General features: G+C 39.4%; 6 protein-coding genes and 1 long non-coding RNA gene across 13 annotated transcripts in view; 1 reads left to right on the top strand and 6 right to left on the bottom strand.

Moving 5' to 3' along the window:
- The window catches only part of rab27b (RAB27B, member RAS oncogene family), a 44511-nt gene extending 24922 nt beyond the window's left edge, over nt 1–19589 (bottom strand). For 2 of the 4 annotated variants that reach the window (XM_084387182.1, XM_084387181.1), the window contains exon 1: nt 19319–19567. Coding sequence is in view for 1 of the 4 variants with exons in the window: in XM_084387181.1 (XP_084243307.1) it covers nt 19319–19320 (2 nt within the window). In the remaining 3 variants the exon portion in view is untranslated. Of the gene's footprint in view, nt 1–19318 lie in introns of all 4 variants that reach the window. The other 2 variants (XM_084387184.1, XM_084387183.1) reach the window with 2 other exon arrangements.
- Nucleotides 19590–23184: 3595 nt separating this feature from the next.
- wdr91 (WD repeat domain 91) lies at nt 23185–37468 on the top strand. The gene is made up of 16 exons (XM_084387038.1): nt 23185–23317; nt 23586–23716; nt 23927–24106; nt 25069–25276; nt 25517–25599; nt 27159–27265; nt 27804–27972; nt 29602–29757; nt 31276–31454; nt 32227–32377; nt 32527–32621; nt 33969–34128; nt 34216–34324; nt 34940–35052; nt 35680–35877; nt 36942–37468. The coding sequence occupies exons 2-16, from the start codon at nt 23594–23596 to the stop codon at nt 37104–37106; spliced, it is 2196 nt and encodes a 731-aa protein (XP_084243164.1). The 5' UTR covers nt 23185–23317; nt 23586–23593; the 3' UTR covers nt 37107–37468.
- Nucleotides 37469–44972: 7504 nt separating this feature from the next.
- Nucleotides 44973–61957, bottom strand: LOC311277880 (tripartite motif-containing protein 12A-like). 4 transcript variants are annotated; one of them, XM_084388354.1, is made up of 7 exons: nt 60875–61957; nt 50542–50793; nt 46754–46849; nt 46428–46658; nt 46296–46318; nt 46110–46225; nt 44973–45945 (listed from the first exon to the last, which is right to left on the bottom strand). In XM_084388354.1, exons 1-7 carry the CDS (start codon nt 61277–61279, stop codon nt 45743–45745), a joined length of 1326 nt encoding a protein of 441 aa, XP_084244480.1. In that variant the 5' UTR covers nt 61280–61957; the 3' UTR covers nt 44973–45742. The 4 variants fall into 4 exon arrangements, with proteins under 4 accessions (XP_084244480.1, XP_084244481.1, XP_084244482.1 ...); XM_084388355.1 differs by having other exon boundaries at nt 50542–50715; XM_084388356.1 differs by lacking the exon at nt 50542–50793.
- An 8981-nt stretch (nt 61958–70938) lies between these two features.
- LOC311277877 (uncharacterized protein) lies at nt 70939–84401 on the bottom strand. The gene is made up of 6 exons (XM_084388349.1): nt 83863–84401; nt 74428–74523; nt 74109–74339; nt 73979–74001; nt 73628–73743; nt 70939–73542 (listed from the first exon to the last, which is right to left on the bottom strand). The coding sequence occupies exons 1-6, from the start codon at nt 84262–84264 to the stop codon at nt 71942–71944; spliced, it is 2469 nt and encodes an 822-aa protein (XP_084244475.1). The 5' UTR covers nt 84265–84401; the 3' UTR covers nt 70939–71941.
- A 403-nt stretch (nt 84402–84804) lies between these two features.
- Nucleotides 84805–123163, bottom strand: LOC311277686 (E3 ubiquitin-protein ligase TRIM35-like; the record flags this gene model as incomplete). Its single annotated transcript, XM_084388056.1, has 7 exons — nt 122668–123163; nt 114281–114376; nt 113956–114186; nt 113822–113844; nt 113634–113749; nt 88466–88560; nt 84805–84828 (listed from the first exon to the last, which is right to left on the bottom strand). The coding sequence occupies exons 1-7, from the start codon at nt 123058–123060 to the stop codon at nt 84805–84807; spliced, it is 978 nt and encodes a 325-aa protein (XP_084244182.1). The 5' UTR covers nt 123061–123163.
- Nucleotides 88639–93967, bottom strand: LOC311277418 (E3 ubiquitin-protein ligase TRIM35-like; the record flags this gene model as incomplete). The annotated part of the gene is made up of 5 exons (XM_084387735.1): nt 88639–88762; nt 92556–92578; nt 92688–92918; nt 93007–93102; nt 93926–93967. The coding sequence occupies 5 exons, from the start codon at nt 93965–93967 to the stop codon at nt 88639–88641; spliced, it is 516 nt and encodes a 171-aa protein (XP_084243861.1).
- On the bottom strand, nt 94401–98362 carry LOC311277884. The gene is made up of 5 exons (XR_014625341.1): nt 98220–98362; nt 96913–97023; nt 96397–96662; nt 95446–95506; nt 94401–95276 (listed from the first exon to the last, which is right to left on the bottom strand). It is a non-coding gene; the product is annotated as an uncharacterized lncRNA (long non-coding RNA).
- Nucleotides 123164–144179: the final 21016 nt, after the last annotated feature.

Below are 144179 nucleotides of genomic sequence, written 5' to 3'. Positions count from 1 at the left end.
AGAGGGCACTTCATAACTGTGAGAGTTTGTGTGGATTCGGCAGAACCACAGTCATGCAAGAAGTACAGCAGAACCATGCAAACCTGCTAGCGATAAAAGAACATGGACCGAATCCAAGGTGTTCACTACAACCCGCCAAAATAAAAGTTCAGTTTAACTTGAAAAAATTATGACAGAAATGTATAATAATTCTAAAACAGAATGTACGTCTCAAAGTACTAATAGCAATAATAATAGTTAATTAAAACATTGTTTTTAAGGAATATCAAACAGTATTATTACAATTGTTCATCCATGTTTTAATTTTAAAGTCCTCCCGTGGTGAAAATCAAGTGTTTAATGTTGTTTATATGCGTGGTGTTTTTAATATGCTTTAGGACAAACCATGCAAAGGGTGTAAAGCTGCATTCAAGCTATTTTATTTTAAAAGGAAAAATCTTTTAAATATGTCATTTTGGTGATCAAAGTTGAGTTTTAAGGGATAAAATGATTGACTACAGGGGGACTTTAACAATTTAAATATTTTTAAAACAGTAAAATTAATTTTTTTGGGTTTACTGTTAAAGTTTGCATTTATTTGATCACCTTTTTGAGAATAAATTTGTATGGAATCATAAAAAAAGATTTTCTAAAAACAAATAAAACATTTTATAGGAATGTTATATAAATAGGAATGTTATTTCATAACATTCCAAATGTTAAGGAATGTTATAACAACATTTTATTGTTCAAATTTTATTAAATCGTTAAAATTTTATAAATTCAATTGATTAGACATAACTCTTGATTATTAAAATGTAATGCAACCATTGAAAAGGAATCCGAATAAAGTTAAACGTAAAACGAAGAATTTGAAGAAAAAATAAAAACGGAATTTAGGAAAAAATAAAACCATCAAAAATGGATATTAATCGATACTGTTAAGCTCATAAAAAACAAAAAGGCACCGTAACATTTGTCCATGTGACTCGTGCATTATATTCCAAGTCTTCTGAAGTCATATGATGCAGTTTATAGGATGAATTAAGTCGCTTTTATGGTGCTTTTCGTTTCATTAGCAGAAACTGGAAACCTCTGCTCCACACACGAACGTCACACGGGTTCAGAAGGGCACGAGTGAGAGAATGATGGTATTTCTCGAGGTGATCTATTGATAAAAACGAATGAGAAACTCTGGTCAGCCGGCGCTCTCGGTCTCTGGTTCACATGACCTCCGCGGCGTCTGGAGGGCGAGCACAGGATAGTCACGCAGACCGCATTACAGAGCGGGTTAAGGTATCCGAGGAATGCTATTTCTGTTGTGAAGCACAGCCTGTTTACAGCATTAACTGAATATGTGTGAATCCTCTTAAAATATAAAGACTGCTGCTGCTGTTTACTGATCATGTGTTCAGGCTGGAGCTCACAAACACTGGCAAAACAATCAGATTCTGCAAGATGCGTTACACACTATCAGCATATTAGAGAGATTTCTGAAGGATCATGTGACACTGAAGACTGGAGTAATGATGCTTTGATCACAGGAATAAATTACACTTTACTGTACATTCACATAGAAAACAGATGATTTAAACTGTAATAATATTTCACAATATTGTTGTGTTTTTAATTTATGTTTGATCAAATAAATGCAGCCTTGGTGAGCAGAAGAGACATCTTTCAAAAACATAAAAAACGTATTCCTTATTATTTATTAACTTTTTGACCAGTATTATATATATACATATACAGTGCAATGCATAAGTGAATACACCCATGCTAAAGTTGACTAAATAGAGGAATAAAAAATCATATTTTGGAAATTTAACTTAATGCCTTAATTTAAAAAATTAGGAAAAATCCAACCTTTAAGGACACCAATTTTCTTTGTGAATGAATAATGTATCGTAAATAAATAAATGTTCTTCCTTAAAATACATGGTGCATAAGTGAGTACACCCCTATGTTAAATTCCCATAGAGGCAGGCAGATTTTTATTTTTAAGTATTTTTTTTTTTTTTTAATTTTAGGATACTATGCATCCTGATAAAGTTCCCTTGGCCTTTGGAATTAAAATAGCCCCACATCATCACATAGCCTTCACCATACCTAGAGATTGGCATGGTTTTATTTCAGTTAGCCTAATAGCTAGTTTGATTTGCATTGAGAGATGATCTTATGGAAAGTACCCCATGCCAATCTCTAGGTATGATGAATGCTATGTGATGATGTGGGGCTATTTTAATTCCAAAGGCCAAGGGAACTTTATCAGGATGCATAGTATCCTAAAATTAAAAAAAAAAATACTTAAAAATAAAAATCTGCCTGCCTCTATGGGAATTTAACATAGGGGTGTCCAGACTTATGCACCCTGTATTTTAAGGAAGAACATTTATTTATTTACGATACATTATTCATTCACAAAGAAAATTGGTGTCCTTAAAGGTTGGATTTTTCCTAATTTTTTAAATTAAGGCATTAAGTTCAATTTCCAAAATATGATTTTTTATTCCTCTTTTTAGTCAACTTTAGCATGGGTGTATTCACTTATGCATTGCACTGTATATATGTATAGCACCACATACATATACACACACATACATATATACACACACACAAATCTATACAGTACCAGTCAAAAGTTTGGAAACACTACTATTTTTAATGCTTTTGAAAGAAGTCTCTTATGCTCATCAAGCCTGCAGTTAAAAACAAACAAAAACAAAAAAACACAGTAATATTATGAAATATTATTACAATTTAAAATAATGGTTCTCTTTTTTAATATACTTTAAAATGTAATTTATTTTTGTGATGCAAAGCTGAATTTTCATCAGCAAGTACTCCAGTCTTTGGTGTCTTATGATCCTTCAGAAATCATTCTAATATGCTGATTTATGATCAATGTTGGAAACAGTTGTGCTGCTTAATATTTTTTTTATAACCTGAGATACTTTTTTCAGGATTATTTGATGAATAAAAAGTTAAAAAGAACTGTATTTATTTAGAATAGAAATCTTTTGTAACAATATACACTACCGTTCAAAAGTTTGGGAACAATAACTTTTTTTTTTTAAAGAAATTAGTACTTTAATTCAACTAGAATGCGTTAAATTGATAAAAGGTGATGGTAACGATTTATATTGTTAGAAATGTTTTTATTTTGAATAAATGCTGTTTTTATGAATAAATGCTGTTAACGTTTTACTCATCAATGAATCCTGAAAAAAGTATTCCAAAAAAATATATTAAACAGCACAACTGTTTCCATCATTGATAATAACTGAGTATCAAATCATCATATTAGAATGATTTCTGAAGGATCATAAGACACCAAAGACTGGAGTACTTGCTGGTGAAAATTCAGCTTTGCATCACAAAAATAAATTACATTTTAAAGTATATTAAAAAAGAGAACCATTATTTTAAATTGTAATAATATTTCATAATATTACTGTTTTTTTAGTTTTTTTTTTTTTTTTTTAACTGCAGGCTTGATGAGCATAAGAGACTTCTTTCAAAAGCATTAAAAATAGTAATGTTTCCAAACTTTTGACTGGTACTGTATATACACACACACATACATACATACATACATACATATATATATATATATATATACACACACACATACATATATATATATATATATATATATGTGTGTGTGTGTGTGTGTGTGTGTGTGTATATATAGATATGTGTGTGTGTATATATAGATGTGTGTGTGTGTGTGTGTGTGTGTGTGTGTATATAGATGTGTGTGTGTGTATATATGTATGTGTGTGTGTATATATTGGTGCTTGTCTGTAAAAAATACCCTGCAATAATGTAAAATATTGTTGTTTATTGTTATATTGGTGAATAAAAAAATGAACATGATTAGATTAAATAATGTCTGTTGTTTTGTTTTAATGAAAATCAATGTGAGAAACGACCTTTACTTTCTGCATATAATTGGCTACAACATCTATCTGGTCCAAAAGGCAGTTCCTCTGATTGGAAAAACCGTGAGATCTATATCAAATATAGCCAGAGGCTGAAACATATCCAGACATATATTCTGCATCTACAGTATCAGCTAATCAGAACTAACAGAGAAACCTCTCAGATCCGGGCCTGAATTCAGGGCACATTCGCCTGAAAAATGCATGTGCATTAAATATTCTCTCATAAATCAAACGGACTTTCTGAGATATAATATTTCTAAAATTAAAAAATGCATGAGCTTCTACTTTGGGAAACAGCAGTTGGTCATGTTGAACAGCGGCGCGGATCTGTGCGAAGATGAAGATGAAGATGATGATGATGATGATGATGTCACAGGGTCATTACTGGACTGATGAGTGATTATTATTTATTTAATACTGCTCATATTTATAAAATACTGCTCAGTGTTATTTTAGCATCACTGAGATACTAGTTCTTATTAATATTTTGAATGTTTCTCATTTGATATTTTCTGTTTTCATTTTAATTTTAGTAATTTTGTAATTTTCATTTTAATTTTAGTAATTTTGTTGTGTTTTTGTCATTTTTATTATTTTTTTTTTATATATTTTTATATGTCTATAGTTTTTTCACATTGAATTAAATGAAAATGACAAATGGTGCTTTGGAAACTAAGAGTTATTATCATTAACTAAAACTATTACAAAGACATATCTGTTAATTGAAATAATGTTGAAATAAAATATAAATATTAGTTGAAAAATTTTAACTAAACGTACATGTTGCCTTGGCAATAAACTGAAATAAGTTTAAGCTGAAGCACTAAAATTAGTAACTAGAAATAAATAAAACTAAAACTGAAATAAAAACAAATTACATCTAAATAGCAATATTTAAAAAAAACACGAAAAAACTAATAAAATTACAAAAGTACATAATGACCTTAAAAAAATTAACTAAAATGAACAGGAAAAATGTAAATATAAAATAAGTGTTATATTTAATATTTTTAATATTTATATTATTTATATATTTAAAAGTACAAAATATTAATAAAACTAAAATAAGAACTAAAACAATCTTCTCAAAAATTATATAAATTATATAATTCAAGTTAAAGTGTTTTATTGTTTAAGCTTTAGTTTAGTTTATATATAGTATATATATTTTTATTTTATTTTATTATTATTATTATTATTTTATTATAATTATTTATATATATATATATATATATATATATATATATATATACACACTCTGAAAAATGCTGGGTTGTTTTAACCCAATGTTTTTTTATTATTATTTTTTTATTATTATTATTATTATTTTTATTTATATATATATATATATATATATATATATATATATATACACTCTGAAAAATGCTGGGTTGTTTTAACCCAATGTTGGGTCAAATATGGACTAACCCAACGTTGGGTTAAAAATGCAATTTAAACATGGACAAACCCAGCAGTTGGGTTACATTTTTAATGTAACTAATGCAATTTGTCAATTTTTTAATTGCATTTTTGTCCATTTTAGATTTTGTCCAAAATGCAATTTGTCCATTTTTAAAATGCATTTTTAACCCAACGTTGGGTTAGTCCATATTTGACCCAACATTGGGTTAAAACAACCCAGCATTTTTTAGAGTGTATATATATATATATATATATATATATATATATATATAACCACGGATAATATTGAACATGCTAACTCTAAATATTAATCCAGCTTCAACGTCAGTTTTTCATGGTCAAGAAGCAGCACTCGAGTCTTCATCTGAAGAATGTACAAATCTAGTATTCAAGGCTGAAGAGGAAGAGGAGGGAAGCCTTCATCATCAACCCCTGAAGGTCCTTGAGCTGATAGTTGTTAAATCATTGATTGTCTGAATGCCTCCATCCCATTATGCTAAATACAATGACATCACAACAATCGCTATGGCAACACGTATCCAGCCATACGTTCAGTGAGCGGATGAAGACGTGTCTCTCGCTGACAGAAGCTGCACGTTTCTTCTGTTGCACAGCCCAGATGCAGCTTCACCAATCGATCACATCTCACTCACACTTCAGCATGTTTTTAACCTAAACACAAATGTAAATGAGATCTGAGAGTATTTTTACGGTCTAAAATGCTGATATTTAGCATATTCAAACTGACACGTATTAATGCATTCATGTTTTTAACACAGACTAATGAAAAATGCTGACCTGTGATGTTATCTGCACTACCGTTATGATATTTCATTGCACTTTTAAGGTTCATTTTTTTGTCCTTTTGGCGCCTGACAGACTTGGTCAATGTGAGCTTGTAGTTGCATGTAAACTAGGAGTCGTTTGATGTCAGTAATTCAACCACATTTGCGATAATACCAACGAACGCCCTGAGAGAGGAAATGCTGATTAACAGTAAAACGGCTTATCATCAAGACACAAACTTCCTGACAGATACGCATCCATGAGCTCTAGAAACACAAGCTGCATCTCCATTCACAGACTATCAATTACAGTTGGCACAAATATAATGTCACAGTCCACTCTTAGAAATAAGGGTTCTATGGGTTCTAAGGGTTATATGTAGGTTCTATGTAGAACTCTAGGGTTCTAAAAAAAAAAACACAAAGGAGAAATGTCTTAAATGATTGCAGAAGACTTACTTAATTCATGTTTAACAGGCTATTTAAAAAAAAAAATTTTATACTGATAAGCTGTATAATTTCGTTTAAATTAAAAATGAGGCCTAGGTTAAATGTGCTTTTTTTATTTTATTTTATTTAATTTTTTTTATTTTTCTATTGTGGTTGGAATCTGTGTAGTGTTTTGTTAAAGTTGAAAATGTTCAATAAATATATTAAAAAAAAATAAAAAATTTGGTCAAACATTGATCACATGATGGAAGGTTCTATATACAATCAAACCAAAATGTATTCAGACACCTTGCTATCCTCACTTACATGAATGAACTATAGTGTCCTCCGCCCACTAGTAAAGAAATATCAAAATGACTGATTTCTGGCTTGACTGTGTGAAGTGACCGACGGAACCATTTAAGATTCTGTTCAGAACCTTTTCTTCCGAGGGCCTGTTTACACCCGGACCCGGTGTTGAAGGATTTAAAGGAGGTGGACTGAGATTCTACACAGAAGTGGACAAGTGTAAATGCATCTGGTTGTTGACGCCACATATGAGAGTGTGTAAGACCGGATATCTGACAGGGCTACAGTGACACGTCTCGCCACAGTCGCCACAGATGTGACCCGCCACAGATTACTTCAGCAAGCCAAATGCTGCAAAAACACTTTTTTTTTTTTATTGAAAGGAGTAAAGAATAAAGTTCATTTATTTCAGTAATTCAACTTAAAATGTGAAACTAATATATTATATAGACTCATTACATGCAAAGTGAGATATTGCAAGCCTTTATTTGTTATAATTGTGATGATTGTGGCTTACAGCTTATGAAAAACTTTGGGGTTTGGGGAATTTGGGGTCTTCATAAGCTGTAATCCAAATTTTTCGAGTTTCACCTGTACAGTAAAACCATGAAAGTTAGATTTTCCTTCCTTTCATTTTTCCTATAACAACCCCCCTCACCCCCGAAAACAGCTTAAATACAACAGAATAACATAGCGTCTGGTTACAAAGGCAAAATATAACAATTATGTCATTACACCTTTTTCAAGGCATGTACCCATGCATACCAAACCATAAGTACCGATGATAAAAGTATCATTATTACAGTATTATTATTACTTCCGGTTTTTAAATCGCGACTTAAAACACATTTTTATTCCTTGGCTTTTAATCCGGCATGAGAATTGTTGTAATTGTCTGGTGTTGTATCCTGTTTATTTACTGTTTCTTGTCAATGTACAGCACTTTGGTCAACATGCTTGTTTTAAAAATGTGCTCTAGAAATAAAGTTTGTATTGTATTGTATAGTATATAAATGCATCAAATGCTGCAAATTTAACTGAAAGCTCGGCGTCGCATCCTGAAGCTCAACACACAATCATCTTCATTAAAAGTAGTGAGAGTAAATGATCTTACCAGTGCTGATGACACTCTCTCTCCTATTGCGCACTTTGATCTTGAAATAAGCTGATGATAAAGAAAATGCAGTGCATATCTGTTGCTTTCGTGGAAATAAACACCATTAAATTTGCATATAGCGATCAAAGATCGGATTTATATTCGTTTTGCGGAAACACATTTCTGTGGCCGAGTGTATGGGACAGTTTTTAGCCGATATGTCACTTGCTCTCATTTGAACTTCTGTCAATAAAATAGATTAGTGTTTTGATCATGATTTAAATTATACTAGCTATTACTGCATCATCAAATAATTCCTATTGAACATGGATTGGATCCATTTAATAAATACATAAATACAACAGAACAAACATGCATATGAAGGTCTGAAAAATGTTTTTCAGGTCTATGTCTAACAGTCGTTTTCAGGAAATAAAGTAATCAAATGTACAATATATTCTTCATTGTATAATTTAAATATACATTAATCCTTATTAAACTTAGAAAAGATATTTGGTCAAGAGTAGTGAGTGAATTTATTTCATTTTTTTGGTCTTTTGTTGTTTGATTAACATTAAAACACTAGGAATATTAGGCTACTGTCACTTTAAGAGCTGCACGGATCCAATAAACTGATACACAAGCGTTTTATTTCTCAGCTGTTTACGTTGACTGAAGACATAACCGACTACGTTTACAAGGATACTTGCCAGGACGGGCATTTTGAGATAAATGTATGTGAATTAGAAGACGCGAAAGACAAACCCATTCAGTTTCAGTCTCACTATACGAGGACATGAACTTCAGCTCCAGAGCCACTCTAAGAGTCACTTCACCAGCATTTCAACATTTCACTTGAGAAAACGATCCACAAATACACACAGAAATGAAAAATCAACAAATTAAAAGTTACATTTAACTTAAGGAAATTATGATAAACATTACGATGTATAATATATAATAAAATGCAAAAAAAAAAAAAAACGTGTGCAGTACTTTGACACAAAAAAATGCATTAACTGCATTTTAAAATACTGATTAAATTGTTAAAACTTTTATGAATTAAAGTGATTAGACATCTAATCAATTGAATATATTAACCCATTAAAACAGAATCCAAAAAAAGACAGGAAAATGGCCATTGGCATTATAAACAGTGTGAATTTCTGTATAGATGCATTATGAAAATAGTTAAGCAAATAAAACTGACTCAGGCGATGTCAAAGTGTGCATCTGTGCATGCAAATATCCCCCACAATCCTGTGCTAAGAGGAGTTTGAAACAGTGCTCCTTTGATTTCCTTATTACACAATAAGCCTAAAAGTAAATATGTTATGAGGTGATGAATTCACGTAAATGCAAATGCTCACATGCAAATGAAAGCAGCATGCAATGGCAGGTTAGGTAAATACCAGCAAACTGTCTTACCAGGTGCTCAAAAAGCATGGAAAGCTTTCAAAAGGAACAACAAATTGGATTTTCCCATCATGAAAGAAGCAGGCGTTCAGTGCGGCGTACAAGTGTGCAATATTGGCAAAATGCGCATTCAGCAGAAGACTGCGAATCTGGGTTTGTTTCAGACCTACACACACACTAAATAGAAGAGCAGGGCCATTAGATGCCACAAGTCCACACAGACTGCGGCTCCTTCACAAGCTCTCTGGCATTTCTTAACGTCTTCAGCCGCATTAAATATTTAGGCTGCCCAATTAGCCCTCGCGAATCCACACGCCCTTAAGGAGATGAAAAATCCCAGACGCCACTGAAACGACAAACCTCTGTGCGATCGGCCATCACAAATGATTTTAAAATGATTATGCTAACATAACTTAAATGATGAAAGTGACAGGTTTAACTTTAACATGCAACATCATGAATTATTAATCAGAAGATTAATACATAAGAGATGGCCGAGGTCCTTGGGGCACGTCGTTATGAGCATTAGGATGTGAAAGACAACATCTCCCCGAGGCCTTCCCTGCTTTACAGTCGCTGTAGTGCATCTATTAGCTATTTTATGGCTTTGGGGGAAACTTGGTTTGGATGAGCTGGAACACATTTCCTCCATGTGACCCTCTTCTCCAGTCACTGAAGGAAAGTTGAACACACAAAAACATTGTGCATTTTTACATCACAACAAACTCCCTCTGATCCAATTACAACATACAGACAGCTCAGAAGAAAAAAAAAACTGCACATTTTAGTCTTTGGTCAACATATTTAAAGGGATAGTTCACCCAAAAATGAAAATTAGCCCATGATTTACTCACCCTGAAGTCATCCTAGGTGTATATGACATTATTCTTTCAGACGAATACAATCAAGAGTTAGGCCCTACATTAAAAAATGTCCTGGCTCTTCCAAGCTTTATAATGGGAGTCACCCTTATCATTTTTGGGTGAACTAGCCTTACTTTTTTCTCCAAAGAGCACATGTAATTAATTATGAAATGATTTCTAAGCTTACTTAACAAACAGATACTGGGCCGATGCTAAAAATCGATAACTCTAAAAACGTTATGCATAATGTGCAACAAGCCCGAAATACAACAGGACTCCTATTTTTCTATATATTCTATGCTTTACTATAGCTGATAAAATATGCAGTTACAACATATTACAATATAGACACCATAAAGTTAACATCGTCTTAATTCAATCAATCTATTGGCATAAATGCATGGTATTCTTTGATTGTGAACTGCTTATAAAGCAAGAGCATGTAGTGCAACAGTGCTGTGTTTTTAAAACTGTGAAACATGCAGCACCTGCATTTATTTAATGAAATAATACGACTTTTGAAGATTAATGATCACATTAGGCTGCGTCGCAATTCCTGTTTTTCCATCCCCAAATTTACGACTTCCAAAGTAAGATGGTTGTTACACCATTTATGAGATGTAACTTTTTATTATTACCTTTAAATTTATACAACAGACATTTTTAGACTGTATAAGGATGCACATTTCTTTTTAGTTGCAAATGCGAGTGAAACGCTCGCTCTGTCGATCCCTGGCTCTGCGTGATGGTTTCCAGCCTGATCACTTAAACTGCCAAATTTACACTACAAAGGTGGCACAGAAGCACCTCTGAAGTGGCATTTAGGTGTGTTTACATAAATGCATTTGCACATTTGTACAACTGTTCATTTTCATTCGAGGGACTGACGAGCCACTATAATTTAGTCTGGCTTTTACACTGAATTTTGAGCAGCCTTATCTCCGCTGAAGGACGATGCACACACTAAACTTTAATACTTGGTGTTAGAGGTTTCATCACATCACTAACAGCCAAATCAACAGTTAAAGTAAAAAAACATTACATCAGAAATCTAGTAAATGAATCTAATTATGAGTGGAGTTTTTCTCCACACTCACGTTATCTCCAAAACGACGGCCCTTAGTTCGAGGGGTTTAAAATGGAGCCGCCGGGGGTGTTTAGGGCTCCTGGCGCGCAGGTAATGCGCCCAGCGGGGGGGTCTTCCTCAGCAGCTGGTGAGCCCTGTGACCTCTGACCCCTGCGGTGGGGCGCAGCAGGCAGACCTGAGATAATTACCCAACGAGCAAAGAGACACGCTGGGCTTCAGAGGAGGGAGAAGATGCACAAGTTCTTACTGAGGATCTTTCTTCTCCCTTTCTTTAACTACTCGTCTCACACTGATAACTCTTCTAAAAGTTGTATGATAAAAGTTCTTTAAATTATCAGTTAGGATGGATTCATTTTCTAGGTGGATGTCAGCCTCCCGCCAATCATCTATGGTTTCATCCTCACGTTCTCCCCCAAAACCATTCTCCTCATTGGATACAAACAGTGCAACTGATACTCTTTGCTTCCACTCTGACATCTTTGGATAACTTTTGCTCTCTTTTATCCAGATCAGCCCAAGCCACCGCCTTCGCCCCCTGGCTGTCTGATGTTCTCCGCAAGTATCGTTCTGCAGAGAGAAAGTTTTGCAAATCCAAAGATCTCACTGACCTTAGTTTGTATCAGTCACTCCTTTCTTCCTTCTCTGCAAATGTCTCCACTTCTAAAACAACATCCAACCACAACAAAATTAACAATTATTCTGACGCTTGCAGAATCTCTCCCTCTCTTCTCAAACTCATCCTTTCCAATCCCCCTACCACCTGTCGGCTTTATTCTATCCCCACTCATCTCTTCAGGCCATTTCTTATTCAGTTGTACCCGCACTCACTCATTATCAAGACCTCTCTTCATACCGGTACCTTTGCATTTAAGCAGGCTAGGGTAAACCCGCTGCCAAAGAAACCCACACTAAAGCCCCATCCACAATACTGCGTTTTCGTTTAGAAACAGAGACCTTTTGCTACGTTTGCACCTCCCGTCCAGACTAAAACGCCAAAAACGAAGACCTAAAACGGAGAAGTTTAGAAACGCTGCCGACCTCGTTTTGCTATTTGAATCTCCGGAGGGCGTTTTAGTGAAGACGGGTCAAAACGGAGGACTTTAGAAACGATGACGCAGAGGCTCACGCTCGGCTCTATGATTGGGTGTCATCAGTCATGGAGTATACACAGGTAATATTCAGTACCAGTAAACTCCACCCGCTGGAACAGTTTCTTACAGTAAGAAACTGCCGCGGTAAACACGTACATGCTAGAAATAGAACCGACGCCTATTTTTCATGCGACACGCAAGCGTGTTGGAAGCGTAGGAAAAAGATGTTTATATGTCATTTTGACACAAATACATATTAATAAATGACATTTTGATGTTTGAAAGCATTTTTTTACAGTCTATGTTTGAAAGTCTCTAGGCATGCCCAGTGTTGGTGAATGGTCACGTGATCCGCGTTTTCAGTCGTTTTAATGTGGACGGAGATCAATTCTAATACGCAGCTAAAACGCTGGTGTGGACGGAGATCGTATTCGTTTTAATTCTCCGTTTCTAAACTAAAACGCAGTAGTGTGAATGGGGCCTAAATCCAGCACTTTTAGAAAACTATAGATCCCTTCTCCCATACATTGAATAGAAGAATAGAATAGAATGAGGCATTTATATAGCGCTTTCATATGTACTACTGTACACCCAAAGCACTTTACAATCATATCAGGGAATCTCTCCTCAACCACCACCAGTGTGTAGCATCCACTTGGATGATGCGACGGCAGCCACAGTACAACGGCGCCAGTGCGCTCACCACACACCAGCTATAGGTGAAGAGGAGAGAGAGTGATAGAGCCAATTCAATGGAAGGGGATTATTAGGAGGCCATGATTGGTAAGGGCCAATGGGTGGAATGTGGCCAGGACACCGGGGTTACACCCCTACTCTTTACGAGAAGTGCCATGGGATTTTTAATGACCACAGAGAGTCAGGACCTCGGTTTAACGTCTCATCCGAAGGACATTGCAAAGACACTGAAGCGAGTTGTGTTCAACCAACTCTCTACCGTTCTCACACTCCTGAACAACAACCAGACTGCCTTCAAAAGTGACCACTCAACTGAGACTGCCCTGCTCTCGTTTACTGAAGCTCAGAGCAACTTGCAAAGCATCAGTACTCATCTTTCTGGATCTGTCTGCCGCTTTTGACACAGTTAACAACCGGATCCTTCTGTCAATCCTCAAGACAAAGGGCCTCTACGGGGTGGGGTGCCTATTTTGTTACTGGGGTGCCTCAGGGCTCAGTGCTTGGACCACTTCTCTTTTCCTTCTACATGTCTTCACTAGGATCTGTCCTTTAGAGAGATGGCTTTTCCTATCACTGCTATGCTGATGACACACAACTCTACCTGTCATTCCAGCCAGACGATCCGACAGACATTTCTACCTGGATGACGGACCACCATGTTCAACTCAACCGTGCGAAGACAAAACTGCTTGTAGTCTCGGTCAACCCAACTCTTCATCACAACTTCTCCATTCAGCTAGATTCATCAACCATAACTCTTCACAGACCACATTGCTAAAACGGCACCGGTCCTACAGATCTGCCTTATACAACATTAGGAAGATCAGGCCCTTCCTATCGGAGCTACACAACTCCTTGTCCGAGCTCTTGCTCTATCCAGACTGGACTATTGTAATGCGCTCTTAGCAAGCCTTCCAGCATTACCTGTCAAACCTCTGTATCTGATCCAGAATGCAACAGCGAGAGCGGCCTTTAATGAGCCGAAGAGAGCGCACATCACACCTCTCTTCATAAACTTGTACTGGTTGCTAATTGCTGCTCGCTTCAAATTCAAGGCACTGATGTTTGCCTACAGAACAACCACTGGCTCTGCACCCTTATACCTAAACTCACTACTTCAGACTTATGTGCCCTTCAGTAGCTTGTGTTCTGCAAGTGAACGGCACCTTGTGGTGCCATCATCCCAAACAGGCACAAAATCACTTTCACAGACCTTTAGCTGGACTGTTCCCTGCTGGTGGAATGACCTGCCTAACTCAACCCGAACAGCTGAATCTTTAGCCATCTTCAAGAAACAGCTAAAGACACGCCAACACTTGACCCAATTATACTAGCATGCAATTATATTTTTTCAACAAAACAAAAACCTTGCTAAGTGTTCTGTGCTAAACTAACTGGGACAAGTCACAGCACTTGCATATTGTTGCCCTGTTGTTAATTTGATTGCTTCTATTGTTTTTCTTATTTGTAAGTCGTTTTGGATAAAAGCATCAGCTGAATGATTATTTTAGTACACCAGTTAAATTAAATGAAAATGAGAAATGCTGCCTTGGCAACTAACTGAAATGAAAGTTTAAGTTGACTTTATTTCAGTTAGGCTAATGTTTATTAAGTGACAAAAATGTTTTTTATTGTTTTAGTTTAACCCTGGTGTTAACCAGAAGTGGTCATGATAACAGTAGTTAAAATATTGGATGTAATTTTAAACAGACAATGTTAGTAAGTGATTTTATCAAACTAGTCCCATGTTACCACTGCATTATTGTAATTCAAGCTGGTTATAACCAACTGAGGAATGAGTTAAACAAAGCTAAACATCTACAATTTTTTTTTTTTAAATAAATAAATGAAGTCCATCCAAATGAATTAACACATCATTCATTCAGCGGCTTACAACTGATTCCTCAATGTTACAGCAGAATGTTTTATTGACTCATTTGTCTGATAAAAGGCAGTGCCTCTCAGGATTTACTGCGGTGAGAATTACTGTGTGTGTGTTCCTAATTAAACAGTCGCTCCGACAGCTGATTCTTATTCAACGCCATATGATTTCTGTCAGGGTACAACACGGCATATCAAAAAGAAGAAGAAGAGAGAAATAGCTTTGAAACACTGACTAGATTTCAAACAAACTCTGAAGATTCTGAGTCGCTGAAATAAAAATAAACATGAAACAAGTTTAATATGGGCAACAGCTGATGTCCTTAAACTCTGCATGAAAAGGCATTCAGTAATGGGACAGGTGATTATATATAAGAAAAAATTTTGGGCCACTAAATTGACTTGACTTTCTAAGACACCATTTAGCAACCACACTGAACTGAACACCCTAGCAATTGCATAACAGCAAGATAAAAACAACCAGTAACCACAGTAAATGTATGGAAAAACCCCACCAATCACCAACAACACTCTAGCAATTGCATAACAGTAACCTAAAAAATAACAGTAACCAAAATAATCATTCAGCAATACCCTGGAAATTGGCCAAAAAACCCTAGTAAGTTAGTAACTCTATTAACAGCACAACAAAACCAACATATAACCACAGTAAACCGTATAGCAACACCCTGGCAGTGGCAACCAACCACAACACCTTTTGCACAACAGCAGGCTAAAAAAAACAACCACAGTAAGTGTATAGCAACGTCCTGGGAATCAATAACAGCACGCTAAAAACAACCAGTAACTGTATAGCAACACTGACAACCACACACAACATCCTAGCAACTCCATAACAACACCCTAAAAACAAACAGTACCCATAGTAACCATATCAATGTCCTGGCACACACCTGGCAACTGCATAACAGAGCCCTAGAAACAAACAGTAAGCATAGTAACCATATAGCATCGCCCTGGCAACCAACCACAACATTCTTAACATAACAGCTGGCTAAAAACAACTAGTATCCACAGTAAGCGTATAGCAACACCCTGGGAACCAATAACAGCATGCTAAAAACAACCAAGAACTGTATAGCAACACCCTGGCAACCACACACAACATCCTAGCTACTCCATAACAACACCCTAAAAACAAACAGTACCCATTAGTAACCATACATCAATGCCCTGGCACACACCTGGCAAACAGTAACCATATAGCAACACCCTAGCAACCGCCCCCAGCATGAGAATGGTGAGTTTTGCACAGTCAATCATCACTCAGATTTTCGTCAGTAGTTCGCTAATGAGATTTTAAAAAACACTTATGGATCAGTGATAGATGACGCTCCTAATTAGACTCCTCAACCTCCTGCATGTTCATGTCGCTTCTTCTTTATGAATGATCGCTGGCTTTATCATCTTATCAATAACCGAGTTTAAGCATGGAGGCAGCGGTGCGGACGAATATCTGTTTTACAGAGGTTTTATACTGCAGAGCTTTATTTCCACAGCTCTGAAGTGACTGAAATCAATAAGCGTTTGACACTCATGTTGTGTCTATTATACACCCTTCAGAAGATCAATAGCAACAGTGCAACACGCTCAATAAGAGGTTTTGTTAGTAATATACAAGCATCAAACTCCCTTCTGTTCAGGTGCCGTGCATCACACATGGGAACTTCACTGTAAAAATCACATTTTTCTGGTTTGGAACATTTTCACACGCCGCTTGACTCACTGCACTGTGTGTGGGGAATGACACGGAGCAAACTAGCCTGAACAACATCCAAAGGTGCTGAAATATACTGTAAATGCTCAATTAAACATTAATGGATCACATAAATCCAGATTTAAATAGAGCTGCACGATTCTGGACAGATTGAGAATCACGATTTTTGTGTTTCTAACAGAGATCACGATTCTGAACAGACAACTAAACAAAATAACTTACTAGTAGATTTACTAGAGGCAAAATGTTAATTGCTGCAGTCTATTTAAAAATGTTTAATTAATCTGAATGAATTTTTTTTTTTTTTAATTGGTTTGAGCGAATGATTCAATGACTGGAATCAATCTCTTAAAGGAATACTCCACTTTTTTTGGAAATAGGCTCATTTTACAACTCCCCCAGAGTTAAACAGTTGAGTTTTACCGTTTTCGAATCCATTCAGCCGATCTCCGGGTCTGGGGGTCCCACTTTTAGCATAGCTTAGCATAATTAATTGAACCGGACAAGACCATTAGCATCTCTCTCAAAAAAATGAACAAAGAGTTTCGATATTTTTCCTATTTAAAACTTGACTCTTCTGTAGTTACATCGTGTACTAAGACCGACGGAAAATGAAAAGTTGCGATTTTCTAGGCTGATATGGCTAGGAACTATACTCTCATTCCTGCGTAATAATCAAGAAACTTTGCTGCAGTACCATGGGTGAAGCAGGCGTAATGATATGACGCAGCACCTGATAATAGTCCCCAGCTCAGTAGCCTATTATCAGGCGGCATGTGCTGCGTCATATCATTACGCCTGCTTCACCCATGGTACTGCAGCAAAGTTTCTTGATTATTACGCAGGAATGAGAGTCTAATCGATTCGAAAACGGTAAAACTCAACTGTTTAACTCTGGAGGAGTTGTAAAATGAGCCTATTTCCAAAAAAAGTGGAGTATCCCTTTAAATGAATGATTCAATGCCAAATACATTTTTAAGTCACTTGTCGCCACCTACTGGTGTAACGATGTACTCAATACAATTGTTATTTATTTTGATCGCTACCACAGACATCAGTGTTTATATCTGAACTATAATCTTTTATTCCAGTACTTCTGTGATCATATGAATGATTGTAAAGACAGAAATAATGAAACTGTGTGGTTGAAAAGACTGTTTGCGAATCTGTTTCGTATACATGATAACGGCTCTCTCTGGATCAGAACGCAGATCTGAATGTTCGCTGTGATTTTGTGAAAGATTATTAAAAGACAGGAGAATCCTTGTCATGTAGGAATGAGATCATGTGGGTGTTTGAATCAAGATTGTGATCTTTTAATGATTAATCGGGCAGCTCTGGAATTAAAGGGATAGGCTAGTTCACCCAACAATAAAAATTCTGTCATCTATTACTCATGTTGGTCCAAACCCGTAAGACTTTTGATCATCGTCCAAAACTCTGAAGCATTGAAACGCTCATAAAGAGATGCGTCGTACGTCTGAGTGTAGCAAATTATCGAAAAAGAAAAATGTAGGGCAGGACTTGGTTCTATGCATCAGTTGCTGATTGGATGTTGAGATGTGGGCGTGGCATTCAAAAGTGGATGCAAATGAATACAAGTTTGCAGGGGCGGAGTTAAAGACGACTAAATAATTGGAGAAGTCCTGAATAAATCAGTCAGAGTTTTCACTGGAAGATCCAGCTATGACATTTTAACTAAACATTACGAGGTCGAAAAATTAAAAATTAAACACATGCATAGATAAACTGTTCACAATAAGATGAGTAATATGCATTTAGAAAACAGATTTTCATGTCATGCCAACTTTAAATGTACAGACTTGGACCAGTTAGAAACCACCTGACAACTTTATAGCAACATGCAAAAAAACATCCACATAGCAACACCCTGGCAACCAGCCACCAGCAAACATTCTCTAATATACTAATTAGCCATTTATATCACTTTTTTAATCGATAGTGTGTTTACAGTCAGAGATTACTGGTGATATATCAATCCATGTGGGGTTCAAGCATGCTCAGATCTACACTAGACTATGAGTGAAACCCTGGAAACAACATAAAACCAAGAAAAAAAAAGAAGTGATGCTGCCTTCTAGATTGTATTACCAAGGTGATACCATGGACTTTACATGGTACTTAAATAAATGCAATGGTTCTATCAAGGTACTACCGTATGTGTCCTAAAAACACTAACTGAAATCAAGGAGTTACAGATATGATTACGAGCTACTATCATGGTAAATAGCCTAAAAAGGTGGTAATACTCTGGTACATGTCTAAAAAAACAAGGTAATACCATGGCAACTTCTGTCAATGAAATCAAGCAGTATCAGCCATGATTATTCAGACTTGTATGATGGAAACATCACTCATGTACACAATTGTTGTGATCAAGTTGTGGTACTGCGCAGTGTGTTTCTGGTGACTCAGGCTTCCGCCACACACACACACACACACACACACACATACACATACACATACACATACACACGACACCGAGCTCTCGGATTCACAGCAGTAGCAGACATGATATTCATAACCATGAGACGAGTTTACACTGGTGATTTACTCACATCTCAGTGACTGATGCTGCTGAATGTAATCACAGGTGTCTCATGCTCTTCATCCTCATCCTCATCAAACCCCACCGCCGCTTATTTCGCTCTAACCGCGCCTCATTCGAAAGGGAACCTGCTCAATTAAACGCACAAACACTAAAGCATACCTACTCAAGTGTAATGAGTGTGCATGAGGCTCTTGCGTGCTCTCGGATGAATCTGTGGAAGCCGAACCGTTTCCAGCCCCGAGGCGCGCTCAGATCCGGGTCCTAGCGCCGGAGTCTGTGAACGTCAACAACAGGTTGCAGCGCGTTCATTGGACATCCGCTCATGAATATTAATCAGCTACTGACATTTCTTACTGGAACGTCGTCTAGTAGTGTAATTAACATTCACATCTGTAGACTGTAAACAATAAGTTGCTAAATATATTACTGTAAACAATCAAATGTATTACAGTAAAAAAAAAAAAACACATGACAATATTGATTCTTATAATATAATGTTTTGGTGACTTAGAAGTGACTTTGGTGTCATTCTTAATTCATTTACGAGACTGTTTTATGGGTTCATTAAAAGAGATGGGTTCATTAAAAGGCTTTGCAAGACCTTCCTGCACTTAGATGCTCTTTGTGCAACAACAACAATGAACTCTTTGTACGCATCCAATTTACAAATCAAATTTGACAACCGTGCCGACCCAAATGAGACCAAAATAAAATGCATCACATCGGAAAAATAAGTCTGCCTATCCAATGATTGCATAACTGCACAACTTCACACAGAAACACTCTATGATTCCAGAAGATTCCAACAGACTGCAAAAATCCCTTTTGAGCACTATTAACATTTGACATCCCTCCTCCCTTTGTCATAGAACTAGACACAATCTGTGTTCAGATCAATTAAAGAGAAGTGTAAGGTCAAACGGAGACACCCGTTCCGGAACCTGTGCCACCTGTTGTCATGGATACGCCAGTTTCCTGTGTGCACATAGCGCAGGGCAGCGTGACCGTTCATGTATTCACTGTGATATGAAGACAACTCGCTTATCTAGATATAGTGAAGAGCTGCAAATCTAAAACGTGTTCACATGGCCTCAGCACTCCTGTCTCCATGGGAACCACTAATGTGGAGAGGCAACAGCTTTTAATTGTTTATCAAATGCCAATTAGACTCAATATGGAAGTAGAAGGGAAAGGTTGGAGGGTTTGTGTTGAACTTGGCTTGAATATTTGTGACCAATAGAGTACAAAATAGTAAAACCTATGAGATATAATGGGTTCCTAAAATCATTCCAAAAATTATTCCAACGATATTGTTTCTCGGTGCCGTTATCGTTATAGTTCTGGTGTGGACTTAGAATGTTATTGTTAAATATTACAAGTTTTGGTTTTCGATTGGGAGGGAAATTCTGATTAATAGTCTGTCCACTAAATTGGACATCACGCATCACTAGCTATATTACAGCTGCAATTCATACTATTACTGTGAATGTAGTTCTTGAAAATATTTAATCTGCAGTAACTTTTTTGATTGTAAATAAATGTATGTGTTATTAGAATGTACTTTGCAGTTCAGAAAAGTAATCTGATTACGTAATGCATGTTACTTGTAATGTGTTGCTTTACTCGTAACATTAAAAAAAATCTGATTATGTAATGCACGTTACTTTTAATGCGTTGCTTTACTTGGTACATTAAAAAAGTAATCTGATTACGTAATGCATGTTACTTGTAATGCATTACAGGTAACATCAAAAAAGTAATCTGATTATGTAATGCATGTTACTTGTAATGCGTTAAATACTCGTAACATCAAAAAGTAAACTGATTACAGAATGCATGTCACTTGTAATGTATCTACTCGTAACATCCAAAAGTAATCTGATTATGTAATACATGTTACTTGTAATTTGTTGCTTTACTCATTACACTAAAATGTAATCTGATTACATAATGCAAAAAAGTAATATGATTATGTAATGCACAACTTATAATGTGTTACTTACTCGTTACATCGAAAGGTAATCTGATTATGTGCATGTCACTTGTAATGCGTTAAGGCCAATTTATACTTCTGCGTCGAGTGTACACCGTAGTGTATGTCGTAGGCTACGCACGTAGTCGACGCCGTCGTGAGCATTTATACTTCTGCATTATGTCTGTGTTGGGGCACGGCGTATGGTACACGCCTATACGTATGCCGTACCTACTGCGCACACCCGACGCAGAAGTATAAATTGGCCTTTACTTGAAACATCAAAAAGTAATCTGATTATGTAATGCATGTTACTTGTAATGTGTTACTTACTCGTTACATCAAAAAGTAATCTGATTATGTAATGCATGTTACTTGTAATGTGTTACTTACTCGTTACATCAAAAAGTAATCTGATTATGTAATGCATGTTACTTGTAATGTGTTACTTACTCGTTACATCAAAAAGTAATCTGATTATGTAATGCATGTTACTTGTAATGTGTTACTTACTCGTTACATCAAAAAGTAATCTGATTATGTAATGCATGTTACTTGTAATGTGTTACTTACTCGTTACATCAAAAAGTAATATGATTATGTAATGCATGTTACTTATAATGTGTTACTTACTCGTTACATCAAAAAGTAATCTGATTATGTAATGCATGTTACTTGTAATGTGTTACTTACTCGTTACATCAAAAAGTAATATGATTATGTAATGCATGTTACTTGTAATGTGTTACTTACTCGTTACATCAAAAAGTAATCTGATTATGTAATGCATGTTACTTGTAATGTGTTACTTACTCATTACATCAAAAAGTAATATGATTATGTAATGCATGTTACTTATAATGTGTTACTTGTTACATCAAAAAGTAATCTGATTATGTAATGCATGTTACTTGTAATGCGTTACTTGTAACATCAAAAAGTAATATGATTGCATAATGCACATTACCCCAACACTGCTCATTTCAGATGAGATTGAAAACACCTGATTGAACATCAATAGATCAATGTAGATTTCAGTTTGAGTTTTTTTCAGAGAGGAGAGCTACGGAAGAAATTTGTCCATTTTAAACATATTCAGAATTATCAGCTAATAAGTGTAAATCGACATACTCTGGAGGAGCATGAGCATTTTCTACATAGTCTGAGCTGTGTTTCCACAGAGCTGTATCTTCACCAGATCTTTGATGGAATCACATCCTCATGTTCTGATATCAAAGACATGCAACGTTCAACTTATATGAAGTTCTTCTCCGTCTGCTGGTCGAACAGGAACAAACTCAATTGCGTTTGCAATAATTGAAAAATCCTGACTGAGGTTGTCATAATTCATGCATGAAAAGGTTAATAATATAAAGAATCCTTTTCCACTATAAAGAGCCTTTTGTGCAATGGAAAGGTTCAATGGATGTTAAAGGTTTGTCATGGAACCACAGATGCCAACGAAGAACCTTTATTTTGAGTTACTGTTAATTTACTGTAACCTATTAATGTGCAGTGTTTTACCAGAATATGATAAATGTCCATGAGCATTTTCATCAGAATAGTGTCATTGCACAGCCAACAGGAAACCAGATTCTCCTAATTGAATTCAGGACAAGTTAATATATAGTCTGTGTCACTGCTCCTCTTCCCATCGCTTAACCTGGTGGTGTTAGATTATTCAACCATGACAGTATGAGCGCCATGAATGAAATTCAGTCTCATAAAATCAACTAAAGGAAATGACAATGAGAATTACTAACAAAAAGCTTGAGATTCACTCTGTTTTATGAGTTTATTACCTCCATTAAAGCGACTATGGAGCTCTAATGACACACCTTACCGTAGATTGAAAGGTGTTACAATGTAACTTACTGCACGTGATGGCAGTGTGAGCGCGCCCTCTGGCGGAGGGCGTGAACGCGCAGTCAGCTGACGTCATCCGATGACGTCGGAGTCTATCACGTGACACTTACAATCACATGACGAACAGAAGTTGAAAACAGGAAGACATCGAACTCATATTTTAATCAGGTAAAGCTTTATATGTCTTCATCGCTGTTTCTACTCAAAGCATTTTTATTTGTAATTATTCGTTTATAAATGACAGTGTCTTATCAACAGATGAAGTAAACAGATCGTAAACTCATTGTCTTTTGAGTCAAAAGATAACTGTGATATGCACTAGTTTATTATGCCTCACCGTTATTCTGAAACATTTTGTATGCAAAACAATCGTGCTTGTAAAATGGTGTCTTTATGTATGATATGCATCACCTCCTGTGTTTGTGAATTGATCCAGTATGTGAAATGGCCGCAGCGGTGGAGAGAACAGATGATCTGGTGCGAGAGTATCTGATCTATCGAGGTTTCAACAGCACACTCAAACATCTGGACTCAGAGATCAAAGCAGACAAGGAGAAAGGCTTCAGAGTGAGTTTGTGTGTTTATTCACCTCCTCCTGCAAGCCTGGCTTATGCAGAGGTGTTGAATGTAGGACAATATAGCTTTAACAGGCTTTTAATAAACATTAAATAAGGTTTATCACATCAAAAAGGTCATGTGCATTCGAATATGAGTATGCATGAATGAAATGTACATGTGTATAATATGTGATAGTGTAAATGTTGATGTGTGTTCCAGGTTGATAAAATCATCGATCAGCTCCAGCATCTGATTCAGAACCATGATCTGGCGGGTCTGAAGGAGTACTGGGCGTATCTGGACCGCAGGCTCTTCTCCAGGCTGGAGGACGTCTACAGACCCACCGTCAGCAAACTGAGGACCAGCCTCTACCGCTTCTACGTCATACACAGCGTTCAGGTGCAGCACCACACACCTCAGCGCAGAAACTAAACAACTGCATTAGAACATGTATTTTTGCATGAAAGAAAATAAAGCCTATTTTTGGATTATTGCATTATTATTATTATTTTTTATTTCTTTGCATTGTTGTGCTATTTTCATCACAATTCCACACATTTACTACTCTAATTTTGTTACTGCTATGCAAAAATAAGCTTCAAGGTAGTATTAAATTTAATTTATACTGATCAGTAATTAAAATTATCATTATCATTGATATATTAATGAATATAATATTAATTAATATATACTTAATATAAATAATAGTAAATAATAATAACAATACAAATGTTATCAAGTAAATATGTATTTAATACAAATAGTAAACAGCGCTAAATTTAATTTATGCTAATCATTACAAATATCATTAATATATAAATATATACTTAATATACATTTAAAAAATAGTAACGTTAAATAATAACAATGCTATTATTTAAATAAATAATAACATTAATAATACAAATCCAAGTAAATATATACTTAATATAAATATTAATAAAATAACATAAAATGCTATTAATTAAATAGATACTTAATATAATAGTAAATTAAATAATAATTATATTAATTCTAAAAAAATAATGAAATAAAAAAAAGCTATATTATTTCAAGTTAGTAAAAATGTAATTTATGCTGATGGCGAATTTGTACGGATCAATACTTAAAATTTTAATAAATATAGTATTTATTAATATATATTTATATACTTAATATTATATAAAAAAATAATAATAGCATTAAATAATATGAATGAATATATAGTCAATATAATGAATAATAAAATAAATATATAATAATAATAATAATAATGTTAAACAATTATTAATGAAAAATTATGATTAATAGATAAAAAAGGATTGGTTCAGTGTCTCTGTAGTTTATGTTGTGAGACTCATCTTGTATCTCCTGTGTCTCAGTCGAGGAATCCAGAGAAGACGCAGGAGTTTTTCCAGAGGCAGGCGCTGGAGCTTCAGGCTCAGCCGGAGTGGCGGGAATGGTTCGCTCTGCCGTTCATTTCCACACCGGAACAGAATCCCGTCTTCTCTCCGTACTTCTCCCGCCAGTGGGCCGACACTTTCCTGGTGTCTCTGCACAACTTCCTCAGCGTGCTCTTCCAGTGCATGCATATCCAAACACTGCTGTTGCCCGGCAACCCATGCGCTCACTGTAACATCCGTCTATTATGGGATGGGGGGAATTATGATCGTCCTTCAGCTGTTTAAATAGCCTAAATGTGGCTTTGATGCTTAGAAATGACATTTAGTGTGTACAAATTTTTTATGTGGATTAATCCCTGATATTATGCAGATCATATATAATCATATATAATGTGATGAAATTGATAGTGCTCCTTAACAGCTTCACCTCTGCCTGCGCTCTTGAGCTTTGACAGTGAAGTACAGAAAATCACGGGTCTTCAGGAGGAGAACGAGCAGTTCAGACAGATGGTGAGATCTTCACTGTTTACTAGTTGAGCTAGTCAGTAATTCCTGATGCAACATGGTAGAGATGCAACTTGCACTAAAATATACATAGTTCAGCTCGAACATGTACAGTGGTGCACTTACAATGGAAGAAGGCTATGGGATTAGTTTTACGCCAAAAGTATCACAGCATGCGACACTGTTTTGCAAAAACGTAAAAACTTGTATATAAAAAAAAGCATTTATCAAAACTTATTTAAAATTACACTGCACAAAACTGAAACATGAATTCAAAATAATGTTTTCCTTTATTTTATTGCTGGTTTGTGCTCTCTCTCTCTCTCTCTCTCTCTCTCTCTCTCATTTTGTGTACACTTATGCTGTTTTATCACTTGCTTTTCTAAATGTTATATGTATTTGAATTTTATGTAAATGAGGAGGGTATTTAGCGTCACCATTGGTCCACTAGTTATAGATTGACGGCTCCTCTAGCCAATCAGAGTTTAAAGGGACAGTTCAGAGTTCACCTTAAAAATGAAAGTAAAGTCCTCATTAATTCACCCTGGTGTAAAAGAAACACACAAGTTGTGATAAATCAACACGCAATATGAAATACAATACCTAGAAATCCCAAAAAAGTAGAGTTAAATATCTCTCTCCGGTTGTCAGATGACAGATGTGAACGCGATAACTTCTTGTTACAACGGATAGATAGAAAGTACATGGATTGTATTTCATGATGTGTGTTTTTTTTTTTTTTTATCAATCTTGATTTCTCACAACTTGTGTGTTTTTCTGGGTGACTCGGAGTGAACTGCGGCGCTAATAGAGTCTCATGAACGTGCAGCCGAGCACAGACCAACGGCCAAGATCAGGATCTTCCTTAAAGTCCCCCTGTAGTCAATAATGTTATCCCTTAAAACTCATCTTAGATCACCAAAATGACATATTTAAATGTTTTTTCCTTGAAAAAAAATAAATCTTCATGCCTTAAAATATCTTGAATGTAACTCGACACCCTTGCCTCATTTAGTATACACGGTTCTATGAATATGCAAATGAGCCCCGCCTCCACTCACTCACTCACTCAGCTCAGAGATCCACTGGTTGACGATCACACGTTGATCTGATTGGTTACAAGGTAGTTTGTGACGTCAGAAACACCAGCGATTTCAAAGCGTGTGTTTGAGACTGTCTTTGGTTCACTGCAGTTTTAAGGAGGAAATACTCAGCAATGCTGTCGACTTATGAATTTACAAATGGTTTGTCTTAAAGCACATTAAAAACACCACATAGACACATAAACTACATTAAAAGCTGGATTTTCACCAAACTAATTTTTTCAAGAACAATTCTCCTTTTGAGGTCCAAAAAATAATGAAGGGCGTACGGCATTAAAACAACACCAGGGTGGGTAAATGAGGACTTTACTTTCATTTTAAGGTGTACTGTCCCTTTAAAGTTTTGATTCATGCATATTATTTTTCGATCTGTGTCTTTGAGTGGCCTATTAACCCCCTTAGAAGAGCGGTAATTTTGTTAAGATGCATCTGTCTGTAATCAAACATCTCCCTTCGTTCCAGTTATTTGCTCTTCAAGGAGAATCACGGCCAAAGAAAGACGAGATGATGGTGCATCACAAACTCCCGCCGTACGTCCAGCACATGGACCGACTCGGCGACACTGAGCTGTGAGGAGACTGTAGGACTGAAATCATCCGTTTGTTCACACTGGGTGTTTTTATCCAACCATTTCACATTATGTCGATGTTTACAATGAACTGAAAATAATGAGACTGACGAGCATTTGATCAGTGAATAAACATTCACTTGAAACGTAACTTCCTCACAATAGTCTTGATTGTGTCTGTGATCATTTCTGTACATCACTGTGATAATACGGGGTTCATTACGTTTGATTTTGGGAAAAATCTGGTAAAAATATGAAATCAAAACTATTTTTGATACATGTGAAGCACACAGAACGTATCTGCACAAATATCAATGAGGTGTAAAGGTTCCTGTTCCTGTTCCTGCAAGCTCTTCGTGAATATTAAATCATTTTTAAACTATGATTCTAGACAAAAAGCCTCTTTGTCTAAAGTTAAAAGGCATTCAAACTGGAAAAGGGAAAACGGATGAAGGGAAGTGAGCGGGAAAATCAGGTAGTGTGCAGTGTGTGTGTGTGTGTTTTCAGAAACGTGAGCGATGTTTCATCTGTTTTCTCAGTGATCTCGTGTACAGTCAGAGGAACGTGAACATGACCACACCGACCAGAAACTTCTTCTCCACGTTCCTCCCTCAGGCCAGACGGGCTCCTGGGAAAACGGCGCCGGGGCCACAATCCTCGCCCACGCAGGCCTCGCTGGGCCGGAAGGACTCTCCCGCCGGAGCACAGGTACATCCAGCGTTATTTCAACATCGTTAGGATACTATTAAAGGGATAGTTCACCCAAAAATCATTCTAGGTGTATATGACTTTCTTCTTTCAGACGAATACAATCGGAGTTATTAAAAAATGTCCTGGCTCTTCCAAGCTTTATAATGGGAGTGAATGGTTGTTTCTGTTTTGAAGTCCATCAAAGCACATTCATCCACGATAAAAGTGCATCTATACATCATAAAAGTGCATTTATCCATCAAAAAAATGCATCTATCCATCATAAAAGAGCATCTATCCATCATAAAAGTGCATCCATCCATCATTAAAGTGCATCTATACATCATAAAAGTGCATCTGTCCATCATAAAAGTGCATCCATCCATCATAAAAGTGCATCCATCCATCATAAAAATGCATCTATCCATCATAAAAGTGCATCCATCCATCATAAATAAAAGTGCATCCATCCATCATAAAAGTGCATCTGGGGGGTTAGTAAAGGCCTTCTGAAGCAAAGCGATGCGTTTGTGCAAGAGACATATTCATATTTAAAACTTTATAAAGTAAAATAACTAGCTTCCGGACAAATTAACATACGGATTTCACTGAAGTCTAAAGTGCAACTTATGCGAGTAATGCAACGCTACTTCTGACATCATGAGTTGCGTAAGTTGCGCTTTAGCCGTAAGTACACTACATATGGCCATTTGGCCGGAAGCTATAATTTTAGTTTGTGTTAAATATGGGTATTTTTCTTAAACAAACACATGGCTTCGCTTCAGAAGGCCTTCATTAACCCCCTCATGACTTGACTTTTTATTTTTGGGTGAACTATCCCTTTAAGCTCTTTCCATTTTCATCTTTCTTTAGTGTGTTTAAGTTGCTGTGTGAGCATGAAAAAGTTCTTCTCTATATCAGAGTCAGTGTTTCTATACTCCTGAAACGCCTCCATTGTAGTCTTGAGTTTCTTCCGGGAATGAACACGTCACAATATTCCTCATTATAATAATTCATACGCAGAATAAAGGGGCGGGGCCTGGTTGAGTAGTAGTGTGTTAAACTGGTGGTTATGGTAAGGGGCGGGACATTTCCCAAACACGCTCGAAGCGCTCGACCAATCACAATACACTGCTCCAGCCGACCATTCAGAGCACAGTGTGCTTTTCAGGAGGAGGGGCTTCATAGAGACAGGAAGTGAACAGAGCGTTACTGACAGACTGGGAAGAGAGGAGCTGCAACAATGGAGAATATGAGGAGAATAATAATGTATGTCTCGATAGTTTTTATAAATGTTTGCTTAAACACTTTAAAATGGTAAACATTAGTAAACATGAAGTAACAGTAAGAAAATTCTTACAAAGAATTTATAATTCTCTAAGGTCAACATTTACTAATACATGATTAAAATCAAACGTCTATCTTTTTATAATTATTAGATGGAGCTAAACTAACAAAGAACAGTTATATTTTAATGTTTTATTAATGTTAACAAATATTAATAAATACTGTAATGTAGTGCTCATTGTTAGTTTATGTTAGTTAATGCATTAACTTATTGTATAAGTGTTACAAATGTTGCTTTGGCAACTAGATGTCTTTCTGTCTTTCCGCTAATCTGAAGGTTTTTCTCTCTGTGATTTTCAGTCCGTAAAAGCAAAAGATCCGCCGGCCGCGAAAGACTTGAAGATGCCCACTGTTTCCGCGGTGACGGTGGACTCGGCCACGGGTCATCCCCGAACGAGAAGAGTGCATGACCACGAGAAAGAGAGAAAAGAGCTGCTCTCCAAACCCTCAGTGCAGGTCCGAGAAACAAAGACCTCTCCGTCTCGCTCTCTGTTCATGTTCAGTGTTTCCTGCGGTTTGCTCCTCGCGTGACACTGGCACTACAGTAGCCAAACACTCATTCATGGGATTCGGTTCGGGACGTACTTTTCCCATTCATTTCATGAACCAAACCAAACAGAAGAATCACTACATTAACTTTATAAATGTTCAGATTTCTGGGAACACTTTACAATAAGGTTCCATTTGTTAACATTAGTTTAACATTAACTTAGATTAGTACTTTAATATAGTAGTATATTTTTCATTCTTAGTTCATGTTAACTAATGTTAAACCCATCCTGGGTTTGCTATTATTAAAATGTTTATATATGTGACCCTGGACCACAAAACCAGTCATAAGTAGTACGGGTATATTTGTGGCAATAGCCAACACAGACTGATCTCATGAAATGGCGTATGTATGACACGCCAATTCGTATTTCCATTTTTGGCGTGCTATCAACACGCATAATCGCTTTTCAGCGTGTTTATCAACGCCGTTGACTTAACGTTACATTACTCTCTATATAAATATATATGACTTACCCCAACCCCGTCCCTAAACCTACCCGTCACTGGGGTTAATACCATTTATGAGTCTTCCCCTACCATCCTAGTAAAAAAATATCGCTCCCCAGATGTAGATTTACATTTTGCTTCGTTTCGCTCGGACATTTAACGGCGTAGACATACACGCGGAATCACTCGGACATTTAACGGCGTAGACATACACGCGGAATCACTCGGACATTTAACGGCGTAGACATACACGCGGAATCACTCGGACATTTAACGGCGTAGACATACACGCGGAATCACTCGGACATTTAACGGCGTAGACATACACGCGGAATCACTCGGACATTTAACGGCGTAGACATACACGCGGAATCACTCGGACATTTAACGGCGTAGACATACACGCGGAATCACTCGGACATTTAACGGCGTAGACATACACGCGGAATCACTCGGACATTTAACGGCATAGACATACACGCGGAAGATGACGGCGTGGACATACACGCGGATAGCTCAAAATGCGTATAGATAACACGCCACTTGACTTGAAAGTGGCGTGTATGTTTACGTAAAGTCATGATGTCATGTTGGCCAACAATACATTGTATGGGTCAAAATTATACATTTTTATTTTATGCCAAAAAATCTTTAGGATATTAAGTAAAGATCATGTTCCATAAAGATATTTTGTAAATTTCCTACTATAAATATATCAGATTTATTTTTGTGAGTGGATGCAGCAACATCGAGGACTTTAAAGGCGATTTTCTCAATATTTAGATTTTTTTTGCACCCTCAGATTCCAAAGCTTATTTATTCAGCTTTCAGATTATATATAAATGTCAATTTAAAAAATTTGACCCTTATGACTGGTTTTGTGGTCCAGGGTCACATATAATGAAGTTGAAATCACACTGACATCATCATTCATTATCTATCGTGTTTCTCCGTGTGTATTTTTGATTTCCACAGAGTTCAGAGAAGAAAACGGATTTGGATCCAGACACTCAAACCGAAGCTCTTCCTGATCAAATGGACTCCACCAATCAGACGCGAGTTTGTGAAGTGGGCGGAGCTGGAGTGGAGCAGCCCTTTATTAAGCTGAGTCAGGAAGAGTATGGAGAACATCACTCATCCATCATGCACTGCAGGTGGGTGTGGCCAGGCAACATTAAATGGGTCGTGTTATGGGTTATTGCATGTTCATGTTTCTTCAGTGTGTGTAATGTCACAGTTTGAGCTCAGAGTTCTTCTTCACAGAGTCAGTGTTTCTGAACTCCTGAAATGCCTCCATTGTAGTCTTGAGTTTCTTCCGGGAACGAACACGTCACAATATTCCTCATTATAATAATTCATACGCATAATAAAGGGGCGGGGCCTGGTTGAGTTAGTTAGTAGTGTGTTAAATTGGTGGTTATGGAAAGGGGCGGGACATTTCCCAAACAGGCTTGAGGCTCTCGACCAATCACAACACACTGCTCCAGCCGACCAATCAGAGCACAGTGTGTTTTTCAGGAGGAGGGGCTTCATAGAGACAGGAACTAAACAGAGCGTTACTGACAGACTGGGAAGAGAGGAGCTGCAACAATGGAGAATATGAGGAAAATAATCAACATTCAAGCTGGAAAACCTGTTCTAGTAGAGACCAAGACTAACCAAGACCAACATCAAGACTTTGGAAACGGTCTCCTTTTAAAAACAGTCATAATTTACTGTCTAATAATCATCATCCTCCTCTGAATCTATTACACTGGCTGTATGATTGCTGTATGTAAATGAGCTCTGTTGTGATTGGCTACTCTCTGCATACGGTTTCGGATGCTTAACACTGAATTGGTGTTGATATGTTCATGGACGTTTCTGTGTTTTAGTTTCACTATATGAGCTTTTATTGGCATCATCAGTTGTGTGTTTGTGTTTTAGGGTGGACTGCTCTGGCAGAAAAGTGGCCAGTCTGGATGTGGACGGGGTGGTGAAGGTTTGGGCCTTCAATCCCATCATGCAAACCAAAGCCACCATCATGTCCAAGTCTCCGCTTCTCTCTCTGGAGTGGGCGGCCAAACCTGACAGACTGGTAAATCACAACACTGTTCATGAATATACCCAGAGAAATAGATTCAGATGGCATATACATTAACAGTGCTTGCATTTTTAAGCTGTAAATGTTGCTAAAAACAGTATTTGGTTGGTTTTACTGGTTTATGTGGTGTTTTACTCCTGCAGCTGTTGCTCGGCAGTGGCGTCGGCACGGTGAGGCTTTACGACACGGACGCCAAGAAGAGTTTGTACGAGATGTCAATAGACACCGTCCACCCGCGGTGAGTCCCCACAGATCACTGGTGTTGGGCACTGACACAAATTTCATGATTCGATTTCAAAGTAAATCAATCTCTCTCAACTAATGTGGTGAACTGTTTAGGGAAGCCTGTCAGTACATTACTAAAGGTTGAAATTAACAGCTGATTTGTGTACAAACATTTTAAATTGCACATATGGCTGTTTAATAAAAAAAAAAAAAACTTTAATAATAAATTCTTGTGTTTCTACTCCAGTTTGTTTATTTAAACATTTTAAATGATATCTGATGGATTTATTTAAACATACATTAAATATTGAATAGGGATGCCACTATATTGGTATCAGCCGATACATGTTAATTTTTAATATTATCGGGCCGATAATAAAATTTGGCCGATTTATTAAAGCCGATAAATAATGGATTGTTTCCTTCAGCTGAGACACTTCAGATGTGCACTGTTTACCATGATGATATTAAATAGCTTGAAATATGATTGGAATTACTTCAAAAAAGGAAAATACAATTAAGTGCAACATGTGCAGCTCAAGTCTGTCAAATCGGCTACATAAAATTATAATGAGAACATCATTATAATTGTGTGCTTGAGACGTGAATTTTAATGGTGAGACTTTTGTTTTTGTAATCAGGCTCTCAAAAATTATAAAAATTGTTGATTTATCGGCCAAAATATTGCTTATCGGCTTTTAAATATAAAGAATTATCGGTTATCGCATTGGGCAAAATTTTGATATCGGTGCATCCCTAATATTGAAGAACAGGTTAAGTACAAATATAATAAATATGCAATAAAGTGCATATATTGATCAAAATGCTGCTCTCTAGAGTTATTTTTCGAGCTAATTAACAAGTTTATGGTAATTAAATGGCTTTCCTGTTGTTCACAAGCTGTTTTATTGACGTCTTTCCGTGGTGGAAACACTGATTGATCGATTACATGAGACATGATTCATTTCAATTAGTTGCTGTTTCTTTCAATATTCCTTCTGATGTTCATTCATGTTTATTTGGTGCTACAACTACAGTAGTAAAGTGGACAAGATGATCGGTTCACGTGCCGCTTGAACTGAGACATTCAAGAGAGGCGCAACCAATAATGTTTAGTGTAGTTTTCTTCACGCATCAACTTAAAAAACAGCATAGACTAAAAGATCGAATTTTGAGATTTAAGAATCGATATCAGTTTATCAAAATGAGAATTCAACCCAGCCCTACAGATTACCCATAATGCACCAGGATTTAAATCTCAATTGCTACATGCATCTTATTGATAAGCTATGGTTGCATACTCTTTCATATACTATTTTTTATAAAGTAGTCCACTCAGTACGTATTCATGTGTGTTCAGGATCCTGTCGCTGGCCTGCAGTCCCAGCGGGACGTCGTTCGTTTGCTCCGCGGCGGCTCAAGCTGCTAATTCTGCAGTCGCGACGGAGAGCGACGCACGAGGATCCGGTCCCGTATCCGGACATCTGCTGCTGTGGGACACCAAAACGGTCAAGCAGCAGGTACTGAAGCCAAACGTCACCAACACAGACAAGTAACGTCTGCACACTGGTTTTTACTGACGTTTATCTTGTTGTTATTGCGTTCAGCTGCAGTTTTCGCTGGAGCCGGGACCGGTCGCCATAAACTGCACGGCGTTTAACCACAACGGAAACCTGCTGGTGACCGGAGCGGCGGACGGGATGATACGGCTGTTCGGTAGTTGTTTATTTCTACAGCACTTTATACAATACTGACCGTTTCGAATCAGCTTCAGGAAAATAACAGTGTCGATGTTGCAAAATTCATCAATTATGAAGCAAATTCAATCTCAGCTATAAAGCCGCTCTACAGAAGACAATAGTGTCATTATTTAGTTCAATTCAGTGTTGATTCAGTTCAGTTCAATAACTTTATCGATGTTGCAAAGTTAGTGACATTAGCTCAATTCAGTTTTAATTTTGTTCGTATCCAATAGTGTCAGTCCTGGTGCCATTAAATCGATAATATTGCTGTCTTCTAAACCCCAAGTGTCAGGTTTATGTTATGTTTGTATTTCATTGTGTTCAGTTCCTGCTTTTTGTTCCCCATTTTCCCGCTTCTTTTCTGTTTTCTTGGTTCTGATTGTTTTGCGCACCTGTTTCTTGTTCAGTTGGTTATCTCCAGTGTATTTAAGCCCACTGTTCTCTGTCCAGTATTGTCTTTGCCTTTTTGTGAGCGTTTTTACCCTTTGGCTGCATTGGATCTACCTTTTCTACTCATTATCCTTCCTCGCCTGCTTCTTGACACCAAGTGGCTCTCATTTAATTTGCATGTTGAAATGTTTCTCTGCAGACATGCAGCGCTATGAGAGCGCGTTGAGCTGGAAGGCTCATGATGGTGAAGTGTACAGTGTGGAGTTCAGCTACGACGAGAACACGGTCTTTAGCATCGGAGAGGACGGGAAGGTGAAGGGAATCTCTTTCTGTGTTTATTCTTATCTGTTCTGTAATCGCTGATCAATGTCATTAACACTAATTATGTCTTTGAGCCACACACACTGATGCAAAGTTCAAAAAAGCATGCATTAAGGTATACTGGCTAGTTTATTGCTGCATCATCTAATAATTTTCATTGAACATGGATTGGATTAATTTAACATTCAGAGATTATTTTTGCTATCAAATATTTCTTAATAACATTACCTCATATTTTACTTCTTATTATAGAACTTTGAATATTTTCTAAATAAATAGAAAGGCATAATACAACACACAAAGTTAATTAATAAACTATTGGTTTGCTATACCGGCCTTTTTCATTCTATATCCGATGGTTTTAAATCTACTTAAAATAAATACTTTCATTGAACCTGTTGTGTAATCTACAAAATGTTTAGCCTTCACGTGAAATTCGCATGGATTTCTTGATTTTGTCCAAAAAAACCCAACAACAACAAACAATGATAAATGTGATTCATTTCAGTGAATCAGTTTAAAGCTCTGATTCAACAATTAATTAATTTCTGTTTAGACACCACCAATTAAATGTTCATCTGAGATTGCCGTATGTAAACATGTTGTGTTTGTTGTCAGTTTGTTCAGTGGAATATCCACCGCTGTGGCGTGAAACAGTCGGAGTACTCGCTATCCCAGGATGCCGTGGGGCCGTTTGTGCTGTCGGGTTACAGCGGATATAAACAGGTTCAGGTTCCACGCGGTCGTCTCTTCGCTTTCGACTCCGAGGGGCAACATGTCCTCACCTGCGCCGGTAATGGAGGAAACATCTACCGGGTAAACACACATTTACCAACCGCTCTTACAGATGAGCTCAGTTCATTGAGGAATTGGTTCAGGTTTTTGTTTGGTCCTCTGTTTTGTTACCAGTATCTTTTTAGCTGTTTCTGTCATTATCAATTAAGGCTGGTAGTTTTTTCAATTAAATAAATATATATATATTTTTAAATCTTGTCGATTCTCAAAAGCCATGAATCTTTTTTTTTTTCTGTATTTATTTCCGCAAAGATTGAACTTAATCATGCGTTCAAGTTTGTATACAAGTTTACAAGTCACTTTCGTTTGAGCAAGATGGCGGCGTACCTTCTCTTAATTAACTACACAAATACAGCAACCGCCTCCAACTCGGAGCTCAAAGAAAATTCCAAGTTTCCCACTTTCTCATGCGCTTTCAACTCAGATAAACACGATCTTTCCAAACATGACTTGGACGCATCAACTTGAATCTTATTACTTCTCCACTAGATGTCACCCTCATATTAACATTTTTTCAGTTCTTAAACAGTTAGTTCACCCAAAAATGAAAATTCTGTCATTAATAACTCACCCTCATGTCAAACGAAGAATTTCGTTCATGTTCTGAACACAAAATGAGAATTTAATGAAATCTGAGAGCTTTCATTATTAGCACAACAGCTAATGTTTTAAGATTTAATTATATTTTATCCTAAAAGTAAAATAACATGATCCTTTTTGAACAAGGCATGTGACTGCTTAGGCTATCATTTTCCATCAAAATTCAGTTGAAATAGAGAGGTGGGTTGTTTTAATGTATGTGTACCTGAAATAAAGAGTTTGATATAAAGTTCTGTGGCTCTTAATTTCTTTGGATTAATTCACCATTTGTAAACTGATAAATAAAAACTGATTTGTATTGAATCTATATCCATTTAATCTGATTGAATCGACACATCTGTACCGAATCAGTGTAATTTCAGTAGCTTTGATATAGAATGATAGTTTTTATTCATATTTTGAATTTTTGTTTAATTAGTTGTCATCTTAATTTGAAAGTTTTAGTAATTAAATCTAGTAAATCTATCTTCTCTCCTCTCGTCTAGTTGAGCAAGGCAGACGTGGGTCTCGAAAGCGTCTTGTCTCTCGGTGGTCATAAAGCACCCGTCGTGACGGTGGATTGGTGCTCAGCGATGGACTGTGGCACGTGCCTCACCGCGTCTATGGACGGCAAGATCAAACTCAGCACGCTGCTCGCTCAGAAACCCTGAACAACGGGTCGGAAATGCCAGTGAGGAAGATGATGATGAAGCAGAAAACTCACATGATGTCTTATGAACCAGTCATCTCTGACATGTGACCAGTAGAACATATCATGATATCAACAATGTTACGGATTCAAAGACGATGAATTTACACTTGCACAGAATGAACGCAAAACAAACCCTATAGATCCAGAGATTGATGATGTGTTTTTCACAAAGCATTTATGTTTCTGTGTGAGTTAGTGATGTCTTTTGAGCATGTGTGGAGAAATGTTACGTTAGAAAGAACAAACATATAACGAACAAATATGATTGAGTCAGGTCAGTGAGAAAGGGCATTAGCTTCACATTAATGTTTCTGTTCTTCTGATGCTGTTTATTTCTTACTGTTGGAACCTTAAAATGCAACTTTACCAAGTAATAAAATATTTGAATAATGGTCATATACAATTGTTTTTTTGTCTGTTGTACATTCAAATAAATATCATCAATTAACAAAATCCTGTATGTCATTTAAAGTGTGGTTTTGTGGAGCTCGGTTGAATTGCAAATACATGGAAAAACAAAGTAGTGTTTGTATAAATGAGTGAAATATTTTTACAGGTCAATGGATATCCCAGAAGTTGGGATATATCCCAGTGACGCATGTATGTGTCAAAATGCATGGGATACACCTTAAAATATGCTTAAAAGTTAAACTGGCAAAGAGTGTACATTTTTCACTGGCGCTTCTTAAGAAAAAAAGTTCACAATGTCACACTGAGTAAAACTGAAAACATTCATCCACAATCATCTTTAATACTGCTCACTGATATTATAATATGTTATCAAACTCATTGAACATTGAGACTCATTAAAATCTCCAATAGAGCCACGACACCAAGCTGTTATTGATTGGAAGCTGCCTATAGATTATCATAAATGTGTACTATATTGGATTGTGTTACTAACTAGGGATGTCACGATTCTTCGATTAAATTAGAGAACTCGATTTATTTATAACATTCATCTGGGAACCCAATGTGCCATTTATCAGATTTGAAACGCAATTAATTTATAAAACCTACGCCAACACAGGAGAATACATCAATATGTTTCTAAATATGCAAAATGTTCTACATGATTTTAAAATAAATGTCCAAACCCTCGCACTGAGTTTGCATGTTTTGAGTTTCTAGTAGTGACCAAAATATTAAAGATTAAGTAAACATTTGAAAAAATGTGTTTGGCCAAAATTAAACAAGGATCTGCTGTACAGTGTAACAACATCAAGCCATCGGCGCCCTCTGCGGGCTTTTATTATAATACATAATGGACATAAATTGATAAGTTTATTTAATGTATAGACCTTCTGTAGCCCCGCCCCTTTTCAGTGCTGCGCTCGTTGTCTTTTGACTTCTGGTCTGTATTTTGTTTATTAATGAACGGCTCGTTTTAAAATCTTCCCTGTCTACTGACATTAGTTAGGCCAAGTCATCTGCTTTAAACATTACAGTCCTCATGATAACTTTCGTTAACTTTACATTAAGTAAATCCACTTCGAAAGCTCCTGGACAGCGATGCCATAGAAATATACAGAGCGACCGCAGAAACGGAAGTCCAAAGACAATATTCTAAAGATGGCCGCGCCCTAGTTTCTCTGGCACATAAGGTCTATATGTAGGCTATTTTAACAGTGTTGTTCTATAAAACCATGTGATTTCTTGCTTTTTATACTTTATTTGAACCAAAATTATCGCCACATTGTTATTATATATTTATTTAAAGTAATTTTAAAGGCTATTGTTTGTTTAGGTCTATTTTTATTACCACAAAAATATCAGATTACTCGATTAATCGTCAAAATAATCCCTTATACTAAAAACAATTTTTGTCTTGTAATTTGGAATCAGTAATCGACTAGTGTCTATCTGTTATGTATGGAATGCCAAAGCTAAAAATATTAAAAATAAATAAATACATAAATAAATATACAAATAAATGTAAAAAAATAAAATAATAATAATAAATATATAAATAAATATACATAGAAAAGAAAAAAAACGAAAATAAATAATTATTTATACATTTATTTCCTTATTTATGTATATATTTATTTTTTTCCATATTTATTTATTTATTTATTTATTCTTTAATTTATTTATACATTTATTCATTTATACATTTATTTATTTATTTATACATTTATTTATTTTTACATTTATTTATTTCTACATTTATGTATTTCTACATTTATTTATTTCTTCATTTATTTCTTCCTACATTTCTTCCTGCGTAGGGTAATGAGGAGGGGGTGGTTTACCTCAGACATAGCAATCGAGCTCAGAGTAAGCGAAGGCGAAGGGTTGAGGCCACAGTGACACCCTGTGGCGAAATACAATAAGTATAGCTCACTGATGTTGATGCGGTCTGTTCCTTTTTGTATTCATGGTTACAAATGAAATGTTTAACCTTTTGAGCGCTATATGGGATTTTTATTTCAGTGCTGAGAGTACGGTCCCATATATGGGATTTAGAATGTTCAGTGACGACATAACTGCCAGATTCAAACTGTGCTTTTGCCATAGACCGTAAAGAAGGCTTTCACGCGTTGGCTGGCGCTGAGCCAGAGACGGACGCGCGCAGCCCTGTCATATATCACAATGCAGTGTTTTCAACCTCACAATGTTTATTTTAGGTTTCAGACATTTAAATACACATAAGCACTAGTAAAACAATACATTTGGAGTTTGTAAAATACACACACTGATGTATGTGGAAGCAGCAATAATAATCTATTCAAATATAATTTGCCGACGTGTGTTATTCATATCAGACAAACACAGTGGAAGTAACTATAAAGTTTACTCTTCTCACAGTTCACCGACCACTTTCTTGCATTTATTTTTCGGGAGACACTGATGACTCACAGCAACAGGATTCTCTGAACTGCGGCGCAAAGATCTCACGTTATAGTAACTTAACTGTTAGATCAAGATCAAGATTAGTTATAAAGGTTTTTAAATGACCAAACACACTCACATACACATTTTTGAGAATCGGAATATCAGATAGTTGATGACATGGTAAGCAAGTTTGTGAATATTTTGAATAAAAAAGGGAAAAGGAAATAAAAGCGATACATCAGAGTTATTGTGGCTGCGGTGTGTCACGTGACAAATATGACGCGTCGCCATGGAAACATTAAGGGGGAACGTTCTAAAATAACAGTCGCCTTGAAAAAACTCACTATGGGAGTCAGTTAGAATATTAAAATTAAGCGTGAAAGGGTTACTATATGCATAATAAACGACGCTGGCTTATCTTTTTTACTAAGCAAGTTATCAGTGTGTATTGTTCATTGATGGTATAAAGTTAAGCCCCCTTAACAATTTCACATGCCCCTCAGTCATTTCATCCTGCAGCCGGACCTGCCCAGGACATTTTACAAATCCAGACAAACGATGTTCTACGGCCATGTCCGGAATAAAGAGTAGCCTATCCATGTCACACAGTAAGATTTAGGATTTATATACCTCGCAGTCACAGACCGCATCAACATCAGTGAGCTATACTTATTGTATTTCGCCACAGGGTGTCACTGTGGCCTCAACCCTTCGCCTTCGCTTACTCTGAGCTCGATTGCTATGTCTGAGGTAAACCACGCCCTCCTCATTACCCTACGCAGGAAGAAATGTAGGAAGAAATAAATGAATAAATAAATAAATGTAGAAATACATAAATGTAGAAATAAATAAATGTAAAAATAAATAAATGTAGAAATAAATAAATGTATAAATGAATAAATAAATTAAAGAATAAATAAATAAATATGGAAAAAAATAAATATATACATAAATAAGGAAATAAATGTATAAATAATTATTTATTTTCGTTTTTTTGCTTTTCTATGTATATTTATTTATATATTTATTATTATTATTTTATTTTTTTACATTTATTTGTATATTTATTTATGCATTTATTTATTTTTAATATTGGCAGCTTTGGCATTCCATAGTTATGAGGTTGAAGGATGAACCCAATAGCAGACAGTTTGCAGGACACACAAGGTTTATTATATACAAAAAGGGAAAACAAAACCCACGAGGGGGCAAAACAAGACAGGAATGACTGTATAAGACTAACAAGACTAGACTAAGACGTGAGCTGTGTCCCAAAGTGAAGGCTGCGTCCTTCGAAGGCCGTATTTGAAGGCCGGTATTTGAAGGCCGATTGCGTCACAGCGGCGCGACGAAGGACGTCCCAATTCAAAGGCTGCATCCTTGGAAGGTCGCATTTGAAGGCCGATTGGGTCACCGCGGCTCGATGAAGGCTGTCCCAATTCAATTCTCCATCCTCCGAAGGCCGTATTCGAAGGCCGGTTGCGTCATCGCGCCGCGACGAAGGCTTCCCTGATTCAAAAGCGACGCCAAATGCACCCTTCGTTTCCCCGTGAAAAGAAGGATACATAAATTGACACTTAGCGGCCTATCCTACCCCATAAGTCATTGCGCGCCGTTGAAGACAGCATTTATTTATTTATTTTTAAAGGCGGCCGAGACGAGATCGGTGGTGGACAGCAAATTCACATTTAAATGTAAGTATTATGTTTTCATTTACTCAAATAGCTAGCGAAACCAGAGTTAAATTTTCTTATAAACTTCTCCTTAACTCCTTCGTCACCATTGCGTGGCTTCATTTATTAGGTAGTTTTAGGCAAAACTTGTGGTAATAACGTTATTAGTTTAACGACCTATTTGTAATATTTGCACTTGTGTATTATAAGAAATATCACTCACCCAATAAAGCCCAAAACAATAAGAAAAGCAGTAGATAAGGCAATGGGGTTTCACTTTTATGTGTTTTTGTAGTGCTGTCATGCAAGCTATGTGGTTTTAACCTAATTTTAGTATACAGAAATATGATTTCTTAAGTATTTTGTATGCATGTCTTGATGTGTCATATTTTGCAGTGTTAACAATGCACTTAAGATTGCTCCTCTGTGTTAAGTACCCTTTTCTGCTTTTTTAGAAGAATTCAGGAAAAAATGGGTCTATCTATATATATATATATATATATATATATATAAAGAAAAGTACACACATCTTTGCTGAAATGTATTGTCCTGTTGTTGTTAACAAGCCATGGTTCATTTGCTCTGCCTTTAGGATTGCAAGTGTCCTGGGACAGGAGAGGGTGTGAGTGGGAAACCCACTGCTGAAGCTTGGCCCTGGTTTGTCCTCATGGATGAGGTGTTGGGACAGATGCATTGCACCAACCCCCCTGTCCTCATCGCCTCAATCCCTGAGGACACACCAGGGGCGAGTTCAGTAGTGGGTGCCCACGGTGAGGAGGAGCCAGGGGCAGCAGCACCAGCACAAAGGCGGCGAGACAGGACGAGTTTTTGGATTTGATCAGAGAAGAAATGCAACTACAGAGGGAGGCAGAGGCGAGGAGTGCACCGGACAGAAGGAAGAGGATGGACAGGCTGTTTTCTCTTCTTGAGAGAATGATTGAAAAATATATATATTTTCTACATATTCTTGTTTAACTTTTTTCACTTTTATTTTTTAAAAGAAAAATTATGTACATTTATTTTTATGCAACTTTAATTGTGTAAATAAAAGAGAATGAATTGCTCTGGACATTGTTTATTTTTGTAATGACAGTAATACTTTCTGCATGAAACAAATTCTATACCTTTTTATTTTTTTAAATAAAATTGGTAAATGAAAATCATTTGTTCTATAGGCTACATTAAAGTACTTTTTCCAACTATTTACAAAATACGTTAAACATATCAAAATCAACATAAAATAAACATTTAATTTTACAATACATAAAATAAGAAAAAAAAAAATGATGTAGACTCTATTGAGCTGAGCAGGGAGACGCTGGAGCTGCTGGACCGGGATGGGCTGCCCCTGGTAAGGCCTCCTGCTGGTGGGACATCATCTGGGATGGTCTCCAGAGTGTTTAAGTGCATATTTCCACTATCCACTAAGTTGTCTACCAACAGGTTTGCAGGGCTGATTCAATCGACGGCTTTCTGAAAAAAGTACTTTTAATAACTACTGCATTTATGTTAGGCTACTACTGCATTACTGCGTAGGCTATGTTGCATTTTACTTCTGTATATTTTCAATATACAGTAATATCTGGTTGTTACATTATATACTTTTGTGTAGTGTACTGTAATGTAATCACATTGTGATGTGAGGGGAAAAAAGTACTTCAGGTTACTTCACATTTGTAAGTGAATACTTAACGAAATATGCAGTTCCGAAAATTAAAGTAACAAAATGTAGGCTTATTGTCACAATATTAACAAATTGTTGCTAACTACAGCAGCGTCCCATATCAAAGGGCGCATCTGAAGCGTTCGGACCGGTCTAGCCTACGAAGGATTGTTCTTGTCGCCTGGCAACCGTGACAGCTGCAGATGACGAGCGCGAGAAATACTGGACTTTTTATATTAAATTGGGTTTTGTATTCAAACAGGGCTAAACCGAAAATACATGATCCGGCAGCGCCGGGGCACACCATGACCTCCAGTAAAATATAAAACATAAAAATGACAATAGCCAATTCTGGCTCCATAGCTGTTTATTCAGTTATCAAAATGAATGATCAGGATAGCAGCTGTCCTCTCGCACCGTTGCTTGGCGCCAGGAGCGGTGATCGGGAACACCTGGTTGCACAATTAGGAAATCCTAGGATGGCTACATGGTGCGTCCTTCAGAGGACGCATAGGCTGCATCCTTGAAGTCTGCGTCCTTCGAAGGATGCAGCCTTCAACATTGGGACACAGCTTTAGACAGATAACTAAACAATTAACTAACAGCTAAGACAGGAACAAAAACGCTTCTTTCAAGACAAGACTTTCAACAGGTACTCACAGTAGATTTAACATTGATTAACAATGAACCGGCCCAGGACAGCAAACACAAGGGGATTAAATAGGGAGAAACTAAAGAGGGAAACAGGTGACACAGGTGAAGCAATGACTAAACAAGGATAACAAGGGGGGCGGGGCAGAGAACGAGACAACGCAAGCACACAGCCCAAACAAATGGCCATGTGCTTACACATAAAACATGGGTCTGCCATGATCCTGCCTCAAGACCAGGGAAAATTAAAGACTAGATGGCAGGATCATGACACTATCTTGATGAGCGAGTCATTGAGTCAATCGATTTGTTCAAAACGGCTGATTTATTCAAGAACGAAGCAAGTATGAATGGGTCAGTTAATCATTTAAAAATGCAGATTCATTTCATAACGAATCTTTGTTTGGAACTATTTTCGTAGGCGAAATAGAGCAAATTTAAGAAGAAGTCTGACATAGACTGTGCTAACCAAACCACACGCGGAGCGTTTAGACTGCGATGCTCAGTCTTTAGATGCTCAAATATGCCAATCACACACATAAATAAATAATAATAAAAAAATTGTACTAGGATAAAAAAAAAAAAAAAAAACTATAATTGTTGCTTAACAGTGACAGGGAAGTTCAGAAAAAAAAATAGCTACCCTTTGACAGATGGCGACCGTGGTATTAAATGACCAAATTACAATGCAACCAATATCTTAAGTTACAAATACCTGTAGCAGCTGTTGATCTTGCCGTTTATGTGATCGCTGAGGGTGTTTCACTACTTATTTCTTGAAGAAGAATTTCGAAATGTCCATCTCACATTTCAGATTGATCTAGTCAAGTACACACCAACGAACTCAGGAAATCTAGATAATTAAATCCAAAAGATCTAATCTCATTGGTTGGATCGAATTTTGACTTCTTATCGATGGTTGGCCAGTTTACATGTCAGTCAGTTCTAATGGACTCAGTGAGCGGGGACAACTTGATAACATAAGTTTGACACATTTAGATGAGAGCAGAAATTATTTTAATGCGCATTAAAACTCAGTGATGATCAGTACAAGGTATGATAATAGAGTGATGATGACTTTACTGTGAGAATCAATGAAACAACTGTTTCTATTATAAACAACACATTTTCACTGACATACCTCATCTGATGCTCATTATAATACAGTAAATATTCACATATATTTAAATCAGAATACACATCTAGGCTATACTTTTACTATTGAGATGTTTATCAAAATAAAGAATATCTTTGCAATTGAATTGATATAAAAGAAATACATAGAAATTTGTATGAACAAATATTGCATAGAATCATTATAGAATAAAGGTGAAAGTGTAATATCAATTTATGACAGAACCGTAACCCCAAATTCATAATTTACAATTAATAAAATATCCTATTTGATTATTTGTTTCATAAGTTACAGAGAACAGTGTTGTAAATTGTACAAAACACCCAAATTACATCTGAACTTGATTATTGTTTCAGATGACAATTTGTAAAATGAAAACTTAAAACTAAACTAAAAAAGAACAATTCATGATAAAACAAACCACACCCTATTTAATAATTTTCAGCTGAAGTTTGACTTGAATCATTGAAAACTCCTACTAATAATTTAAATATGAAACACTAGTATAACTTGTTATGTTTTTATATGTGCACTATTTTAAAGGTTGTTAACATGATGTTTGAACTCAACATTGCAGTGTAACATTGAATTGAAGACATTCCAACAGATTTTATTTTCTTCACTTTTCATCATGTTCATTTTTTGTTCATTTTCTTTTTTTCACTACGGGCATTCTCTATGGCTTGAAGTAAACCTTTCTCTTTAGATACGTTATTAGAGTTTAATCGTTCAGCAAAAAAGTGAGGGACCAGCATCTCACCAGCTGGGAGCAGAGGGGTTTCGGATTTAGCCGGTCTCTGGAAGCTTCTTCTATTAATCTTTCTGCTGTCCCCTCCACCTTTTGGAAAACAATAATCTAGATTATATTCATCATCTGAACCATCAGAAACCATCGGCATGAAACGAGATATGGGATGAGAATGATCAATGTTGAAGTCTGAAGCTGAAGAGAGAGAACAGATACTCATAGATTCTCACGTTGCTGCATTCTGTCTTACTCACTTTTACCAACATTGTCCTGCATCTTCTGTAAGACATTGAGCTTCAGGTTGGTCAGGTGATCTGTGTAAGTGATCGTCACACTTGGACTGGGGTCTGGATCTGGAATATATTGGGCTCTGAAACAACATTCAAGAGTCAGAGATGCTGATGGTTTGAGTTCAGAAGCACAGAGAAAAACAAACAAACCTTTTCAATGTGGCCTTAAAGTTCTGTAAAGAAAAAAAAAGAAAGAAATGCAAATTATTCAGCAAAACTTTTGGTTTTAATCTCTGAAATTGACATTCATATTATTAGAGAATAATGAAGATTAATTGACACCTGCAGGAATGAAACATCTTCAGCCTTCATCTGCCCCTCGATGTCTCTGATTGTGATCGTGAGAGATGAAATCTGTTTGCTTGTGTTCTTCATCTTCTTCTTCATCATCTGACTCTTCTTCTCCTCTTCCTCTCTCAGCGCTGTTATTCTGACCGCTTCTTCATCATGTAAAAGCTGGTAAAGTTTCTTAAACTCTTCTTTAATCTGCTTTTCTGTCTGTTCTGCATCAATCTAAGATTAAATACATTTTTACACAAATATATTATGCCCAAATTAAATCAATATCAATATATACATTCCCAAAATACCTTAAAAAAATTTCAAACCTTAATTTGTTCAGCAATTTTATTAAAACTCTGTTTGAAATTCTCAAATGTTCTCCGTTTCTCTTGTAAGGGCTTCAGTGCAGCTTTGAGTTTCTCCTGAAACAAAATCAACATAAAAATAATGTCTTACACCTCTTTTATTGAGTGATATTTAATTTTTAGGTTGTTGCCTCATTTCTTTGATGTATTTTAGATAGCATAATGGAGGTGATATTTTTGGGTCGAAATTATTATAAATATCTGTGACCCCCACAAATCACCATTGTTCAATGTCCTACAGACTGCAGCAACAAAAATCCAACCAATCCATGTTTTATAACTCTGATGATACATTAATCCTTTCCCTGAAGGAGGAAACGGAGACGTGACGTCGACGTGCTGGCATACTGGGATTGCGCCAGGGAGCCCCATCTTCTTCGAGTGTTAACAGAACGAGCCAATGCACATTGACGTGCGAGATTTGCATCTCGCGCACCGCCCCGCAGAGTGGGTATAAATAGGAAGCATGCACCATTTGTCTTTCGCTGAGGAGCCGAGCAAAAGCCGGTGGTCCAATAATGGTGGCGACTGGACGTTCCGTCAACGTGCCAACATATTGGGATCCCAAGTTAAATGCCCAGCGTAAGCCTCCTGATCCCCCCGCACTTTGGGGCGGAAGATGGGACAGGGCTAAGGCCGAGGAAGTCCAACTGCCAACTAAGGTGGCTCCGGCCTATAGCAGGGGGAGACACACCGGTCAGTGACGGCAGAGGGGGCTCTGCCAAGGGAAAGACACGGGCTCGCCGCAGTAAGCCGTACCATGGAAGAATACACATGTGGGATCGCCGTAGGGATCACAACATATGGGACCCAGCCTAGACTGCCGAGGGGTGTGGAGGAACTCAACACAGTTCGTCGAACGGGGAACTCACCTGGAGCAGAAATGGTGCACGTATCAGGTCCATAGGAGGGGAATCGTGCAGCAAGCCGACACTTCGAGCGGGGCCTACGGTGTTGACTGTCTATGGGAATCGAGCACACGGGAGGCTACCGGCGCGACACGAAGGCTATAAAACCTAGCGAGCAAACGTGTTGGGTGTCGCCCAGCCCGCAGTTCTACAGATATCTGTCAGCGAGGCACCCTGTGCCAGCACCCAAGAGAAGCGACACTCCTAGTGGAGTGGCCTCACAACCTAAAGGGGGCAGGGTGCGTCTTGGGATTGGTACGCCAAGACGAAGACATCCACTATCAGTGGGCCAACCTCTGCTTGAAGACAGCCTTTCCCTTCTTCTGGCCTCAGTAACAGACAAAGAGCTGGTCTGAGGTCTTGAGGCTTTGTGTTCACTACTTGGTTCACTACTTGGTCCCGAAAGGGAGTGGTAGAAACCTTGGGCACATAGCCATGGGTGGGTGCATATCTTCAGGATAACGTGAGAGGTCACTCTCCCAGGGCCACCAGCTGTTGTGAGAGCTCGTCGGCTGCACGATTGAGCAGGCCGGGGATATAAGTGGCACAAAGCGCCCCTCAGATGCTTCTGACTCCATAGGAGGAGATGGCGGGCGAGTTGTGACATGCGGCGGGAGCGTAGACCACCTTGATGGTTGATGTACGCAACGGTCGCAGTGCTGTCCGTATGGACACTTGTTCCAGGGGCACTCCCACCCAGAGAAACGAAAGGTCTTACCACGGGCTAAGGGTTTGGTGGCAGACCGGGGTGATTGTCACATGGAGTCCCATCTCGGGACTCTGCCGTGAAGCCAGTGCTGAAGCGGCCTCAAATTAAGCAATCCCAGTGGGGTTACTGTGGCTGCGGATGCCATATGCCCCAAGAGCCTCTGAAAAAGTTTCAGTGGGACCGTTGTTCTGCTCTTGAGTGTATTCAAGCAGTTCAACACTGATCGGACACGGCGGAACAGAAACAAAAAACAAAAACAGGATTCTCTTCCCGGCCCTCCTCCGGGGGAGGGAGTGGTGTGGTCACCATCTCCCGAAGAGCTACTTCCTGGTGGGCGAAATTCTCCACCACGTCGCCGAAGAGCCCAACCTGGGAAATGGGGGAGTAAAGGAACCAAGACTTGTCTACCTCCCTCATATCGGCCAGGTTGAGCCAGAGATGGTGCTCCTGGACCACTAGTGTGGACATCGCCAGGCCCGGTTCTAGGCACCTATAGAAAGGTGGGCTGGCAGATATCCTGGGTGGACTTTTTTCAATCATTCATAGATAGGCCTAGATATTCTCAATAACTATATTTATTTTATAAATTTTATAAAAATATAATAAAGTAATCTATATTTATTGACGTTGATGAGTATATGAAACGGTATCAATCGCCAGTTTTCCGGTAACATTTTTATGAATTCTAACAATTTAAAAAATGAATATACCAAAATGTATTTGAAATACATTTATTTCATGTATAAGTATACTACAAATACATTTGCATATTTATGTACTTAATATAAATACCTTGCAATTGTACTTTTGGTAAACTACATTGATATACTTAAATTCTGCTAAATTGGACTACTTTTGTACTTGTACTTTAGTTACCCGGAAATAGTGCTGAGGTCCAACTAAAGATATACTTAAGTATATTTGATTGTATTAAAATGGAACTACTGCAATTATTTAATTATCGTATTAATATCAGTAAGTCTAAAGCGATATGCCTGTTAATATGTTAATGGATTTGTAGTATACTTAGTATGAAATAAACGTATTTTAAATCCATTTTGGTATAGTTTTTTTTTTTCAATAGGGATGTTGTGTAAACATGAACGTGAACAAACCCGAACGACGCTGGTAAAAAATATTTATGGCTGGAAAAGTCACTGGCCATTGTCAGTTGTGGGAAAAAGTTAGTTTTAGGCCCTGTCTGTAAATAACTAATGATGTCTGATCATTTAGAAGAAGAATGAGGAGAAAAAAAATCAACCTCACCTTATTATCTATCACAGCTTCATCTACAGGACAGAATCTGTGGTTGGTGTGTTTTTTGGAGTCTCGACACACCACACACACGGGCTGTTGATCATCCAGACAGAAGAGTTTGAGCTCCTCTTTGTGATCTCTACAGACTCCAGATCCAGATTTCTGTCTTCTCTTCTGTTGAAAACTCTCACACAGGTTCTTCAAAGCCAAATTTACCAGAGGACGATCATTTGAAGATGTTGTTCGGCAAACCGGACATTCTTTAAATGTTTTATTTTCCCAAACCCTCTGAATACAGCTTGAACAAAAACTGTGGCTACACGACAGAAGAACAGGATTTACAAAAATGTCACAGCACACCGGACAAGATAAATCCTCCTCAGACAAAGAACTAGATGCCATTTGTCTTAGTTACTTAGGGAGAACGTCTCCAACTGAGGGAAATAAATATACAGTAACTACGTAAGGAGCAGGTGGATCACTAGGGCATCAAATGAAAACATTCTACGAAACCATGAGAACAGAAAGGAAACCATGAGCTACAAACAAATAGTCCAGTAAAACGAAACTGAACGTTACATTCAACCACTCCCTGTAAATTATAATGCAATCTGATAACATCAGAAATACCAGAAAATATCAGTTTCACAATTCAGTAAAATAAAGTTTTGAGCATATACATAGATCTGATTTAGGCTTGCAAAAAAGCAGAGAAATATTTAAAGACAAAAAGAAATGAGTATAAATGTATTTGTGTGCTTCCAAATCAAGAGCTCTTTGGTTTCAGGACTCACATAAACCTCAAAATGGAATGGTGGGAATATATATGGAATATAAATGGAATATATATATATATTGAACATCATTTATCTGACCTTATAGATGTTCACTGCTTCCTCTATGGGACAGAATCTGTGGTCAGTGTGTGTTTTGGAGTCTCGACACACCACACACACGGGCTGTTGATCATCCAGACAGAAGAGTTTGAGCTTCTCTTTGTGAACACTGCAGACCGTTTCACCTTCAGATGAAGATCTCTGTCTTCTCTCCTGTAGAAAACTCTCACACAGGTTCCTCAAAGCCAAATTCACTGGAGGATCATCCATTGGATCATCCAAATAGATCATCTATTTTTCCGCAAATGGGACATTCATTAAATCGTACTCGGTTACTAACGTAACTTCGGTTCTCTCTAGAGAGGGAACGAGTACTGCGTAAGAACTTACGCTTGGGGGAAAGTCTCTTTCCGTGAGATATTGAAGCCAAAAATTATCCTTTAATTTTTATATAATGCAAAACGCGTTGCAGCAGCATGCAGACATAGGCGAGGCAGCTTTGCGCGCCTATTGGCTGCTCTGTGGCAACTGCAGCAGCCTATCGAGAGAGGCCCTGTTGACGCTTGACCAATGGGGGTGCTTCGCGCCCATTTGCATAGCGTCCCGCCGAAATAGGCGTGGCCTAGGGCTATAAATATAGCGTCGAGAGGCTGGTTCACTGGTTTTCATCGCCGGAGCGAACCAGAGCGAACTGCAGGCACGGCAAGTGTACGCAGTACTTGTTCCCTCTCTAGAGAGAACCGAGGTTACGTTAGTAACCGAGTACGTTCTCTTACGAGAGGTTCTCTCGTACTGCGTAAGAACTTACGCTTGGGGAACACAATGTAAAACGCCGTGCGTGCTTGAGATCCAATACCAAAGTCCCAAGGGCATGTGCCCGGGGCCCAAATGGTACATGATCATCAGGGACTCACAGAGAGTCCAGGAAGAGAGGCTAAAGCATCATTCCTGAATAGGTAGCATCCCACCAGGGAGCATTATAATAATAGTGTTCCACGCAGTCAGGGCAAGGTTATTGGCCTGATCTGATGAAAAATAAGGGTCTTACAGCTGCCCTCAGGGCTGTATGATCGATCAGTGAGCATTGCTCGAACAGTTTCCAGCATCTGAGCCGACCTCTGGGCAGATAGTACTGGCTTATTAGACCGACAACAGCTTAGCTTGCAAAGCGGGAACTTCCAGGTTATAGAACCTGATAAATGTAGACGGGGAGGCCCAGCCTGCCGCCATACAGATATCTTGTAGGGAAATCCCACTGGACCAAGCCCACGAAGAGGCCATGCCTCTTGTGGAGTGCGCTCAGACACCTAATGGGCACTGTAGGCCCTTAGAGATGTAAGCCAGCGCTATGGCATCCATTATCCATCTGGATAGGGTCTGTTTCGTTACAGCTAGCCCCTTAGAGCGTCCGTAGAACGAAACGAATAGCTGCTCTGTCTGTCTGAAGGCAGACGAGCGAGACACATAAGCTCTTAATGCCCTGACAGGGCAGAGCAAAGCGGCGTCCTTCTCCTCCTCAGGGACCGGTAAGGCCGACAGGGAAATGGCCTGGGACCTGAACGGTGTGTTGAGGGATTTAGGAACATACCCGTGTCTCGGTTTGAGCCTGACAATTGAGTCATTTGGCCCAAACTCCATACATGTCGCGCTTACTGAAAGCGCTTGTGAAAGTGAAAGTGAAAGTGAAAGTGACACGTGACGGCCAAGTATGGTAACCCATACTTGGAATTTGACCTCTGCATTTAACCCATCCAAGTTAATGCACACACATTAGGAGCAGAGTAGTGAGTAGTTAACACACACACACTGCAAACGTGGATACACACACCCAGAGCGCGTAAGTCCCCCACACGCTTAACTGAAGCGAGAGCCAAAAGAAACGCTGTCTTTTTAAGAACAAGTGTTTGATATCCAAGATTGGATTGGCTCAAATGGGGCACCTTTCATGGCCTCCAAGACCGTGGAAAGGTCCCATATGGGAACTGAAGGGGGTCTGGGAGGATTTAACCTCTTTGCTCCTCTTAGGAAGCGAATGACCAGATCGTTTTTCCCGAGTGACTGGCTTAGCGTTGGTTTAACAAACGCTGCTATAGCCGCCACATAGACCTTGAGCGTGGAAGGGGTTCTGCCCTTTAGCTCTTGTAGGAAGGAAAGAACGTTCGTCACCCCACAGTCCTGGGGTGACACGCCACGGGCTGTGCACCAGCTAGAAAACACAGACCATTTTGAGGAATAGAGCCGTCTCGTAGAGGGAGCTCTAGCCTGCGTGATCGTGTTTAGCACTCCCGAAGGGAGGTGAGCGGGTACCCATTGATGGCCCATACATGTAGGGCCCAAAGCTCCGGGCGAGGATGCCAAATCGAGCCCTTGGCCTGGGTGAGGAGGTCTCTCCTCAGAGGTATCGGCCATGGGGCAGAGCTTGCTAGTTGCATCAGAACTGGGAACCAGGCTTGGTTTTTCCAGAACGGAGCTACTAGTAGCACCGAGCATCCGCTTTCCCTGATCTGCTCTATTACCTGAGGTATGAGCGTAATGGAGGGAAAGGCATAGAGCGGGCAGCGGGGCCATACGTGGGCCAGCGCATTCCTGCTCTTGGAGAAGTATATCGGGCAGTGAGCGTTTTCTTGAGACGCAAACAGGTCTACTTTCGCTTTGCCGAACTTCTTCCACAGCAATTGGACTGTCTGTGGGTGTAGGGACCATTCTCCTGCCGGAACGTTGTTCCTGGACAGTCTGTCTGGTCCCAAATTCAAGTGGCCGGGCACATGAACTGCTCTCAGTGAGCGCAAATTGTGCTGGGCCCAAACCAGGAGGTGTTCCATCAGCCTGTGAAGGATTCGGGATCTGAGACCTCCCTGGTGATTTATAAAGGCCACCACCGCCATGTTGTCCGAACGGACTAGAACGTGGTGTCCTGCTATCTGGGGATAGAAGCACCTGAGCGCATTGTCGACTGCCATCATTTCCAAGTAGTTGATGTGTAGGAGCTTTTCTCGTTCTGACCAAAGGCCAAAGAACGGTCTGCCCTCGAGCAGCGCTCCCCATCCCGAGGTGGAGGCGTCCGTGGACACCACCTTCACACTCGAGGAAGTCCCCAGGCTTACACCTGACCGGTACCAGTCGGTCGCCGTCCAAGGTTTCAGAGCTGAAATGCATTTCTGATCGACCTTGAGGCGAAAAAGACCGGATTTCCACGCTCGGCGCGTCGCACGCGCTTGCAGCCAGAACTGAAGTGGGCGCATCCGAAGGAGGCCCAGCTGAAGTACTGGTGATGCTGCGGCCATGAGACCCAGCATCCTTCGAAACTGTTTGAGCGGGACCATAGCGCCGCGGCGGAAGCTTTCCGTCATGCGCTGAACGGCCAGAGTGCGTTGTGGCGATAACTGAGCTGTCATTGACAGCGAGTTCAGATCTGTGCCCAGAAAGGATATTTCCTGGCTGGGGGACAGAGAGCTCTTCGCCCAATTGACTGTGAGACCTAATTTCTCGAGGTGCTCGAGCAAAATGGTCGTGTGTTCTATGAGCTCTGTTCGAGACTGAGCCAGAACTAGCCAATCGTCCAAGTAGTTCAAAACTCGCATTCCCCGAATTTTCAGGGGAGCGAGGGCCGCGTCCATGCACTTCGTGAATGTACGGGGTGCTAAAGACAGGCCGAACGGTAGGACTGTATACTGATATGCCTGGCCCTCGAAGGCGAATCTCAAAAATCGCCTGTGACGAGACGCTATTTGTATCTGGAAATACGCGTCTTTCAGATCTATTGACGCAAACCAGTCCCCCTGGCGAACTTGCGAGAGGATTTGTCTGGTCGAGATCATTCTGAACGGGCGCTTTGAAAGCGCTTTGTTCAGCCGTCTTAGATCTAAGATGGGTCTGGCACATTCACTGCATTTAACGCGCGATCGACCTGAGTCGATTTTATGAGCGCGAGCTCTGTGTGAAGAGCTGTGTTTGTGTGTAGGAATGAGCACGTTATAGTGGGCATTTTTTCTACACTCGTAACACCATCGGCCATGGCCGGACTGTGAGTGCATGTGAGCGCGACACAGCGGGCACATGAGAAGCACTGAACACACCTTTGGTCTGTGACCGTATGTGTTTTGGTTTCGTTTTTACAGAAACCGGAAGACATGCAGTGTATGTGAGCACTGAGTTGTGGGCACATTTACTACTGTTAATGCGCAATCGACCTGAGTCGATTTTACGAGCGCAAGCTCTGTGTGATGAGCTGTGTTTGTGTGTAGGAATGAGCACGAGGTAGTGGGCATTTTTTTCTACACTCATAACACCATCGGCCGTGGCCGGAATACCAGGAAATACACTCTTAGAGGGATACATCTGGGTTGCCATGGAAACGGCGTTTGTAAGCAGGCAAGTGGGCAGTGTTACCGACTTGTTTACTGCTAAATAAGCTGGAACAGTCACATTTTCTGGAACTGAGCGAGCTGGTAGTTTTTGTGGAAGTCTGGCCGCAGCGAGACTTGAACACCGTCGTTTTCCTAGAAGGGCTAGGACGACTGCTGCCGCTGTGAGGCGGCGGGCGGTGGCTGCGGCTGTGAGCTTCGAGCAGACGGCTGTTTAGAGCGACCTGTCGCGGAGCTAGCGCGCTTTGGCAGGAAATGCTAACCACAGGTGTCTCTCAGCAACAGTGAGAGAGACCATAATCCGCCCTATGGCCTGTGCAGCAGATTTAGTAGCGCGAAGAGCGAGGTCTGTTGTGCTTCTCAAATCTGAAACGCTTACAGCTTCCAGTCCTTCCTCATCGAGTTTGCAGAGAAGGTTGGCTTGGAAAACCTGTAGCGTGGCCATTGTGTGCAACGCAGCTGCAGCCTGTCCAGCAGCGGTGTAAGCGCGGCCGTGCAGAAACTGAAGTGGTGCGGCAGGCTTTAGAGGGGAGCGCAGTCTTAGCGCGCCGTCCAGTGGAGGGCGGGCAAAGATAAGCAGCTACAGCTTCCTCTTACTGCAGGAAGAGAGTGGTATCCTCTGTTTTTAGCATCATTGAACGGAGAATGCTGCAGAAACAGAAGTTTTCACTCTGGCTGAAAAGGGTGCAGACCAGGATTTCGCGAGTTCTTCGTGAAGCTTCAGGAAGAAACAGCGCGGGTCTAGACGGTGTTAGCAACACGGCCCCTTTAAGGAAACAGCCATCCAGTGTGCTGGCTCTACGGGCGCCGAGCAGACGCGTCAGCTCTGACTCAATATTAGCCCGTTTCCCAGACGACTCACGAGCAGGGGGTGCGAGATCAACAGAGCTCGACCAATCCTAACTGCCTGACTCTAGGATAGAGCAGCTGTCCTCCTCTGTAAATGCCACATCATCAGGCTCATCCGCGACGGAAACGGCGGCAGACAGCGGCCGTTGTCCGGGGGTGATAGACTCGTGAAGCAGGCGGCGAAGCTAGCGGGCGAACCGGCGAGCTCGTCTCAGTAGGAGGAGGTTCAGAGCCTCGCTGAGACTTTACAGCGCGGCAGCGCAGCGGGCTGGGGTGCAGCCTCTGAAAATGTGCCATGCGAGTCCTTAGAGTCGTCATAGGCAACAGCTCGTAATGAGGGCATCCACCGTCAGCGAGCGCGAGAGCTGCGTGATCTTAAAATGCGAGACATCTTGAAAAAGACGTTCAGCTCTTTTAGAGAGAAAGGGGTGTGATTCGCGGGCGAAAACACACTAGCAGTAAAGGATATAGTGCACCGGATAGCGCAGCAGGAATGTCAGCAGAAGGCGGCGCGGCCAGCGGCTTCGATGCAGACTCGTCCCGCTGAAAGGCTTCTTCAGATGGCGCGGCTTCTCTCAGGATCCAGCGATGCGTGAGCTCCGCTTGAAGAGATGAAAATCAGTGAACCAGCCTCTCGACGCTATATTTATAGCCCTAGGCCACGCCTATTTCGGCGGGACGCTATGCAAATGGGCGCGAAGCACCCCCATTGGTCAAGCGTCAACAGGGCCTCTCTCGATAGGCTGCTGCAGTTGCCGCAGAGCAGCCAATAGGCGCGCAAAGCTGCCTCGCCTATGTCTGCATGCTGCTGCAACGCGTTTTGCATTATATAAAAATTAAAGGATAATTTTTGGCTTCAATATCTCACGGAAAGAGACTTTCCCCCAAGCGTAAGTTCTTACGCAGTACGAGAGAACCTCTCGTAAGAGAACCTCTACTTTCCCAAAACGTCTGAATGCACTCTGAACAGATGCTGTGACTGCAGGGCAGAACAACAGGATTTACGAAAAAGTCCAAGCACACGGGACAAGTGAAGTCCTCCTCGGGCAAACCGTCAGATGACATTTTACAGGTCAGAAATCAATCTTCAAAGTTTGACTTTAAGGTTTAAAGTTTCACATCCACAGCAGGGAAACTGAGCATCTGAGCTTCCGGTAAAATATGAACTAGATTAGCAGATGTGTCTCGTTCTATATAAAGTGGGAGGAGCTCAATTCTACACAAACAAATGTGATTCATTCTGTTCTGTATCTAAACAATGCAGATAAACTGGATCCTCTTTAAGGGCCGTTTACACAACACCATTTTCAACTAAAATTTAAACTTTTTATGAGCTTTGGTCGTTCATTTACACGACAACAGTGTTTTGGGGGCCTGAAAACGCAAACTTTTGAAAGCAGATTTCAGAGTGTATGTTTTTTTTTGAAAACGACACCGTTAACATCTCGGTACGAATTACAAAAACACACATTTGTAAAACCGGTGATGTCATGCGCATGCGTATTACGTGTTCAGTCTATGGGCCTGTCTGTCTGTCTAACCCAGCTGGGCAGTGCATTTTGGTCTTTCTGTGTCTTGCTTGCTAATGCCGGACACTTCCAGGGCTGTGTTCTGTGACTTTGTGCCTGACAAAAAAAAAAAAAAAGTGAGAGTGAAATACAACTATTTATTACGTTTGATAAACGACAAAGGGCAACGGTGTTTGTTTATAAACTGCAGCTCGGAAAAGATAACCGCGTCGCGCGTTAATATAACATTCTGTCTAAGTTACAGTCTTAGGAGGCTGTTGAAAAGATTATTTGTGTATAGTGAGAGAGGCTGCTTGAGCGGAGGAAGGGATGGTACTCTGTCTGTCTTTCTGTTATCGGCCTGCTAAAGCAAGCTGAAAAAAAAAAAAAATGATAATGAACCAAAACAACCCAGCTGACTTTTCTAAGGAATAATGAACAGACATGCTTTAAAACTGGTTAAAAGACTATGTAAAATTAGGTAAAACTGAAAGAAAAATGTGAAGTAAATATTTTTAGAGTTAATATAAAAAGTGAACATTGAAAATGAGCAGTTAATATATGTGTCTAGTGTGAGTGTGTGTGATGGAGACATCACTTTATGTATGTGTTAGTTGGGGTACTATTATTTCCTGATTTTGTGGATATTGTTTTTCACGGTTTTATCATTACAGATTAGTTAAGTGAAATGACAAAACTTTAACTATTTAAACTAGTCAATTTGATAAAAAGACGATACAGAACATGGGACGAGCTTTAAATGGATTGGTTTTCCAGCTCTGTTTGCTACTGGTAATTATGACTACTTTTGTCATGTATGATGTTGATTTGAATTACTCTCTGGATTAGAGTATTTATGTAAATTGCAATTGTGAAGTTGAAGATTGCCATCCATTATGGGGTACAAACTCATGTCTAAATTCAACTGAGGGTCTAAATTGAAATAAACAGCTAGGTGGGATCATAATGGTAAACAAAAATAACAGACTTGACAGCAGAGAGACAAAGTGACACATTGGCTAAGTCACTATTACTCCAAATTATCCAGAGAATTCCCTCACAATAATGAAGTAGGGAACGGTAGAAGAGGGGAGTGAAAAACATAAAGGTTGTTGTGTGAGACGTGTGTGTGGATTGTAAGAAAACAATCATGTACTGGTTAGATGAGGCAGAGCAGAAGAAAGGAAAACAATACAGAAGGAACTGGCATGTAGAGAAGTTAAACTTGTAATTGAGATATGAGTAATATAATATTTTGGTTTCTGCAAAACAGTAGAGATGAGTGGGACTGAGACAATAATGATACTATTTGTTGTATCTGCAGACTAATTATTTGATAGATGAGAAGAAATATCGTTAAAAATATAATGTTATGAAAACAAGGGATTTATGGAACTATTTATGAACACCTGTAAAGACAAATTAAGTTAAAATAGTATGAAAAGTGTTTCAGATTAAAAATAATATGGCATTGATTAACAGGGATTAACATGATATAAAGATAAGGGATGAACAAAGGTTTTCAATAAAGGGGGTAGAGAAAAGAATGGATTAACCATCCATCTTCGTTTATTAAAAGGAATTGGAAATTATAGTTTTATAAAAACTAGTGCATAAATCCTGGTATTTATGATTCTAGATAATGTCTGTATTTAGGATCTGAGTAGTGACTGCGGGTCTAGCCCATGCTAGGAATACAGCAACAGTGCTTGCTTATTTAACCCCGGCTTCCACAGAACAAATATGTACTTGTTTTATAATCAGTTACGTTGATGATAAAACCAAATTAGCCAAGATGAATGATTGCTGTGTAAGTAAAGACAGCTCTGGGTCCAAAGGTTCTGGAGATAAATAATGTACTATGTGCTATGTAGGATATTTTTATGTGAAGTCTTTGAAGGAAAAAGATCTTGTTTGTTTTACAATTTTTTTTAACCTGACAGAGAAGCATGGGTCAGAAACCTAACATTTTGAAGCAGCCTTTATGGAAAGACCAGGTGTGGTGTTTAGGACCCCACATTGGTCTAAAATGGGGGACTGTCGGGGCTGGATCGGAATCCACTGCTGCTTCAATGTATATGTAATGAGTAATTAATAAACAGGGATAAGCATTTCTACATAATTCATTTCTATATTCAATGAGTGATTCAAATATGCTTTTAATCATATGTTTGCTGTGAGTGTTAACCAGCTGCTTTTAGGTATTCTGATGTGACCTTCAACATGTGTTGTCTATATATCCGTTTCTAGCTGACAAGTTAAGGTTATATGGGGTCCAACTATACGTGACTCCACCTGAAGCAATGACGTAGCTTAGACCTTGGTGTAGGGTGTAACTGCTGTGATCTTTGTAACTGTAAGCGGGGCGGCCTACGAACTCCTGTCTGAGTCTTGAAGCTGAACTTCTGCTGATGAAACTGCAAACTATCTTCAGTAAAACTTTTCTTTAATTTATTATAATTCTGATGCCAGGTCTTCTTTCAAACATCTAGTCCTTGGGTCCTAAACTGTAAACCACAATAAAGAGAAGGAAATGTGGAGAAAGGACAGAGAGGAAGAAAAAGGAGAATCTTTTTATTATAAAAGAAATGTGTTGAAATTACCACTCTGTCTTAAAATAAAACATTTTTCAAGATAATGCTTGTTAATGAAAACTTTGTTCAAATACATTTGCAGGGTAAAGTGAGGGACATTTTTGCTCTTAGAAAATGTAAATATTACAATAACTGTGAATAATTGAGATGAGAATGTCATGTGACAGGGTGGACATTTGGCCTTTGTGTGTGTGAAGAATTTGGTAAAAATGATTAAAGAGTCATATCCTGAGCTGGACCAATATATTTTTCTTGTAGTAGTGTAACAAGCCATTCTTCAGATAAAATGAATAAATCATAAAAAAAAAAAAAAAAAAAAAAAAAAATTTCATAGAAATTTACCAAGCTGAATTGGCACAGAATAGTAGGTATGACCCATCTTCCCCATAACTAACATACATGTTTAAGAACATTAAAATACTTCAAAACAACTGCAACACGGTCTTTAACCAGGTTATGTTAGCCTGAAATATGTAAACAAGGCAGGCAACACTGGTTGACCGACCACACTAATCCTAAAATATTAGCCGATTTTTATCTTTTAAAAACAACATTGCTGTAACTACATAGCCTACACATACTACATTCACATGTCACATGTGTATTATATAGATATTGTAAATCAGTGCATTTATTGATTACAAAGTGGCCCTCCAGAAGCAGGTTTGAAGATCTCGATATGAGCAGCTCTTCCTGGACTAGGCTATCTGAAGTCTGCGCGAATCACGTGACGATCAAGCATTTGGGAACTTTCGTGATCGCAACTCTCTCTCTATATGGCTCTAGAGTTAAATTCAAGCTATTATAAGGCATGAATATATTTTTTCACAGGAAAAAAAACATTAAATATGTAATTTTGGTGATCAAAAATTATTTTTAACTGGGATAAAATGATTGATTACAGGGAGACTAATCTGGAAAGAAGAAATGTGTGAATTGTTCCTGTTTAAATCCCTCACGAGTATTTTTTTCAGTATTAGTTTGTCAAAGTGAAATTGTCTGTCAATAATTATTGATATTTGATTCAATCAAATGTTTTAAACATCATTTGTCTGACCTTATTATCCGCGACAGCTTCATCTACAGGACTGAATCTGTGGTTGGTGTGTTTTTTGGAGTCTCGACACACCACACACACGGGCTGTTGATCATCCAGACAGAAGAGTTTGAGCTTCTCTTTGTGATCTCTACAGACCGTTTCACCTTCAGATGAAGATTTCTGGCTTTTCTCCTGTTGAAAACTCTCACACAGGTTCCTCAAAGCCAAATTTACCGGAGGACGAACATTTGAAGATGTTGTTCGGCAAACCGGACATTCCAACCCAAAGGTTTTATTTTCCCAAACCCTCTGAATACAGCTTGAACAAAAGCTGTGGCTACACGACAGAAGAACAGGATTTACAAAAATGTCACAGCACACCGGACAAGATAAATCCTCCTCAGACAAAGATCTAGAAGCCATTTTTCATAGTTGCTTAGAAATAAAACTCAAAGTTAAGTTTCACTTTCAGTTAAAGCAGAGAATGTCTAATATGGCGAGAAGTTTCACTCTCACTACACTTCCGGCTTCTGAACTGGTTGCAGTTCCACTCTGATTCCATATGAGGGCGCTCACAGGACGAGTGCAGAATGAATGGAGGTCAATGGCGGTATACCCCTCAAAATACACTTTTCTCAGGATATAATTTTTTGTCTAGTAATTTGAATGTTGTATTCGAAAGGAGATGCAAAGAAATTACACATTGCTGGGTGTTAGATTTTTTAGAGTCACTTATTTGCTTTAAAAAAGTCTTTCAAAGTGTCAATGACGTCAGAAAGCTGACGTCATTAGCAGAATGCTAGCGAGTTATGGGCAACAACAACTCAACCTGTAAGAAATCAAAACGACATAAGTACTCGTTCATTCAACTTTCGACCTAAAACCCATGTTGAACTTGCAAAATCTACAATCACATCTGAGATTTCTCAACGGCAATCGGGTGAAAGAGACAAATTTAGCCGTCTAGCCCCATTGACTCCCATTCATTTTGCACTCATGGCGAGCGCCCCCAGTGGAACTCTGGTGGTACTACAACCAAAATTCGGTACAATAGGGCTTAATAGGGAGTGGACAGGCTCTCCGTAGACGGGCTCTGGTTAAAGCTAGGGTAGGCAGTTTCAGAGAGGCTACCAATAGCAAGCTAGTCTTGAAAGCACGAGATCTCACACTCGCTTCAGAGCGTCTCCAAAGCCACGCCTCCAAAACACATGAACGCGCTCTGCAGAATTAGAATTAGAATCAGAAAGAGCTTTATTGCCATGTTTACACACACAATGAATTTGTTTTGGTGACAGAAGCAGTGCAGTGCAGAAGACAAGTACAGGCATAGTGTAGACAAACATAGGAATTACACAAAAATAAAATATAACACAATAATATAAGGAAAAATCTAAATAATGCAACATAGTAAAAGATATATATATATATATATATAAAATCTAAAAATTTATATAAAAAATTAAATATGTATAAAAACATGATGAATTTCAATCCCCCAAAGATTTGAATGATTTATCTATTAAAGTCATTTCTATTGATTGTTTTGAAATAAAAGAAGAGAAAAGTATTAAAAGTTAGCCTGGGTTTCCCCATACTGCCTTGCTCGCAGCGCGATTCTATTCACGCTGCTAGGCAGTCTGGACACCATGGGACAATTTTTCCCCTGAAAAAGGGAACCAATCACAGAACGGGGAGGGAGCAGCAAGATGATGACGACACCGAAGCAGTTTGTTTATATCAGACTCGACGTTACCTTCTACCCTCATGTTTATCTTTCACAAACGGTAATATTCGCTAAACGCCATCGTGTACAAATAAATCTTTGACCCATCGTCTTTTTCCTCGTCGAATTTCTCTCACTCTACATACGTCATCTGGTATAATTGAAGCGATTGGCTATGAGCTACATACAGGCGCATTTGATAGACATTCATAGCGCCCAATAAACGGCTCTGGGCATTCGTAAACCACGCCTCAAATACGAGAAAATGCGCACGTAGTTCCCAGACCAAAGGCTTGTTCGACTTCATGCAGCTCTGTGCAGACCGATCGGTGGCTGACTTGAAGCAGTGCATGCCGGTTAGAAATTTTGTCCGACTTGATCCAGCGCCGACGCCACGTGACTGTGACGTATGCCATCAAAGTATCGCGAGAGCGATTCGAGAGTAGCCGGAGAACTCAGCCAGCGCAGCTTCTCAAGAGCGACTGCACTGGGCTGCAGGAGCTCTGATGACGACACAGCTGTTCCACGATTGGCCAAATCCATTGCATGACAACGATCACATGTGTTGCGTGTTTATTCAAACACCTTTAGTTCCTCTAAAGCGCACAAATCAGTTTTTTATAACAGTAAACACTCTTTTCATGTAGTTGTGATGTTATATTGTGTCATGTTTATCAAAGTAAAACTGATTAAAAAACGTAGACTCCACTTCATTGATAGTAGCTTATGTTGAACTTTATTCTTGTTCAAACAGACGCTGTGTGAAGCAGGACATACATAAAGTATTGAATGAAAATGTCTCTGAAACATTATTTGGCAAATATTGCATTTATTTCACTTCAGCTGTGGTAAAGTATGCAAACACCACGTGAGCGGTCACTACGGGAACCAGAAAGTGTCCGACTTCACATCTCCGTTTGCAGCTCCTCCCCGCCTGCACGCGGCTACTCTCGCCGATCGGATACATCCAGCCGCAGCCGATGTCGAACACACCTCAAGTCTCAATGAGACTTGGTCTGACGTTAGCCAGGCTAATTAAAAGTGTACATTTTCATCAAACTTAAAAACCAAGTTTGTGTATTACAAAGTACACTGTTTTACTGTAGTAATAGAAACTTTATAAGGGTCTGGAATTTGATGATGTGAAATTGAAGTGTTAATGTTGTTTCAGCATTTGTACTTCAGATTGTAACATTGATGTTAACATTACATTTGTTGTATTTTTAGCATTAAATGAGGCTGCAAATATGATGTTGAACCAACATTATTGTAATATTAATTTCATGACATTCCAACAGATTTGTTTTTCACGTTCATTTGTTCATTTATTTTCGGACAACTGGGAACTGGATCTCATAACTGTCATGCTCGGCTTTTCAAAGAAGCCCCTAAGGGGGCATTTACGGGCCTTTGCCCCCCAGAAATGAGTTCCTGGTCTAATTTAATTTTCTTTTTCTTGCTTTGTCCCCAAGAAATGAGTTAATTGTCTAATTACATTTTCATTTTCTTTCTTTGCTCCCAAGAAATGAGTTACTGGTCTAATTTCATTTTCTTTTTCTTTCTTTGCTCCCAAGAAATGAGTTACTGGTCTAATTTCATTTTCTTTTTCTTGCTTGCGCATCTTGCTGTTGATGTGATCGCTGAGGGTGTTTTCTTTTTTCTTGAAGATAATGACCATCTCAAATTTCAAATGAATTGATCTAGTCAAGTGAAATCGAGATAATTAAATCCAAAAGATCTAATCTCATTGGCTGGATCGAATGTGACTTCTTATCTCCTTGGCCAGTTTACATGTCAGTCAGTTCTACTGGACTCAGTGGGCGGGGCTTGTCGGGAGTGAATGATAACTCATGTTTGTCACACATTTAGATGCAGAGAGCAGAAATGATTTTAATGCGCATTATAACTCAGTGATGATCAGTACAAGGTATGATAATAGAGGGATGATGACTTTACTGTGAGAATCAATTAAATGATTTTGTCTTTAGTAGATAAACACACACTCTAAAAACTCCTGGGTTATTTCTTCAACCCATTTTCTGGGTTATTTGTGTTGGGTTAAAATTATGGGTTATTTTTGCAGAGAGTAAACATTTTCTGGGTTATAGGGCTAATATTTTGACCCAATTCATGGGTTGTTTGGGTTTCTGGGTTATTTTTCAAAGAGTAACCCATGTTCTGGGTTATAGGGTTGGCTTTATCTCTCTCTCTCACCCGCAGTTGTTCTGGAATTTTCTCACACAACAGTCGTTTGAAATAACCGTCGCTTTCGCGCTCGATCCGTTTTGGCCTGTGCTTCATCGGTGCAACTTCATCTATATTCAAGGTAAGAGAGTATTTTCAGTGTTGATGTAATGTAAACTTTTCTGTGTCCATGTCTAGTCAGGTTCGAATCTTCAAGATTGTGTAACCCTGTAGGCATTTTTGAGGAAAAGTTGTTATACCACATTTTTAGAAAGTTCAATGTCTCCTGAATAAGGATCCACCGTATAACATTGAAATAAGGGTCCCATTTTCTTGTAATTGTTATTGAAACAATAGGTGCATTATTCACAGCCGAAACACTACAGGTGGATAGGGTAAAATTTTTAAGTTATAGATATCACCATAAAACCTTTCCAGTTTTTCACTTACATAGAGACAGACATTTTTTGTATTACAAGTTTTCTGAAATGTCATGTTTACATATGCAAATGAGGCATACCAATATATATATTATAATATAATTCGAGGGGCAGGCATACCAGTACGCGGTTCTCCCTTTCGGGCCCTGTCTCCTCGCGTCTTCACGAAGGTTGTCGAGGCAGCCCTTGTTCCTCTCGACGACTGGCTGATCCTAGCTCACTCTCGAGACAAGGTTTGTGAACACAGGGACCTAGTGCTCCGGCACCTAGCTTGTCTGGGCCTTCGGGTCAACTGGGAGAAGAGCAAACTCTGCTCCGTGCAGAGGATCTCTTTTCTCGGTATGGAAATCGACTCGGTCGCCATGTGCGCGCAGCTTACGAGCGAGCACGCGCAGTCACTGCTAACTTGCCTTCGTCAGTTCGAGGGCAAGAGTGCGGTTCCAGTGAAACTATTTCAGAGGCTCCTGGGGCATATGGCATCCGCAGCCGCAGTAACGTCGCTCGGTTTGCTTCATATGAGACCGCTTCGCGATCAAGTCCCGAGGTGGGCATGGCAACACGGCACGCTCCGAGTCCCAGCGCCTTTGGCATGTCAATTGCCTCGAGTTGCAGGCTGTACGTCTCGCCCTGCACCGCTTCTGTGCGTTGCTCAGGGGTCAGCACGTATTAGTCCGATCAGACAATACCGCCACAGTAGCGTACATCAACCGACAAGGTGGTCTGCGCTCCCATCGTATGTCGCAACTCGCCCGCCACCTCCTCATATGGAGTCAGAAGCATCTGAGGTCGCCTGGAGACCGGGAGACCTGAACCGTGCAGCCGATCTGTCTCGGTTTCGGCCTCTCGCTGGAGAATGGAGACTCCATCCCCAGTCGGTTCAGCTGATTTGGGATCAGTTCGGGGACGCACAGGTAGATCTGTTTGCCTCCCACGACTCGTCCCACTGCGACCTGTTTTATTCTCTGACCGAGGGCACGCTCGGCACGGATGCACTGGCGCACAGCTGGCCGCGGGGCCTCTGCAAGTGTGCGTTTCCCCCAGTGAGCCTTCTTGCGCAGCCTTTGCGCAAGATCAGGGAGGACGAGGAGCAGGTAATTTTGGTTGCCCCGTATTGGCACAACCGCACCTGGTTCCAAGAACTAGTACTCCTCGCGACAGCACCTCCCTGGCCAATTCCTCTGAGAAATAACCTGCTTTCTCAGGGACAGGGCACCCTATGGCACCCTCGTCCCGATCTTTGAAATCTCCATGTGTGGTTCCTGGACGGGACGAGGCAGGTTTGAGTACCCTACCACCAGCGGTGGTGGCTACCATCACTTCCGCTAGAGCATCGTCCACGAGACATGCCTATGCGTTGAAGTGGAACCTCTTCGTCAACTGGCGTTCTTCTAAACTTCAAGAACCCACGAAAGGCCCGATCAGTGTCGTGCTTTCCTTCCTGCAAGAAGGGTTGGAGCGAAGGCTGTCTCCCTCCACCCTGAAAGTGTATGGTGCCGCCATTGCCACACATCATGATGCAGTTGATGGTAAGTCCATTGGAAAGCACGACCTGATCATCAGTTTCCTGAGAGGAGCGAGGAGACTGAATCCTCCTCGCCCTCCTCTCGTTCCCTCTTGGGACCTCTCAGTGGTTTTAACTGCTCTGCAGAGTGCTCCCTTTGAGCCTCTGCAATCAGTGGAGCTTAAGTTCCTGTCAATGAAGACAGTGCTCCTGGTTGCATTGGCCTCCATCAAGAGGGTAGGGGACCTGCAGGCATTTTCGGTTGACAAAGCGTGCCTGGAATTTGGACCGGCTAACTCTTACGTGATCCTGAGATCCACCCCACCCTTTCGAGACCAGGTGGTGATCCACCACACCCTTTCGAGACCAGGTGGTGAACCTGCAAGCGCTGCCCTCGGAGGAGGCAGACCCAGCCTTGGCACTGCTCTGTCCAGTACGCACCCTCCATGCTTATGTAGACAGAACGCAGTGTTTCAGGACCTCAGACCAGCTCTTTGTCTGTCGTGGTGGGAAGCTGAAGGGAAAGGCTCTCTCCAAGCAAAGGTTGTCTCACTAGATAGTGGACGCCATTGCTTTGGCTTACCAGCAGCAAGGTCAACCATGCCCCCTTGGTGTGACGGCCCACTCCACCCGGAGTGTGGCATCCTCTTGGGCTCTAGCGCATGGCGCCTCGCTAACAGACATCTGTAGAGCTGCAGGCTGGGCGACACCTAACACGGCCTCTGGGTGACCCCCACATGTGTAGTCCACTGTAAGCCTCTCTGAGCATGTGTCTTTCCCTCGGCAAGCCACCTTTCCACCCCTGGGTTTGAAATATTCCACCTGCGGCTGGACACCCCAGTGATTCTCAATATGCAGCCCCCTGGGGTCATGTGTATTCCAAGTTCCCCCCTTCGGGCTGGGCATAATTGCATATTTCCACTGATATATGCTTCCCAGTGTACCACCTTGGTACCTTGGCATAATTCCAGCAGCCATTAAAAACTGTCCCTTTCATGTTAATGTTGTTTTTTCATTGTTTACATGTTTAAATATTCTGATAATGCATAGTTTAGTTATAATATTTAATGTTTAAACTGCAATAAATGCATTAAAACGTTTTTTTTTTTTGGCAGCCATTTTGTTTTTATTGTTTATGCCAAAACAGTGATGTTTACAACTTGTTATACGGCAGAAATGGATTCAGCACCTAAAAATCATATAGAAACAACACTTGAAGTACTTTTCCTCAAAAATGCCTACTGCATCTTATCCAGGGCTATTTATCTATTTTGGGACTCGACTAGTCCCTGTTGCTAGTTTATCTAGGGTGACCATATTCCAGGTCATGTCCGGCCGGGATTTCGAGATCGCCCAAAATATCCGCGATTCGGCTTTTGCTTTCTCGTCGCCATTCATTTTGTTTACATGTACACCTTTTGATTCAGTAGTACTGAATTAATTCCGATTGGTTAATCTGAATGTAGTGTTTACATGAACGCTAAACAAGTGATCGGTTGATGTGCGTGTAAGCATTGCTAAGAAAATTCCTGTGTTTTCGTCTCGATCGGGATCCGTGTGAATCAGAATGCATGACCTGCAAAGCTGGCACGTACGTGTCAGTGTCAAATAACGTAATAATGTAAACATAATGAATGGTGACTGTAGAAAGCAAAAGACGAATCCCGAGCATTTTGGGCGATCTCGAAATCCTGGCCAGATATGTCCGGGTAAAACAGGACGTATGGTCACCCTAGTTTATCACCATTTGCTAAAAAAAATACGTTGAGACTAGCGTTAGCCGTGGTAATTCTGTGGTTGGCATGTAACGTTAGCCGTGGCTATCACGACAACATCTATTCTAGGACAACTCGAGGTAACGTTATCATCACACACCGGACGCGATTTTGAACACGGTCCTGAGCCGTTGCTGGGTGTCGCGCATAGATATATACACTATGGGTGCTTCTCAATTCTTATTTGTGCATCCTCGTTTCCTCTCCTCGCTTCCTTTCCTCGCGTCTCAGCTCCGCCCCCTGTAGGATGCGAGGGAAGGCTGCAAGGAAAAGACACGAGGACGGAGGAATCGAATGAAAGCTTTTTTTATACATTGGAATCCTTGATCACTCGAGCGTCACTTCATCGCGTCATCAGCAGCGCTCAGAGGATCTGCCCTCGTGTTGTTGAAATTTGTTTATTTAAGAAATTCATAATAAATAAAAATAAAGAAAAATACCCTGTTGAAATATGTGAGATGTGTGGTTTATATAAACTGCAAAAGTAAAGTATAAATCAAAATTATTGTGACCGATGTGAAGGGGGAGGAGAATTTATACGTGCGTCACGTTTTAGTCGATAAAACTCTTCCGCATAGGATACACCTGTGTATCCTCGCTCATGACTCCTCTGGAAGCCTCCTCACTCCTCGATCCTCGTCTCCTCGCGGTGCAATTAGAGAATTGAGATGTCCTTCAAGATGGCTGTGCTCGATCGGTTTCCGGGTCATAGGATGGAGGACGGAGGAGAGAGGAGACGAGGAGGGATATTGAGAAGCAGCCATTATATGTATATATCTATGGGTGTCGCGGACAGACGCCGGATGGCGCCGCCGGTGTGTGTACACTCATAGAGAATAATGTGTTCGGATTTTAAAGACGCGGCACTGCGCGTCCGGTGTGTGAGCCCCTTGAGAGACTGCACGTCCGGTGAGCGATACCTCGAGTTGTCCTAGAGACGCGACGCGGCGCTTCTCGTCCGGTGTGCAAACCCCATAGCCGCGGCTACAGAGCGACGAGGCAATACAATAGTTGAGTTATGTTTTCCAGCTGCGCCGTGCTTATCATATTATACAGTGCTCTACTGGCTGAAGTAGTGAGAGTTAAAGAAGCGGGTCAAGTCTTCAAATTGTTGCTAACCTCTATATTGCTATGTTTTCTCCAGGTCATCTTGAATGGACAGTTTTGTCGCTGATAAGCTAACTGAGTGGCAGCTGTCTGAGCTGACAGAATTTTAGAGGTGAGCATTTTACTCTTATTGCCCTTATATCATCATCTCTCTATACCTACATTTTTTTAAATAAGACTTAAATGTGTCAGTGCAAGATTTTGTTGTGCCTTGTCTTTAAGCTGTTATGCATAAGAATGGGCAAGATATTCACCTTTGCATTAATGTCATTACACTTTTTAATGAAAGAAAAGATGTAATTCACACAAAATGGGTAACGTTAATGCTGCAAAAGAACCACATTAGTTAACTAGCAATTTGGGCCACGTAAAAAAAAAAAAAAAAAAAAAAGCCACTGCATTCCCTTAAAAGTGATTATTTGTTAGCTTGATAATGAAAGAGTGTCTGGTGAGTGGTTCACAATTGTCTCAACTTATTAACAATACTCATGTTGTCTTGTTTTCTGTCTTTCAGATGAAGACATAGATGAGGAGGCATTTCTTCTCTTTGATGAGGACACTATCAAAAATCTTGTCCCCAAAGTTGACCCCAGGCTTGAATTCCTGAGGCTCTTCTGAGAATTGTTGTTTATTTTTCTATTTTTTATTTCTAATATTGTTATTACAGTGTGACCTAAAATAAATACGAAAATAAACATGTCCAAGTGTGTGTTTTTTCATATAGATTTTAATTTAATGCAAAAAAATGTAAAAGTGCTTGAAGTGTGTAATATAATGTAAAACAAAGTTTTATTTTCTGAAATAAGGCATACTGGGATAGTGACCCAAGTTAGGTTATTTTTGACCCAACTCCTGGGTTAAAAAAGGATCAACTAATTTTTGGGTTATTTCTACCCAGATGTTGGGTTTTTTAAACCTAACATTTGGGTCAGGTATTTAACCCAGAATTTGGGTCAAAAAGCATAACCCAATTTTCTGAGTTGAAATAACCCATAAATTAGTTGGTCCCTTTTTAACCCAGGAGTTGGGTCAAAAATAACCCATTATGGGTTATTTTGACCCAGGAGTTTTTAGAGTGCATTTTCACTGACATACCTGATCTGATGTTCATCATAATACAGAAAATATTTAAATATATTTAAATCAGAATACACATTTAGTCTATAAGTTTACTATTGAGATGTTTATCTATATTAATAGTATTAGGAATATATTTAACAATTGAATTTATTAAAAAAAGAATAAATACATAGGAAATTTCATGAACAAATATAGCATTATAGAATCATTACATATTAAAATGCAAATTAAGGTATGAAAAGGTCTGCATGTGGATCAAATACATTAAAAATACAAACAAAAATGTACTTGTTTGTTGTTTCTTTATTATTAACATAAAATATGATGGATAAAAACCAAATTACAAATATCAATTTATGACAGAACCCTAACCCCAATTTCATAATAACAATAATAAAATAGCCTGTTTGATTATTGTTTTGTAAGTTACAGAAAACAATGTTATAAATAATACAAAACACCCAAATTACATATGAAATTACTTTTCCTTTTTCTTGCTTCCCTCACCTGGATTCAAACGCTGACGTAAGTATTTTTCTCTTTCTTGAATACCACCTGAAATCAATCGGATTTTCTTCTTGGTGGAATTTCTTCTTCTGTTTTTGGCCCCTCCATCGATATCCCATCCAATACTGGTCTAATTTTTTGTTTTGTTTTTAGCCCCTCCATCGATATCCCATCCAATACTGGTCTAATTTTTTGTTTTGTTTTTAGCCCCTCCATCGATATCCCATCCAATACTGGTCTAATTTTTGTTTTTGTTTTTGGCCCCTCCATCGATATCACATCCAATACTGGTCTAATTTTTTGTTTTTAGCCCCTCCATCGATATCCCATCCAATACTGGTCTAATTTTTGTTTTTGTTTTTAGCCCCTCCATCGATATCCCATCCAATACTGGTCTAATTTCTTTTTTTGTTTTTAGCCCCTCCATCGATATCCCATCCAATACTGGTCTAATTTCTTTTTTTGTTTTTAGCCCCTCCATCGATATCCCATCCAATACTGGTCTAATTTCTTTTTTTGTTTTTAGCCCCTCCATCGATATCCCATCCAATACTGGTCTAATTTCTTTTTTTGTTTTTAGCCCCTCCATCGATATCCCATCCAATACTGGTCTAATTTCTTTTTTTGTTTTTAGCCCCTCCATCGATATCCCATCCAATACTGGTCTAATTTTTTGTTTTGTTTTTAGCCCCTCCATCGATATCACATCCAATACTGGTCTAATTTTTTGTTTTTAGCCCCTCCATCGATATCACATCCAATACTGGTCTAATTTTTTGTTTTTAGCCCCTCCATCGATATCCCATCCAATACTGGTCTAATTTCTTTTTTTGTTTTTAGCCCCTCCATCGATATCCCATCCAATACTGGTCTAATTTTTTGTTTTGTTTTTAGCCCCTCCATCGATATCACATCCAATACTGGTATAATTTCTTTTTTTGTTTTTGGCCCCTCCATCGATATCACATCCAATACTGGTATCATTTCTTTTTTTGTTTTTGGCCCCTCCATCGATATCACATCCAATACTGGTATCATTTCTTTTTTTGTTTTTAGCCCCTCCATCGATATCACATCCAATACTGGTATCATTTCTTTTTTTGTTTTTGGCCCCTCCATCGATATCACATCCAATACTGGTATCATTTCTTTTTTTGTTTTTGGCCCCTCCATCGATATCACATCCAATACTGGTCTAATTTTTTGTTTTGTTTTTAGCCCCTCCATCGATATCACATCCAATACTGGTCTAATTTCTTTTTTTGTTTTTAGCCCCTCCATCGATATCCCATCCAATACTGGTCTAATTTCTTTTTTTGTTTTTAGCCCCTCCATCGATATCCCATCCAATACTGGTCTAATTTCTTTTTTTGTTTTTGGCCCCTCCATCGATATCACATCCAATACTGGTCTAATTTCTTTTTTTGTTTTTGGCCCCTCCATCGATATCACATCCAATACTGGTATCATTTCTTTTTTTGTTTTTGGCCCCTCCATCGATATCACATCCAATACTGGTATCATTTCTTTTTTTGTTTTTGGCCCCTCCATCGATATCACATCCAATACTGGTATCATTTCTTTTTTTGTTTTTAGCCCCTCCATCGATATCACATCCAATACTGGTATCATTTCTTTTTTTGTTTTTAGCCCCTCCATCGATATCACATCCAATACTGGTATCATTTCTTTTTTTGTTTTTGGCCCCTCCATCGATATCACATCCAATACTGGTCTAATTTTTTGTTTTGTTTTTAGCCCCTCCATCGATATCACATCCAATACTGGTATCATTTCTTTTTTTGTTTTTGGCCCCTCCATCGATATCACATCCAATACTGGTCTAATTTCTTTTTTTGTTTTTAGCCCCTCCATCGATATCCCATCCAATACTGGTCTAATTTCTTTTTTTGTTTTTGGCCCCTCCATCGATATCACATCCAATACTGGTATCATTTCTTTTTTTGTTTTTAGCCCCTCCATCGATATCACATCCAATACTGGTCTAATTTCTTTTTTTGTTTTTGGCCCCTCCATCGATATCACATCCAATACTGGTCTAATTTTTTGTTTTGTTTTTAGCCCCTCCATCGATATCACATCCAATACTGGTATCATTTCTTTTTTTGTTTTTAGCCCCTCCATCGATATCCCATCCAATACTGGTCTAATTTTTTGTTTTGTTTTTAGCCCCTCCATCGATATCCCATCCAATACTGGTCTAATTTCTTTTTTTGTTTTTAGCCCCTCCATCGATATCACATCCAATACTGGTCTAATTTCTTTTTTTGTTTTTAGCCCCTCCATCGATATCACATCCAATACTGGTATAATTTCTTTTTTTTGTTCGCTTGCGATGTTGTCTGAAGCTGAAGAGAGAGAACAGATACACACTCATATACACACATTAAGACAAATAACCACAGAAGTCATTGCTGCGTCTGTCCTACTCACTTTCAACAACATTGTCCTGCATCTTCTGTAAGACATTGAGCTTCAGGTTGGTCAGGTGATCTGTGAAAGTGATCGTCACACTTGGACTGAGGTCTGGATCTGGAATATATTGGGTTCTGAAACAACAGTCAAGAGTCAGAGATGCTGATGATTCAGTGTGGTTCTATATAGAACTCTAGGGTTCTTGACTCAATTTTAAAAGAAACCTTTATGCCAAAAAGTTTCTAAGGAGAAATGTCGGTAACATTTTATTTTACAGTGTCAAAAAAAGTAAACTGGTATTTTACTTTTTTAAAAGTAAAAAAGTGTGATGATCTGAGTTCAGAAGCACAGAGACAAACAAACACAAACCTTTGCAATGTGGCCTCAAAGCCCTGTAAAGAAAAATAAAGAAATTAAGTTATTCAGCAAAACTTAATTTGGTCTAAATCTCTGAAATTGACATTCATATCATTGGAGAATAATGAAGATTCATTGACACCTGCAGGAATGAAACATCTTCAGCCTTCATCTGCTCCTCGATGTCTCTGATTGTGATTCTGAGAGATGAAATCTGTTTGCTCATCTCTTCAATCTTCTTCTTCATCATCTGACTCCTCTTCTCCTCTTCCTCTCTCAGCGCTGTTATTCTGGCCGCTTCTTCATCATGTAGAAACTGGTGAAGTTCCTCAAACTCTTCTTTAATCTGAGTCTCAGTGCTTTGAGCGTGAAACTGAAATGAAACACAATATTGGCCAAACTAGATCTACATCAGTATCTACACTTCCAGAATTGCATTAATCACATTATTTATTTCAAACCTTGATATCTTCTTCAGTTTTACACAGATTCTGTTCACGATTCACAGATGTTCTCAGTTCCTTCTGTAAGCGTTCCAGTGAAGCTTTGAGTATCTCCTGGAAGAAAACAACAAAAACAGTGTTTATTGATAAAATATTTTATTTTGGAATTTTTGTGACAGTGGAGGGAATGGATTTGAGCTGACAGATGCATTTAAAACATTTTTACAAATTAATCTGATGTACTAAACTGATATGTTAAAAGCAAACATTAGATCATTTAGTGGTAGTGACTAAAGAATTTTTTTTTTTTAAATTCATACCAGTTAAACGTATTTCTCTCTCAAATTCTTATTGCTGTATGCAGAAATATTTTACTCATTATCTATAATGTAAAGAGAACTCAAAAATTAAAGAGTTAGATAAAAAAAAAAAAAACGCAGTGAATTTTATTAACAGAATAAACAAAAATGAACATACATGAAAAAAACAGCTGGTTCAGAAGTACAGGTGAAAATGAACTCAAAATGAACTGAAGTTCAGATGAGAATGAACACAGAATGAACAAGACATTAGACATTATTTCTAATCCAAGAGGAAGAAAGATTAGTACAACGCTTGAATAATAAAGGAATCGACATGACACAACATTACACACAATTTTATGAAGTCATCCCACACAGGGCTCGAAGCCACTATCTCTGGGTCAGATGCCTGTCACTCATCTCATTGCGTTACTGGGAAGTTGTGTTTTTGCCAAGATGCAGAAGGTCCATAGTTCAAGTGAGAAGCAACTCAAAATGAAGGATTTTTATATAAATTTGCTGCATGTTGTACTTATTGTGTTCCTTCACATATAGACAAAAATAAAGAAGTGTGAAGTCCGCACACTGACGTTAACTGCTTCCAAATGGATTTATTTAACTTTAACAAGGCAACGTTTCGACCCTCAGGTCTTCATCAGGCACAATATCAATGTGAAGTAAAAACAACCTTAAATAGACACAGGTGATCACCCTAATTGGGCACACACACACAAAAACATGTAACAAGTACAGATCATGTGACAAGTACAGATCATGTGACAAGTACAGATCATGTTAAAGAAAAAAAAAAAAGAAAAAAAAAATATATATAATAATAATAATAAAATATAATAATAATTAAGTCTATTCACTATTATTTACTATTTCTATAGTTTACTATTTCTTTAGTGAATAGACTTAATTATTATTATATTTTATATATATATATTTTTTTTTTTTTCTTTAACATGATCTGTACTTGTCACATGATCTGTACTTGTCACATGATCTGTACTTGTTACATGTTTTTGTGTGTGTGTGCCCAATTAGGGTGATCACCTGTGTCTATTTAAGGTTGTTTTTACTTCACATTGATATTGTGCCTGATGAAGACCTGAGGGTCGAAACGTTGCCTTGTTAAAGTTAAATAAATCCATTTGGAAGCAGTTAACGTCAGTGTGCGGACTTCACACTTCTTTATTTTTGTTTATATCACTCAGTTGTCCTGCACCTGAGCCCAATCTGGGTGTTTGGGATGTGCACACCAGCTTTGTGTTTTTGATCCTTCACATATAGACACCATGTCTGGTTATGTTATGAGCCGGAGTTATTTGTCATTTACTCATTGATTCCATTCTGTCCTGTGTATTGTCTGCATAGGTGCATGTGCTTGTTTGTGTTGCAGGTGGGCGGTATCTGGTGATAATTTGTTGGACGCTGCGATTGGTTCTCCTCTACACCTGATCCAGATATAAGGACCGCCCCAAACACTCAACAGGGCCGACTATTGTGCCATTGTTGATTGTTACCACTTTGCTATTGTTTGTATCATCGTCTATGTTAGTGTGTCATATCTGAGAGTTTGTGAGTGTTTATTTGAGATTTTGCTGTGAGTGTTTATTTGGAGATTGTGTCTGTGATTTTGAACCTCTGTTTATCCTTGTTAACTGACCCACGCCTGTTTGACTACGATTTTGGATTCTGCTTTGCATTGTTTGCTACGGACTTTACATTAATCTCCTGTAAATATTTGTATATATTTTTGCCAAATTAAGGAAGGTAGGGGGTTTGACGCCATTTTGTTTTGTATATCTTTTCACATTGTTTTTGGTTTAGGGAGGTAGGTAAGTTTAAATTGTATTTTGTTTTCTTTTGTTTTAGGAATTGTAGATGTTATACAAAAAGATTGTTTTTGTTTGTTATTTTGGCCTTGTCTGCCCCTGACGCTTAAACCCTTTTGGAATTAAACACTTGTTATCTTCGATATCTCTCTGGTGGTGAAACTCATTCCTTTTCCTGTTATGGCTGACCCCTAGTGGTCGTAACAAACAGAAGCAACTTTTGCACCACTTCTGGCCACAGTACCTCTTGCGGTTTGGGCATGTGCCACACAGGATTTGAACCCACGACCATAATGTTTCGGGGCTCGTGGCACGTGGTTTAGCAGCTCGCGCCACTCAGAGGACGCTGTTGCCAAATTTAGCATGGCCCCTCAGATCATGGTTTGATGAAGCGTACCAATTTTTGTTTCGACTGGTCAAACTTTGGCTGAGATACAGCTGAATATCTGAACCAATTAGTTTGCGACACCATAACTATGAACAATGATGATTAAAAAAAATCTGTTCAGTCATTTCTGTGCGGCTCAGTCCAAAGATCATCTGAGCCAATTTTTGTAAGAATTGGACAAAATTTGAAGGAGATTTGATCCATGTTCCCTCACTGGTATTAAAAAGCAAACACAGCCAGCAAAATAGCCTGTTCCGTTCAGTGCTAGCTGTTAGCCAGTCATAGCGGTTGTAGTTAAGCCGGGTGCAAACTGTGCAATTTTGGCCACGATTTGGCTGTGTGAGACAAATTTTGCAAATCCTAAAAGATCCTTGGCTAAAATCTGAAGTCTTTGATCATTAGTTTGACATGTTCACAGATAGCCGATTAATGACCCTTGCGATAAAATTTGACTTCTGACGAAATTCTGGCAGTGTCAGATGATTAGCCTCACAGTCCTGCAGTGTAACTTCTCCTACGGCCGTCAAATTTAGAGGTCGACCGATATGGTTTTTTTCAGGCCGATGCCGATGCCGATGCAGATCTTTTGAAATCCGGGTCGGCCGATGGCCGATAAATGCTGCCGATTTATTTTGGCCGATATTTGGCCGATTATGTGCTTGTTTTTAACCTCTATTTGAAAGATAAAATGTAACACAAATAATTACTTAAGATAGACAAAATTTCTCAACAAAAACATTTATTGAACACTTTACCAATCTGCACTTGTACAAAAGACAAAAAGAACTTGAGATATGTTTGGTAATTGTACCTGAATGAATTGAAAATTAATTTGCTACTAATTTCAGATTAATATATTTGTTTTCCTTAACATTTTAATTAACAGTAACTTAAACACTTTGCAGTTTGAATGATGTCCTGATAAACAAAATGACAGAGTATGTTTTTATGTTTCCAGTTTCCACTGTTCGATCGCGCCCGCGCCTCACACACACGCGCGCGCGTTTGCACACAAGTAAACACTTTGCGACTTTAAACACGTGACTTTTCGATCTCGATCGCGCCCGCGCCTCTCTCTCTCTCTCTCACACACACACACACACAACATATTCCAGCATTGCAATCTTTCTACTAGTGAATGCTGGTTGACCACACTAATCCTAAAATATTAGCAGATTTTTATCTTTTAAAAACAAAATTGCTGTAACTACATAATACATTCACATGTCAGTGTATTATATAAATATGGTAAATCAATGCATTTATTGACTACAAATTACCCACAATCACTTCTGTCTATCTACTTCCTGGAACTATCTCAAGTCTGCAGTACTCATGTAACAATCAAGCATTTTTAACTTTCGTTATCCAACTATCTCTATGGCTGTGGTGTAGAGTTACATTCAAGCTATTCAAAAGCATAAATAAAAAAAATATAGGAACACAATTTAAAGATGTAATTTTGGTGATCAAAGATGAGTTTTAAAGCCCATGTTGCAGGTTAACCACCACTGTCGATTAATGGGTACATAAATCACTCAAGATATGTTTATCATTTTTAAAATGTCTCAAAAATGGTCTTAAAGACCAGTTTTTTATGTTTTTGGTATTAACGTTTTTTTTTTTACGCAATTCGGTGATGACATCACGTTGGGGAGAAGTGGAGGAAAGGTAGCCTCAGCCTGTAACTATGGAGAATGAGTGGAGAGTTGGTGAAGTGTCGTGGTGAGTTGCTATCATTTAGCAACGCAGCAATGAGCACTGGAGCTAGTCTACGAGCAGCAGTGCACAATAACGACACATATATTTTTTTACTGTCATTGAATAGCACCGAGTGAAAAATCAACGTTTTCTTTATATCTAGTGGCAGTGATCATGACGTTAGTTCAGATAAGTACCGGTAACCTTTGTCATAGTGTCGTAGTACTGGTAAACTTTGTCTTTGTCATCTAAAAATAGAAGGCATCATGCTAGCTATATGGGCGTTTCTAAGCGTTTATCTCTTCCTCCGGTGAAAATGTTGTTGCAAACGCAGCCGGCGCGTGTCTGTCGCTGTGTTTGGCAGGTGCTTGTGTGGGCGGTGCCGTCCCATGGAAACTGCGTTGGAAAGCTTGTGCTGTAGGGAAGCGAGTGCGTTTTGGTCGCTGGTCGAGGAGCTCACCCCGCGACCAGGGGCCTGTACCATGAAGGTAGCTGGACAAACTCGGGGTTACAGGATTGGTTTTGAGTTGACAAAACCAAATCGATGCAATCGGGCTTTGATCCTCAAGCTATGATTACTCCACACGTGCGTGCACATAAAAGAGTGACGTCGACACTGAACAACTAATCGCGGGTAGTAGAGCGAGAGCGATATATTTTTCCGCGGAGGACCAAGAGATAGTCATTCATAATTACGATGAATTAAAATATGTATTTCAAGCTCGAAACAATACGGTCTCTGCGGCCAAAGCAAGAGAAGACTGTTGGAGAAAGATTGCTGATTGTTAATGCGTAAGTTAAACAAATACGTTCTATATTTATGTAAAATTATGTATGTGTAGCCTATGTGTAATATAGCCTATAGCTTATTTTTATAATATATAAAAAATGTGCATGTACTAAGAAAGATTAATATTCATTGATTTTTAGATGCAACTCCAACTCCAAATGTTCTTGGCAGCAGATAAAGACAAAATATAAAAATATAATTCAAAGTGGTGAGTATTTACCACAACCTTTTATTACTTCTGTGAACATTTGATCACAAACACTTGTTTGCAGCAAACAGAAATAAAGAGTTAAATTCAGAAAACCAGAATATACTGTGGCGGAGGAGTTGGCTCTTAGTAGGCAATAAGGGATGGACGATTATGGATGGGATTACAGGTGCTGTACAATCTGACCCTGGTGCTGGCTCCTTTAAGTAAGTAACACTGGGTACGTGTGCAATACATTACTACTTTTTTGAATACGTTTTAAATATGGCTGACTGTATGTTCTGCAGTAGAGGGAAATACAGTGTCCCTGTTGAAGCCAGCACACACACACACAGTCTCCCACACAGAGGTCAGTATGCAGCAGACAGAACACCAGAAACATAACCTGCTTTACAACAGTTATGCTTTACATTGGCCTATTTTTATTTATTACTGTGGAGGAAATGAAGACACTCTGTCTGTGTGTTCTCAGACAGTTGCTGATGTGAATGCGCTGGGCTTTTTATTATGGCAAACATTTGAATGTGTGGCATAAAAAAGGGACGGGCACTTACACATCTCTTTTATTGTAGGACTTTTCACAACCTGCCCCAGAAACTGAGGCCTCTACCTCAATGGGCTTCAGAAGAAATGTGTAAGGATTTAAAACCCTTGACATAAATTACAGTCAGTCCTGTGTTTGTAGGAAGTCAAGGAACTTTTTGTGATTTGATGAGCCTCCAGAAAACTTGTAATGATAATGTTTGTGGTGGAATTATGTTTCAGGTGGAAACAGACTCAGTCAGGGCCCTTTACAAAAGGAGCCTTGAACTAGACTGCACACTAAAGGAGTCTTGAACTAGACTGTGAGCTGAGGAGGCTCCAAACAAAATCAAACAGCTGGATAAAACTGATCTCAGTATGTATAGTTATATAGTATATATAGTATAACTTATTTAACCAAGTAACACTTTAGTATGAATATTTATTAATGCAACTTTCTCTTGCTCTCTTTCTCCCTCCCATCCCACAAAACCATAAACAGTTTGAGACCTGTCTGCAGTTTCAATGTGCTTTTATTAAGTGTAATATTGTATGGTGATTAGGGCAGTCAAAATTGCTCAAAAATGAGTTCGAATATTCCCTCTAAAAAACACACGAATATTCAAACTATTCGAACATCTGTTTGCGCATTTTGTCAATGACGCGCATTACGCCAATAACAGGACAAATTAATACAAAGAGACATAAACTACTTGTATAGGTAGTTTATTTAAGTTTAAACATATTTGACAACGTATTACCTACACAAAAACAAGTAAATCACCTAATGGCCAAGACCGAAGACCTCACTCTCGCTCGCTCGCTCACTCGCACTCGCAGGCACTCTCTCTCTCTCTCTCGCCCTCACGCTCATGCTGCGACAGCTGCGTTCACACCAAACGCGAATAGAGCGTCTGGCGCGAGTGATTTAAATGTTAAGTCAATGTAAAGACGCGTTTACGCGCGTCTGGGGTTCTTGCGGCGCGAATGAGGCGTCACGCTCCCCGCCCGTCAATTTCGCTTCAAACTTTTGCTTTTGACGCGCGAATGGATTCAAAATGTTCAAGAGTCCAACTGGACGCGGTAGACGCGAATCCGACATTGAACGCTCCGAGCGAGCTGTGCTGTGGTAAACATAGAACTTTTCCTTGACATGAAACGGTAAATAATCAAACCAGTGGAAGCCTGCAGTGCATGGAACTGCTGTATCTAACCTACCTTATTAATGCAATATCTATTCAGTCAGTACAGTAGCCTACACTTTAGTAATGTTTCTGTTTTACATTAACGCCTTCTTCCAGTGACCTGTCCCCACTCGCAAAGCAGACAGCCGCGCCTCGCTACCGCGGGCGTTTTTCCACATTATTCGAATATTAATTTTCACATTCGAAATTCGTTTTTTAAAAACTATTCGAGTATATATTCGAATTTAGAATATTCGTTGACAGCCCTAATGGTGATTGCATCTACATCTGCACCAGCTGGGTGGTCAAGTGTGATCGGGTCAGTTTCATCGGGGAGAAGCTGGTTTTGTGGTGTTTCTCGCTCCTTTCTACTGGTGGCTATATTGTGCAGAATGGCACATGCAGCCACTATCTGTGATGCCCGCTCTGGTGACTCTGAAGCGCCGAACACAGTTGAAACGTGCCTTTAGGATGCCAAAGGTCATCTCTATCTTCACTCTGGTTTTACTGAGGGCCACATTGAAGCGGTGCTGTGGCCCTGTCTGAGGGTCATGATAGGGGGTTATTGTGTAGGTTTTTCTATCTCAGTTCAAACTAACAGTGTTTTGTACTGTACCAAATTTAACTTGCTTTCTTCAAAGCGCTGACACAACACAGACTCACGGAAAATTTGTGAGACAAGCACTGGAGCCAGGCCATTTGGCATCCAAACTTGATCATATGTTCATGACCACAAGTCGTCTGCAGATGAAATGTTTAGTAGATCATTGTTATATCTGTTAAAGTTACTATTAATTTAAAGATTCATCTCACAGAAAATAATCATCTCACATATTCACATCATCTCTGCCTGAACATTATGGCTGTGATAGGATTCCCTATTAACATAATCTGCCTCATGTTCCCCTAGAGCAGTGGAGATTGGAGCAATAGACTGCATACATGTTGCAATGACTCTAGGGAATCATATCATAAGATTAATAGATGAATAATAAAAAAGATTCAAAATAATTCTTAACATGTATTGTATAGTACATTTGTGAAATTTGCTTTTTTTTTAAAAAAAAGAACAAAAAAGTGTTCATGTGATGTCACCCTATCAATATATCTTACCGGCAATTTGATAAAAGCCCTCTTTTATGGACATGGTCGATAAATGTCCGGGGAACACTATTAATGAAACTTTTCATGTACTCCTGCAGAGTGAGGACCCTTGCGAATGGTTCGACAAACATATGTTTTCCCCCAGCTTCTGTGCGTCACCCACCATGCAAGTATGTACCACTTGCAAAAAAAACAAAAACGTAACGCAATACCATTTGCGGTACAGTAAGTGCATAAATGCGACGTGTTAAATTCTTTATGTGCGGCTCAAGAAGTTCGCAAAGATAAGAAATTCCTTCCGCGGAAAATCTGTATCTTTCATACAAGTAACTATCAGTTAAGGCAAGGGGATTTTGTCTGGCTAAAAACTCTTTCTCTACGAAGTGCTCGTCAAACAATTTGCGCTGAGAAGTCCACCGGATTTGGAAGAAAAGGTGAAGTCATTGTAACAGACACTGGGAATAAGTTACGTCACCTATATGTTTCTTTGCTCTCAGCTGATTGGTCAAACTTCAGTCTGAGATCTTAAATCCAGAACATAACCTGCCCCGGAGCAGGTTAGCCGTGCAGCGTAAGATACCATGGCAACGAACACCGATTAAAGCCGAGCTACTTTCATAGTACCTAATACCCAGGGTTGACGGAAACTAAGCTGAAACATAGCCGGCTAGCCACCTAAACCGGCTTCATGGTATAGGCCCCAGATGTCAATCTACCTACTATATATTTCTATCTATTTATCTATCTAGCTGCTAGCTATCTATGCTAACGTTATGCTACCTGGCTCTCTGCCTATCTCTGTCTCTATACTAGCCTATCTATCTATCTATCTATCTATCTATCTATCTATCTATATGTCTGTCTGTCTGTCTATCTATCTAGTCTATCTATCTATCTATCTATCTACAGTATATCTATGTATTTATCTATTTATCTATAATCTGCGCTATCTGAATACTCTCGTCTACTACTCGTCCTTCTAGTCATTCTCAATGCTCTCAAGGCGGGCTTTGGTAAATTGAATTCTCTCCCCAACGTGACGTAATGCAATGCATTGAGGGGGAAAGGAGAATCATTGCAAACCGCTGTAAGATAGTACCTACTTTTTCGTATTATATTCCGTTTTGTGATACCCAACAACATAAAATAATGGATAACAGTTTTTAATGTTTATTACCAACAAGCAAATTGCACAAATTCGTTGAAAAATTAACCCTGCAACACGGCCTTTAAGGGATAAAATATTGATTACAGGGGGACTAACAGTTAAAAGAAAGTCTGATTTCTTCCTGTGTAAATAAACCCACACGAGTATTTTTTTTTTTTTCAGTATTAGTTTGTCAAAGTGAAATTTTCTGTCAATAATTATTGATATTTGATTTAATCAAATGTTTTAAACATTATTTGTCTGACCTTATTATCCGCGACAGCTTCATCTACAGGACTGAATCTGTGGTTGGCGTGTTTTTTGGAGTCTCGACACACCACACACACGGGCTGTTGATCATCCAGACAGAAGAGTTTGAGCTTCTCTTTGTGAACACTGCAGACCGTTTCACCTTCAGATGAAGATTTCTGGCTTTTCTCCTGTTGAAAACTCTCACACAGGTTCCTCAAAGCCAAATTTACCAGAGGATGATCATTTGAAGATGTTCTTCGGCAAACCGGACATTCTTTAAATGTTTGATTTTCCCAAACCCTCTGAATACAGCTTGAACAAACACTGTGGCTACACGAAAGAATAACAGGGTTTACAAAAATGTCACAGCACACCGGACAAGTTAAATCCTCCTCAGCAAAAGATCTAGACGCCATTTTTAAGTTGCTTAGAATTAGAAATTAATCTCAAAGTTAAGTTTCACTTTCAGTCAAAGCTAGGGTAGGCGGTTTCAGAGAGGCTACCAATAGCAAGCTAGTCTTGAAAGCACCAGATCTCACACTCGCTTCAGAGCGTCTCCAAAGCCACGCCTCCAAAACACATGAACGCGCACTGCAGAATTAGAATCAGAATCAGAAAGAGCTTTATTGCCATGTATGTTTACACACACAATGAATTTGTTTTGGTGACAGAAGCTTCCAGTGCAGAAGACAAGTACAGGCATAGTGTAGACAAACATAGGAATTACACAAAAATAAAATATAACACAATAATATAAGGGAAAATCTAAATATTGCAACATAGTACAGTAAAAGATATATATATATATAAAATCTAAAAAATATATATATAAAAAAATATGTATAAAAACATGATGAATTTCAACCCCCCAAAGATTTGAATGATTTATCCATTAAAGTTTTTTGAAGAGCAAGTCATTTCTATTGATTGTTTTGAAATAAAAGAAGAGAAAAGGATTAAAAGTGTACATTTTCATCAAACTTAAAAACAAGTTTGTGTTTTACAAAGTACACTGTTTTATTGTAGTAACAGAAACTTTGTAAGGGTCTGGAATTTGATGATGTGAAATTGAAGTGTAGTTGAAATGTTAATGTTGTTTCAGCATTTGTACTTCAGATTGCAACACTGATTTACGCATTTGTTGTATTTTTAGCATTAAATGAGGCTGCACATATGATGTTGAACCAACATTATTGTAATATTAATTTCATGACATTCCAACAGATTTGTTTTTTCACGTTCATTTGTTCATTTATTTTCGGACAACTGGGAACTGGATCTCATAATTGTCATGCTCGGCTTTTCAAAGAAGCCCCTAAGGAGGGCATTTACAGGCCTTTGCCCCCCAGAAATGAGTTCCTAGTCTAATTTAATTTTCTTTTTCTTGCTTTGTCCCCAAGAAATGAGTTAATTGTCTAATTACATTTTCTTTTGCTTGCTTTGCTCCCGAGAAATGAGTTACTGCAATTTCATTTTCTTTTTCTTGCTTTGCCCCCAAGAAATGAGTCGATGGTCTAAATACATTTTCGTTTTCTTGCTTTGTCCCCCAGAAATTAATTAATTGTCTAATTTCATTTTCTTTTTCTTGCTTTGCCCCCAAGAAATGAGTTACTGGTCTAATTTCATTTTCATTTTCTTTCTTTGCCCCCAAGAAATGAGTTGCTGGTCTAATTTCATTTTCATTTTCTTTCTTTGCTCCCAAGAAATGAGTTACTGGTCTATTTTCATTTTCATTTTCTTTCTTTGCCCCCAAGAAATGAGTTACTGGTCTAATTTTATTTTCTTTCTTTGCTCCCAAGAAATGAGTTGCTGGTCTAATTTCATTTTCATTTTCTTTCTTTGCTCCCAAGAAATGAGTTACTGGTCTAATTTCATTTTCATTTTCTTTCTTTGCCCCCAAGAAATGAGTTACTGGTCTAATTTTATTTTCTTTCTTTGCTCCCAAGAAATGAGTTGCTGGTCTAATTTCATTTTCATTTTCTTTCTTTGCTCCCAAGAAATGAGTTACTGGTCTAATTTCATTTTCATTTTCTTTCTTTGCCCCCAAGAAATGAGTTACTGGTCTAATTTTATTTTCTTTCTTTGCTCCCAAGAAATGAGTTGCTGGTCTAATTTCATTTTCATTTTCTTTCTTTGCCCCCAAGAAATGAGTTACTCGTCTAATTTCATTTTCTTTCTTTGCTCCCAAGAAATGAGTTACTGGTCTATTTTCATTTTCTTTCTTTGCTCCCAAGAAATGAGTTGCTGGTCTAATTTCATTTTCATTTTCTTTCTTTGCCCCCAAGAAATGAGTTACTGGTCTAATTTCATTTTCTTTCTTTGCTCCCAAGAAATGAGTTACTGGTCTATTTTCATTTTCTTTCTTTGCTCCCAAGAAATGAGTTGCTGGTCTAATTTCATTTTCTTTCTTTGCTCCCAAGAAATGAGTTACTGGTCTAATTTAATTTTCTTTCTTTGCTCCCAAGAAATGAGTTACTGGTCTAATTTCATTTTCTTTCTTTGCTCCCAAGAAATGAGTTGCTGGTCTAATTTCATTTTCATTTTCTTTCTTTGCTCCCAAGAAATGAGTTACTGGTCTAATTTCATTTTCATTTTCTTTCTTTGCCCCCAAGAAATGAGTTACTGGTCTAATTTCATTTTCTTTCTTTGCTCCCAAGAAATGAGTTACTGGTCTAATTTCATTTTCTTTCTTTGCTCCCAAGAAATGAGTTGCTGGTCTAATTTCATTTTCATTTTCTTTCTTTGCCCCCAAGAAATGAGTTACTGGTCTAATTTCATTTTCTTTTTTTGCTCCCAAGAAATGAGTTACTGGTCTAATTTCATTTTCTTTCTTTGCTCCCAAGAAATGAGTTACTGGTCTAATTTCATTTTCTTTCTTTGCTCCCAAGAAATGAGTTACTGGTCTAATTTCATTTTCTTTCTTTGCTCCCAAGAAATGAGTTGCTGGTCTAATTTCATTTTCTTTCTTTGCTCCCAAGAAATGAGTTACTGGTCTAATTTCATTTTCTTTCTTTGCTCCCAAGAAATGAGTTACTGGTCTAATTTCATTTTCTTTCTTTGCTCCCAAGAAATGAGTTGCTGGTCTAATTTCATTTTCTTTCTTTGCTCCCAAGAAATGAGTTACTGGTCTAATTTCATTTTCTTTCTTTGCTCCCAAGAAATGAGTTGCTGGTCTAATTTCATTTTCATTTTCTTTCTTTGCCCCCAAGAAATGAGTTACTGGTCTAATTTCATTTTCATTTTCTTTCTTTGCCCCCAAGAAATGAGTTACTGGTCTAATTTCATTTTCTTTCTTTGCTCCCAAGAAATGAGTTACTGGTCTAATTTCATTTTCTTTCTTTGCTCCCAAGAAATGAGTTGCTGGTCTAATTTCATTTTCATTTTCTTTCTTTGCCCCCAAGAAATGAGTTACTGGTCTAATTTCATTTTCTTTCTTTGCTCCCAAGAAATGAGTTACTGGTCTAATTTCATTTTCTTTCTTTGCTCCCAAGAAATGAGTTACTGGTCTAATTTCATTTTCTTTCTTTGCTCCCAAGAAATGAGTTACTGGTCTAATTTCATTTTCTTTCTTTGCTCCCAAGAAATGAGTTGCTGGTCTAATTTCATTTTCTTTCTTTGCTCCCAAGAAATGAGTTACTGGTCTAATTTCATTTTCTTTCTTTGCTCCCAAGAAATGAGTTACTGGTCTAATTTCATTTTCTTTCTTTGCTCCCAAGAAATGAGTTGCTGGTCTAATTTCATTTTCATTTTCTTTCTTTGCCCCCAAGAAATGAGTTACTGGTCTAATTTCATTTTCTTTCTTTGCTCCCAAGAAATGAGTTACTGGTCTAATTTCATTTTCTTTCTTTGCTCCCAAGAAATGAGTTACTGGTCTAATTTCATTTTCTTTCTTTGCTCCCAAGAAATGAGTTACTGGTCTAATTTCATTTTCTTTCTTTGCTCCCAAGAAATGAGTTGCTGGTCTAATTTCATTTTCATTTTCTTTCTTTGCCCCCAAGAAATGAGTTACTGGTCTAATTTCATTTCTTTCTTTGCCCCCAAGAAATGAGTTACTGGTCTATTTTCATTTTCTTTCTTTGCTCCCAAGAAATGAGTTACTGGTCTATTTTCATTTTCTTTCTTTGCTCCCAAGAAATGAGTTACTGGTCTAATTTCATTTTCATTTTCTTTCTTTGCCCCCAAGAAATGAGTTGCTGGTCTAATTTCATTTTCATTTTCTTTCTTTGCTCCCAAGAAATGAGTTACTGGTCTAATTTCATTTTCATTTTCTTTCTTTGCCCCCAAGAAATGAGTTACTGGTCTAATTTCATTTTCATTTTCTTTCTTTGCTCCCAAGAAATGAGTTACTGGTCTATTTTCATTTTCTTTCTTTGCTCCCAAGAAATGAGTTACTCGTCTATTTTCATTTTCTTTCTTTGCCCCCAAGAAATGAGTTACTGGTCTAATTTCATTTTCTTTCTTTGCTCCCAAGAAATGAGTTACTGGTCTAATTTCATTTTCTTTCTTTGCTCCCAAGAAATGAGTTACTGGTCTAATTTCATTTTCTTTCTTTGCTCCCAAGAAATGAGTTACTGGTCTAATTTCATTTTCTTTCTTTGCCCCCAAGAAATGAGTTACTGGTCTAATTTCATTTTCTTTCTTTGCTCCCAAGAAATGAGTTACTGGTCTAATTTCATTTTCTTTTTCTTGTTTGCTTGCGATGTTGTCTGAAGCTGAAGAGAGAGAACAGATACACACTCATATACACAGATTAAGACAAATAACCACAAAAGTCATTGCTGCGTTCAGTCTTACTCACTTTTACCAACATTGTTCTGCATCTTCTGTAAGACATTGAGCTTCAGGTTGGTCAGGTGATCTGTGAAAGTGATCGTCACACTTGGACTGAGGTCTGGATCTGGAATATATTGGGATCTGAAACAACATTCAAGAGTCAGAGATGCTGATGGTTCAGTGTGGTTCTATATAGAACTCTAGGGTTCTTGACTCAATTTTAAGAACCATTTAGGCCAAAAAGTTTCGAAGGAGAAATGTCTTACATTTTTACTTTCATATTTAATTTTAGTAATAAAGATTACAAGCTGTTAAATGCATAAAATTTAATTACTTGAATGAATGTATGAATGGGTTAATTCAAACTAAATCCATAAAATGATGGGAACCTCTATAAGGTTCTATATAAGAAGCGTCTGACAGAACCCTTTAGGTCCGTGTACTTTTTCGTTCATTCATTATTCTATTTCGGAATGAAAGATGAAATTTAAAAAAGGGTGCAGCTTGGTTTTTTGTTTAAAAGAAAAAAAGCAGAAATGGCTGTATTTTGTTTTCCAAATGTATTGTTGTCATCAAATAATAGTATTAGAAAATTGAACGACATTTCGGTCCGTGTACTTTTTTATCATTTCATTTCCTGTTTGGAATGGAATAACGAGAAATCACGCAGCAGCACGAATTACGTGACATATTTCTGCTTCAAATATTGTGCGTAGTTAACAGTGAGTGGTGGTTTCAGACATTATTTTATTAACGTGCATTTGTCAGTGCCGCACTCGTACTGACTCTTATTCTGCCTGACAGAAAGAAAAGCTCGTCGCTTACTGAAGGTGGAGCGTTTCGACCAATAAGATGAAAGGGGCGTTTCAGCGCCGCCCACGTGTGCAAATGAAATATCGAACCCATAAATCGATTTGTAAACCACAAACGAAAAATGAAAAATCGAGCCAAAATATAATTTTTCGTTTTTTAAACTAAACTAAAAAACTAGCTGGTTTTCATTTCTCGTTATTCCATTCCAAACAGGAAATGAAATGATAAAAAAGTACACGGACCGACCCATTTCCGATCGTTTTTTTATTTGTAATATTTATTTGTATGTTTATTGTATTTCATTTGACTGATCCTATCTTTACCCGGAAGTAAATTACACCGTCGTGCGAAGTCATAGATATATACACTAGATGTCGCCTCGGCTACGGCAGTTTGCCTTGGCTACCCTGGTGTGTGGCTAACATTTCCAGTAAAATGGAAAAATGAAAGGAAAATGCTTAACGTGTGATTAAACGTTGCATTCATATTCTGGACTCATCTGATTTTTTGTACATAGCATAGCCTACTTTGTTATGATTTTAGTATCATAATGATTAATAAATGCACGCACAATTATCCGTGAACTTGATTTGAACAAATGCCTTTCAACTTGTGTGTGCAAAATTCAGAATTAAATGAATGTGCAGCAATTTGTACAAATAGAGAGTCCGTAGGCCTACTATGCTGTTGTAGCCATCAAATAAGCGCATTTAGTTTCAAATTTGTTAAAATATTATAATGTAATTTTTTTTCCATTTATGTTGATTTATAAAAAGTGAACAGCACGAGTAAGATGGATGCGCAATATATCGCGAGACATGGAGCGGGTCAGACATGATTTTGACCACTTCATTAAGTTTTGTTTTGTTTTGTAGAAAGCCTTTCTTTAAAGTGAATTTCGTATTGTATAAATTGTATCTTAATTTTAATCAACTTTTCATCAACCAATTGCCTGGATTTAATAAATAAGAAGACAAATATAACAGACAATATAATCATGGAGGCGCCCGCGCGGTCACTTGCATTGCCCGTGAACTGGAGCGCATCTCATCCTAACTTAATGAAACTCAGTGTATGCCTCACACAGACATGAGAAATACATCAAATACACAAAGCTTGAAATGTCTTTAAACTAAATAATTCAAAACGAAAAGAAAAAGGCTACTCTCTGATTATGTAATCCATTATGTGCATTTCTCTCTATAGGTGCGTTCACTACGAATATGGCGATCGTCAACTTCATCTTTGCAGCTGAGTCGACAGACACTGTCAGAAAACACTAGTTTATTAATAAAAATCAATGTACGCGTCACCGGATTTACAAATGCACATCTTTCTTGTTGCACGCACACATATTATGTCGAAATAACGAGATATTATGTTGAAATAACATTATTATTTACATCTTTTAGAATATTTGATTGAATGCTGAATGTTGTGCTTGTTCAGTTGAATAAAATTAAAACTTTAATTGTGATCATTAAAATAATTGAATAATAAATATTTAGTGGCCAAGTTTTGCTCATATATATACACATATATATATATATATATATATATAGAGAGAGAGAGAGAGAGAGAGAGAGAGAGAGAGAGAGTAGCGATAGTTCATTCTAAGTTTACTCAAGGGGAAGATTGTGACTAATAAACTTAGGCCTACTAGCACTATGCATTATATTTTGAAAAAGAAGTAGATTATCTTAAAGGGATACTCCACTTTTTTCGGAAATATGCTCATTTTACAACTCCCCCAGAGTTAAACAGTTGAGTTTTACCGTTTTAGAATCCATTCAGCCGAACTCCGGGTCTGACGGTACCACTTTTAGCATAGCTTAGCACAGATCATTGATTCTGATGAATCCAGTAGCATTTCTTTCAAAATGACCAAAGAGTTTCAATATTTTTCCTATTTAAAACTTGACTCTTCTGTAGTTAAACCGTGTACTAAGATCGACGGAAAATGAAAAGTTGCGATTTTCTAAGCCTATATGGCTAGGAACTACTCTCATTCCAGCGTAATAATCAAGGAACTGTGTGGCTGTACCATGGGTGCAGCAGGCGTAATGATATGACGCAGCGCCTGAAAATAGTCCCCAGCTCGGTAACTTCTTCCAACGTGACCGGGACTAAGTTTGTCTAACCTATTAGACCTATTTTCAGGCGCTGCGTCATATCATTACGCCTGCTGCACTCATGGTACAGCCGCACAGTTCCTTGATTATTACGCCGGAAGGAGAGTATAGTTCCTAGCCATATAGGCTTAGAAAATCGCAACTTTTCATTTTCCGTCGATCTTAGTACACGGTTTAACTACAGAAGAGTCAAGTTTTAAATAGGAAAAATATTGAAACTCTTTGGTCATTTTGAAAGAAATGCTACTGGACTCATCAGAATCAATGATCTGTGCTAAGCTATGCTAAAAGTGGTACCGTCAGACCCGGAGTTCGGCTGAATGGATTCTAAAACGGTAAAACTCATCTGTTTAACTCTGGGGGAGATGTAAAATGAGCTTATTTCCGAAAAAAGTGGAGTATCCCTTTAATATCAAAACCTTAAATTTTCTCTGGACTCAATGATAAATACATGTCTGACCGTTGGAACAAACCAAAAAAAAGAAAATCGCATTCATGACGATTTATGGTGATTTTATTTCCGTTAGACCTTTGCCTACATTGACGCTGATGCATTAAAGAGGAGGGGCTCCCCTGTTCCAAGATGGCGGCTCTATTGACGCATTCGTTCCAATGAACTGCCGTAGCCAAGGCGACATCTACTCGCAAGACGGTGTAATTTACTTCCGGGTAAAGATAGGATCAGTCAAATGAAATACAATAAAAGTACAAATAAATATTACAAATTAAAAAAACGATCGGAAATGTCCAATTTTCTAATACTATTATTTGATGACGACAATACATTTGGAAAACAAAATACAGCCATTTCTGCTTTTTTTCTTTTAAACAAAAAACCAAGCTGCACCCTTTTTTAAATTTCATCTTTCATTCCGAAATAGAATAATGAATGAACGAAAAAGTACACGGACCCCTTTACGATATAGAACCTCTTCTTCTAAGAGTGTGATGATTTGAGTTCAGAAACACAGAGACAAAAACACACAAACCTTTGCAATGTGGCCTTAAAGTTCTGTAAAGAAAAATAAAGAAATGCAAATTATTCAGCAAAACTGAATTTGGTTTTAATCTCTGAAAATTGACATTCATATCATTGGAGAATAATGAAGATTCATTGACACCTGCAGGAATGAAACATCTTCCGCCTTCATCTGCTCCTCGATGTCTCTGATTGTGATTCTGAGAGATGAAATCTGTTTGCTCGTCTTTTTAATCTTCTCCTTCATCCTCTGACTCCTCTTCTCCTCTTCCTCTCTCAGCGCTGTTATTCTGGCCGCTTCTTCATCATGTAGAAACTGGTGAAGTTCCTCAAACTCTTCTTTAATCTGAGTCTCAGTGCTTTGAGCGTGAAACTGAAATGAATCACAAAATTGGCCAAACTAGATCTACATCAGTATCTACACTTCCAGAATTGCATTAATCACATTATTTATTTCAAACCTTAGTATCTTCAGCAGTTTTACACAGATTCTGTTCACGATTCACAGATATTCTCAGTTCCTTCTGTAAGCGTTCCAGTGAAGCTTTGAGTATCTCCTGGAAGAAAACAACAAAAACAGTGTTTATTGATAAATGTATTTGATTTGGGGTTTTTTGCCTCTTTTTTAATTAATTTTTTATTTAGTACAGACAGTGGAGGGAATGGATTTGAGCTAACATGCACCACAACAGCTCAAAACATTTTTAAAACTTAATCTGATGCACTAAACTGAAATATTAAAAGCAAACATTAGATCATTTAGTGTTAAAGTCTAAAGAAATACAACTTTTTTAAAGGATTTTTTAGTTTTCAGTTAAGCCTAACTCTGAAGCACTTCCTGGAACTATCTGAAGTTTGCTTGCATGACTTTTAACCATTTGAATCTTTCATGGTCGCATCGCAACTATCTCTCTATATGGCTATGGTGTAGACTTACAGTAAAGCTATTTTAAGGCATGAATAAATTTTTTTTCCACAGGATTTTTTTTTTAAATATGTAATTTTGGTGATCAAAGATGAGATTTAAGGGATATAATTATTCACTACTGGGCCTATCAGATAAAACAAATTCTGAATTGTTCCTGTGTAAATGAATAAATAAACAAACCCACAGGAGTATTTTTTTCCAGTATTATGTGATCTGTCCTCGTTTAGCTCTGCGTTGAGTTGGTAGATGAACGAGACCGGGCAACAGAAATTACTCAGGCCAGATTTTATTCTACATGAATGAAAAGACAATTGAATCAAAACAAGCTTGAGTCTGTGGCCGTCTCTCGTTTTAACCTATGGTTTTAACATCATCCTCTCTTCAGTCGCATTTACCGCGAACTGAAGGAAAGCAACCGGAACCAGAACATAAGTCTTAAAGGACCCACGCACCGTATTTAACAATACTGCTAAACGACCATATAACCATGACATCTCAGTTAATAGAAATCAATTTTAGAAAAATAAATTAAATGAAATGTTAAAAGAATAATTTCCAGAATACAAAATAATTAAAGAAATATGACAAACGATAGTAACAAATGGAGAGATTTTGAGGGAAATTAATAAATAAATATAACACCCGTTACAATTAGTTTGTCAAAGTGAAATTGTCTATCAATAATTATCGATATTTGATTTAATCAAATGTTTTAAACATCATCTGACCTTATTATCCGCGACAGCTTCATCTAGAGCAGGGGTGTCCAAACTCAGTCCTGGAGGGCCACTGTCCTGCAGAGTTTAGCTCCAACCCCAATTAAACACACCTGAACCATATAATCAGACCTTGATTATCTGGTTCAGGTGTGTTTAATTGCACTGTAAAAAATTCTGCTGTGATTTTACAGTAAATTACTGGCTACTAATTGCATTACTTTCACAGTAATTTACAGTAAGAAATTTAATGTAAATTATAGTAAAATTACACTTGTGTACAGTGATTTCACAGTTAATTATATCACATTATTACTGTAATTTCACAGTGATTTATTGTGTTTCGGCTGTAAAAGTAATGCAATTAGTAGCCAGTAATTAACTGTAAAGTTACAATTAAATACAGCAATGCAATGTGATCACAGAAAAGTAGTAATAAAAAAAACAAGATTAAACAATGCTTTCCTCAATTGTTTTATTTTTTACAATTGATACAATAATATCATAACAAACATGTTGCATTAAGCTGTTAGGACTACATCCCAAACTCTAACTTGACTGACACTATTCTCAGAACACAGATTCTAATTCTAATTCTTCCAAATGCAATGACACAAGAACTGGTAAAGGTGAATGTGTATGTATGTTGAATGCATGTTGGCTTGTGAATGTGTGTTTTACCTTATGAATGTGCACAGGTCAGGTAATGGGTAAGGACCCAAAAAACAAAACTGTTTATTCATTTATACTGGCAGCGACCCCAGAAGGATGAGGCAGATTAAGTGTGAGAGCAGGCAGGAGTAGGCAACGAGATTATCAGTCCAATAAACACAGGGAAAATCCAAAACAATAGCCAGGTAGAAGGTCTCAACCATAAGGGCAGTCCAAAATATTCAGTGGCAATATGGCAGGTGAAAATGAAGAGAGGCAACAATGACTGGAGCAAATGGAAAAAAAGCACAAAATCTGCTTTGCCATCCATTCAAAATCCACAAGTTTTCGCAATAGAGAACAAACTTGCTGATCGATGCCACCCTGCTTCTTTTTGGATTTAGATCCTGTATCAAGGTTGATGCCCAGGAAGCACCTAAAACGACAAGTAAAAAAGTTACATTTCAGAGTCTGATAGATTCCCTATTTATTTTTATAAATTTGAAAAAGCAGTCTAACTTCACAATATATTTTACAGTGATTATTTTTCAATAATCCATTAAGTTTTTCCACATTTGCTGATCACAACAGCACATGCAAAATACCTTAGGTAAGAGGTGCTGGTCCTGTTGCTGGGACAGATATCCAGGAACAGGAATGAGCACCCTTTAACATAAGGCGTTTTAAAAATAGTCTTAATGTTATGGACAGAAAAACAAGAGTCATGATATAGAGTGAAATAGGATTATTAAACTTCAAAAAGTGATAGTTTAATTAAAGAAATGCAATGCACGCTTGCAAAAGCGTAACGTAATGCGATTACAAGACACGTGACCAAGTGCACATCACAGAGCGATGGAAAAGGTGAGCGTTTGCAGTTAAAAACTACATAATTATCGTTTTGTTTATAAAAATGATCAATCGTTTCAGATCAGAAGACTTTTATTTGTCGACTAGAATCGTGTGGATTATTTTGATGCAGCCTAAATATGCATTTTGGACCAGCTGAATTTTAAGCTGCAGATAAATAGTCACAAATGTTAAAATGTCATTCACATAAATAAAATGACAGACACAAACTTGTACTCTTTCATTCACATTCCCAGTATACACTCAATTAGGCACTTCCAGCTTCTCAAATCTGCCATTTCAAATTGCCACGCCTATCTCTCTTACTGCCACTGAGTTTGAAAATGCAAAAGTTAGTTACGCATCTAATATATCGCAAAAAAAGTTGCAAAAGTCAATGTGTGAAGATTTGATATTGCAATGGCAGATTTGAGAAGTGCTTAATTGAGGTTGTGCTGCGAATGTGAATGAAAGAATACAAGTTTGTGTCTGTCATTGTATTTCTGTGAATGACTTTTACATTTGTAACTATCTGCAGCTTAAAATTCAGAATGCATGTTTGTGACTATTTTCTGCAAGTGCTGATCTCAACATTCAACAAGTTTTCACATTGGAGATGTGAGTGTAAATTTTAGTGTACAAGTACAAATATTAATTGTACAAGTTCTCAAATTCACATCTAATCTCGAGTTTTGCTACTCTTTTACCTTCATAAGATCACGCTGGCAATTGGTGGGAGAGGAGTTGAAGCTGGCCGTTGGGTCTGTGTGGAGGACTGGTCTGGTTCTCGTGGATCTGATCCGATGACTGTGCCGATGACTGTTGTGTCAACAAGGTCTTGACAGGCGTTTGTTTCTAGGTCTCGTCTAGTTGTCATGGTCTCTTCTGACATTCAGGGCTCACTGTGTTCATCTTAGGGTGCAGGTCCAGCATCTGATCTGGATACGGACTAGATCCGGCTGACAACAGTAACCTCGGGATAAGAATGAGACAGAGAGACTAACATTAGCAAAAATGCCATTGTTCATTGTTATGAGAAGTGTTTCCGGTTCTGGTTGAGCTAATTTATGCGGCCTAACAATCCTTTTTGAATTATATAGGATTATAGGGATTTTAATGATATAAATGTATTATGTTTATGCTAGGTTAGAGAGGTGTGTTTTTAATATAGATTTAAACTGCCAGAGTGTGTCTGCCTCCTGATCAACACTAGGAAGACTTACCTTGTGTCTGCTCCTCGATCTACTGCCAGTTAGACGGCTGGATCCACCAGTCCATGATCCCTCGACCTCCATTTCAGCAGCATTAGCTGTCAGGGTTTCTCTGAACTGCATCTTTTAAATAAAGGAATACATATTGTGAAGTCATTATTAAATCTTAAGCATTCGTTTTTTATGTGCATAGGTTTGATAAATGTTGTTGTCAGAGTTCACGCAGCAGTATATGCAAAATATCGGTAACAGTTTACAATAAGGTCTCATTTGTTAACATTAATGTGTTAACTAATATTACCAATACATTTGTTACAGTATTTGTTAACATTAGTTAATACAAATACAACTGTTCAATGTTTGATCTTGTAGTTCACAGTGCTAATGTTAACAAATACTGTTTTATTTTAAATGTCAAAATGAAAATGAACTAAGATTAATACATTTTGAAGTATTACGCATGGTTACTCTGTTAACTAATGTTGAAAACTAATATTAACAAATAAAACCTTATTATAAAGTGTAACCAAGACTGCAAAAACTGTTGGTGTCAGATTCCAAACAGTGCGATCAGATAAACATCAATTAAGTTAGTATGTTCGCTCATAATCATCATATATCCCCACTGCAGTAAAATGTTAAACCATTTTAATCGCAATATACAGTGATATATACTCTTTCATTTTTTCTTTCACTCTAAAGTGCACCTGCTCTAAAGCAAATTACGTTGACGTTAACGTAACATTCAATAACAAAAGTCGAGCAAAAGACAAATAATTAATAAGCTGCACTTATCTATAACGCTTTCCCGTTTCGGAGCTCCCCACAGAAGTGTTAGCTACAACAAAATAAGTCTTTTTTAATTTCAGATTGTACATATAATGAGTTGTCTCCGCGGGTGTTATGCAGCAGCGTGGTGGTCAGTGTAGTAGTTCGATTCACAAGTAATTGACTCTTTTGAAATGTTAGTGAATCAAATCTATGCACCGAAAGCATAGTCCGACTCCTATGATTCGATAATCACTCGTTGAAAAAGACGAAATAACTGACTAAATTTTAGCAAACAAAATGGAATATAACTACTAAATATAATTTCATTAGCCAACATTACAGTGCACTGGATCCAGCTCAGCAGTTTTTCTAATAAAACAAATACACAATCATCCTAAAATGAAACCGTAACGTTAGGCCTTTTCATCAACACTCCGTATCTCCGCGACCGAATGGGTATTCTGATGTTACGAAGGCCTAATTACCATCGCAAACCATCTCAATTAAAACATCAAACAATAGAACAATAAATGAATTAAATTACTTACCCGTTTTTTTCAGCTGAATGATTCCTCTCGGAAACGAAATGGTCTGCGACGCGTCTGTTGGATCATCCTCAGGATTTAACCGCCAAAATCTTTTTTTTCAGTTTTTTCGTGGCCCGCTTGTGACAAAACGAACTCGGGTCGAAGGTACACACAGTTACACCGAGTATGGACCTGACACCATTACAACTGATTTCAGCGAGGCTCAGGCTGGCCCATACAGAAAAAGCCGTTGGCCCAACTGTGCTTGCTATCTGGGTGGGGTCTTCGTTCTCAGCTGAACAGCCTATTTTTTTTTACAGTAATTTGCTGTCATATCATAGCAGATAGTAAAAAGTCAGTGAGCGAATCCACATTACTGTGAAATTACAATTGTTTACAGTAAATCAATTAAAACAGTATTTTACTGTAAAAAAACACAGTTAAATATTGTGAAAGTCTGGAAATATTTTACAGTGTGGGGTTGGAGCTAAACTATGCAGGACAGTGGCCCTCCAGGACTGAGTTTGGACACCCCTGATCTAGAGGACTGAATCAGTGGTTGGCGTGTTTTCTGGAGTCTCGACACACCAAACACACGAGCTGTTGATCATCCAGACAGAAGAGTTTGAGCTCATCTTTGTGATCTCTACAGACTCCAGATCCAGATTTCTGTCTTCTCTGCTTTTGAAAACTCTCACACAGGTTCTTCAAAGCCAAATTTACCGGAGGACGAACATTTGAAGTTGTTGATCGGCAAACCGGACTATATACAGAATATATACAGCTGCACTTCAGGGAAAAGTGAGGTCCCGCAGTGTTGTAGTCAGACCGGATGTCTCCACTCTTTTCCCACATGAACAGCAACAAGAAGAGAGAGGGTCACTGAAATAATGCCCCTTTTAAAGGATTAGTTCACCCCAAAATGAAAATTTCCTCATAATTTACTCACCCCAATGCCATCCAAGATATCCATGTCTTTCTTTCCTCAGTGGGAGAGAAATTATGTTTTTTGAGGAAAACATTTCTGGATTTTTCTTCTAACAATGGACTTCATTGGTTACCATCATTTTTAAGTCCAAATCAATGCAGTTTCAAAAGTCTTTGAAGTGTTTAAACGGGCTGTACGCGATCACAGCTGAAGAAAAGGTTATCTAGTGAAACGATAGGTCATTTAAAAAAATAAATAATAATTTATAGACTTTTTACCTTAAATAGTTCAGATTGAGCTGATCAACAAACGGACAGGGAACTATGTCATCACGTTGAAAGGTCACGTCCAATATAAAACTCTGGAACGCAGACTAGCTTTACTGTGACATTGTCCCCCGAGGCTCATCTGCTCTGTAACTCCCCTCGTCTCTGTGAGGGTCTGGAACATTCATTTCACACTGTGGTTTATCCCTGAAGGGTCTGGGGCTGTTTTGTTTATGACAACTTAAACTATTTGCTTTTTGGATTGTTTTTATCGTTGCATAAAGAACTACTTCACCTCTCTGGAAATGTAAGGTCTTTTTATTTATATATTTATTTAGCTAAAACTTTGTTTACATTTTTTAGAACCGTGTGTGCGCGCGCGCGCAAAAAATGATATTACATTATTTATTTATTTCATTTAGAAAATGTGCAAATGTAGTTTTCTGTGATGGTCGTGTTTAGGTGTACGGGATAGAATATGCAGTTACGGTAGAAAAATCATTATGGCTATGGAAAGCCCCCACCATAAAAATGTAAACCCCGCATGGACAAAAAAATACTAATTGAATCATTTCATATAAATTAGATTTAAGATGACTAAGTACAGTTTTTCAACAATCTAAAGTTTTTGAACAGACATTGTTTAATAACAATTATACTTCACCATTAAACAAAATCATTACAGCAATCTTCTAAAAGATAAATAGAAGATGCGTATGCATTCAAACTTTAAAGATTTAATTTAAACAATCTTTCATTTGAAAAGATCACATTTAAACTTTTCCGATTATGCTTTGAAATAAATTTAGTATGAACAAAACGTTGGCTCTGGAAAGGCGTTAGCAGACTAACATTGCATAAGCTTTGACATGATGCACATGAAGCTCATCTGGTCTGTCACCCGATATCCTGAAGCTAACATTATTGTCAAGTAACTTACGCGGCGCTGATCGGAAGGACCTTATAAGCAGCCTATCAGTGGGACGGCCTGAGGGTTCACAGTTTCTAAATGTGTTCATTGTTGCTCACTCTCTGAAGATGCTGTCATTTTCTCACAGATACAGCTTAAGGAATTATTGAACATTTCACAGGCGTGAGATGACTTGTGACGCTTCACATTTTGAATTATTTTACATACCCATGATAAATAAAAAATATTCTTTAAGTTCAAGTCAAGTTTTTCCACAGACCATTGTTGTAGAATATTTGTTTTTATTAAGACTTTTAATAATTTATTGAATTTAATAAAAAAAATTTTTTTTTAAAAGATATTATTTAAACTTTTAAGATTATACTTTGAAATAAATTCAACACAACATTCACAATGTCTGATCCTGATCACTGAATACACCTCTCTGAGTCGGAGACATGACCTAAGAGGCCCATCAGAGGCTCTATAGCACTCATGGGCTGTATTTCACGTCAGACTGTCACACGCAGGCGACTCCTGAGGATGAACTACGGTCCAAAAGATTATAATTGGGAAATAAATTAGGATAGATCTAAAGCAGTATGCTTATTAGCCAGCGAACCTGTTACACAGTACCCTATGTTTTTGAGAGGCATTATGACCGCTCAAGGTGAACGCTGTGGTGTGAAAAGAGGCCCTTAAGGTATAATGACTCAGAGTTGATACGCAAAGTGTAAGATATTTAGGTAACACTTTACAATACGGGTGCACTAATCTGCATTAATTCATGCTTAACTAATGCACAGATAATCATGTGTTAATGTATGACTTATGAAGAACTAAACCATTAATTAATGATTACTGCATCAGCAACTAATAAAGATTCTAAATGATTAATAGATTAAGTAATAAATTAATTGTTATTAATTACATGTGTCATAATGTATTAATTCCTTAATAACTTATTTTATTAACTAAAAGTGTTAATTAATGTGTTAATTACCACAGTTGGTCAAAGCAATGTACTTCAACTTCCAGTTGTCTGCTTTAATTAATCATTAACTAATGATTTGCAAATGTATCATTATGTTATGACTTTACTTGTTGAGGCACATGACTATTAACTAATTGTTAAGTAATATGCCATTTATTTGATGGCACCAAAATGGCATATTACTTAACAATTAGTTAATAGTCATGTGCCTCAACAAGTAAAGTCATAACATAATGATACATTTGCAAATCATTAGTTAATGATTAATTAAAGCAGACAACTGGAAGTTGAAGTACATTGCTTTGACCAACTGTGGTAATTAACACATTAATTTACACTTTTAGTTAATAAAATAAGTTATTAAGGAATTAATACATTATGACACATGTAATTAATAACAATTCATATATTACTTAATCTATTAATCATTTAGAATCTTTATTAGTTGCTGATGCAGTAATCATTAATTAATGGTTTAGTTCTTCATGAGTCATACATTAACACATGATTATCTGTGCATTAGTTAAGCATGAATTAATGCTTATTAGTGCACCCGTATTGTAAAGTGTTACCGATATTTATTTTATCTAAACGTACCAATTTGTGTGACTCTCACACACGCGCCCCAAGCCCTGCTGACACACACACACACACACACACACACACACACACACACACACACACACATACACACACACACACACACACACACACACACACACAGACGCACTCGCGCGCCCGTCGGCCTGCTGACACACACGAGCGGGGGCCTCTGGTTGAGAGACGGTGCTTTGAGAGACATTCAGGAATGACTATATGAATTCAGCAAACAAGTTGTGTAAACATTTAACTGATTGTAATTTTGTGACATTGTTTAATCACAGTGCCTTGATGCTCTCCGGAATACGATGTGCTCTGGCTTTTACTTTGAGAAGCATTCTGATCTGTGAGTTAGAGCCCTGCAGGTTGTGATGGAAAATTCTTAAATCTGACTATCTAAAATAAAACTGTTGCGTCTACTGTCGACACAGAGCGTCTACTAATCGACACTTAATACCCTTTATCAGTGGTGTAGTGGTAAAAAAAGAGGTGGGTAAACTATCAATTCTGGTGGACCACGACGTGGTCACCCGGTAAGGTGGGCCACTGCCTACCGGTGTATGTGTATCCTGATGACATCGCTATAGGCTATCATTTGATGGTACTACCAAGGGTATCACTGGTTGTTCCCTCATCATAGGTCACACAATCACTATTCAATTCATGCATTAATCTAAGTTCTTGTTAAAGAGACTCAAAAAGGAGAAGGAATAATATGGTTGAAATCTATAAAGTTTACTAAATGACAAAACAGAGAGAACAAAAATATTTAAGAGAGATCGAGAGGGAGGCTTATATCCAGGGCTTCCAATGCAATGCACTTGTGCATAATGATTTGGGATTTGGGATTATTTTCATAGTTGATTAATCTGTTGAATATTTCCTCGATTAATTGATTAGTTGTTTGTTCTATCAGAAAAATGTGGATCAGTGTTTCCCTGTAGAGGGAAAAGTCTTTAACCTGGTGCAGGCTTGATTCCCTCTGAATCTCTTGTACAGTTGGGTTTTGACATGCTCCCTACATTAAACCAGCTGCCTGTAATGAATAAAAAAAATCACCTTTTTGCCTCGTTTTAATGATTTCCTGTTGCGGCTGCGCCTGCGATCAAGTTTCATTCTCGCGCAGCTTGTTTAGTGACTTCACGAGCGTGTGTTTTCTGCTACGTGTGTGCGCCGTTCTCTTTGTTCCGTGTGTGTGTGTGTGTCGGCGCGCTGCGCTCTCTGCTCCGTGTTTGGGCAAACGCTATTTCCAAATTTTGGGAGGTGCGTAAACGGCGTTTACGTGCGTTTAGCCTCCACTACATCCCTGCCCTTTATACTCTAGCTCTTGCGTCTTCAGTCGACAACTGGCCGAGTCTACTAACCTAACTTCTTTGCTGCACAGCATAAAAACAAATGAGACAGACTTCAGTAAACGTCCCTCAGATGGTTTATTCAAAACGGCCGGGAGTTCTCGAGCAATACTCAGAGATTCTCGGCCCAACATAAGAATACAATAGGCTTTATAGGGTAAAGCCAGACACATCAAAATAGAATCATCATGACTAACATGTCATGCGCTACCAATATGATTGGTTGAATTGTTTAAAGCAAGCTGTCATTACCCTTTGTTAGCTACATCAGCAAAATATCAAAAACATTGTAAGGGGTTAATATTTCAGACAATCATTTCACAATACAGTCAAAATAAACAGAACATTGAGTCCTTTCTAAAAGTTCCATTCGACCCAGGTTACATTGAGTCAAAAGTTTGTTAGAAGGTTAGATCATATCGAAAGTTCGTCTGGTGGCTACATCCTAAATAAAAGGAAGTAAAAGTTATCCTGTTTTATTGTTAGATCTGGAATGGAAAGTTAGTCACCATCAGACATAGAAAATAGGAAGTGTAATAAAAAGCTTATCATAAGATGAAAATCTAAGTTCAGATTTTCATGGTTAGTAACATAATTAATCTTATCTAATTAATTCCACTGCAAGGTCAAACGCTGGTGTAAAGAGAGGCCAGAGGGCCCTGATTTCTAAACATGTAAGATGATTTTTTATTTTCGTGAACCCGTTTCATACATTGCGTTGTTTCATGAGCTGTATGTTTTTTCTTCAGCTCTCTAAACATTTAACTGATTGCAATTTTTTGTGACTCCTTTTTATTTAAACTGAAATGGTTGGTTCAGTATTTGGTTGGTATTTTATAAACATTTAATTTATACACTTTTAAAGAACAGAATGTTTTTCAACGTTTGTGTGAGATACATTTCACCGTTTTTGTTTTTTTTCGTTTTTTTTTTCAGTTTCACAGTACAGCCCGGATACGCTCAGGAATATGGAGGGAGGGGGATCCTGATATATAACAGCATCTTCAAACGATCAAAAACCACATTAAATATAATTGCAACTCCAAAAGCCCAAACTAACTGTCAAAACCATGAATTATTATACCAACTTCAAAAGGCAAAACTAACTGTGAAAACTGCATGATCTAGGGCTAGCCAGGTCAATAGGTCAAACTAACTGTCAAAACCACATGATCGATGGGTAGGAGGGGCAACCTGTCAAAAGGTCAAAGGTCAAAGCCGTCAATCATTTTTGACATAAGGTATATCATAAGGACTACTGACAGGGAACATTCATCATGTTGAATGGTCACGCCGGCGCCGGCAATATACTATTTGAACTACTATTCATATTCATCAGAATGTTATTCATATACTATTCATATTCATATTCACTGAATACTATTACTATATATATAATAGCAAACAATACTATTTGAACTATCCTCCTACGTACAGTCGCATTGTAAACAGTGGGGCGGTACTTTTGCCGGCGCCGGCGTGACCTTTCAACGTGATGACGCAGTTCCCTGTCCATTTGTTGATCAGCTCAATCCGAACTATTGAAGGTAAAAAGTCTATAAATTATAAAAAAAAAATTTAAATGACCTATCGTTTCGCTAGATAACCTCTTCTTCAGCTGCGATCGCGGACGATAACCAATGAAGTCCATTGTTAGAAGAAAAATCCAGAAATGTTTTCCTCAAAAAACATAATTTCTCTCCGACTGAGGAAAGAAAGACATGGATATCTTGGATGGCATTGGGGTGAGTACATTATTAGGAAATTTTCATTTTGGGGTGAACTAATCCTTTAAAAGGGGCATTATTTCAGTGACCCTCTCTCTTCTTGTTGCTGTTCATGTGGGAAAAGAGTGGAGACATCCGGTCTGACTACAACACTGCGGGACCTCACTTTTCCCTGAAGCGCAGCTGTATATATTCTTTATATATTTCTTTTACTGTACTATATTGCATTATTTAAATGTTTTCTGTACTTGGCTTCTGCACTGGAAGCTTCTGTCACCAAAACAAACTCCTTATGTCTATCGCGTGCGCACGCGAAAGTTTCTCGTGCGCACGCGAAAGTCCTATTTTTTTTTTTTTTTCACAGGTCCCCTCAGGGGCTCCGTAAATTAACCTTGTTTTTTTCTTTTTCTTCTTGTTATTATTTTAAGCTTATTTGTCCCGTAGCAGTTCCTGGATGCTTTTCCATACATTTAAGCTGATTCAGTAGGCTACATTGGTTTGACGCTGGTTTTGGAAGAAGTGTGCCACAAGATGTGGACCTCTTTTTGTGTCCTAATAGTTCAGTTCATAATATTCTGTAATGAATAAGTGTTTGTCATAGAACTGCACAAATGTTCATTGTTAATACTGATACTGTCAGCTGATAAAACGTGTGATCTAGGGAACATATAACATCTCAGGCTACATGTAGCTCTTAACTGGCTGAGTTAAGTGATTAACAGTAAAAAATCATTTTGATCAAAAATGAGTTTTAAGGGATAAAGTTATTGTCTACATGGGGAGTAACAGATAATAAAAAAGTCTAAATTGTTCCTTTATAAATAAACCCACATAAGTATTTTTTCAGTATTAGTTTGTCAAAGTTAAATAGTCTGTCAATAATTATTAATATTTGAAATATCATTTATCTGACCTTATTATCCGCAACAGCTTCATCTACAGGACTGAATCTGTGGTTGGTGTGTTTTCTGGAGTCTCGACACACCACACACACGGGCTGTTGATCATCCAGACAGAAGAGTTTGAGCTCCTCTTTGTGATCTCTACAGACTCCAGATCCAGATTTCTGTCTTCTCTCCTGTTGAAAACTCTCACACAGGTTCTTCAAAGCCAAATTTACCGGAGGACGAACATTTGAAGATGTTGTTTGGCAAACCGGACATTCTTTAAATGTTTTATTCCTCCAAACCCTCTGAATACAGCTTGAACAAACACTGTGGCTACACGACAGAAGAACAGGGTTTATAAAAATGTCACAGCACACCGGACAAGAAAAATCCCCCTCAGACAAAGATCTACATGCCATTTTTTGAAGTTGCTTAGAAATTAATCTCAAAGTAGAGTTCCACTTTCAGTTAAAGCTAGTGTTCGAGCAGGGTTCGCCTAAACTCACTCAGAAATAAGAAAATAATAAATGATAGCCGTCCAAACTCTTCTTCACTCTATTATAGGCAGTCAACTATCTCCGAAAACTTGCAACACTCCAGTACCAAAAGTGCGCATGACCCATACCTATCTATGGCAAGCCCAGAGGGTAAAATACATTGCACACACACAACAAGAGCCAACTCCAGAATGTCCCCGTTTTTGTTAGAATAACAACGTCAACTGTCATAAAAAAAATAAACAGCTGTGTACACTGAAACAAAATAGAGTGCAAAGCACATTATTGTTATAGAGGTTTTGTGCTTGTGCACGGCTGCACGCAAAGTCAGAGCTGAAGAGAAAGCTGGCTCAAAACCTCACAACACCCTCCCCCTGTCAGTGATTGGTTGGAACACTATTTGTTTTGGTTTTGAGTGTTTGGCTAAACCATTTGTTTTTGTGTGTAGATCTCAGAGCCTAGGCTGCCTACAGAGACGCGTTTTTTTGATGGCATGCTTATGGGGCGGGCGGCTAGCGGATCGTTAGGAAAGATTAGATGAATGTGATAAAAAAAAAAATTGGGCCTGAAATCACTGATACCACCTTTAATTTTTTTTTTTTTTTTTTTTTTTTTACAGCAACAACAGGCTCTGCAATAGAACAAATTCACACTCGCACTCTCCCATACACAGAGGTATACAGTTACTTCAATACAAAACAAAATCCTTTAAATGGCCAGGAGGTCTACGAACTCTCCTAGTCACACTCATGTTTAGCTCAGACCCCTTAAAGGTGGGGTATGTAATTCTCTTTTTTGGCCATTTTTCAAAATCACTTGAAATCCTATTTTCTAACCCACTTACAGCCACTGAGTAAGAAGCACTGAAATGAAAATCAAGCAATTTAATCATCTGTGGAACGGGCAGGACTCGAAAAACTCCAGCCAATAATTTCCAAGACCACCTAGAATCATTGGACAGTAAGTGCGTCAATCAAACGGTCGTACCATACGGCCCCCTCCCCCATCCATGTCCATGTTCTTTGAATGGGTGGAGTCAAAGGAAAGAAGGTAGGACCATTTGAGTTGTGTATTTTCAAAATCTGCTGCCCGTTTTGCAAATCACACACCCCACCTTTAAAGGGATAGTTCACTTTGAAATTAATTTTTGATATGTTTTAGCTTACCTCAAGGGCATCCAAGATGTAGGTGTCTTTTTTTCCGCAGTAGTTTCAATTTTGATATTTTTAGGTCAAACCGTTCTTGTCTGTCAGTCATATAATGCAGGTCTGTGGTCACTGTCTCAAAGAGCATCCACAGAGTCCAAATTAAAACAATTCCCCATCGTCCAAATTAAACAATTCCCCATCGTAAGTACACATTGATGGCCTAAGACACGAAACAAGCGGTTTGTGTGAGAACAATATTGGCCAAACTAGATCTACATCAGTATCTACACTTCCAGAATTGCATTAATCACATTGTTTATTTCAAACCTTAATATCTTCATCAGTTTCATACAAATTCTGTTCACAATTCATATACTTTATCAGTTCCTCCTGTAAGTCTTCCAGTGAAGCTCTGAGTATCTCCTGAAAGAAAACAAACAGTCTCTTGGAATTATTTTTTTTCTTTAGGTTTTTTCTTAGGTTCTTTTATATAATATAGTACAGACAGCAGAGGGAATGGATCTGAGCTGACAGATGCACCATAACTCAAAACACTCCCTGTTTTACAACGTAATGTAATGATGTACTAAACTGATATATTGAAAGATCAAAATCTCAATTTAGAACAAAATGTTTTGATCCTAATCCTAGATCTGTGTATGGCTTTAAAAAGGAAGTCAGCAGAAAATAATGAAATAATTAAAGACATAAAAGACACATTTAGCTAATTATGTTGTGTTCTTCTTGATTGCTTGTTGATTTATCTGATCTTATTTAATCTTTGATATCATTTAACATAAAAATCTTCATTATTGCTGATATCTTTACAAAATGTAAGTGTGAATAAACCCACACTAGTATGTCATTGTGAAAACGTATGTCAATAATTATTGATATTTGATGATTTAATAAACTGTTTTGATCATTTGTCTGACCTTATGATCCGTGACAGCTTCATCTACAGGACAGAATCTGTGGTTGGTGTGTTTTCTGGAGTCTCGACACACCACACACACGGGCTGTTGATCATCTAGACAGAAGAGTTTGAGCTCCTCTTCATGATCTCTACAGACTCCAGATCCAGATTTCTGTCTTCTCTCCTGTTGAAAACTCTCACACAGGTTCTTCAAAGCCAAATTAACTGGAGGATATTCGTATGAAGACACTGTTCGGCAAACCGGACATTCTTTAGATGTTTTTAATCCCCAAAACCTCTGAATACAATGTTCACAGACACTGTGACTACAGGACAGAATGACGGGATTTCTAAAAATATCACAGCACACCGGACAAGAGAAATCCTCTTAAGAAAAAAATCTAGATGCCATTTTTCCCTTCACTTAAAAATTTAAAGTTTCACTTTCAGCCAGCCAATAATCTGGTTTAAACTCAGTTTTAAATAAATTTAAAAAAGCTTTACATCCACAGCCGCTCTCCAAAAATGTGCATCACTAATAGTAATAAACAAACAAAAATAATAAGCATCACAAAACTTTTGCTATTGTCGACTGAGTAACAGATGTGAACTAAATGCGTATTCACAGGTGTGTCTGCTCAAAGTCTTTTGGTCGATCTTGTTCTCATTCTGTTTACCTTTGAACTTGTAGGGCTGAGCAAATATGGGCAGAACTCTTTACTGCCCTAGTACTTCAAAAAGCCTTTTAAATTAAACGTGGCGCAATGGCCTTCATCATCACAGTATGCTAATGTCTATCTAGTGCAGGGATTTCATCAATATGCTATTGAGGACTGTTGGGACATTCCAGGCACAGGATGGTTCTGTCGGGAGAGACAGAGTCGTTTGCACCTCAATGACACGTCTGTACCCCCATACACAAAAGAAATATATTTGAAATATATTTTCAGGATATATTTTGGAATATATGCATATATTTCAGTGTATTTTTTTTCTGTATGGGTCCCCAAAAGTGTCAAAAATATATGTGGCATATATTCCAAATACATTGAAATATATTCTGAAATATAACAAAAATATATGAAATATAAGTATGAAATATATTTATTGGGCCAATTTCAAATATTTGCATATATTCCAAAATATATCCTGAAAGTATATTTCAAATATATATATTTTGTGTATGGGCCATTTGCTTCACAGGACATATGCTTTCAACTACATACTGTTTATTTACTAGTGTGTTCTAATATGTAACTATGCCATGTTTGGTCTCATCTGACAGCCTATAAACTGAAATGAATGGTGGTGAACTTAATAGAGATATTAAAGTATCCTAATGTACAATCTAGGTACCGTAATTTCCGGACTATAAGCCGCAACTTTTTCCCACGCTTTGAACCTCGCAGCTTAAACAATGACGCGGCTAATTTATGGATTTTTCCCGCTTTCACAAGCTTCATGCCGCCAAAAAACTCAAACTTCCCATCATTCTGATTACAGTAGTCATTTTGTCATCCTCATCATGGCAAAGACACGGAGAAATGCATATGATGCAGCTTTCAAGTTGAAGGCGATTGATCTGGCTGCTGGAAAAGGAAATAGAGCTGCTGCACGGGAGGTTGGTCTTAATGAGTCGATGATAAGACGTTGGAAACAGCAGCGTGAGGAATTGACTCAATGCAAAAAGACAACTAAAGCTTTCAGAGGGAAGATAAGCAGATGGCCCGAACTAGAAAATGAGCTTGAAGACTGGGTCAACACACAGAGAGCAGACGGCCGAGGTGTTTCAACTGTGCAGGTCCGACTGAAAGCCAAAACAATCGCCACCGCAATGAAGTTTGAGGATTTTAGAGGTTGACCATCGTGGTGTCTCAGATTTATGAGACGTAAAGGCCTGTCCATCAGGGTACGGACGAGTCTGTGTCAGCAGCTCCCTCCCGACTACGAGGAAAAAGTTTCAAACTTCCACAAACTGATGCATTCCATAGGCCCGAACGACATCATAAATATGGATGAGGTTCATCTGACGTTTGACCTGCCTCTGTCAACAGGAAAGGCGAATCATCTGTCACGCTGAAAACCACTGGGCATGAAAAAATGCACTTCCCCTGTGTTCTGAACTGCACGGCATCAGGAGAAAAGCTTCCACCGATGGTGATTTTTAAACGCACAACAATGCCAAAAGAAAAATTCCCGAGAGGAATTGTTGTGAAAGTCAACAAGAAAGGATGGATGACGGAAAGCCTAATGCATGAATGGCATTCGGAGTGTTACGGCAAGCGACCGGGAGGATTCTTTCACAGGAACAAGGCATTGCTCGTTAATAACAGATTCGGTGAAAGAAGACATCAAGAGGACAAACTCAATTCCAGCTGTGATTCCTGGGGGCACAACAAAGTATTTGCAGCCACTCGACATCAGTGTAAATCGTACATTTAGGGTGGGCTGACAAATGGGGAGAAATCCTTCACTAAAACGGGCCACATGTGAAGAGCAACTTATGGTCAAGTCTGCCAGTGGGTCCTGACAGCGTGGAGCATTGTCAAAAAATCCACTATCATCAACGGGTTTGAAAGGCTGGACTGCTGCATGTTGAAGAGGGCAGCATGAGCTCAGCGGGGAATTTGCCTCCGGATGAAAGTGTTGAGAGCGACAATGAAAACGATCCAATATTGGATGAAGCAATTCTGAGGTTATTCAACTCCGACACCGAAGGAGATGACTTAAGTGGTTTCAGTTCACAGGAGGAGGAAGATAGTGACCAATGACTTTCTTGGTAGGCTACTGTTTACCGCTAATTTATTTTTTGTTACAAGCCGTGTTTCGTTAAAGCCTGTGTAAAGTTAGTTTGTTTCAATGTACCGGTAGGCACCTACGGCTAATAGACATTTGCGGCTTATTTATGTTCAAAATAATAATTTAAAAAAAATTCAGTGAGTGTTATATTCAGGTGCGCTCAATAGTCCGGAAATTACGGTACTATTGGTTAAACATGCATTGAGGAGAATATGTTAATGTTCTTCTCCCCCTCTGGATCTCCACCCATTTGCCTCATCTTTTGGTTTCCTGTCAGTCAGTTTCGGTGTAGGTATTCCACTCATGTTTAACAATGCTTTGCTCAGGGTATAAGAAGGAAAGGTAACTGTTGATCTAGGAGAAAGGCTTTAACCCTGCCACTCCCGCACACCGTACGTAACCTTATACCACAAGAAAGGCTTTACGACCTCTTCTGCACGAAAGGAATATTATTTGTTACAACTAAGTTTCTATACAGTATGTTGTTCCATTCGACTGTCTGTATATTTAAACATGTAACTTAAGAAATAACTTTGCCTGCTTTAAAGGCTTTGAGAATCTTTCCTTTTATCACTGATTATGTTGAAAACTAAAGTGATTATAACTTTCGTTATGTAAACGTTCAGGTTAAATCCTACGTTTTCCTATCAGTTCTAAGGAAGACTTTTACCTTTAAAGCATAAGAGGTTAAAGAATAACAACAACTTAAATGGAGTCAGATTAATTATATTGGGGTCAGATAAATATTTGTTTATTTACTATACACGTCATAATTATACACGTCATCCTTCAACTGCCTTTTGTTCCGATTATTGGTTCAAAATAGCAGCATAAGTTTCCAGCCTTACAGTGGGAACGCAAAAGTTTTGCGAGGGAACGAGGGAAAAAAATTCTCCCATCCTAATTTTGTTTCCACCACCACGTCCCTTTAGGGGGTCTGTAGTGGTTCTCAACTCCAGTCCTCGGGACCCACTGCTCTGCACATTTTGTATGTCTCCCTTATTTAACACACCTGAATCAGATCATCAGCTTGTCAGGAGAGACTCCATGAACTGATTTGAGTGTGTCAGATAAGAGAGACATACAAAATGTCCAGAGCAGCGGGTCCTGAGGACTGGAGTTGAGAACCACTGCCGTAGAATACACATCTAGGCTATACGTTTACAATTGAGATGTTTACCAAAATAAAGAATATCTTTGTAATTGAATTTATATAAAAGAAATACATAGAAATTTGCATGAACAAATATAGCATAGAATCATTATAGAATAAAATGCAACTTAAGGTGAAAAGTGTAATATCAATTTATGACAGAACCGTAACCCCAAATTCATAATTAACAATTAATAAAATATCCTATTTGATTATTTGTTTCATAAGTTACAGAGAACAGTGTTGTAAATTGTACAAAACACCCAAATTACATCTGACCTTGATTATTGTTACATTGCTCATAATTATCCCATACAGAACTTCAATTAACATCCAACAACCACACACAGTACCCCCTATAACTTCCTCACATTCACAGAAAACAGAAGAAAACCCACATCACATCACATCACAGTCTTATTTAGTAGTAGCTATTTGTCACACATACATCACTGCAGCTGACACACACACACACACACACACACACACACACACACACACACACACACACCTTATATTATTATTCATTAATTTAATTGAAAGCGGCATAAATGAGAATTTATACCCGTTAAGCTTGCAGTTTGGTAACCTGTACCTTCGGCAAAAAGATGATAATTTGTAAAATGAAAACTTAAAACTAAACTAAAAAAGAACAATTCATGATAAAACAAACCACACCCTATTTAATAATTTTCAGCTGAAGTTTGACATGAATCATTTAAAATTCCTACTAATAATTTAAATATGAAACACTAGTATTACACTAGTAACTTATGTTTTTACATGCGCACTATTTTAAAGGCTGTTAACACGATGTTTGAACTCAACATTGCAGTGTAACATTGAATTGATGATATTCCAACAGATTTTATTTTCTTCACTTTTCATCATGTTCAGTTGTTCATTTTCTTTTGTTCACTAAGGGCATTCTCAAAGGCTTGACGTAAACCTTCCTCTCTAGATACGGTGTTAGAGGGTAATCGTGCAGCAAACCAGGGAGGGACCAGCATCACACCAGCTGGGAGCAGAGGGGTTTCGGATCTAGCCGGTCTCTGGAAGTCTCTTCTATTAATCTTTCTGCTGTCCCCTCCACCTTTTGGAAAATGATAATATAGATTATATTCATCATCTGAATCATCAGAAACCTTTATCGGCATGAAACGTCTCAGGATGAGAAAGATCAATGCTGAAGTCTGAAGCTAAAGAGAGAGAACAGATACTCATAGATCCTCACATTGTTTAATTCTGTCATACTCACTTTTACCAACATTGTCCTGCATCTTCTGTAAGACATTGAGCTTCAGGTTGGTCAGGTGATCTGTGAAAGTGATCGTCACACTTGGACTGAGGTCTGGATCTGGAGTATATTGGGCTCTGAAACAACATTGAAGAGTCAGAGATGCTGATCATTTGAGTTCAGAAGCAAAGAGACAAAAACACACAAACCTTTGCAATGTGGCCTTAAAGTTCTGTAAAGAAAAAAAGAAAGAAAATAAATGTACATTATTCAGCAAAACTTAATTTGGTTTTAATCTCTGAAATTGACATATCACTGGAGAATAATGAAGATTCATTGACACCTGCAGGAATGAAACATCTTCAGCCTTCATCTGCTCCTCGATGTTTCTGATTGTGATTGTGAGAGATGAAATCTGTTTGCTCGTCTCTTCAATCTTCTTCTTCGTCATCTGACTCTTCTTCTCCTCTTCCTCTCTCAGCGCTGTTATTCTGGCCACTTCTTCATCATGTAAAAGCTGGTGAAGTTTCTTAAACTCATCTTTAATCTGCTTCTCTGTGTGTTCTGCATTAATCTAAGATTAAATACATTTTATACAAATATATTATGCCCAAATTAAATCAATATCAATATAGACATTCTCAAAATAGTTTAAATAAATTTCAAACCTTAATTTGTTCAGCAGTTTTATTAAAACTCTGTTTGAAATTCTGAAATGTTCTCCGTTTCTCTTGTAAGGGCTTCAGTGCAGCTTTGAGTTTCTCCTGAAACAAAATCAACATAGAAATAATGTCTTACATCTCATTTATTGAGTGATATTTAATTTTTAGGTTGTTGCCTCATTTCTTTGATGTATTTTAGATAGCAAAATGGAGGTGATATTTTTGGAGGGAGAGAGTTGGGTCGAAATTATTATAAAATATCTGTGACCCCCACAAATCACCACTGTTCAATGTCCTACAGACTGCAGCGACAAAAATCCTTACCAATCCTTGTTTTATAACTCTGATGATACATAAATCTGAATAATGTCTCGGTTACATAATTATGTAACCCTCTTTTTTTTTTTTTTTTACCAGGAAAGTACTCGTTGAGATTAAAAATCTCTTTTTCAAGAGTGTCCTGGCCAAGATAGGCAGCAGTACAACCATACATACAACACAGAATACACAATAACATAAAACAACTAAAATAGCAGATACATCAACCACAAATCCTTAGCATATCATGCTGTACAACTACAGCCAGATGTGGCTGCTTCCAAGTCAGTTAATATCCTCTTAAAAGTAACCAATGAGACAAGCTTATTAAGTTTCAAATTTTTCTGTAACTTGTTCCATGCAGAGGGAGCAGCAAAGTTAAATGCCTTTTTTCCCCAGTTCAGTTCTAACATTTGGTACAGACAGAAGGACACGATCCTGGGACCGAAGATTGTAAGTCCCAATATTTTTTACACTGATGTAGGTCAGAAGGTAGGATGGAAGAAGACCTAAAATAGCCTTATATATAAAAACATACCAGTGTTGAAGTCTCCGTGTTGACAGAGAAGACCATCCAACACGTTCATACAGTTCACAGTGTTGAGTGAGGAATTTAAGACCAGTGATGAACCTCAAAGCTCCATGGTATATAGTGTCCAGTGCATGTAAACTTTGAGATGAAGCATGCATATATAAAACATCACCATAGTCAATAATAGACATAAAAGTACCAGCAACTAACCTCTTTTTAGATTCGAATGAGAGACAGGATTTGATTCTAAAATAAAACCCTAGTTTAAGTTTTAATCTTTTTGCCAGCTGCTGAATATGAGAAGTAAAAGAAAGAGATTCATCTATTAAAATACCGAGATATCTGTATTTAGAAACACACTCAATCTTCTTACCCTGAGAAGAGATGATTGAAGGCAGATTTAATTTGGATTTTGAATTTGAAAAAAAAAAGCATTACTTTTGTTTTTTCAGCATTTAAAACAAGTTTCAGATCATAAATGTTCTGTTGAAGCATATTAAAATCAAATTGTAATTGGGAGAGGGCCTGGACTGCTGTAGGAGCTGAGCAATACAGTACAGTGTCATCTGCATAAAAATGAAAATTTCCTTTCGATATGTTATGATTTATGTTATTTATATATAGGATGAAAAGCAGTGGACCCAGCACTGATCCCTGTGGCATGCCTTTTGTTATTTTGAGATAGCTAGAGGTGTTTCCCTCCGCCTGCACACACTGAGTTCTGTCTGTAAGGTAATTAACAAACCAACTTACAGTTTGTTCAGAAAGTCCAGCCCTCCACAGTCTGTGCTTAAGCACTGTGTGGTCCACTGTATCAAAAGCCTTAGAAAGGTAAATAAAAAGGGCTGCACAATGCTGCTTTTTGTCTATGGATTCAATTAAGTCATTTAAAACCTTAAGAGCTGCAGATGTTGTACTATGCCTTTTTCTAAAACCGGATTGAAAGTTAGATAGAACATTTTTACTGTCTAAAAAAAATCTTTAATTGATCACTGACAAGAGACTCTAAAACCTTGGCCAGGACAGACAATTTAGAGATCGGTCTATAGTTATTTAATATAGCAGGGTCACCACCTTTTAACAGGGGAATCACAAAAGCTGATTTCCAGATGGACAGAATGACATTTGTGTTCAAGCACCGATTAAAAATATTAGTTAAAGGCATGGAAATAAAATTAGCTGCTAACTTTAAAAAGTAAGGATCCAATTTGTCAGGGCCTGCAGATTTTGTTGTGTCCAAATGTTTGAGGGCTTTATCTACGTCTGAAACTTTAATAGGACTAAAACTAAAACACTGAGTAGAAGGTTCGGAACCAACAGTCTCCACTATAGGGGAACACTTATGTTGAGTATTTAGTGACTCAAATAAAAATCCTGAGGCTATGAAATGTTCATTGAAACAATCAAGAATTTTGGTTTTGTCAGTAATTGTTTTAGAGTCTATCACAACGTTTGAAGGAAGCTCCTGACCTTTACTGTTTTCTGATAATGATTTGATAGTTTTGATGGGTTATTCAGGTTATGAGTGGTTTGAGAAAGAAAATGATCAACTTTGGCTTTTCTAATTTTGAGAGTACATGCATTGCGCAGCTGCCTGAAAACCAGCCAGTCAGAGTTCTCATTAGATTTTCTGGCTTTTGCCCATGCCACATTGCGGTCATGGAGGATCTCTTTCCCTGAAGGAGGCAACGGAGACGTGACGTCGACATGCCGGTGTACTGGGATTGCGCCAGGGAGCCCTATCATCTTTGAGTGTTAACAGAACAATAGGTAACTTGCGTAACCCCGGTTCTCTGATAGCATTAAGTGTGTCTCACTATGGGATACGCCCCTTCTGCGGATTCCTCAGAAGTCCTATTACATTACGCCAGCCCCAATTGGCTGGCAGACATGACGTAGTGTCTGGGGGTGGCTACCCCACCCCTCAGTATAAGAGGAGCAGCACTTCGTCATTAAGATATTCAAAACAAGCACACCTCTTCCTCGCTTCACACAGCAAGGAGGGTGATCTGGTGAGACACCTCACTTAATGCTATCAGAGAACCGGGGTTATGCAAGTAACCTATTGTTCTCTTTCAAGCATACGTTTTGGTGTCTCACTATGGGATATTCTAACTCCCGTATCGCCAGATAGCCTGCCTCAAAATCTCCTGCCATCCACAGCACCGCCTCTAGGGATGGATCCCTATGGATCCCCTATGGCAGTGGTTCTCAATCCTGGTCCTGGGGACCCACAGCTCTGCACAGTTTGTATGTTTCCCTCAGTTAACACACCTGATTCAGATCAACATCTCGTTAGGAAAGAGCTCTGAACTGAACTGGGTGTGTCAGATAAAGGAGACATATAAAATGTGCAGAGCTGTGGGTCCCCAGGACCAGGATTGAGAACCACTGCCCTGTGGAGTCCCGAATTATGACTCAACTCCAACGCTCAATACTGCATGTGCTAAAGTTTGAGCTGTAACATCCAGCTTATAGAACCTTGCAAATGTATGCGGCGAGGACCAACTCACCACTTCACAAATATCTTGTATCGTGACTCCTTTAAAGAAAGCCCACGAAGTTGACATTCCCTTTGTTGAGTGTGCATGTAAACCAGCTGGGGGCGCATGACCCTTACTGGAATATGCCAATGAAATCGCCTCCACTATCCAGTGCGACAAACGCTGCTTAGTAATCGGCTTCCCCATTTTTGGTTTCACCCAAGATACGAACAGCTGATCACTCTCCCTGAACCCTCTGGTTCTTTCCGTGTAAATGCGTAAAGCACGCACTAGGGCACAACTCATTTAGCTTTTGCTGTTTTGATGAAGCAAAAGGTGGTTGATAGAAAGCTTTTAACTCAAAAGGAGTGATAGAATTAACTACTTTCGGCATAAATGCAGGATTAGGATACTCCTGCATCCCCGGGCATGAACTGCATACATGCTGAATGCACCGAAAGCACATGAATCTCACTTACGCACTTCGCTGAAGCCAAGGCTAACAGCAGCGTCGTCTTAACATTATTTTAAAATCAATCCTGTCCAGTGGCTCAAATGGGGACATTGAGAGAAATAAATGCCAGTGCTAAATGCCATGAAGGGGAAAACTGTTTTGAAACTGGCAAAGCGCAACACGCTCCCTTCATGAACCTGCACACTAAAGGATGCTGCCCAAAGGTTTTATTATCAAAACCTATGTGACAAACAGAAATAGCGGCCAAATACACCTTTATGGTTGAAAACGTTATTCCTTGGTCTATCAAATCCTGTAGAAATGATAGAACTACTGCCACTGAGCACTGAAAAGGGATCTCATGCTTAACCACGCACCAGCGCTCAAACACGCCCCATTTGCACTCATAGAGAGACCTAGTCGACGAAGCTCTAGCATTCTGTACGGTTCTGACGACATTGTCAGACAGACCAGTTGTATTCAAATTTAACCAATCACAGGCTAGGCCCATAGTGCCAAGCGTTCTGGATGTGGATGAAAGACCCCCCCCCCCCCACACACCCCCCCCCCCAAGGGAAGTGATCTGATTGTCTATTTGCAGCGTTTTGGTGCCATCGTGTGGCTGAGTCATGAACGAGTTTGTGGTCTGTACTGCGCATGCTAAGGGTACTTAGCGCTTGGACAGAGTCTGAGTGGCTCATCACCTCTAAGGGATCGATAGCTCCCCGAGGTGATGTTATAATGTGTTCTGTGAACATGTTTTGCAACATTTTTTGGGGCATTGTGTTTTGCAACATTCTCTGGGGGTACAGTGAAAATTTTATTGAATTTTGAACATGAAAAGTGCTTGTAACTAGTGGGTGGGTGTGCACCTTTTCACCGCTCTGTTTCCCCCGGCCCAACCGGGCGCTGTTTTCCCCACAGAACATCTGTGAACAGAGGAACTCGTGACTTGTTGAACGCTGAACGACTGAGGGTCGGGAGCTAGCGAACTGGTGGGCTGTTCCCTCCCCTGGGGAAGACCCCGTCAAACTGCCTTCTTCCTCCTTGCTCCCTGAAGATGGGGCTGAGGATGAGGTTGAGGGGCTGGCTGGACCGTCTGAGCTGCTGCAGGCGGATAGTTCTTCCTAGGCCAACCAGATCTCTGTTCTTGCACTCCACTCTGACCCGCTGCACTCACGATAGGTCTCTGCCATTTTGGAATGCGAAAGCTGGGAGGTGGACGGGCCGTAGCCTGCGCGCAGGTCTGTCGGGGTGGCGGAGGTGGTGCAGTCTGTGTCTTTCTCGGCATACAGAGTTGCAAGGCCTCGTCATCCCTCTTTTTTTCTTCGCATCTCGTTTGCATCAGTGTCAGAGCTGAGCCAAAAATGCCCTCTGCAACAACCGGTGCGTCCAGGATGGCTTCCCTGTGAGAGAGATTAGCCAGATTAAGCCATCGTCCTCTCTCTTGGATAACCATTGTGGCCATGGCTTTCCCAGCAGCTTGAACCGCGCATCTCTAAAGATGCAGAGAGAGATCCATGACAACACAGATCTCTTCCCAGTGTGTCTGACCTGGTATGGTAGACATTTCGTCCTGCAGCTCCGCTTGGTATGCGGTCAGCAGAGAGATCGCGTGCATAGCCCTGACAGAGAGCGCGACTGCTTTATAAGCGCGATCCGTCATGCTCAACTGGAAACGGTCAGCTTTAGATGGTAAGGTCGGATTTGCAGCCGCCGTGCGCTTCGGTTGCAAGTGCGCGGCAACTAATGGCTCCATGGGGGGCATTCGGAGAAGGCCTTCCTTTTCCATCCCCTCCACATCGAGAACGGAGCAACCCTGCACTGGCATCTTGCTGGTAAACGGCTTGCCCTTCCACGTAACCGCGACCTCCTCCAGGAGCTCTGGGAAAACAGGAAGGAGCTGTCGTGCTGCCCGTTTTGCACTCGGCAGCCTCTTCCCCTCATAGCGAGACTTTGCAGTCTCTGCTACCACGGTCGGCCACGGAATATTTAGTTTCCCTGCAGTGTGTTTGCATACATCTTGCAGATCAACAGTAACAAGAGGGGAGGATGGTGGCCTGCCCACCTCTTCCGTGGATCCCACCACAGGAGCTGTGCCGGTTGCGCAGGGGGGAGGAATGGAGAGTCCTCGAAGTCTTCCTCTTCATCAGAGAGAAGGAAGTACAATTGTCCCTCATCCTCGAAATCAAGCGCCTCCTCTTCCTCGTTCGTGCTGAGCAGACTGGGCAGAGGCATGCACACATCGAGCTGCTCACTCCAGGATAGAGCTGCCGTGGTGGGCAGCTCTACAGGGATGGATACCTGTGGGGTGGCAGCTGGCGCGGGGCTAGGTGTCATGAGGGGATCCTGGCCCGACAGGCTAGCTTGGCGTGCTAGCCTGTGACGAAGGCTCTTCATGGTGAAGCGTGCGCAGTGTTCACATGAACCAGGCTTCTCGATAGCCAATTGAGCATGTTTCAGCCCGAGACATGCAGAGCAGACCTGGTGTGTGTCCTTGCATGAAATTTTGTTCCCGCATGAACAGAGTCGCACAGAATCTCCCTCACTAGCCGGGATAGTCTGCATTGCTGCAGACATCGTAGTGTCGAACAATCCTTGCAATCGGCTGGAATGCTAATCGAAGGAGCCAGGCGAAAAATGCCTGGTGGCCAGTAATTCGTCCAGAAGTTCGTAGAAAAGTTTGTAAGATTCTGGTGTGAAGCGAGAAGAGGTTTTTGAATGTCGTAATGACGTAGTGCTGCTCCTCTTATACTGAGGGGAGGGGTAGCCACTCCCAGACACTACGTCATGTCTGCCAGCCAATTGGGGCTGGCGTAATGTAATAGGACTTCTGAGGAATCCGCGGAAGGGGCGTATCCCATAGTGAGACACCGAAACGTATGCTTGAAAGAGAACAAGCCAATGCACATTGACGTGCAAGATTTGCATCTCGCGCTCCGCCACGCAGAGTGGGTATAAATAGGAAGCATTTGTCTTTCGCTGAGGAGCCGAGCAAGAGCCCCGTGTTCAGCGGTGGTCCAACAATGGTGGCGACGGGACGTTCCGTCAATGTGCCAAAGTATTGGGATCCCAAGTTAAACACCCAGCGTAAGCCTCCTGATGCCGAGGAAGTCCAACTGCCAACTGAACTCAAGCAACTCAAGCAGTTCAACACTGATCGGTGTCTCATGGCGGAACAGAAACAAAAACAAAAACAGGATTCTCCTCCCGGGAGGGAGTGGTGTGGTCACCATCTCCCGAAGAGCTCCTTCCTGGTGGGCGAAATTCTCCACCACGTCGCCGAAGAGCCCAACCTGGGAAATGGGGGTGTAAAGGAACTGAGACTTGTCTGACTCCCTCATATCGGCCAGGTTGAGCCAGAGATGGGTCTCCTGGACCACTGGTGTGGACATCACCAGGCCCCGTTCTAGGCACCTATAGAAGGGTGGGCTGGCAGATATCCTGGGTGGGCTTTTTTTCTGTCATTCATAGATAGATAGATATCTAGATAGGCCTAGATATTCTTAATAACTATATTTATTTATACATTTTATAAAAATATAATAAATTAATCTATATTTATTGACGTTGATGAGTATATGAAACTGTATCAATTGCCAGTTTTCTGGTAACATTTTTATGAATTCTAACAAAGATATACCAACATGTATTTGAAATACATTTATTTTATGTATAAGTATATTACAAATACATTTGCATATTTTTTGTACTTAATATAAATATCCTGCAATTGTACTTTTGGTAAACTACATTGATATACTTAAAGTCTGCTAAATTGGAACTACTTTTGTACTTGTACTTTAGTTACCCAGAAATAGTGCTGAGGTCCAACTAAAGATATACTTCAGTATATTTGATTGTGTTAAAATGGAACTACTGCAATTATACTTTAGTTACACTTTAAATATCTTGCATTTAAACACTATCCTTACTAATAGTGATATTAAAGCCACATTTTTAGGTTTAATGATAAGAAATGTCATTATGCAATGAAAAAATACTTCAAAAAAGTTTAATATCGCATTTACATCAGTAAGTCTAAAGCGATATGCCTGTTAATATGTTAATGGATTTGTAGTATACTTAGTATGAAATAAATATATTTTAAATCCATTTTGGTATAGTTTTTTTTTCAATAGGGATATCAAGCATCGCGTTAGTTCAGGCAGGCCACGTCAGCCAAGTTCACATCAGCTGATAACCAGCTGTTCATGACGTGTTCCAATCCAGTGTCGTCTGTCGACTCCATCCTGGTTCTGTTCTATACCCCAGGGGGGTTTGAGTTGCTGCTCTCCCCGCTCTGTCCAGGCAAAGCAGAGTTTTGCCCAGAACAGAACCATACCGCCAACACTAACTGTATGTTATAATTGTAATAAATTTATATACTTGGCAAAGTGGTCCTGACTGAAGTTATGTAAACATGAATGTGAACAAACCTGAATGACGCTGGTAAAAAATATTTATGGCTGGGAAATTTTCTTAAGTCACTGGCCAGTGGCCATTGTCAGTTGTGGGAAAAAGTTAGTTTTAGGCCCTGTCTGTAAATAACTAATGATGTCTGATCATTTAGAAGAAGAATGAGGAGAAAAAAAATCAACCTCACCTTATAATCCGCGACAGCTTCATCTACAGGACTGAATCTGTGGTTGGTGTGTTTTCTGGAGTCTCGACACACCAAACACACGGGCTGTTGATCATCCAGACAGAAGAGTTTGAGCTCCTCTTTGTGATCTCTACAGACTCCAGATCCAGATTTCTGTCTTCTCTCTTGTTGAAAACTCTCACACAGGTTCCTCAAAGCCAAATTTACTGGAGGACGATCATTTGAAGATGTTGTTCGGCAAACCGGACATTCTTTAAATGTTTTATTTCCCCAAGCCCTCTGAATACAGCTTGAACAAACACTGTGGCTACACGACAGAAGAACAGGAATTAAAAAAATGTCACCGCACACCGGACAAGATAAATCCTCCTCAGAAAAAGATTGAGACGCCATTTTTCTTAGTTACTTAGAAATTAATCTCAAAGTCTTCTCTTTCAGTTAAGTAATACTTGTTTTAACTCTCAGCAGTCTGTTTTGAGTTAAAAAAAACCTTCCCATCCAGAACAGGTACTCCCAAAAACATGCATCAGCAATATTAATAATCACCAGGAATAATAATCCTTACTGAATTATTCAGTGGTCTATGTCGATTGAGCTACAGGTTCTGTGTGAACTAACTGCAGATCAACAGGTGTGTCTGACCAAAGTCTCTTGGTTTATCTTGACTTTCATCCTAAACAAACCTTTGAATTGCTTTAGAGTTTTAGAGTTTAAAAGCTTCTACAGTATATTAACCACTATCATCTTTATAATGAATGGAAGCTTGTTTCCGCCACAATTTTTTTTGTTTTGTTTATCCCGCAATTCTCACTTTATAACTCACAATTGAGAGACAAAAGTCAGAATTCTGAGATGTCAACTCGCAATAAAAGAAAAATGTCAGAATTGCGAGAAAAGTCAGAATTGTACAAATGTAAACACAATTAAGATAAAAAGTCAGAATTGCAAGGAAAGTCAGAATTGCAAAATGTAAACTCGCAAAAATAAGAAAAAATTCAGATTTGCAAAATATAGACTCGCAAAAATTAGACAAAAATCAGAATTGCAAAATGTAAACTTGCAATTACGAGAAAAATGTCAGAATTGCGAGAAAATTCACAATTACAAAATGTAAACTCGCAATTATGAGACAAAAGTCAGAACGGCAAAATGTAAACTCGCAATTAAGTTAGAATTGCGAGAAAAGTCAGAACGGCAAAATGTAAACTCGCAATTAAGTTAGAATTGCGAGAAAAGTCAGAATTGCAAAATGTAAACTCGCAATTATGAGAAAAAAAAATAGACCTGCAAAACGTAGATTCGCAATAACGAGAAAAAAGTTAGAATTGCGAGAAAAGTCAGAATTGCAAAATCTAAACTCGCAATGAAGGGAAAAAAGTCAAAATTGCGAGATATAAACTCAATAATGAGAAAAAGTCAGAATTGCGAGAAAAGTCAGAATTACAAAATGTAAACTCGCAATGAAGGGAAAAAAGTCAAAATTGCGAGATATAAACTCAATAATGAGAAAAAGTCAGAATTGCGAGAAAAGTCAGAATTACAAAATGTAAACTCGCAATTACGAGAAAAGAAAGTCAGAATTGCAAGATGTAAACATGCAATTGCGAGAAAAAGTCAGAATTGCGAGACGTAAACTGATGTTTATCACAATACAGTAAATCTTCAAATATGCAGAATGCACATATCTATTCTATATGTTTGCTATTGAGATGTTTTATTATTTATATATCTTAACAACTTTACAAATAAGAATAAATAATAAAGAAATGCATAGTAAACTGCATGAACAAATATGGCATTATAAAATCATTACAGATGCAAATTAAGGTAAAAAGGTCTGCATGTGGATCAAAAAAGTAAAAAAAAAAAAAGATTCAAATTTGTTGTTTTTTATTGGTAACATAATAAACATAAACATAAGGTAAAAATAACAATATAACATGACAGAGCCCTAAACCTAAATTCATAATTAAAATTAATAAAAAAGCCTGATTATTTGATTATTGTTTCATTTGTTACAGAGAACAATGTTGTAAATAATACAAAACACCCAAATGTGATATGAGCTTAATTAAAAAATAACAATTTATGACAGAACCACATAATAAATAACAGTTATATTTAGATTTAATATAGTTGATTATACTTTTTATAACAGAGAACAATGTTCCCAAATTATATCTGAGCTTGATAATTGTCACAGGTTATCATAACTTATTAATAAATTAAAGCTAAATTAAAAAATAATAATAATTCATGACAGAACCACATGAATTATGTGTGCCTCAGTTATCTGGTGTATTTACTGTAAAATGAAGCTGCAAGACTTCAGTGTTAATAGTAGGCATATTAATTAATAGGAGGTAATATTTTTGAACTGTTAATTTTGTTTCTAGAACAATTGTTTTGTACACTGTAAAAGATTATAAGATAATAAACAGGTACGATTTTTAAATGGTTTCTTAAATCAATATATCAAAATTTCATATCTCATCATTATTTATGTGGTAAAAGTCTGTGTAATAAGTGACACAAATGTACTTTATCACTTAAAGTCACCATTAAATCAAAATAGACAATTCTTATTTTTCATGGAATATTGCAGTAGCCTATTTTTATAAATGATTTATCATATACTTTTTGTGCCTCGTAATCTTGAATCAGAATAAGTTCCTCTTGCAGCATCTCTTCTCTTCTTTGATGACGAGGGCGGGGCAACCTGTCACTCACATGAGATCCACCAATAGCAAACCCCAACCATCCACTCAAGCCCCGCCTTACATTTGTTCTTGTTTCAGAAGCCGTTTCACTCGGATATACATCACAATAAGGAAGAAAAGATGAGTGCAACTTTCGTTTCATATGTCTTTCATATGTTTGTTCCAGTAGACTCAAATCTGCTTGCTATAGGAACTGTTTTTCTTTGCAGAAGCTTTGCATTTAATGAGATAGTAAAATATTTCCACTCTGCTGTTATTTACTGTGGCAATAGCCGAGTAATAATACAAATAGTAGGTGCTGTAAAATAATAGAAACTGCTGGTACATACAAAAAATAATAAAGTTCTCGGCCATTTTCAACAAACCGTCAATGATTCAAAGAGCTGATAATAAAAATCAGACACTTATTTGTAACTTCTAATCTACAGTATATGCCTAATATCGTTTTTTTTCCGTGACCCTGAATACATTTCATTTCGAAATTTTTTATTTTTTGGGGGAAATAAAAATAAACATCAATAAATGCAGAATATACTATAAGGTAAAACATTATAGTATACCCCGAAGTTGTTAAAGATTATTGGAGTAGGTTTTACAAATAAATACTGTTTTTGTATTTCTACTTCAAAACTTTGTTTAATTCAGTGTGTTACTTTCCATTTCTTTGTAATGGATTCTGAAATGTCATAGAAATATGTAGGCCATTCATTTATCTTTAACTTTTAACTTTAAAGGTATAGCAGAGGATTTTTTACTTCCGGGTGGATCACCTATACTATTGGTCCTCCTAATTGTCAATCATTCTGGTGAATCAATCAAACTTTTCAAAAAGTCTTATCTAAAATTCGGAAAGATCCTCCACTATACCTTGAATGTTACATATTTTTACTTTGATTTGTTTTATTCATAAAATAGTATAAACTGCTAGTACCTAAAAAACTAGCTCTTAAACTGTAAGCTGTTTTCAACAAACCATCACTGATTCAAAGGTGATAATAAAAAACTTAAGTGCAAAATGCGAACTTATGTCTAACTTCTATGCTTAAAGGCACAGTATGTCATTTTTACTGCTAGAAGTCGCTTATTTAAAACAAAGGTGTAGCTTGATGACGTTTAAAACTATTAAAGCATCTTTGGTGTTCCCATGGTTTCTAAAGAAGTAAAACTGGAAATCGAGGGTAATGTGGATTTGACGTCGTTGAAAGGCGACGCAATGACCCGGGCTGTAACACCAACAATCTTAAATATTGTGCCTTTGATATTTGTGCACAGTCTTTTTCTGTGACTAGAATAAATGTAATTTCTAAAATTTGTAGTTGAAAAATGAAAAATGTTAATAAATGCATAAAAAATGCTTTTGAAGTTTATTATTTAGATTATTAGAGTACCGTATGTATGTTTTCACGAAAATGCTATTTCAGTTTTTCCACTTCACAATTTCACGTTTAAATCAATGTATTGCTGTTTCTTGGTACTTGTTTATGAAATTTACTAGCGATTTCTGAGTTCTCTCTATTGTTTCTACACCAAATTTTTTCAATGTAGGCCATTTATATATTATATTATATTATATTATATTATATTATATTATATTATATTATATAGAACATATTTTAATGTTACATATTTGTACTTATTGGAATTGTTTTAAGGTCTCTGCCGTGTCCCGTGTCCCCCCTCCCCCTCCCTAGAACTCCTTCTGGATCTCGGGGCCCCCCTGGAATTGCAGCCCTCCCCTTGACCTATATGATCCCCCAAAACTTTGGCCATCTCCCTGGATCTCGGGGCCCCCCTGGAATTGCAGCCCTCCCCTTGACCTATATGATCCCCCAAAACTTTGGCCATCTCCCTGGATCTCGGGGCCCCCCTGGAATTGTGGCCCTCCTCTGAAACTCTGGGCCCCCCTTTGATTATAGCCCCCCCTTGACCTATATGATCCACCAAAACTGTGGCTGTCCTCCTGGATCTCGGGGCCCCCCTGGAATTGTGGCCCCCCTCTGGAACTCTGGGCCCCCCTTTGATTATGGCCCCCCCCGGACTTATATGATCCACCAAAACTGTGGCCGTCCTCCTGGAACTCGGGACCACCCTGGAATTGTGCCCCCCCTCTGGATCTCTGGCCCCTCCTGTGATTATGGCCCCCCCTGAATTGTTGTCCCCTCCTGCTACTGTTGTCCCCTCTAGAGCTGGGGCCCCCCCTGAAACTGTGGTCCCCGCTGGAACCCTCAATCTTCTGTAACACAGTGCGCTTCAGGTCACTCAGGTATTTTTGGCCATCAATCAGCAATTTTGAAATATTCCCTGGATCCGGTGGGCTTTTGGCTCTGTAAAAACAACAAAAAAACAACAACATTGAGGAGTCTGAAATGCTGATGGTTCTGAAGCCCAGAAATTAGAGGAGAAACACAACAGACCTTTGCAGTGTGGTCTTGAAGTTCTGTAAAAAGAGGTGCGGAAAATCATTCAGTAAAACAAAGTAATATTAATCTCCAAAAATGACATTCATATTTCATAAGAATTCCTATTGAAAATCTGAAGATGAACATTAATTGACACCTTCAGGAATGAATCATCTTTAGCCATCATCTGTTCCTCTATGTCTCTGATTTTCCATGTGAGACAGACGATCTGTTTCCTCGTCATCTCAGTCTTCTCCATTATCATCTGACACTTCTGCTCCTCTTCCTCTCTCAGCGTTGTTTTTCTGGCCGCTTCTTCATTGCGTAGAATCTCGTGAAGTTCCTCGAACTCCTTGTTGATCTTCTCCTCTGTATCTTGAGTTTCATTCTGAAAATTAACAGAAAGATATAAGGGCCAAACTAGATCTATATCAATCCTAGAATTGCCCACTGTTTATTTCAAACCTTAATAAGATCAGCAGTTTGGTCCAAAGTCAGTTTAAAATTCTCAAATGCTCCCAGTTTCTCCTTTAAGAGTTGCAGTGAATCTCTGAGTTCCCTTTCGTGGTCACTCCGAGTTACGTCGGATGACGACGATTGGGGTTTCGCTTAGAAGCCTATCACCTTCGAGTATTAGAAAACGAGCCAATGGCAATGAAATGCCATGGGTCTGCGGAATTTGCATAGCGTAACTCCGCCCGCCGCAGGGGGTATATAAGGAAGTACGCGAGCACAATGCAGACATGCTTTCGCTTCGGAGCCGAGAACTTCTCCACTCCTGTAAGCCAAATATTCGGAGTTAGTCTTCTCTTACCTTCGAGACGAGCGAACTCTCCGGTGTTGGTGTGACGGCGATTTCAGCGAGTGCTCACTACCCTGCTGGTCTGTTCAGTGATCTGACAGTTAGTGTGTTTCTCCCTGTTCGCTTCAGCATCCGCGGAGTTTATCCTCTCACAAAAAGAGCTTGCACGCGGCACGTCTTTTTAAAGATGCCTCGCCCGTGCACTTCTGGTTGCGGTCGCGAGATATTTTTCTCTGATGGGCATGAACACTGCTTAGCGTGTTTGGGCGTTGATCACGCTAAAGCAGCGTTCATGGATGACTCATGTTCTCACTGCGGGAACATGACCATCTCCATGCTGCGGTCGAGACTCAATGAGCTCACCAGAGCGAGAGTCCCCCTACCCACACCCCGATCTACTGACTCCGAGAGGGCTAGTACTTCGGCTGGTGGCCGGGGTGACCTGAGGGTGACTGTGTGGGACATACCGCCGACACGTCCGCGGTCCACACACCCCTCTTCAGCAGTGGTACCCGCGAGTGTACAGACTGAGACCGCTGGTCCCTCTTCGGAGCCCCAGCGCGTCTCGTTTGGAGCTCCAGAGGAAGATACTATGTCGATCGCGGCATCACAAGGTGGGCGCGAGTCCTCGGGAAGTGAGGATTCGGCTGCGTTGCCGCCCTCGGGCGTGCCAGCGTTGCCCGAGTCTGATCCCGAGCTGACCGCCATGCTTTCCCGGGCAGCCGCGGCCATTGGTGTTGAGTGGTCCCCGCCACCTGATCCAGTGCGCTCGCGGCTGGACGATTGGTTTTTGGGAGCGGCCGCTGACACCCGTCGCCGCCCAACCCCAATTCCTTTCTTCCCGGAAGTGCATGAGGAAGTCACGCGGTCCTGGAAGGCTCCCATGTCTTCCCGTGATCGTTCGTCGGCTTTCTCCGCCTTTCCTCCCCTCGATAAAGCTGATGCTTGTGGGTACACTGGGATTCCCACGGTTGAACGTTCTGTCGCGATGCAGCTGTGTCCGGCAAGCGCTTCATCACGTGGTGATCCAAAGCACCCTTCCAAAGCCTGTAGATTCTCGTCTACTATGGTGGCGAAGTCTTACAGAGCGGCGGGACAGGCAGCTGCTTCACTGCATGCCATGGCCATCTTACAGGTCTACCAGGCCAAGATGCTCCGTGACATGCACGAGGGTAGGACAGACCCAGGGCTCTTTGATGAGCTGCGCGCCGCCACTGACCTCGCTCTCCGGGCGACGAAAGTGACCGCGCGCTCCCTGGGTTTGGTGATGTCCACAGCTGTGGTCCAGGAGAGACATCTGTGGCTGAACCTGGCCGATATGCGTGAGCCTGAGCGGACTCGTCTGCTCAACGCTCCCATATCCCAGGCCGGCCTTTTCGGCGGTGCAGTCGAGGACTTTGCCCAACAGTTCTCGACTGCTCAGAAGCAGACTGAGGCCATTAAACATATTCTGCCCCGGCGTGCTGTTGCTGCTAAGCCACCGGTTCAGAGTCCTCAGCCTGCTCGCCGCCGAGGGCGCCCTCCTGCGGCTCCCGCCCCTCCCGCACGGCCCCAGCAGCAGTCATCGGGGTCGCGTCGTGGAGGAAGCCGCAGGAAGGCGCCACAGCCCTCTCCAGCCCCGCCGCCCGCTAAACGCCAGGCTAAGCGGCGCTCCTGAGACGGGCAGCTCAGGATTGGCTTTCTTTTCTGTTCAGGAGGTGGTAGCAGGGCCACTCCTTCCCCCGGTGGAGGGCCGGGGGAGAATCTTTTGTTCTCCACTCCCCGCTGCTCGTCCCACGACGGGCAGCACCCTAATGTGGTTAAAGACAGAATCGAAATCCCCAATCCTGAGCCCACAGAGCCCGAGGGCCACAGTGTGCGCCACCCTCGGGTCTCGCCACTGCCGCCCTCCTCTGTCCCAGAGGTGCGGGATGACAGCACGCGCCGCCCACGGGCCTCGCTCCTCTCATCCCCCTCTGTCGCCAGACCCCTGCCAGAGCACGCCCCCGTGGGACGCGCGCCCTCCCCTGGCCTCCTCTGGCAGGACGCGGTTAATGACCGTGCCCCCGCACAGGGCCGCTATGCCACCCTCGCCGGTGCCGGTCATTCCGCCTCGCTGCCCCACCGACGGGTACGTCTGTGGTTCGTATGACCCCGCTGGTGCACTTTCTGGAGGCCTGGCTAGAGCTTCCCAGACTGTCCCGCTGGGTCGCGAGAACCATCAGGCTCGGCTACGCGATTCAGTTCGCGCGATCTCCTCCCCGCTTCAGGGGAGTCCGCTTCACTATGGTCGGTGGCAATGCCCCTGTCATGAGAGCGGAGGTCGCCACCCTGCTGGCGAAGGGTGCGATCGAGATTGTCCCTCCAGCCGAAATGAAGTCCGGCTTCTACAGCCCTTACTTCATTGTACCCAAGAAGTCCGGTGGGTTACGGCCAATCCTCGACCTACGCGTCTTGAACCGCTCCCTTCACAGGCTGCCGTTCAAGATGCTAACGGCCAAACACATCCTCCAGTGTGTGCGGCCGCAGGATTGGTTTGCAGCGATCGACCTGAAGGACGCCTACTTCCATGTCTCCATTTTACCTCGACACAGACCGTTTCTACGGTTTGCTTTCGAGGGACAGGCATACCAGTACGCGGTTCTCCCTTTCGGACTAGCCCTGTCTCCTCGCGTCTTTACGAAGGTCGTCGAGGCAGCCCTTGTTCCCCTCCGGGAACACGGGGTTCGCATCCTGAACTATCTCGACGACTGGCTGATCCTAGCTCACTCTCGAGACCAGGTTTGCGAACACAGGGACCTAGTGCTCCGGCACCTAGTTCGTCTGGGCCTTCGGGTCAACTGGGAGAAGAGCAAACTCTGCCCCGTGCAGAGGATCTCTTTTCTCGGTATGGAGATCGACTCGGTCGCCATGTGCGCGCAGCTTACGAGCGAGCGCGCGCAGTCACTGCTGACTTGTCTTCGTCAGTTCGAGGGCAAGAGTGCGGTTCCACTGAAACTTTTTCAGAGGCTCCTGGGGCATATGGCATCCGCAGCCGCAGTAACGCCGCTGGGATTGCTTCATATGAGACCGCTTCAGCTTTGGCTTCGCGATCGAGTCCCGAGGTGGGCATGGCAACACGGCACGCTCCAAGTCCCAGTGACTCCAGCCTGCCGTCAGACCTTCACCCCGTGGGCGAACCTCAATTTTCTACGGGCCGGAGTGCCCTTAGAACGAGTTTCCCGGCATGTTGTTGTATCAACAGATGCCTCCAACACGGGCTGGGGCGCCATGTGCAATGGTCATGCTGCCGCGGGCTCCTGGACAGGACCCCAGCGCCTTTGGCATGTCAATTGCCTCGAGTTGCTGGCTGTACGTCTCGCCCTGCACCGCTTCCGGGCGTTGCTCAGGGGTCAGCACGTACTAGTCCGATCAGACAATACCGCAACAGTAGCGTACATCAACCATCAAGGTGGTCTACGCTCCCGCCGTATGTCGCAACTCACTCGCCACCTCCTCATATGGAGTCAGAAGCATCTGAGGTCGCTTCGAGCCATTTATATCCCGGGACACCTGAACCAGGCGGCCGACGAGCTGTCTCGAGTTCGGCCTCTCGCTGGAGAATGGCGACTCCATCCCCGGACGGTCCAGCTGATTTGGGATCAGTTCGGCGACGCACAGGTAGACCTGTTTGCCTCCCACGACTCGTCCCACTGCGACCTGTTTTATTCCCTGACCGAGGGCACGCTCGGCACGGATGCACTGGCGCACAGCTGGCCGCGGGGCCTACGCAAGTATGCGTTTCCCCCAGTGAGCCTCCTTGCGCAGACCTTGCGCAAGATCAGGGAGGACGAGGAGCAGGTCATTCTGGTTGCCCCGTATTGGCCCAACCGGACCTGGTTCTCCGAACTAGTACTCCTCGCGACAGCACCTCCCTGGCCAATTCCTCTGAGGAAGGACCTCCTTTCTCAGGGACGGGGCACCTTATGGCACCCTCGTCCCGATCTTTGGAACCTCCACGTGTGGCTCCTGGACGGGACGAGGCAGGTTTGAGTACCCTACCACCTGCGGTGGTGGCTACCATCACTTCCGCTAGAGCATCGTCCACGAGACATGCCTATGCGTTGAAGTGGAACCTCTTCGTCAACTGGTGTTCTTCTAAACATCAAGAACCCACGAAATGCCCCATCAGTGTCGTGCTTTCCTTCCTGCAAGAAGGGTTGGAGCGAAGGCTGTCTCCCTCCACCCTGAAAGTGTATGTTGCCGCCATTGCCGCACATCACGAAGCAGTCGATGGTAAGTCTTTGGGGAAGCACGACCTGATCGTCAGGTTCCTGAGGGGAGCGAGGAGACTAAATCCTCCTCGTCCTCCCCTCGTTCCCTCTTGGGACCTCTCAGTGGTTCTAACTGCCCTGCAGAGCGCTCCATTTGAGCCTTTGCAATCAGTGGAGCTTAAGTTCCTGTCAATGAAGACAGCGCTCCTGGTTGCATTGGCCTCCATCAAGAGGGTAGGGGACCTGCAGGCATTTTCGGTTGACGAAGCGTGCCTGGAATTCGGGCCGGCTGACTCTCACGTGATCCTGAGACCCCGGCTTGGATATGTGCCCAAGGTTCCTACCACACCCTTTCGAGACCAGGTAGTGAACCTGCAAGCGCTGCCCTTGGAGGAGGCAGACCCAGCCTTGGCACTGCTCTGTCCAGTACGCGCCCTCCGTGCTTATGTAGACAGAACGCGGTGTTTCAGGACCTCAGACCAGCTCTTTGTCTGTCATGGTGGGAAGCTGAAGGGAAAGGCTCTCTCAAAGCAAAGGTTATCACACTGGATAGTGGATACCATTGCTTTGGCATACCAGCAGCAAGGTCGTCCGTGCCCCCTTGGTGTGAAAGCCCACTCCACACGTAGTGTGGCTTCCTCTTGGGCTCTAGCGCATGGCGCCTCGCTAACAGACATTTGTAGAGCTGCAGGCTGGGCGACACCCAACACATTTGCGAGATTTTATAATCTCCGAGTAGAGCCAGTTTCTTCTCATGTACTCGCTTCAACCAGCCGGTGCTAGATTCTGCTCAGGTGTCTTCGCTTGCTCGCCATTCCTCTCCACGGACGGGATACGTGCGATATTTCTCTCAGGTGAGTCTGATAAGCTCTGAGTTTCCTCCAGCACTGCTTATGTCAACGCCTGAGTTATGCCAAATTCCATACTCAGCTTTTGCGCTTGACTAGGTGCCACCATGTGCATGGTCCCCCCTCTGGGCGACCCCCACATGTGTATTCCACTGTAAGTCTCCTTGTGAGCGTGTGTCTTTCCCTTGGCAAGCCACCCTTGCCACCCCTGGGGTTTAAAATTCCACCTGCGGCTGGACACCTCAGTGATCTTCCATATGCAGCCTCTGGCCATATGTGTATTCTAAGTCCCCCCCATCAATGGCTGGGCATAAATGCATACTTCTCTCTGGAGATATGCTTCCCAGTGTACCTTGGTATCCCTGTGTTAAGTAGGACTCCTTCGTTCGTGCTAGTCTCACAACAGGGAGCTCAGACTTACGCAGGGCACTGGAAGACAGCCGAGGTGGCGTGATTAGACTGGAACCCCAATCGTCGTCATCCGACGTAACTCGGAGTGACCACGAAAGGGAACGTCTCGGTTACGGATGTAACCCTCGTTCCCTGAGTGGGAACGGAGACGTTACGTCTTCCTGCCACTTTCGCTGTACCGCTGAAAAACGCCTGGGGCCAGTCTCGGCTCCTCAGCGAAGGCATGTCTGCATTGTGCTCGCGTACTTCCTTATATACCCCCTGCGGCGGGCGGAGTTACGCTATGCAAATTCCGCAGACCCATGGCATTTCATTGCCATTGGCTCGTTTTCTAATACTCGAAGGTGATAGGCTTCTAAGCGAAACCCCAATCGTCGTCATCCGACGTAACGTCTCCGTTCCCACTCAGGGAACGAGGGTTACATCCGTAACCGAGACGTTTCTCCTGAAAGAGAACAACAAAAATAGCGTGTCACTTTTCTGTATTATTGATTTATTTATCCTTTTATCTTTGACATATTAAAGATAACAGTCCATTGAGGGAATAAGTTTGGAGGGAGGGGTCAAAATGAACTGAAACCTGTGTCACCTGTTCAATGTCTAATTGACTAATGCAACTTAAACATCACGTTCACTGGTTGCGGAAATGAGAGTTGAGAGGCAGGATCTAATCACAGCAGTCACTTTTAATCCAACTTAAAGTCCCCCTATAGCCAATCATTTTATCCCTTAAAACTCATCTTAGATTTAAGATGCCTTAAAATAGCTTGAATTTAACTTGACACCATTGCCTCATTTAGCATGCGCGGTTCTATGAATATGCAAATGAGCCCCGCCTCCACTCACTCGCTCCAGCTCAGAGATCCACTAATATTCCAGTAAAACGAAACTGAACGTTACATTCAACCACTCCCTGTAATTTATACTGCAATCTGATAACCCCAGAAATACCAGAAAAATATCAGTTTCACAACTTAGTAAAATAAAGTTTTGATCATATACATAGATCTGATTTAGGCTTAAAAAAAAGGCTACAACAAAAATTGTAATGTATTTGTGTGCTTCCAAATCAAGAGCTCTTTGGTTTCAGGACTCACATAAACCTCAAAACATAGAGTTTTAAAGTCATTTTTTATATATTTGTCATTGTGAACATTAACATTGTGAACAAATGTTTTGAGCATCATTTATCTGACCTTATTGATGTTCACTGCTTCCTCTATGGGACAGAATTTGTGGTCGGTGTGTGTTTTGGAGTCTCGACACACCACACACACGGGCTGTTGATCGTCCAGACAGAAGAGTTTGAGCTTCTCTTTGTGAACACTGCAGACCGTTTCACCTTCAGATGCAGATCTCTGTCTTCTCTCCTGTTGAAAACTCTCACACAGGTTCCTCAAAGCCAGATTCACTGGAGGATCATCCGTTGGGGATATTTTTCTGCAAATGGGACATTCATTAAATCCTCTACTTTCCCAAAACGTCTGAATGCACTCTGAACAGATGCTGTGACTGCAGGGCAGAACAACAGGATTTACGAAAAAGTCCAAGCACACGGGACAAGTGAAGTCCTCCTCAGAAAAACCGTCAGATGACATTTTACAGGTCAAAAATCAATCTTCAAAGTTTGACTTTAAGGTTTTAAGCTTCACATCCACAGCAGGGAAAATGAGCACACAAAACTGAGCTTCAGGTAATATATGAACTAGAAAAGTAGATTAGCAGGTGTTTCTCGTTCTATATAAAGTGGGAGGAGCTTAATTCTACACAAACAAATGTGATTCATCCTGTACTGTATCTAAACAATTTGCGCCCATTTATGCGTGCTGGTCTGAAAACGAGGTGTGTTCAGGCGCATTGTTTTTTAATTTAAAGGGGTGGTTGATTATGATTTCACTTTTCTAACTTCAGTTAGTGTGTAATGTTGCTGTTTGATCATAAACAACATCTGCAAAGTTACAACGCTCAGAGTTCAAAGCAAAGGGAGATATTTGCTTTTAAAGAAATCGCTTTTTAAGGACTTCAACAAACGGCTGGTAGAGACTACACCACATTCCTCCCAGGTTAGTGACATCACCAACCCTAGAATTTACATAAACCCCACCCCTGGGAACACGATTTATAGATTATCAAGATCAATGACTAGAAGAAAACTACACATAAGCTACATAAATTCATCAACTAACCATTCAGAAATGTCCTGTTGCTTCTACATGTTGTCACTTCTTCTTGAGTCTCTCCATCATTGTCTGAATCCGGTTTGAACATAAAAGGCTAAAAGTTTTTGAAATTTTCAACGCATGTGTGTGTGAGGTAAAAGGACACAAGTCCTTGAAGCTCCGCCCCCTGCACCGGGAGCAGCAGCTCATTTGCATTTAAAGGAACAGACACAAAACGGTGCGTTTTTGCTCACCCTCAAAAAGTGACAATTTTAATATGCTATACACAAATATCTGTGGGGCATTTTGAGCTAAAATTTCGCATACACACTCTGGGGACATCAAAGACTTATTTTACATCTTGTGAAAAGGGCATTATACCACCCCTTTAAAGAGCGCGCTAGTATTGTGCGCCTATAGGCGGTTCCACAACGCGCGACCACTCTGCTTATTACACACACAGGGAGGCGCAGCAACACACAAACAAGCCAAATATGAAAAATATAAGGATTACAATGTAAAAGATTAATGTTGTGTACATATGGTTGATTCCGGCTTGTCCTGTAGATGGTCTGCTTGTGCTTTAACCTCACACACATACACACACAGCTTTAACCTCGCACACAAGCTGATCCGTTTCTTCGCTAGAGAAGCGTTCAGTTTTTCCACTTACAAATTCCATCATGCAAATAGTGAATCCTCCATGGCGCGAGCTCAACTGGCTTTTAAAGGGAATAGGAGATGAGACTCTGATTGGTTTATTGCATGTTATGCCCAGAACACTCCCATTACTCATTAAGAGAATAGGGGCAACCCTTTTAGACCATGCCCTTAGATCATTAAAATATGGCCCTATAAGTGTGTAGTGTTTCTTTACAAAGTGAATCGCCATCTACTGGCCTGATGCAAAGGAACGCAAAGGAAAAACAAGATTTACATCTACAGTTATATACTGACTTTTTACTTTAAAAAAAATAAAGAATACTTATTATCCATCCATCTTCATCCGGGGCCGGGTCGCAGGGGCAGCAGTCTAAGCAGAGATGCCCAGACTTCCCTCTCCCTAGACACTTCCTCCAGCTGGGGACACCGAGGCGTTCCCAGGCCAGCCGGGAGACATAATCCCTCCAGCATGTCCTAGGTCTTCCCTGGGGTCTCCTCCCGGTGGGACGTGTCCGAAACACCTTCCCGGGAAGGCATCCAGGAGGCATCCGGAACAGATGCCCGAGCCACCTTAACTGACTCCTCTCGATGTGGAGGAGCAGCAGCTCTACTCTGAGCTCCTCCCGAGTGACCGAGCTTCTCACCCTATCTCTAAGGGAGCGCCCAACCACCCTGTGGAGAAAGCTCATTTCGGCCGCTTGTATCCGGGATCTTGTCCTTTCGGTCATGACCCACAGCTCATGACCATAGGTGAGAGTAGGAACGAGATTTCGCCTTGCAGCTCAGCTCCTTCTTCACCACGACAGACCAGTACATCGACCGCATTATTGCAGAAGCTTCACCGATCCGTCTGTCAATCTCCCGTTCCATCCTTCCCTCACTCGTGAACAAGACCCCAAGATACTTGAACTCCTCCACTTGAGGCAGGAACTCTCCACCAACCTGAAGTGGGCAAGCCACCCTTTTCCGACTGAGGACCATGGCCTCGGATTTGGAGGCGCTGATTCTCATCCCAGCCACTTCACACTCGGCTGCAAACCGTCCCAGTGAATGCTGAAGGTCCTGGTATGATGGGGCCAACATGACAATATCATCCGCAAAAAGCAGAGACGAAATCCTCAAGCCACTGTGACTTATTATAATAATAATATAAGGACCATAATATGGCCCATTTTTTTGTCATTCTAGATGTTAATTCACATCAATTCCACACGCCCCATGTGTCTGAAACCCATGTATCCAGAGGCAGCCTTTTCAATTTGGAGGCCCCCCATTATTGAGTCAAACAATTAGTTAAAAAAGTAAAATAAAAAAAAATGTTAGCCTTAGATGTCCACGCAACTCTTTCCACACAAGGACAATGATTAAGGACGGATGCTGCTGATCTCCAAAAGCGATCAAAAGCATCATAACAGCAGTCCATATGAGTCGTGCAAGTCTTCAGAAATCAATCACATGATGCATTGCAGATCTGCACTTAAGTTATCCACTAATAATTTGCAGTACAATTGCAACCAATGTCAAAGAATAAAGCTGCATCATGAGAAAACTTTGGAAGCAATCCGGAATGCTTGCATTTTCAACATAACTTTACCTAGAACAACAGCACATTCACTCACATTACATACACTCAGTGCTCATCATTCAGAGAAATTATTCATCTGTGAATGATCTTATTAAAGGTGTTCAAAGCTGGTTTCTCCTCATTCGTGATGTGACAGCTAGGTGTGGGATGAATAGAAATAGTTTATGTACTTTATCAGCTGCTATGACCGGACTTGAACTTTACTTTCATCAATCCTCATTTGACCATTACATATAGTGCCTAAATGTTTGTGTGTTCCTCTGAATTGATTAATACAACTGTAAATGGTAAAAAGTTACTTTGAATGGCCTCTGTGTTGGATCTAGAATGGAAATATAAATAATATCAGTTATATTTATTACTATGTGCTATCAGAACTAAGTTCAATGCAATCGCTTATCTTTCATTCTCAGCTCACGGATCACTGTTAAACAAACCGTGAATTAACAAGTTATAAACACATATGCAAATTAATGAGAGAATACACTACATTAATAGCACTGACAGACATGTAAGCATTCGTTTAAACCAGTTTTCTTTCACTCTGAAAACGTTTCTTAATTTCCTTGAAAATGAAACTGATCTAACAAAGGCGAGTTCCAATAAAATGTCTGCTCAGTCCTCTATGACGTCCATCACCGTTGCATGTATTTGCAGGTGTTGAGGATGTGTCGTGTACAGCATCTGTCTGTGTAGAAACAAACATTTGAATCACGGTGTGCAATTAAGTTTATGAAGCCAAAAAAAAAAAAGCGACTGGAAATGGACAGTATGCAAGACCTTCACAGCGTTAAAGGGAAGATTGGGTGAAGTCATGGAATAGCATTTATGTTTTAACTGGACCCAATAATTGGACATTATAATTCAATATCTCTATGGCTTGCTTAGAGAAGTATCTTAAGTGAAGCGAGATGGAAGACAACTGTAGCTGCTCACTGTAAACACTAATAAGTTGAGTCAGGATTGTAAATGCAACGCAAATCTTAGTAGCTTCTACGAAACCATGAGAACAGAAAGGAAACTATGAGCTACAAACTAATATTCCAGTAAAACGAAACTGAACGTTACATTCAACCACTCCCTGTAAATTATAATGCAATCTGATAACACCAGAAATACCAGAAAAATATCAGTTTCACTATTCAGTAAAATAAAGTTTTGATCATACACACAGATCTGATTTAGGCTTGAAAAAAAGCAGAGAAATGTTAAAAGACATAAAGAAATTAGTAAATGTATTTGTGTGCTTCCAAATCAAGAGCTCTTTGGTTTCAGGACTCACATAAACCTCAAAACATAGAGTTTCAAAGTCATTTTTTATATATTTGTCATTGTGAATATTAACATAGTGAACAAATGTTTTGAACATCATTTCTCTGACCTTATTGATGTTCACCGCTTCCTCTACAGGACTGAATCTGTGGTCGGTGTGTGTTTTGGAGTCTCGACACACCACACACACGGGCTGTTGATCGTCCAGACAGAAGAGTTTGAGCTTCTCTTTGTGAACACTGCAGACCGTTTCACCTTCAGATGAAGATCTCTGTCTTCTCTCCTGTTGAAAACTCGCACACAGGTTCCTCAAAGCCAGATTCACTGGAGGATCATCCATTGGGGATATTTTTCTGCAAATGGGACATTCATTAAATCCTCTACTTTCCCAAAACTTCTGAATGCACTCTGAACAGATGCTGTGACTGCAGGGCAGAACAACAGGATTTACGAAATAGTCCAAGCACACGGGACAAGTGAAGTGTCGGTGGAATAGGATTAATGTTTTTGTAACTGGACCCAATAATTGGACATTTCTGCAACTCTAAGTCTAGGTATTATAATAAATATCTCTATGGCTTGCTTAGAGAAGTATCTTAAAGCTGCAGTCGGCAAGTCTGGAAGATTGAATGGACTTAGCCAAAATTTTGAATGTTTACAACTCTCATGCCCCTCCCCCACTACCAACGAGCACCCGCCCATCATCAGTGCGTGTGTACCTGATTTTCTGTGAACGCGTACGTCTCTTCAGCATCGATCAACACCATGGACTCGGAGGTAGGCTGCCCTGGCTAATCTATCCATAGATAGCAATAACCGAGGAATTGGAAGCTTGTTAGTAGATTTTCTCTCCGCCATCACGCTTCGTACAATCTTCAGGCGAACTTCAGGCGTGTCGTGTGCATGTGATATTGTAATGTGTGCGTCTGCGCGAGGGAGGGGGGATCTGTGGCGTGTGCACGAACTGTGATTGACAGTCAGATCTCACACCCCCCTGCGCTGATTGGACCCGATGAGACGGGAGCGGTGGATTTTTGCAAAACAAATAGCACGCTCCAGGTGGAGTTAGAAGCTCGGGTTTTTTTCTAAAACCACCTTATTTATGTTGTTCTGTCGGATTATAGTGTCAATTTCACTGAATTTGATCAAAAAATTTTTTGCCGACGGCAGCTTTAAGTGAAGCGAGATGGAAGACAACTGCAGCTGCTCACTTTAAAGGGGTGGTTCGGGATTTTTGACATCGGACCTCATTTTTAAGTCAGCCTGGTTGTTATTCATCAGTGGAGACATTTTTTTTTTTAAATTATCCAGTCCTTATATTTGGATAGCAAGCCGATGCTAGGCTAGTGCGAGTCAATGGTAGATCATGTTAGCCAGCCATTAAAAAACGTTTCACCCACTCCACAGTGCACCAAACGCAAATCAATTATAACATTAGTCTATCGATGCAAATGTCCGTTGAGAGAATAATGTTAGAAATCAAACTTACCTTTCATCTCAATGATCCCAAAGGAACTAGTTTCTCAGCAGCTGCGGAATTTTACTTTGCTCCGGTTAGTAATGCGGCAAAAAGTGAACACAGAACAGAAGCGCACTACAGTGTGTGCAGTACATGTGTGTACCGGCTCACTCGGTTGCCTAGGTAATCAATATCACTCCGCTGCTGCTGTAGACAAGGCTTATGACTACAGGGAACAAATTATAACTAATGCAATGCGATGAAAGGTAATTTTGATTTCTAACATTATTCTCTCAACGCACATTTGCATCGATAGTCTAGTGTTATAATTGATTTGCGTTTGGTGCACTGTGGAGTGGGTAAAACGGTTTTTAATGGCAGGCTAACGCATCTCCCGTTGACTCGCGCTAGCCTAGCATCGGTTAACTATCCAAATATAATGACTGGATAATTTTAAAAAAAAAATGTCTCCACTGATGAATAACAACCAGGCTGACTTAAAAATGAGGCCTGATGTCAAAAATCCCGAACCACCCCTTTAAACACTAATACATTGAGTCTAATTTTTGTTCATTTACATTTATTCATTTTTAGAATTTAGTAATTTGTTTGTAATTAACACTTGAAGTGGGCAATTAGAAAAGTGTCATTTACTGTAAATGTTAAATTATGTTTTTTAAAACGTATGCGCAGTGTGATGTCATATGTGAAGGCTCTTTTATTGTATATGACAAACAACTCCATTTTAAAGGCTTAATTTCGGTCCTGTAGACCATTCCGTTGCATTACGATTGAAAGCAGTATCAATATGTCAAAAATGTGATGTGCAGTCAAATGTCTGGGTGTGTGTGTGCGGTTCAAACGAGTGTTCTCACCGATACGCTTGTTGTGTGTATTGTTGTGAAAACTCTCACACCGGTTCTTCAAAGCCAAATTAACTGGAGGATATTCGTATGAAGACACTGTTCGGCAAACTGGACATTCTTTAGATGTTTTTAATCCCCAAAACCTCTGAATACAATGTTCACAGACACTGTGACTACAGGACAGAACGACGGGATTTCTAAAAATATCACCGCACACCGGAGAAGAGAAATCCTCATCAGAAAAAAATCTAGATGCCATTTTTCCCTGCACTTATAAATTAAATTTAAAGTTTCACTTTCAGCCAGGCAATAATCTGGTTTAAACTCAGTTTTAAATCAATTAAAAAAAGCTTCACATCCACAGCCGCTCTCCAAAAATGTGCATCACTAATAATAGTAATAAATAAACAAAAATAATAAGCATCACAAAACATTTGCTACGGTTGACTGTAACAGATTCTACGTGAACTAAATACGTATTCACAGGTGTGTATTCACAGGTGTGTCTGCTCAAAGTCTTTTGGTAGATCTTGTTCTCATTCTGTTTACCTTTGAACTGTTTATAGCTTATTAAATTCTCATTATCAGTCAATCAGAACCATCCCATAAGGAAATCAAGTCACCTGTCAGGTTGGAAGATTTGTTAATTCCAATATCCAAAGGCCAAAACAAACATTGGTTGTGATATTTTTCTGTGACCTGCATTTTTGACATTTCATTAATAGTTTTGTTTCATTATTGTACTATAAATGATTATTGTACTTTCAAATGGCTTATACATTTTAATACAGATACATTTTGGAGGAAATGCTTTTACTTTAGATAATATTTCATTATCTGTGTCAAAAACTAGTAGGTTTTAGAAGCAGAATTAATTATATTAAAAACAGGAGCAATCAAATAGCAACACACAAACACAGTGTAGGTCTCAGAAGAATTAACTTTATTGGGCAGTTCAACAAAGTGAGATGCTAGCCGTTCATCTGACTTACAATGGTCAGCCTTCAGGTCTTATACCTTTTTCTTATAGGTACCCAATGAGCATCCGTACAGTAATCTTTTTCTTTTTGCTTCTCCTCAAGATATCGCCACCGTTAGAAACATCTTCCCCGAGGCCTTCTTTCTATTGGTGGAGAATCTCTGAGCATGCGCCTTTTTAAAAAATCATCTCATATTACATATACTTTTTTGAAAACTTCTCATATTACATGTTTTTCAGTACCTTCTTGTGCCTTTCACCATGTCCACCTTCCTGTAAGATTTATTGTACAGAGCTTTTGGGTACTTTCCCATTCTTACATACATGTGACCTAGTTTTCTGTTTGGTATTACAGCACATAGACTTCTGCATGAGACAGATGAAATTCCCCAACACTATATGCAAAAAAAAAAAAAAAAAACCTCCTAACCTCCCCACATTTATAGACATTCACTGTAGTGTATCAAGAAAATACCATACCAAACAATACCATTAAAAGAACACAATCTACCCAACAACTTTTCACAACCAGAATGCAGGCACGGATTAACGCATGGGCCTACTGGGCGTAACGTGCAATAAACCAATCAGAGCAACATCTCACATTCCCTTTAAGAGCAGGCGCGCGTGTTCCATGGCGGATTGCTATTATAACGGCGGATTTGCCAGCCGCACACCAGCAGCGGTTCACAGCCGAGGAGACCGACGTTCTCGTCAGGGCCATACGCAGAGAAGTGACATTGTATGGGGATGGAGAAACACACCCAAATTAGCTTCGGTTAAACAGGCTATAATAATTTGGGTAAATGTGTAAGCTAGATTTATGCCTATTTTTTCACATCTTCATAGACACAACAATGATTTCCCTCGTTTCGTAATATTATCCTTGCAGTTATGTATGGTTTGCAAAAATGAGAACTGCTGCTTCTGTGTGTAGATGAGAGAAGCAAAGTGCATGCGAGTTGTGCACACGCTATACATTATGGCCAAGCACGCGCCCTTAAAATAGCATCTGAATAACACTGACTTTAGACTAGGTTTTTCCTGGTCTGTGGCGGAATTGTTTTCTGAAACTGCAAAATAGCAAAATAGTTTGAAACTATTTTCATTATGAAAT

Source organism: Rutilus rutilus (assembly GCF_951802725.1).
Source record: "Rutilus rutilus genome assembly, chromosome: 18".
In the NCBI taxonomy this organism is placed as follows: Eukaryota; Metazoa; Chordata; class Actinopteri; order Cypriniformes; family Leuciscidae; genus Rutilus; species Rutilus rutilus.
The sequence above is the reverse complement of the archived record's forward strand: the minus strand, read 5'-3'. Positions and strand labels throughout refer to the sequence as shown.

Bases quoted from the DNA above. Each gene is read 5' to 3' on its own strand.
- wdr91 (XM_084387038.1), top strand. From the start codon at position 23,594: ATGGCCGCAGCGGTGGAGAGAACAGATGATCTGGTGCGAGAGTATCTG. The intron at 31,455-32,226 runs GTGGGTGTGGCC...TTTGTGTTTTAG, and splicing joins TCATCCATCATGCACTGCAG to GGTGGACTGCTCTGGCAGAA. The intron at 35,053-35,679 runs GTGAAGGGAATC...GTTTGTTGTCAG, and splicing joins GCATCGGAGAGGACGGGAAG to TTTGTTCAGTGGAATATCCA.
- LOC311277880 (XM_084388354.1), bottom strand. From the start codon at position 61,279: ATGGCTTCTAGATCTTTGTCTGAGGAGGATTTATCTTGTCCGGTGTGC. The intron at 46,850-50,541 runs GTCAGATAAATG...ATTTTGTTTCAG, and splicing joins AAGCAGTGAACATCTATAAG to GAGAAACTCAAAGCTGCACT. The intron at 45,946-46,109 runs GTGAGTAAGACA...GTTTTCCAAAAG, and splicing joins GCAGGACAATGTTGGTAAAA to GTGGAGGGGACAGCAGAAAG.
- LOC311277877 (XM_084388349.1), bottom strand. From the start codon at position 84,264: ATGGCGTCTAGATCTTTTGCTGAGGAGGATTTAACTTGTCCGGTGTGC. The intron at 74,524-83,862 runs GTCAGACAAATA...GTTTTCTTCCAG, and splicing joins AAGCTGTCGCGGATAATAAG to GAGATACTCAAAGCTTCACT. The intron at 74,340-74,427 runs GTTTGAAATAAA...GTTTCATTTCAG, and splicing joins AAACTGAAGAAGATATCAAG to TTTCACGCTCAAAGCACTGA.